Source organism: Orcinus orca, chromosome 2 (assembly GCF_937001465.1).
Source record: "Orcinus orca chromosome 2, mOrcOrc1.1, whole genome shotgun sequence".
Taxonomy (NCBI): domain Eukaryota; kingdom Metazoa; phylum Chordata; class Mammalia; order Artiodactyla; family Delphinidae; genus Orcinus; species Orcinus orca.
Window position 1 is genome coordinate 119,839,176 of NC_064560.1, and position 144,179 is coordinate 119,983,354.

Consider the following 144,179-nt stretch of genomic DNA (forward strand, 5'->3'; position numbering starts at 1 on the left):
TTGAAGAGTTAAAATTGTTCCAGACAGTATGCTCTGAAAAACCTGGTTCCATTTCACCCTGTACCTGAACAAACCCTTTGCCGTCCCTTTACTGAGGGGCTGTACCTTTATGCAGAGGGCCTGATCTTCACAGAGCTGGGCCAAAAGTGCATAGTCTTCTATTACCTGGGGAGACTAAAATTTATTAGTCTTAAATTTTCTCAGTGAATTGCTGTAAGAACAATAGTATACTTGTTTCCTCCTGTGTACCAGACCCTAAATGTGGCCTTCTAATTGTTCTAAATATGTTTTTTTGTACATATAAACTAATTTTTTTGAGGGTTAACAAGCTATATTTTATAGTCCCTTGGGGATTATTTGGGGACAGTTGGGAGAAGAATAGATACTAATTTGTGGAAGATATAGATCATGAAGTGTATCCTATAAAAAATATTAAATAAAAGGTAACTTAGGAGACTATAGTCATCTTCCTTTCCTTCATACCCTCCTGATCCCATAATGGTTTGGGATCTAGAACCTTATTATAACTCAATCATTTGAGGAATGCATTAGATTGTCTGACCAAGAATGGAGTATCCCTTCCTTTGGGAGGAGTAACATTGAAGTTACTGTGGTTACCTTGGCCAGTTCCTTCTCTTGGTCTGCACAGGAGGCTTCCAGCTGTTGTAACTTAACCTATAGACAAGGAAGGAGGCTGGTAACTCAGCAAGGCAAAAACAGGATTCCATTCTGAAATGCTATAGCAAAGGTTATCTCACAGGTGGTTGAAGTGCATTGGGCACCATTTCAGATATCTTTTTGATGGAGGACAGTCAAACTGTCCTTGCAGCTGCCTGGTGAGCCTGCACTCTTGACCACTGAGTATTCATCAGTGCTTTGTTTGCCCTTAAACTTCAATTCTTAGCTTCCTTCTTCCTTAGCTATTTCTCTTAGAAAAACATCAACCTTGAAAAATTCACTGTCACTTTTGCTTTTATATATTCATGGCTCACTCCTTTCTTTCTCCCTGTATTTCTTCTTTCCTCTCTTCCTTCCTTGAATACTTGATGAAAGCCTCTTCTATATCGGCCACTATACTGGAGTGACAGGGAAAGGGCAGGGGGAGTACTGAGGATACAGTGATGAACGGAATTGATAGGCTTTCTGCCTCACAGAGCTGACATTCTAGTTGGGGGACATAACAGATGAGTCAACATGATAAGTGCTGTGAAAGAAATAAAAGCTGAGTAATGTGCTGAGAGTGAGAGTGAGTGATGGCATAAGAGCTAATATAGGTGGTTGGCGAAGGCCTCTCTGATGATACTTGAGCTGAAATCTGAAAGATAAATATTAGTCAAATGGAGATCTGGAGGAAATATGTCCCATGCAGAGGTTACAACAAGGGCCAAGACTGTGAACTTTGGTATGTATGAAGAAGTTATGTGGCTGAAGCACAGGGGATACTGGTAAGGTGGGGAAAGGTAGCCACTGATGAGGTTACATACGTAGGGCCTTATAGCTTCTAAAAAAATTTGGTTCTTTTATTTATGTATGTATGTATGTATGTATGTATGGCTGCGTTGGGCCTTTGTTGCTGCACGCGGGCTTTCTCTAGTTGTGGTGAGCGGGGGCTACTCTTTGTTGTGGTGTGCGGGCTTCTCATTGCAGTGGCTTTTCTTGCTGTGGAGCACAGGCTCTAGGCACGTGGGCTTCAGTAGCTGTGGCTTGTAGGCTCTAGAGCGCAGGCTCAGTAGTTGTGGCAGGTGGGCTTAGTTGCTCCGTGGCATGTGGGATCTTCCCGGACCAGAGCTCGATACTGTGTCCCCTGCATTGGCAGGCGATTCTTAACCAGTGCGCCACCAGGGAAGTCCCCAAAGTTTGGTTCTTTATTCTAATTGTAGTAAAAGGCCAGGAGAGAGCTTCAAGTGGTAAAGACACAATCTGACCTGTGTTTTTAAATAAGAGACTTTTCAATATGTGGAAAGTGAGATTGTTTAGGAGTAAGAGTTGAAGCAGGAAGACTTGTTAGGAGGCTACTTCAGCATCCAGGTGAGGGGTATGGTGGCTTGCAAGAGGGTAGTACTATTAGTAGTAGTAGATAGGGAAGAATGGATGCATTTGGGTTATATTCTGTAGGAAGAGCAGATATAACTATTTTCCCTTCCTTCCCTTTCAGCTCTGTTGTTCCCACTTTCATCTAGGGATCATTATTTTACATCTGGATGCTTCTAACAGTTCCTTTCCCCTCCAGTCAGTTACAACCAGGGCCAGAAAGAAAAATGTGCTAAAGGCTATATTTTCAAGACACTGGCCTGAGTCACAAGGAGTTGAAGCAGGCATCCCATTAAACTACTGAACTAATCACCAGCATGCAAGGGGAACAGAAGCAAAGGAGATGCTGTATATTTCATAGAATTAGAGATATCGCCTAAGAATTCTACAAAAGAGGTGGGCAAAAGGGAGTGATTCAGAGGGTTAATAATACTCTAGAAGTCTTTAGGGCTGGGCTGGTTGCTGCTGGGAAAATAATGGCCATTGTTCTGACAACACCTGGAACTCTGTAGTCTGTCAGCTCAGCTCACCTGACATAGCCAGCATTAAAGTGTCCCCACTAGATTCTGGTGGCCTTACTGTCAGGAAAACTTGTTTTGGGCAGGAGAAGGAAGAAAATCAGTCTCTGACTGCTGCAGTTATATGGTAAGAATAGTCATGGGGCTTCATAATCCTTTCTAGTGTTAACTTTACTTTCTTCCTGATGTACACACAGGATCCAGATTTCTTTCTTTCCAGGTAAATTTCCTGGATGTACATGACTAAGCAAGCTTACTTGGTGGCCTTAAACTTCTTCTTCTTCTTTTTTTTTTTTTTTTTTTTGTGGCCATCAACACTAATTTGGCCAAGAGAAGATAGGAGAGTGATTCTCTATTCTTTCTTTTTATATTTCTATTTTCAGTGTGTCCATATCTTCATAGGCTTCATATACACAGTATGGGCTTAAGTGTGGGCTTAATAAGCTAAAGAAAAATTAAGGCAAGGATAAAGATGCAATTCTACAGAAAGTATCAAGTTAGAATTTTACCTGTTCTCTAAATAAAAAAAGTAAGTCTCTAATTCTTCTTGCATCTTTGATCGGATGTGTTGTGGTTGTGTCCAGGTTCTTAGCTCTGGAACACAATTAGAGAAATGCTAAGCACTGTCTGATGCACTTAGCATGCAGAACTCACTAGATACTTGAATGACCAACTTAATGATTTCTTTTCTAGATTGGATTCCATGACAGGATGTGTAAGTTGCCTAGCATGCAGTAGAGTTACAGATCCTAGCTCTGCCTCTATGAATTCATACATATGCCTTAGCCACTCTCTTAAATAGTCACTTTAAAATTATGTGACTTCAGGTTTTAGCTCTCCAAAAAAAGGAAAGAATACTTTATATACACAATTTCACTCAATTTTCAAACAGAGGCTGGGAGGGACTGATTAAATTGCCCTTCATATACCACACTAAGTAATGGGGACAGGATTTAAATTAGGGACTTCAACTGCCTCCAGTGTTATATATGCATTTGTGTTCTGCTCTTCCTCATGGAAGAAAGAACAAAATATATGGCTTCAGAGTAAAATTCCTTACTAAGAGCAGAGGAAATGTCAGTACTCAGTGGCCCAGGCTTATGCCTGACATGGGTAAAACTACAAAGAATTTATCCCAACTTTGACAGTTGTTTCCACTTGAAAGCTTGTTTCCTGTTCATATATTCCAAACCCATTCAAGATTGCTTTTCCATTTACCTTTGACTCTTCTGGGGTTCCCTTTAGATTGCCTTGTTCACACTTAGTTGCCTTTTGAGATTTCCTTGTAAGCTACAGTTTCAAATAAAAAAATACATTGCAAATAAAAAATACATCAAATAAAAAAAAAAAGAAAGAAAACAAAGACATTCTCTGGTGTATGTGTGGGCTGGTAATTTGGTCTTGATAGAAGCTGCCAGGAGGTGGTCCTTTGGTGGATACTTGGTGCTCTTGGAAACATCTTTATTCTACCTCTAACTTCTTCTCACTAGTCTTGGCCACCAAAGCTGGAGCCTGCTCAAGGCAGGGGTACTTTTCTGAACCCCTCATCCATGCTGGGTTATTCAGGAATGGGTCAGAAAGTAGGGTAGCATAAGAAGCCCACTGTATTCTGAGCAGGAGTTGAGGTAGAGGGAATGCCTAGACAAGGAAGAGGGAATCCTTAGGAATTAAGTATTTTTAAGTCTCTGTTGAAAGTAAAATTAACTCTCATTACAGAGCTGCCAGCCAATCACTTTAACAGAGTGTCTACTGGAATCCCTTTTCTTGTAATAGAATGAAGGAACCTGTGGGATCACTGAGTACCCTGAATAACCCACTCCCTCCGTCCATCTGATACTTGCAGGGAAGATCCATGGCATTTATTTAGGTCATGAAGCTCAGCCTCAGGAGAGTAGTATCCACCCCAGCACAGGCCTCTCTGACATGTGGGATCCCCTATGACCACTTTTGCTCCCTTGCCTCTTTGGTGCCTGGGGATGCTGTGGGAACACTGGGGAACACAAGAGCCCCATCCCACCTTTCTTTCAAGTTCTGCTATACTGTGGACCAGAGTCTCATTCTTCCTTTCCTGTTGAGAGAAAGAAGCAGAGTGTAAGTGTGCATCTGCATACCATCTTCTGTCTTTATTTAGTTGATTGTTCTCCATTTCGCTCCAGTGATCATTTCCTGCAGGAACTCTACCTTATTGCATAAGGTCAGGTAAAGAACCTGTGGTTTGATCTCAATACATACACACCAACTTAACAGGGATAGAGATGCCCACACGCAGAGCTTCCCAATACTAAATATTACCAAAGAAACCCTACCCTCCACACATCCCTTTCCATGCATGGACACATCCTGCCATGACTTTTTTTTTTTTTTTTTTTTTTTTGCGGTACGCGGGCCTCTCACTGTTGTGGCCTCTCCCGCTGCGGAGCACAGGCTCCGGACGCGCAGGCTCAGTGGCCATGGCTCACGGGCCCAGCCACTCCGCGGCATGTGGGATCTTCCCGGACCAGGGCACGAACCCGTGTCCCCTGCACCGGCAGGCGGACTCTCAACCACTGCGCCACCAGGGAAGCCCTTGCCATGACTTTTGAGTTGACTACTAGTTGTATGTAAAAAGGAGAGACTAGCTTATCTGATAGTTGATGAGAGACAGGATGATGAATAAAACCTATCATACAGCTCTTCCTAGCTTCTTGCTTACCAGTCTGGCTGTTTCTTCTTCTAGCGCCTGCAAGGCTCTTTCCCTTTCCATCGTGGTGCGGTTCTCCTTCCCCCACTCCTCACCCTCTGCCAGGTCTCTGGTCTGAGTGATCTCATTTTCCAGCCTAGATGACGCAAGCACACACTCTGAGGATCTGGCAGTTTCAGAACCGATAAAACACAAATATCAGTTTCAAGGGAACCTCAGTGACAATAAACACGAATCTCAAGTTGGAAACCATTCTTTCCTGGATCCTTAGAATCACTTTCAAGGCAGGAAAAGTAAGATTCCTCTGATTCCCAAGTCAAACACCCCAATGTTCTTTCAGCTCAGGTAAGTATCACCCAATTTTTTTAGGAATCTCTTTAAAACTTGCTGTATTTCAGAGTTTGAGCCACAGAGAAATGCCAGAGAATGAAGAAGAAACTTTGCTGTACAAGATTTAGGTCTCTAGAACAAACAGGAAAATTTAGTGTTGTCTCTTCTCTTCTACCCCATCCTCTGGATGGAGAACTTCCCTCATGGTACCCCAACACTCACCTCTGAATCTCATCTTCTTTCTTGCGGATTTTGAGAAGAAGGTCCTGATTTGCTTCATCAATTCTCTGCATATCCCTTTCAAGGTTCATATTCAAACTGTTAATGTTCCTCTTTGACTGGGCCAGTCTTAAGATTTCCACTTCCTCTGACCTGTAGACTCAGTCCCCAAATTGAACAAGGGCCAGTTATCTTAAGATCAGTAATCTTTGGACTAAATGGGATATCTAGAAGGCACGTAATTCATTAACCTGGCTGTTTCTGGAAGCACATCTGTCCTTTTTCATTCTTAGGAAATTATATTTCTTAATCATGCTCTATAATTTGTTTCAATAATTCTCAACTTGGTCAGCAAGAGAGGTTTTTCTCAGGCTTTCTCAGCCAAAGTGCTCAATATACTAGTGCACCTCCACTCTGATTCCAGAAGTCTTGCTTCCTTAAATAGTGTCCTGCATTGGTTTCTAAGACAAGTTGTTCACAAAATCTACTCATGCAATACACTTTTATTGAGTACTTTTATCCAGGTAGCTGGCACATTCCTTATGATTGAGCCCAGCTTTATGCAGAGCCACAAGAGATTTCCACCAGCAGGTAGGGCTTCAGTCTTTCCCCTCCTCCTCCCATCTCAAAACTTCTCTTACAGTGCCTGCTACAAAGCTTGAGTGTCTATCTTGAGAGTCACTTCATTGAGCACACAGATATGATCCAGGCATTCACTTTCAAGAATTCAAAACTCCTTTTGAAGTAAATTTGAATAAAATAAGGGTAACACTAGAGTCATCTAGAAAGGGTACCTGGCACATGGAAGCTCTCAATAAACTCTTCTTTTTCTTGTATCATTAATTAGTTTGCTTTTCAAATGATTAACCATAAATAAGTTAGTGAGGCAGACTTTTGAGTAAGGATGAGGGATGATTTTGGAAAAGAAGACTTTATAATAGCTATCACTTCAGGAGGGCATGAAGGGCTTGAGGTGGAGTGCAATGGGGGAGGGATAGATAGTAGATGGAGAGAGAGAGGGAGACTAGAAGATGAAGGAAGACATCTACAGCAGACCTGCTTCATACCTTGGCCCTTGGATGTGGCTTTGCCTAATCATGATTACTTACTCATCATCTAGTTGATCCTCCTTGTGTTCTTCCATTGTAGATTCCCTAAAATATCAGCAGAGATGTATCTAATGAGTTGGGGAAATGGGTCCATTTGTGAAGTAGAGTAACTAGCCAAGAGCCCCCAAATATAGAAACAGAATTAACTGGTTTCTTCCCTCCAACTTCACATTTTGGCCATGACAAAATTCAGCCTTTTGGTTTTCTGCTCACGTTCTGATTATGCCTCAGTAAGGATACAGTGAGGATACAGGGATAATGCTGGAAATTTCAGTATATATCCTGCTAGCAGGTATATTCAGAGATAGTTCACCAACACAAAACCCTTTGGAATTTATACACAGCAATAAGAATCAATAGAGGTTATCAATTGTTCTTAACTCCCTTTCTACTCTAGGGCCACTTGCTTTCCTAAAGGGCCCATGGGCCTGGGTGTAGGTGTACAACTTCTCTGAAAAGTAATCTCTCTGCTCTCTAGCCTGGCCTCTGTAAGAATCTCCAGATATTAAGATCTTAGTATTAAACAGGGCTCAGAAAAACCAAGCAGAAGTAAATTTGGCTTGCTCTGCCCCTTTGGTTTCCTCTTTAAATCCATTACTTCCATAAACTCCACCTCTTTTCTGATGTGTATGGTCTTCCTGATTCTGCTCTAGGCAATTAGTTTCTGAAGAGTCTAATCTTTCCCCAGTGGAACTGTCCAGTAGAATCTCAGAACCTTCTGAGGTGTCATGACCCTGCTATTGACATGGGGGGCAGCATGTCACAGTAGGTTGGGTGGCAACGGTTTCTCATCATCTGTGGAGACTTCAGACCCTACATGGTTGTGTGTGTTTCATGGTCATGTCTTCCCTTTGGCAGCAGTAGTTTAATGGATCTGATTTCTGGGCAGTATGAAGGGGTAGCCCCTGTCTTTTATTTCTCTGGCAGATTGTGCTCCCTTGCTTCAAAGTGTGACTAATATGGAAAGTCTGATTCCTAATCCCATCGTGTAGCCAACTAACTACTCATTCATTGGACAAACACTGAAACATTGAAGGAGCTCCTATGTATGCCAGGCATTGTTCTAAGCATTAGGGAGACAGAGTAAACAAAACAGCCAAGACACCTGCCCTCATGGGGTTTACATTCTAGGGTGTGTGTGTGTGTGTTGGGGGGAGGGGTAGCACAAGCAGCATGGGCCAGCATACAGCCTGAAAGGCCAGCAGACCCAGGAGCAGCAAGAGAAGCCATGAAGACCCAAAGCTCCTCCTTCAACCCTCCTTAAGGATATGTAGTTTTTCCCTGCACCTGCCAATATCCTGGGAAAGAGGAGAGCTCTGGAGAGGGAGAATCTCCCTAAGACTGAGAAATTACCTGAAAGAGATTTTTAACTGGGAAAAGTCTATGGTGTCTTGAATTGGCCCCACTGAGTCTTTTCTGCCAACTTAAGGAATCAGAGCTAGAGGGGAAGATAAGATCATTTGCAGAATATAAAGAATATGTTTCTGCATACCTGAGTATGTACATTTTGACCAGATTCTGCACCACTTGTTAACTTTATGTGTGTGAATCATGAAGACCTGGGAAGGTTTGGATCTCAACTTAATAAGGACCGCATTGAGTTGATTTGTGGGCCAGAGTGACTTCTTAACATACTGTAGTTTCCAACAAACTATTTGTAAAATTAATGGCCTCTGATGACCCCCATTACCATCTCCCTTCTTCCTGAAAGAAGGCATTTCATTGCTTTATGAAGCTGTACACAGAAGAGTAATTAAGTAACCATGCAGGCCAATGGCCTCTCCCAGGAATTAATGGTAGGGAGAGTTCATTAACCCCAGCTGGTTATAGTTTCTCCAGGAAATGCCCTGGACCAAGGTTATTGTAGCTATTAATGGATTGGATAGGGACTTTAACTGGGATAAAAATAAAGCTCTGTCTCCTTCCTGGGGAGCTTTTCTCCTTGAGGGGCTACCAAAGGCAAGCCTGTAGGAGCAGCAGAATCCCAAGCTTGGGGCCTGTGTGGGATGAGGACGACAAATTGCTATAGTGAGAACTGCTAAATCAAGGTAAAAACAGGGCATAGGGGGCAAATTAAGGTCCTCGATATAAGCCTTCCTGCTCTTTAGGAGGTTTGATTAACATCCGGTGCAGCTTTAGGGCAGCTGTTTTCACCTTGTTAACTTTTCCGTGCTATGCCCTGCCCCACACAAAAGTTACTGAGAGACATGACAGATTTTGCTGTACTGCTGTCAGGAACGCAGTGGCCTTTGTGTGGAAGTCTGTTGTGAAAATACGTGCTCTTTTCCAGGCTGGGCACTCAGGCTCTGTGTGCTGTGCTTCACCTTTCTGCTGTAAGGGGCCTGGCCAGGTGTGTGAGCCCTGAATGGAGCTGCCTGGGCCCTGGCGCTTCTGGCTGCCTCAAGGGAAGGAGAGCTATATCTTCTGCTCACCTCATTTGTCCTCACTTTTACTTTGGCAAATTCTTCTTTGGATTTTTTTTTTTTTTTTTTTTTCAGTACGCGGGCTTCTCACTGTTGTGGCCTCTCCCGTTGCGGAGCGCAGGCTATGGACGCGCAGGCTCAGCAGCCATGGCTCACGGGCCCAGCCGCTCCGCGGCATGTGGGATCTTCCTGGACCGGGGCACGAACCCGCGTCCCCTGCATCGGCAGACGGATTCTCAACCAGTGCGCCACCAGGGAAGCCCTGGATAGTTTTTATAAATGAGCTTGATCTTGAGGCTTATAGCCAGGCAAGGCTCTGTAATCTCATTTTAGATCATTATTTTTCGAATACAGAATCAAGTGTGCCATTTTCCTTAAGTCCTTACTTATTTTTAGTGGTTATTTCCGCTAAAGGGGCTAATATTCAAAATATACAAAGAACATATGCAACTCAATACTAAAACCCCCCAAACAATCCAATTAAAAAAAATGGGCAGGGACTTCCCTGGTGGCGCAGTGGTTGAGAGTCCGCCTGCCAATGCAGGAGACACGGGTTTGTGCCCCGGTCTGGGAGGATACCACATGCCGTGGAGCAGCTGGGTGGGCCCGTGAGCCACGGCCGCTGGGCTTGCGCGTCCGGAGCCTGTGCTCCGCAGCGGGAGAGGCCACAGCAGTGAAAGGCCCGTGTACTGCCAAAAAAAAAAAAAAAAGTGGGCAGAAGATCTGAATAAACATTTTTCCAAAGAAGGCATACAGATGGTCAGCAGGCACATGAAAAGATTCTCAACGTCACTAATCATCAGGGAAATGCAAATCAAAACCACAGTGAGATACCACCTCACACCTGTCAGAATGGCTCTTAACAAAAATACAAGAAATAACAAGTGTCGGTGAGGGTGTGGAGAAAAGGGAATCCTAGTGCACTGTTGGTGGGAATGTAAATCGGTGCAGCCACTATGGAAAATGGTGTGGAGGTTCTTCAGAAACTTAAAAATAGAACTATCATATGATCTAGCAATTCCACTTCTGGGTATTTATCTGAAGAAAACATAGTCACGAGTTTAAAAAGATATATATTGTACATCTCTGTGTTCTGTACAATCTTTAGGCTCATAAAATCTTTTTGAATTCCCTTTCAAGAATAACTTTCTCAAAAGCAGAAACTTGAACTAAACCAAAATGTGAAGGAAAAAAGAAACAAAGGGAGAATGTATCAGTAAAATTAAATATTTAAAAATTTATTGCATCATTGCTATTATAACAACGATAAAGAACTAAAAAATGAAAGTTCATCAAGGATTCACCTCAGCAAAAAACTCTGTTTTTCCAAGTTTTCTTCTATTTTTTGTCTATTAATAAACCATCTTTTATAGTAATCGTAGAATAGCTATGTTGCTGTGTTTTGCCTTTTCACTTAATGTTTTTTATAAACATTTTTTCAGGTTGTTACATGCTCTCTATAATTATCATTTTGGTCACCGCATAAATTCTGCTGAGTTGATAGTATGCAAAATTTGCTTCACCATATCCTTCTCACCAAACTATTTCTCTGTTTACTTATCTGCCCCCTCTTGAGGGCCAGGAGAATGCCTGTGTTTTCTAGGGCTGCCATAACGAAGCACTAAACAAGACTGGGTGGCTTAAACAAGAGAAATTTATTTTCTCACAGTTCTGGAGGTTGTGTCCTGATCAAGGTGTTGGCAGAGTTGGTTCCTCCTGAGGCCTCTCTCCTTGGCTCGCAGATGGCTGTGTTCTCTCTGTGTCCTCACATGGCCATTCCTCTGTGTGGCTGTGCCCTCATCGCTTCTTCTTATAAGGACACCATTCATATAGGATTAGGGCCCACCCTAATGACCTAACTTTAAATTAATTACCTCTTTAAAGACCCTATGTCTAAACAAAGTCACATTCTCAGGTACTAGGAATTAGGATTTCCACCTATGAGTTTCGGGGGAACACAACTCAACCAATATGAGATACTCAACAATTGTTTTACTGTGACCTAATTTATGAACATTCAGATTGTTTCCCCACCTTCCTCCCAGATGAAAGCAATTCAAAGAACATATTTGTGTAGTTACTATATTTTTCAAGTATAACCAAAATATAATGTTAAAAATATACACTTATATTTTTACCATTTTTGAATGTCTGTTCATTAGCATGTGAGTCAACTGCTTTATATTTTACAGATAGGAAAACAAGGACAAGAGAGATTAAATGTCTTGCTGGGATTAAAAAGATTAAAAAGAACTCCCATACCTGTGACCGCATCCCTCAACATTTTCTAGTTCATTCTGCAGTAAGCCTGGGAAAGTGCAATAGGAAGAGGGAATTTCCTCAGCTATAATATGGAACTGGTATTGTGGAGTACTGATTCAGTGTAACCCACATTTTAGTGACACAATTTTTGTTTTCAGTGAGGTTATTTCTTCTGAGGTAACCAATGCTTATTCTCTAATCACCCTTTATTTTATTTTAAATTTGCTTCTCTAGCTTTAATTAAAAATTTACAATCACAGAGTGATCATTAAATGGAGGATTCCTCAAAAGGATAACTAGTGCCTGTGCATGCACACTTTCATAAAAAATGTACACTGAAATTTGGTGTAGTTTTATACTCCCTTCTCAATTTTTCTAACTTTGTGTTCTTTCTGTCCTATACTGGAAACACAGTTCTTCAGGTTATACCTGAAAAATATTACAATAACACAAATTTGTTACAGTACAGTTCTGGAGGTCAGAAGTCTTCCATGGCTGTCACTGGATAAAATCAAGGTGTTGGCAGACCTGCATTCCTTTTGGAAGCTCTAGGAACAAATCTATTTCCTTGCCTTTTCCAGCTTCTAGAAGCCACCTGTATTCCTAGACTTGTGTCCCCTTCCTTCACCTTCACAGCTAGGAGTATAGAATCTTCACATCTCTCTCAGACTCTGACCTTTGCTTCTGTCGTCATGGTGCCTTCTCTCACTCTCATCCTCCTTCCCTTCTCTTATAAGGACCCTAATGATTACCTCCGGTCCATCTAAATAACCCAGGATAATCTCCCTATTTCAAGATCCTTAATCATCTGCAAAGACCCCTTGCCATGTAAAGTAACATATTCACTGGGGATTACAACATGGACATATTTAGGGGTCATTAGTCTACATCACTTATCTTAAGGAAAGGGAGAAGCAGCTCTCCCACCCTTCCCTTAGGAACTCGCATCTCACTAGGCTAGGGAGGGGTAGCACTCCCACCCTCCCCCACTGTGGGTACAGACTCACAGCACAGCCCTCTGAAGAAATCTCTCCAATCTTATTTCAACTTTAATTCTAAAAGTAGACAAGGAGTTTAAGAATCATCTGAGAAGTTCTCCAAATAAACTATTTACACTCAAGTCTTTATCTCGAAGTCTGTTTTAAATTCATTTTTTGTCTTATGCTTTCCTGATTTCCCTGTTAAAATATTCCAGTAGCAATTAGTATGTCAACTTTGGTGCCTGCATAAGGTGTTATAATAGCAGTCAAGTAGGGAAACAATAATATATTATTTCATTTTCTATCAGTTAAATGATTCACTTCCCTCTGATGAAGAGTTAATTTTGAAAATTCTAGGACATATTGTTTTCTTTTACTTCCCACTTTGTGTCCTGATACCTTGCAGTTTTCACATTTATATGACTTAGAGTAAAATCTTCAAGTGGCATTTCACAGAAAAGGTTTATTGAAAAAATTTCAAAATGTTATATTGGAATGGATAGCTGTGTGTGATCTGTTTGATTTTTCTGCTCCACTGCCTGACAGCTGCAAGATTCAGCTCTGAGTCAGGCTCCGGGACCACTCCCTCTGATCATGGGACTCTAACTCAGATAGAGCCCAGTTAGCCTGCCCTCCTGTTTTCTCTGACTGTGCTCCCAGACTGGCACCTGAGCTCATGCCCCATTGCTGTGACGAGTGTCCTATTTTGTTCCTCAGTTTCAGGGTCTGGAACTCTGTTACAAGCCTACCTGGGAACGCAGTTCTGGCTAATTCTGTAGGTGGAGTATGTTTTTATCAGAACCTCATGCGTAGGTCTCTGACCCTAATTTCTTCCTCAAAGCTGGAGCCCATCCAGGGCTTCCTCATCTCTTCAAGGTAGTGCCTGCCGAAGTCCCCGTGTTTCCTTGGTCTGTCTGTTTACAGGGACATGCCCCTCTTACCATTTGTTGGATTTCCTTGGTTTTAAACACCTGCCCTGTCCCCCTCCTTTGTTTATACCAACTCTCTACAACTCAAACGCTTCCTGGGGTGTCATCCTCCTCTTTGCTGCTGAATTGGAATCTTAAAAGCTGCATTTTCCAGAAGTCGTATTTCACTCATGTCTCAGCAGTCCCTCCTCATATGGAACATTCTGCCATGGATAGAATCCTTGTAGTAATAATTTTAATGTATAAATTAAAGTATTTCTTGTGGAAATTAAAAATGAGATTTTTAGAAATGGGATATATTTTGAAAATTCTATGTATGGGGTGTAGTCTGGTGATATTTAAACACATAAAATCATTTTGGGGAACTATTTTCACAAATAACATAGTGTTGTCAAAAGCTGAGTTATGCTACTGTTCAGGAGAGAGGTTACTCCCCATTAAAGTTGATCTTTTTCTTCCAATATTCATTGCTTTTTGTTTGGGTCCTTGTAATATTCAGTAGGCCTCTTTCCTGAGAAAATATGAATAAACAAAGAAAGATAAAGTTGAATGTTTTCTTAAGCCAATTTTAGTTTTGAACAAAACATCTCTGAGAGGTCAAACTCAAGATAATTTCAGAATTCTAAACAGGTTTTATAACCTCTCTTGGCAAGAGATGTGTATTTGCAGAATCCATAAAGCTTTTAAGGTATAGTTGATATTGAAACAATAATGACCCAGGAACAGGATATTTCCCAGAGATTAATGACCAGCTGGGAGGGGTTGATGGCCTGAGGTGTAGTTGAGGGCCATTAACCTCAGACAGTCATTAAAGCCCAGGAAACGTCCTATGTCTAGGTCGTTATTGTTATTATAAATTGAAAATGGAAAAAAGAAACAGGCATACAGATGATCTGAAGGGCGACTCCATTTCCAATGGTTTGAACAGGGAGTGTTCTGGGAGAATTTATTCCCCCATCCATTAGCCAGCCAATCTCTCTGAATCCTCTGTCACATTGCCCTTCAACTGATGGGCCTTTGTGCTGGAAACCCCTGAATTCCCCAGGTACTGAGTAGAGAGAACAGTTCCTCATTGTAGCCACCTTTGCTCAGAGTGACTGGATTAAGCAAATAGTCATGGTGAATGACTTTGCCACTGCTCTTAATTGCATCCCACATTGCCATCTACTTGCTTCCCCTGGGATCAGCTGTTTTCTTCTCTATTTAGCTGCAGTAATTTCCCACAGCTGAATTTTAAGCCCTTGAATATTTTGTTTGTGCTTATTTCGCAGGTCATTGGGGGTGAAAGTGCACGTTATTTGCTTTGCAGTTGTGTTGTCTCTAGTCAAGCTAGATAAGGCATGCCAGTCCAATTCCTTCTTCAATTTCTAAAAAGTACCATGACTCAGAGATGTTTTGAATTCCTAACTAATAAGTAATGCTGAGTTTTGAATGTTATAAGTTTCAACTTTGAATTAGTCCTATAGCAGCAGATTCACTTGCCTCTTTTTTTTCCCCAAGCAAAACATTCAAAATGGAGAAGTAATCACTTTAGGTTTCCAATATCACTTCAGGGCTTCATAACAAGTAGTTGAATATGAAGTATTCAGCTGGTTTAATCTGAAACAGAACTTGCCAATTTGTTTTGTTCATTGGCTCTAGGAAATTTCATGTAAGACAAAAAGAAGCAGAACAAGATGAGCATCATGAGGATACAATTTCCTTTACTCAGTGGTCACAAGGAGGTGTGAGCCATGTATTGGATCAGCCCAAATTCATCGCCAGTGACTGTAAGAAACAGAAAAAATCCCAAAACATTTCCCTTGATAACACTGGTCAGAAATATCAGCTTTGTAGAATAGCATATCAATGTAGAGTACTAGGCTGCCAATACTGTTAAGAATTTTATAAATTTGAAGTCTGTCCTCAAAAGGCTCCTCTTCTCCCTGTAGTGGTGCCTGACATTCCTATGTTACATATGACTTTGGCCTAAGATATTGAAAGGCCCATTTAAAATACAAATGCTAAGTTTTCAACCATTGATTCTCATCTTCATTTTAAGTTATTAAATCTTCCAGACCACAGTTAACCTGGGGATTCAGTGTAACCCAAATGATAAGATTAGTAAAGAATAAAGGGAACTATGATGAAAGTATTCTTTTTTTCAAATCTCTGTCAGTGTAATCTGTGAAATCCCTTTTCTTGGCAGGGTCTTCAGAGTAGTTCACATTCTCTTGTATCCCTAAAAGTCCCCGTATTCCATCATTTATTCTCATTTTAACAACTATTTATTAAACGTGTTTTTTTGTGTGTGTGCCAGTCTGTGCTCTGTTTCCTTCTAGCTCTCTTCTTTAGGCTGGCATTCCTGGTAAGGTGGGCAAACTTTCATTCAGGCCACAGGACTTGTCATTGCCTTATGGTGACACAACTCTTGAAATTCATGTCACCCTATAGGGCTGTAAGTGTTGCTCTGATGATGTGGGGAAGAACTCTCTTTTCACCAGCTACAACTTTTTTGTACAATAATCTGATTTTGAGTTTTATTTTCTTAGTGTGCGTGTTGATTTTCTAATTATTTTTACTTGAATAATTCTTCTCCTCACCCCTTTGACTTCCTGTATCTCCTCTTCTAGTGGAATTTTGTGTGAGTTATTATGGAAATGGGTTGGGAGGTATTACAAATGATGTTGCCCATGGTGACCTATAAAATTAACCACTGGCCCTCTATGAAATAGGCATCTCGAATCTCCTATTGAGATGAATTCCCTCTGTATTTCACACTGCCATGGAGTTCCAGGGCCCTTTTGCTGAATGTGTATGTAACTGTCTCTACTCCATGAGGTCATTTCTCATTAATAAAGGCCCTGTAATCATCTGTGTAGTCCACACATAAGCCCACTGGCATATCTGAACTCTTGCATTGCACAGGTAGAATAGGGACCCTTTGAGGACTCTCATATCAGATTATTTTTCTGAGTCATTTTTATTGTGCTGCTGTAAGGGATACCAAAAGGCATAAGTATCCTGAGTACAGAACCACAGTATAATCCAGACAAGGGAGAAAAAGGGAGAGAAATCAAATAATGACAGTCTGCTGTCCTCATTCTAAAAGAAGATGAGAGCATGGGAAGATATAACTAAATATATTTGTTGAAGAGTTTCAGTGCATTTGGGTTTAAGCTTCCAATTACTGCTCTTTTTCATTGTACTATAGTACCATTAAGTACCATACTAACTCACTGTGGGCAATTAATAACAGGTACCTTAATAATATGTTTGCTAGATTGCAGAATGTTTCAGTCACTTTTAATTATTAGAATAGTCTTGTGTTGTTGTTTTAAGTTTTAAATTAAATTCGGAGCTCTTTTCCTCTCATTCTACAAAGAATTGACTTCACCCTCCTCCCTCCTCTAGCTTCTGTCATGTTCGTGCAGTGTAGAAGAAGAGGGACAGGGCAAACACCTCCTTCACTGCCCATGGTGAGGTTGAGTTCTTTGCTTGGCTAGCTGTCCTCATTGGTTTGGCTCAAGGTAATCATTAATGCCTTCTGTGTGGGTGGCACGTAGTTGCTGGTCCTCTCGTATGTGAGTTCTTTTGAGCGTCTCCAAAGTCCTTCCCTTCTTTTTTTTTTTTTTTTTGCTGTATGCGGGCTTCTCACTGTTGTGGCCTCTCCCATTGCGGAGCACAGGCTCCGGACGCATAGGCTCAGCGGCCATGGCTCATGGGCCCAGCTGCTCCATGGCCTGTGGGATCTTCCCGGACCGGGGTACGAACCCGTGTCCCCCGCATCAGCAGGTGGACTCTCAACCACTGCGCCACCAGGGAAGCCCTCCTTCCCTTCTTAATGCATGTTTCCTGGTGTGAGAAATCTGGCTTTACCTTTTCTACTCCCTTAGGCCCTCCAAAAGGTGATCACCTCCAAACTGAGATCTCTTTTCTTGGTGATCAGCCCTCTTGGTGGTCTGGAAAGACAGAGATTAGCAGATTTTCTCCTCATCTGTTGACCCTTAGGAAAATCATCCATCCATGACATGTCAAATAATGAGGCAAATAATTTCTTGGCTGCCTCTCCTCCCAGCCTCACTGTGCTCTCTAATTCTCTTTTCTTTGGCTCAGGTGACTCAGGTGTGCTAGCCAAACAGATTGCCAACTGGAAAATGAACTGCACATATTCCTTTCATGTAGTCACCCCCTATTTTTTTAATTCTTTTTTTAACATCTTTATTGGAGTATAATTGCTTTACAATGGTGTATTAGTTTCTGCTTTATAACAAATTGAATCAGTTATACATACACATACGTCCCCATATCTCTTCCCTCTTGCGTCTCCCTCCCTCCCACCCTCCCTATCCCACCCCTCCAGGTGGTCACAAAGCACTGAGCTGATCTCCCTGTGCTATGCGGCTGCTTCCCACTAGCCATCTATTTTACATTTGGTAGTGTATATATGTCCATGCCACTCTCTCACTTTGTCCCAGCTTACCCTTCCCCCTCCCCGCATCCTCAAGTCCATTCTCTACTAGGTCTGCGTCTTTATTCATGAATATTTTTTTTTTTTTAGATTCCATATGTATCTGTTAGCACATGGTATTTGTTTTTCTCTTTCACCCCCTATTCTTAACATGAATTCCCTTTGAGCCCTCTTCCCTTGGTTTTCGGTAACAAGGTAACCTATTTTCTTTCTCCCTCATGGAATAGTGTCTCTTTAAACAGCTGCCCTCCTTACTGCCCTCTAAGTTCTTTTCTCACATTGCCCAGGGAGAGATGGTAATGATTAGTAGTAAGGCTTGTTCTAAACTGATGCCTATTAGTAAGCTCCCATATATTAGAATATGGGGGTCTTATAGTATGTTAGCGTTCACCTTTGATCTTAGATGCCGTACTGGGGAAATTGGAAAATTTCCACTTGATATCCTGCTTCAATCCAGAGGAAAAAGAAAAGGGGAGAATATTAAATAAAATCACTGTTGCTGTTCCTATCCTAAAAGAATAAAATCAGAGTCAAATAACCAAAGATGAATAGGCAGAAACTACTATGAACCATTTGGGGAAATTTGCTGGCCCAGTGAGGGAGAGGCTTGCCAGAAATCCTAAAAGGAGTCCAGAGGGATGAGACTCCTTTCAGGGGCACCTGGAATAATAGTCACAGTTAATAGAAAAAAACCAGAAATCACATTATGCTTCTGTTATGAGTCCCTGATCTCCTTCCTGGGAAGAGCAGAACTGAAAATATGAAGATAGAATCAAATTATAGGGAGTTGGAGGGAAACAGAGAGTACCAATGTGCTTTAAGTAAGTTCAGATCTTCAGACCCTGATACATTACATCCCAGGATACAAAGAACCAATGAATATGATTTCTGATTACATTTTGGTCATCACTAAGAGTAGTTTTTTTTTGTTGTTGTTTCAGTATTTTTCTTGAAAGTTTACTGAAAGTTTACAGAGAAAATGCCAAAAAGTCAATTAAAAAAAAAAAAGGAAAAGGATTTGGAAAACTATAGCCTAATAATTTTGATGTCATTGTAAGCATAATTCTTGACTAAGCTATTCTGTAGATGGTTTATGAGCAGTTATGAGAGGAGGGTGTTCACTGAGAGTAACATGGATTCAAGAGAAACATTAGCTGGACTATTCAAATATCTTTTCCCTTTTGTTAGATGAGGAATTCAGAGTAAAGCTGAAATATAATGTATCCTAAATTCCATAGAGCATCTCACATTCTCTCATTGCATTCTCAAAGATTTCATGGGGAAACTAAGGTGCATTATTGTTTTCATAGGTGGATTCACAGCTGTTTGAGAAGAAATTCATTCAAGAAATATTTTTGAATTCTTGTATTCTAGGCATGTGCTTAACCCTCAGGATAAGAGAATAGAGAATTAACATTCGATAAGCGTCTTCTGTGTATACTTATGCTAGGTGTTTTACACATAGGATCATTTTTGCTTGTCTGAGAGATGGCTATCATTATATTGGTTTTACAGTTGAGGAAACAGAGGTTCAGAGTTGTTGCCCAAGATGATAATACTAGTACAATGGTAGCCAAGATTCATACTTTGATCTACCTGATGATAAAGCCATGATCCTCCCATGACATGATTTTCATTGCCCCAGAGAGTAAAACTAAGATTAATGATTTGAAGTTACCAAGATGTGAGTCAACATAAGTTCAGAATAAGGTGCTCAGTTAATAGAAGGAGGAACTCTCCATTATTTACAGCTGTGAGCCTTCCTGACTGTGGATGAGCTCTGTGCCTTGCCCCTCGCATTCTCACTGCAGGTCTTCAAATAGAGGAAACGTTGATCCACATCATCTCTGAAATCTCTTCCAATTAGAGTACCCTTTGAGTCTGTGATATTCTGCACCCTCCAAGAGCACGTATACTTCTGAGAAAATGGGACAGAGGAGCAAGTAACTTTAAAAAAAAATTCCTTTGACTACCAAGATTACATTATTATAGGCAATTAGGAAAATTCAGAAAAGTAGGGTGAAGAAAATAAATATTACCCAACTACCCAGTGATAGTCACTATAAACATTGGTTTAGTTTTTACTATTTTTTTCTCTGCCTACATAATTTTCCAGTCACAATCACATTATAAACACAAGTTTGTTTACTACCTTTTTGATTTAAGGATATAATGAAAATATTTTACTATGCTTTTAAAACTTTGTAAATTTTATTTTTAATGACATGATTTTTGAGGTTTCTTATACATATTGTTTTATCTCTATTTCATATTATTCCTTAGGATGATGATTATAATAATGTGGAATTATTATAACAAAGTGTTAGAGGCTTTAAGTCTTTCTCTCTCTTGTATATAATATAATATATTATCCAGTAGTTCTTTAAAAAGTTGTTGGAGGAGGTCACAGAGAGGATGTGACTGCCTGTTGACCCTCAAGCTGGACCCAGGCAATCAGAGGCTTCTTACCCCACCCCTGTCCTTGGAATGTGCATTCTGCCTATTGTTCCCACAGCTGGAGCTGATTCAAGGACGTAGCCTTGAGATAGTAATGTGTTGCTGAGACCATCTGGATTGAATATATGACTGAACCCCATTAAGGCATCCATATAAACTTTTAAGATTCTGGTGGGCAGGTACAGAAATCTACTCATCTAGAGGTCACTCAAGACAAGCCTTGAATGTAAGTTCCCTTGCTTTTGTTAAGTCTGCAACCTACCAGTCTGAAGTGATCTGCCTTTTTCTTCTGTCTCTCCTTACCCTCATTGTATGGGGGCCAGTTTCAAATTTCACCTGGGAAGCTCCCGAGGTTTTGAACCAACAAAAATATCTGTATAGACTTATCTTCCCACAAGCAGTGCTTGAGAGTACTTGTCTTATCTCATCTTTGTTTCCATTTTTCATGATTATCACAACTTTATAGGTGAAAAATACATCTAAAATATTATTAATTATATCTCTTTGATTATTACTATGGTGTATTTAAAATTTTTCATTTTTATTAGCCATTTTATCCTCTTATTAAATTGCTCATTTTTTGACGAGGTTAAATGCTTAACAATTTACATGAGTAATTTATATGGCCAGAAAATTACCACCTTTATGAAATCTATATTGTATTTTTCTTCCCCCCTTGTTTTGAGTTTTAATGCTTTTTGGTTATAAGAGACAGAAAGCCACATCAAACTAGCTTAATAAAAATGGGTATTTACCAGCTCACTGAAGGCTCCAGAGAACTGCCTTTGGGTAGAGCCCAGTTCAGGGACTTAATAGCATCATCCAGACTCAGAATCTGTCCATCTCTCAGCTGAGATTTCCTCTGGGTTGACCTAATTCAGACTGATCTTTTCTCTTGGTGGTGAAATGACCATGTAGAGATTGAGCTCTCTCAGTCACCACAGTGAAGGAAGATTCTCTTTCCCAGCCATTGTAGTACAGTCTCTTGAAGTGAGTCTCACGGGGTGGACATGGCCTTGTGCCCATTCCTGTAACAGTCCATATCCAGGGATATAAAGTGTGGTGGTATTGTCCATATTTATCTTGCTCATCCACTTTTGGAAGGATTGGAGACAGACCCAAATAGACCAAGCGGGAGCACTGTTTGCCCAAAGGGAAATTAAGGTTGTGCTACCAAAAAAATTAGATGTCTATTATATTTTTTTGTTCAAGGTGTATTCTGATATGAAAATAAAGAATATGTTGTTAAATTTAAAGTTTTCTATAATTTCTTATCTAACCTTAAAGCTTAAAGAGCCAAAAAGTCAATAAAATTACTTTTTTTCAATTTTTTATGGTTTATATTTTTGCATTTATCTTTAAAATAGACTAGAATTAAATAGATTTAAAAGCCAAATAGATAACTTAATATTTTAATAATATTGCTGAAACTGATTTGAGTTATCACATTTACAATATATGCATTTTAATCAACACTGCTTTCTATTTCTAAGCCAGTTATTGACTTTTTTTCTGTCTTATTCCAGGCCCACAGTATTTTAGTTATTGTAGCTATGTAATATGCTTTGGTATTTGGTGGGGCAAATAAATGGCAGGTAGCTTGAATGAGAGGGGATAGAAAGACCTGGAGCCAGGAGGTTTACCTACAATAACAGAGCCTATTTTCACCCAGAAGAGGCAGCCTATGTACCTGGACTGTCCTGGAGCTGGGGTTAAGGGAAACAACCTAAGTGTCCATCGACAGATGAATGGATGAAGAAGATGTGGCACATATATACAATGGAATATTACTCAGCCATAAAAAGCAATGAAATTGAGTTATTTGTAGTGAGGTGGATGGACCTAGAGTCTGTCATACAGAGTGAAGTAAGTCAGGAAGAGAAAAACAAATACCGTATGCTAACACATATATATGGAATCTTAAAAAAAAATGGTTCTGAAGAATCTAGGGGCAGGACAGGAATAAAGATGCAAACATAGAGAATGGACTTGAGGACATGGGGAGGGGGAAGGGTAAGCTGGGACGGAGTGAGAGAGTGGCATGGACATATATACACTACCAAATGTAAAATAGATGGCTAGTGGGAAGCAGCCACATAGCACAGGGAGATCAGCTCAGTGCTTTGTGACCACCTAGAGGAGTGGGATAGGGAGGATGGGAGGGAGACACAAGAGGGAGGAGATATGGGGATATATGTATATGTATAGCTGATTCACTTTGTTATAAAGCAGAAACTAACACACCATTGTAAAGCAATTATTAAAGCAGAAACTAAGAGACCATTGTAAAGCAATTATACTCCAGTAAAGATGCTAAAAAAATAAATAAAAAATTAAAAAAGGAAGAAGAGAGTAAGAAAGGGAGGACGTAGCACCAGAGAATCCAAATATTGCTACCGCTATAAAATATGGCGGTGTCTCTGTGTTACAAAAGATGTGGTCTTCTCTATTTGGAGCTCAAAGCAAATTAAGTGGGTGGTTTCTTTCTGAAGATTCCTTTTTTTGGTCCTCATTTGCTTTTAATATCTCCAAATCGGGCTATTCATGCCACTTGTGCTTCGGAGAGTGACATCAGTTAGATGTTGTACTGTATTTCATGAGCTTGCTGCTCCCAGGGCCATTCTTCCAGGAGAGAGGGCAATGCCTAACACTGAGAAATGACCCTCTAATGGTCACATTTGAGCCTAACATGAGGGCTGTCAAAGAAGTTCAGTGGAAGAAGGTGCCCTCTGCCCTTCTCAGATAACATCACCTAAGTGATGTACATTTTATCTCAGGGTGAGGCTTATTCTGTATCATCCATCTACAGTTCACGGACTCTTAGAAGGGACATCATGCCTCTGTTTAGCCATCACATGTTTATTAAACTCTTAATATTTTCTGGGCATTGTGCTTGGTACTGGAAATTCTAATATAAATAAAATATTATCCCATTCTTTAAGGAGTTCATTGTCAGGTCCAGTAGTTCTTAGTTCCTTGCATTTGCTTCCCCAGAGATTAGGCTCCCACTCTGAGGACCTAAAGTACTTGACATTGTTCCAAGCAGTCCATTTAGAGGTTAGAATAAATTGCCTTACATATTTAAACAGACTCTATAGCCTTTAGGGTTCCCACCTATGCCCACTTTGTGGCAAGGACTCCCTGGTTCTCCCAATATTTCTCCCACCCCTCGCCCCAGGCCTGGCTTTGTTTGTAAGTGTGCAGTGTCGAGGTTGGTTTTTGTTTTATTGTTTGTTTGTTTCTACTTGTGATAGGATACTTTACTTAGTTTTTTAAACTCAGTGTGCCCCTTTTGCTAACGTTGATGTTACCAGATTTTTCTACCTTAGACATCACAAATCTGGGCTCGTCAAAGCCTGAGCTTTAACTTACATACCCCTCTTGGAGTTTGGGGTACTTAATAATTACATTTTATTCTATTTCTATGAAATTCTGTTGTTGATAGGGACCTTCTGGTAAGTCAAAAGATGAACTTGTAGCTGTGCCCAAACCATCTTACTCTCAACAGGGCAGAGATACAGCAGCTCTGGGTGCTTCTCTGTGGCCAGGGATATGCTGCTTTCTTCACTGATCCTGTCAAGTGACAAGATCCTGTCTTCTGGGGTGAAAAATACCCATGTGGTTAAATGCTCTAATTTATAATGCAATGATCATATTAGCTTTGTCGCTTTCTTGCGTTCTGTCATCTGGGCCCTACTGAAAGGTGAGGTTATTACCCTTCTCAGGAAGGCACTGACTTACTCATCAAGAGGGGGCTACTTCCTGTCTATACTCCTGTGTCTCCCTGGAAGCCTTCCAAAGGAACATCCATCGTTTACAGATTGATTTGCACTCCCTTGGCCAACATGTAATTCCAATTTCAGTTTCTTCTCCTGTGGGCCTTCTACAAAATTCCAACTATTTCCTTCTGAGTTTCCCTTTCTTGTTGTCCAATAGTTGTTATCTGGTTTTATTTGTCTATTTGCTGACTCTGACAAAATCTACCTTTACCAAGCTTATTTATCCTTCAAGGCCCTATTTATTTTCCAGCTTGCTGAACTACTTTAACTGACTTCTAAGTCACAATATCAGTTATATGCTACTAGTTTAGTATTTAATTATTGGACACCTTGCATCATAGTGTAGCAGTTAAGATCATAGTTCTTAGAGACAGATTTTCTAGATTTTCAAGCTGCTTGACCTTGGGCAAGTTATTTACCTTTGTAGCCTTCAGTTTCTTCTTCTGTAAAATAGGGCCAAGAATGACCTTTCTTGACATTACTACAGAGTCCATTAAGTGTTATATACACAGTAGATGCTTAAGAAAGGAAGAAGTACTTGCAGTTTCTTTTTTCCAATGATGGGTTTACTTTAAAAAGTATTTCCCTGCTGTTCTAGTATCAAACGTCTTATAAATGAGTGGTCTGTAGGCAAAAATTTTATTGAGTTTATAGATTAAGCGTTATGGACTAACAGATTACAGTCTCAGAATTTCTGAATTAGCAATATAACGAGAGACTCATTCAGTTAATTTCATTGGAGCTCAAATCAGGATATTAACAATTGTCATATCTTTACCTGACAGATATCAAAAGAATGAGTAATACATTGACAAAAGAATGTGCCTACACATAAATTATATTACTTATTGAAACATTCAGAGTGACTGACTTTTCTCATGAATAATATTGAAACAAATCTAAACAGATTTTTAGGAAGTTTTCTTTACGCTTTGGTTTTGCTTAGATTTTCGCAGCAATCTTTTTGTTTGTGTTTAATCATAGTTGTATAAGTGACGATTGATCTCTAGGAGGAGGAATTTTTCCAGAGAACTTGTTCTAATGTTGTTTAAGGAGAGTTCCTGGCTGGTCCTAATTTGGTCTGTCCCTTAGGTCAAGGCATGTCATTTCACGCTCTCCCATTCTCCCTTTCATGTCCACTTGCTTAGTTCACAATTCTAGTTTGAGTTCTGTTGCAAGTGAGCTGTGCGACCTTAGGGTCTTACTTTTTAAAACAAAAGGATGAATTAGGTGATTCTCAACAATTCTGAAATTTAGCATATTTCCTATATCACCATCAATTTTTCTTTTTTTGGTAGTAGAAGAAACAATACATTAACTGTACATAGGTTTTATGTATGATTTTTTAAAATAATCCATGATGCATACAATTTCATGCCATTTTCATAACTCTCACAAGTGAAATTTATATTTAAGCATTTTATACTCCAGCATTCAAAGGTCCTCAGTCACTGGCCTTTATAAATGGCATGGTGGTACACTGCTCTTCTTTCTTGTAACCTCATCCTTTTTAGAACCTAGAGCTAAATCTTGTCAAGAGTTCCAGGGTTTTGTTTGCATTTCCATTTCACTTTTGGTTAAATTCATACATATGAAAAAATCTTATATAATATATATTCAATATATAACACAGTATATATTCAATATAGATTATATTCAATGTATAATTCAATTGAGGGAAAATTATGTATAATACATGTCAATTATATTTCATATAAAATTTCCCTTAATTGAATTATATGTTGAATATAATATTGAATATATAATATATTGAATATAACATATATTGAATATATAATATTTTGACCATAAAGTATATAAATATATAATATATTGAATATAATATACTGAATATACAATTTAATGAATATAATATATAGTGAGTATATATAATTGAATTGTGTATTGAACGTTAGTTGAAAGGTTTTGTCAGGTGATGTACTAGCTTGAGTGTCAGTCTCCAAGACACATGTGCTCATCATTCCAACCTGTATTAACTTAAAAATTTTTGAGTTATTTTGAGTGATTCAGCAATTTCTATTGCCTCTGATCACATTGCCTGTGTGAAACAAATTTCTGCAAACTGAACAAATTAAAAATGCTGTATTTCAATGTAATATTTTGAAGATATTTTAAGCCAAAACTTGGAATCCAAATTTGAGTTAAAAGTTCAACGATGTTGGTTCCAACAATAGAAATAATACAACTGAGGTGATTGGATGAATGTTTACCTTCAAATGTTCACCAGTTTGCACATGTGCAGGCAATGGTGACTATTGGCACTTCACAACTTATTCTGCTGTCTGGAGGTTGTCAGATATTTTTTAGACATCTATTCTATGCATCTCAATTTTAGAAATGTTGCAATGGAAAATTTTTACCTTAGAAACAAGAAAGCATGGGGTATAACTTTGTAAATCAGGTGTAACTTACTTCCTCTCACTGCCCTGCTCCCAAAGGCATGATAATATTATTTCTGTTGGTTTATCATACATACGGCCTTTAAAAGAGATAAGGATTTGAGAGCCACAAATACTGATGTTGTTGGGTGTGACCAAAATAAAGGCCATCAAATTGGTTGAAAAGCTTGGTAAGAGTCTTGGTTTCCTCTTATTCCTCAGGGGAGCCTTTCTGTTAAGGTACCAGAAGCTCACCTGTTGCTTCAAGAAGCCCATTGTCCTGCCCAGGAGAGAAATTCAGTTGGAGGGGGAATTTATAGGTCTGTCTTGTTCCTCCAGGACAGAGCAGGAAAAGCCCAACACCTGACACTTGGAGAGCTTGAGTATCTGAATGAAAAATTGCCATGAATTTGAATGAAGATAAGAGAGAAGGGGACAGTGAAAAATGTTCCAGCGGTGAGGGATTGCCGGTGTTGGCGGCCACCCATCCCTCTTATCTCACCTAATGGCGGGTGCCTGCCAATGTTTATTTGGCCATTGCCATTACCAGCTGTTCCTCTACCATGTTGTTTTTCTTCCCAGATGGCAACACGATGTTTCACGATAAAACTGACACAAAAAACAATGCAAAATTTGTCTAAGAGAGGTTCAGCAAGCATGAGAAAAACATCTGATATCTCTCAGAGCCCGCCAAGTTCACAGCTTACAGTGCCAGAGTAATTATGGCATGATTTGGGCAGAGGCAATGCATGGGGAAGCCACTTCCAAATGTATCAGGTAGGTTTCCAGAAGAGGCAAAACATTCGGCTCTCTCGTTTCTCTGGCACCCTGACAGAATCGATGAGTGCAGTCTGTGGCTCCCAGAAGCCTCATGCATTACTGAATCTGTGCTTTACCCCATGCCGCCTAATTAATGGCCCACTATTTTAAAAACTCTTTTATTCAATTAGACTCTGCTTTCAAGCAGAGATAAAGATAAAACACTACTGCTATCAAAATCCTGGGAAACCAACATTTATAGGCTGCCTTCTCGCCAAAGCATCTGATTTTCTGTTGCCCTTGGTCTCTTATTCTGTCCAGTCTTCATTTGGCTGTTTGATTCTGTAACAAACGGCTGCTATTTGGGGGGAATAATATGAAAGGAGAGCATGTCCCTGCCATCTTGTTACTCTGAGGGCTATTTCCCCCTCAGCCTCTACACAAGAACACAAACTAAAGAGAATTATTTTATTATTATTGATTACAAAGAGCCACAGATGTTATTTAAAATGGGACATTGACTGGATTTCAAATTCATCACTATTACTCAAAGTACTGCCTTTTATGTAGGTTACCATTACTACATTGTTTGTCAGATCAGATTTTTAGGTGAAATGCTAGAGAGCTCTTTCTTCTTTAACCGTTGTGCCTTTTCATTTGACTCAGAATTGTCTCCTAGGGATAATTGTGTTCATGTCTGTTTGGTTAGATTTTTCATCGTTATTACAGTTTATATGACTTACATGAGAGATAACACCGAGAAAAATAGTTCTGAAAAAATATTCTATCTAGCATTTAAGGAATCTGCCCCAAACTGGCCCTCCTGTGTAACTATTGGTTTTAACCATTGTTAATGAAAATATAGAATCGAAAATCTCCAGTAATCTTTTGAGGAAAAATGCTATTTTAATGAATGAATTTATCCTTTCTGACTTATGAGTGGTATAATATATTGATAAAATTTAAAAACAGATTTTGCATTTACTTGTTCTGGGAAGGAAGTTTTTATTTTGGGTAGCATCTAACAGGAGAACAGGTTCAAGAAATGTTGACACATTCCCCTATATAGGGAAAAGCAGTTGAAAGGGCCTTTCTTGACTAAGACCTAAATTTAGGTCTTATCTGTGCTGTTACCTTTGGATGGGTCACTTAACCATTTGTAATTTCTATTTTCTTTTATAGAAAATGGAAATATGTGTAATAGTCACCAAATACAACTGTTGTGAGGATCAAATCAATTGACAGATGCAAGAGAGTTTTGTTAAGTTGTATAGCATGGCATAACTATTAAATATTAACATGGAATTGACATGTTTCTCTGTTTAGCTGCAACTTCATGAAGTCTTACTTTTTCTTAGGCTATAACTTTCCTTCAGTAGGGAATTTCTTTTCACTTTATAATTTGTTACTGCAGCTTCAGAAGTCCTGGGAGGATAGGGCAGTTTAGATTTTATGACTGTTGTGAATATTTGACCTTCTAAGGGCAGAGGAAAAATCTGAATATATTAACATTTGAGGTCATGCTTTAATTCAGTTTTGTAGGAAGCAACGTCATTTGACATTTTAACCTTTTTGCAGGACAGATTGTTGGGCATTTTCCAAGGCAGCAAGAGCTGAACTTTTCCTTCCAGCATTGAAATCATGTGGCTGTCTATATACAGGTGGAATTAATATAATGTACATATTCTAGTTCATATTCATGTTGGATCAAAATGATTCCATAGAGTAGAACAAGGTCAGGTTGGGGACTCTCAGAATATTGAACGAGAGGTTGATTTTACTAATCTATGCCTGCTGGAGTTCATATTCATCTAGAATAGAGCAATGGTTCTCAATCCTGGCTTAAAATTACCTGTATAGCATTTGTGTTTGTTTGGTTTTGATTCTCCATAGCTGCTGTAGCATACATAATTATCTATGGTGGCATCAGGAAATTAACACTGATACCCAGAGAACCCACGTCCAAACATTCTGACCAAAATGATTTAGGGTGGCATTTAGTAATCAAAAAATGTTAAGTTCCCCAGGTGATTCTTAGGTGCAGTGAGGCTGAGAACCACAAATTCAGAGGTAAGTGGCAATAAATTACTACCAAAAGGGACACACTGCTTAGGTGTTTGGCCAGATGTGGCTCAGCTAGGCATGATTTTTGAGTGATCACTTGAGCCAACATTCCATGATAGTGTAAAAATCATGTGTTTTGAGTTATAAATGTTGACATTAAAATTTTACATTTTTTTGAGCATTACTTTAGTGTTTTTAAATATTAAACTTGGTGTTTCCACATGAAGCATTAAATACATGTCACCAATTTTTGAACTTGGAACAATGGATAAAATAGAATAAATTTCTTATATGGTAAAATAATGCACATACACAAACGCTTCAGGGTCCTGAAACCAAAATGTTTGAGGACCATTGCTCTAATCCATTATTTTACTTTCTTTAGAGCTCTTATATCTACCTGAAATTATTTTGTTTATTTATTTGTTTGTACATTTATTGTGTGACTTTCTCCAACTAGAACATAAATACCCCAAGTACTGTCTATTCACTGCTGGACTTCCAGTGCAAGTGTCTGGCACAAAATACATGTTATGGGTTGAATTATATACCCTAAAAATTCATATGCTTAAATTCTAATCCCCACTACCTCAGAATGTGACCTTATTTGGAAATGGGGTTGTTGCAGATGTAACTAGTTAAGATGAGGTCGTACGGGAGAAGGGTAGGCCTCAATACAGTATGACTGGTGCCCTTATAAAAAGGAGAAGCTTAGGCACAGACCTGCACATCGGGAGAACGCCATGTGAAGACTGGAGTTATGCTGGCCCAAGTCAAGGTCCTAAGAGAGGCCAGGAGAGAGACCTAGAACAGAGCCTTCCCTCATACCTTCAGAGGGTAGGGCCCTGTTGACACCTTGATTTCGGACTTTTGACCTCCAGAACTGTGATATCTTGTTCTAAGCCACCCAGTTTGTGGTACTTTGTTACGGTAGCCCTGGGAAACGAATACAGTAGATAGTCTATAAATATTGGTTATATACATGAATTTTCTACTGCTTCATGTGTACTACCACATCTTTCACAACAACCTGATCCTGTAATGCTATTGTTATTTACTTTCTGTGTGTAAGGAAACTGAGGCTTAGAGAGGTGACATAACTTGCCCAAAGTCATGTCTCTCTGCCTCCTTGGCCAGAGCTCCTATGCTCTACACTGTGTGGTCTGATAAATATACTGTATAATAGGTATATATGAAAACAGGAAGTTGCTATGAGTTAGCAACACAATGCACAGAAAGAGTACTCATCTTAGAGGACTTCCCTGGCAGTCCAGTGGTTAAGACTTTGCGCTTCCACTGCAGAGGGCTTGGGTTTGATCCCTGGTCGGGGAACTAAGATCCCACATGCTGCATGATGTGGCCAAAAAAAAAAAAAAAAAAGTATTCATCTTGGAAGCCCAGTATTTGGAATGCCAAATATTCAATCTCTCATTCAGTTTAAAGATCCTCTCCCCATCTCCACCCTATAATTTCCAGCCTGACACAGGCTCAGAAGCTTGCACTGGGAAGAGGATATGTGGTGTATTTTTGCTTTCTATTGGTATATTCCACCTTGTCCTACTCACTTCTCAAGGTCACAGTGAGGTGAGGGAGAGGAAGGGAAGGAGTAAAGTTAATTAGTATAGTGATCATATGACTTTGTAGCCCTCTGAATGGAATACGGGATATATTTCTTATAGCATTGTTCCCTGGCAAAGGAGTTGTACCCTCTGGTTGACCCTGGTTCTGATTCTTTCTGTTAGAGTCACCTGGCTCTGGAGGGTGACCACTTGGGCATGACCCTTTGATGGCAACTCAAGTACTGCTACTTTCCTTGGCATTCGTTCTGGCTCAGAGAAAACATTTGGCTCTTTTGTCCCATAAACTTTGAAGTGCAGGCTGCTCCCACCATAGCCCTCTTTTCTCCTTGGCCAGAAAAAGCAGTAGTTCGTGTAAGCTTCATACATTTGGACTCTTTCCAGACTGGAGTCAGCCTCCAGGCTCTGTGTCCTCCAGATTCCAGGGGTTGCATGTTAAGCCTTCTGAGAGGTTTTCTTGAAGCTTCACTCATTTGGCCTAAATGGTTGTGGTGGGAAATATCCTGATGCATCTGGATTTTAAAAATGAGTTTAATGATGTCATTATAGATCAAATCTTGCTAGGAGCATTATTATGAACAGAATGTCACAAATACTGGTTATAATATAAATGTCCATGTTCCAATTCATAGATCCCTCATTTTAAGCATTTCCAGCATTTTAAGCAATTAAACTACTTTTACTGAATATCCACTATATGCCAGTACTGCATGATGATAAGATAGCCCCAGATTTCTAAATTTATGTCCAACAAATTCCTTTGGATGGTAGCTGAATGTGCACGTGAGTGGATGTTGGGTGAGGAATAGAGAATGGGCAGAGCACTAGGTAGAGTGATTGGGTGTGTGTGCTCACAAGGCCATGCTCTCAGCCAAGATGAATACCACTGTGCCATGCATTGGGCCAGTCAGAAGTCTAAGTGCAGAGAGGCCAATCTGACATTCCGTATTTACATATGAAAACTTGTAGTGTTCATACTGCAGCTGGAGGGACAGCCTTGTATAAACAATCACAATACAAGGTGATATTTTATACTAGATTAGTGTTTTGGACAAAGCATTGTGCTAGCTTGGATGGCATATCACAGAAAAGAAGTATGGTTTGGTAGACAAAGCATGGGTCAGATCAGCTCTGTATGCATCTCAGCTCCATAATTTAGTGAGGTGTGTGGCCTTGGACATATTCCCTTAAACTCTCTGAGTTTCAGTTTCCTTACCTGCATAATATGGATAATGAAGCTTTGTACTTACACACCCACTATATTTACCTCACTTGCTCTTTTTACCTTGTTCCATATATGATTTAAATTAAAATAGGTAAAATAGATGAAATTCATGCTGAGGGAAAATACAAGTACAGTGGGCAATAAAGATTGAGGGGAAAGGTAAAATGTAGAAATGTAGTTCATATACTTCAAAAATGTACATTAAAATGCCTTGTGAACTGTAAAGTTTTATTCAATATTAGTTAATAATATTTATAAACTATATTGTTTTCTAGGTTCTAGGTACCATCTATTCTTAGCATACTTTCACTAAGTTTGGAACATAAAAATGCCTGAAATTTATAGAGAATTTCTGAAATGAATATTATGAAACAGGATGGAACTAATTTTTAGAATGAGAATTATATCCAAAGTTCCAGAGGCTCAGAAGGACAACTTCTGAGTTCCAGATAGTAGCTTCTGTCCTTCCTGGAGATTTTTTTTTAGTTCATATTTCAGTTTTGGCAAAACTCTTCATAACTCTTTATTCTGGTTTCTCGGTAACCAAATGACTTGGTGCCCACCAATTATGCCTTTACCAGTCTTTAGGTCTGAAGGACATTAGTTTCTCTCTAAACACGTCTCTTTTTCCCCTTTTCTTGTGCGCCTGTGCATGCACACACACACACATCCCTTCTCTAACGTGCAGCCTGAGAATTTGGTATGCTTAATAAATTCCAGTGATCAAGTAGGGAGTTCTTTAGTCAGTAGGAAATTGTCTAATTTGTCTCTGAAACAAAACACCTTAATTACCTTTTAGAGAATTTTGTTTAGTTTTAAATGATTTTAGAGTGTGGGTATAGTTTTCCTTTAGGTAGGTGCAAGGCTTAATATGTTAAGAGCCTATTAAGAGCAGAGTGTGATTTGTGAGTTTATTCATTAGTTTATTCAGCAGATATTTATTCAGCACCAACTAGCTATCAGTCAGCATTCCGGGTACTAGGAATATATTAGTGATTAAAAAAAAGGCAAAAATTGCCCCAATTGAGCTAACGTTTCATTTGGGCATTAGACTATAAACAAGACAAATATGTAAAATTCAGTGCTAGGAACTTTTAAAAGAATTTTAAAAGCACACGCAGGACAAATGAATCATGAGGGGATGGGGAGTTCAATTTAGATAGGTAGCCAGGGAAGGTCTCACTGAGAATGTGACTTTTGAACCGGTCTGTGGCCAGGCTCTTCTTTTTCCCAGAAGAGCAAGTTCAAAGGCCTTGAGGCAGCGTGGGTCTGGGTTAGAGAGGTTAGAGAGGAAGCCAGTGTGGCTGGAATTGAGTGAGTAAGGATGATAGTGGAGATGAGGTTAGAGTTAATGGGGAGTGAGGGGTGATCATGTAGGCCTTGTAGGCCACAGTAAGTACACTGACTCTTACCTTGAGGCCAATGGAGAGCCATTGGAGAGCTTTGAGCAGAGAAGTGATGTGATCTCACAAACATTTTGGCAGGGTTACCCTGATTGCTATGCTGTGTATAGATTGCAAAGACAGAAGTGGAGACAATTTAGGTAGATATTGCAAGAATCTAGACAAGAGATGACAGTGGAGATGTTGAGAAGCGGTCAAATTCTGGCTGTATGTTGAAGGTAGAGCCAATGGGATGTGCTGATGGACTACTACATGAGGAGGTGAGAAAAAGGAGAGCTAGAGATGACCGCACGGCATTTTGTCTGAGGAGCTGGAAGAACTAAAGTGATGATGGTACACATCAGGGAGACGTGTGCCAACTTCTCCCCTCCACTCATCTCTCTGCAGCTCCTACGCGCACATTGCTTCTTTTGCCTTCCTCAACTCTTTACAGCTTTTTCACTGTCTTTCACCTTCGAGTTCAGTTTTGAAATTGTCTCAGTTTTTCCTGTGATATATTATTTGCCATCTTGTTTATTTTTCCATTTATTTTTAGTTTGTAGTTACTAAAAACATAACAAAACATAAAAGCACAACCCCCAGAGCTAAATTTAATGTGATGAGAATTATGGCCTTTTAACTCAGAGTTCCTATTGTCTTCTCTTCTTAATATATGTTAGGGTGAAGCCAAAAGATCGGTGGACTGGATGTTAGGAAATCCACATTATTATTATTATTATTTTAATGTTGAGCCTTCTTTTAATTAATTAATTAATTAATTTTAAAATTTTTGGCTGTGTTGGGTCTTCGTTTCTGTGCAAGAGCTTTCTCTAGTTGTGGCAAGGGGGGGCCACTCTTAATCGCGGTGCGCGGGCCTCTCACTGTCGTGGCCTCTCGTTGCGGAGAACAGGCTCCAGACGCGCAGGCTCAGTAGTTGTGGCTCACAGGCCTAGTTGCTCCGCGGCATGTGGGATCTTCCCAGACCAGGGCTCGAACCCGTGTCCCCTGCATTAGCAGGCAGATTCTCAACCACTGCGCCACCAGGGAAGCCCCACATTATTTTTTATGCTGTGATATTCAGGAATAAGCAAAATTTTTTCTGGACTTTAATTTTGTCATCGTTAAAACCCAGCAAAGTAGTAGATGGCTGGTGAGGTCATTTCTGGAGCTGGTATCTAATGAGTAGACAGTTATGTCTTCATTCTGGGCATTTCTATTGGTCAGAAGCAGCATGACTCCATGAATGTACAGAATCATTGGATTTGGTTCTTGTTGATGAGATATTTCTGATAATATATAAACATTTGTTAAGTACCTGTTATATTCTAGGCATGATAGTAAATGCTACGGAGAATATCAAACATGAGGAGCTTATGATCTTTTGCCATAAAGATCTGGTCACTCTAACCAGTCATTTACAGAACCAACCCAATGGAGAGCATAATGTGGTATGGTAGAATGCTGAAAGGCCAAAGTAGAGAAGTACAGATTAATTCTAACTAGAGAGTGTTCACTAGAAAAGACTTCAAGGAATTGACATTGAGCTTCATCTTGAAGAATGAGTGAGATTTTTACAACCAGAGATATTATTATAGCATACTAGAGTTGTTGCAGATATCTCAAAATGTCATTTATAGTCATCACTACTTTGAAATTACGGTAGTTATTAAATCCACCACTAGATATTGATGTTTAATAAGTTAAAGAAGCACATATTTTATTATAATTTTCCATTTTAAAATGTTTTAATATACTTAAATATAATTGTTTTCTTTGTTATAAAAATGTATTTTATTATACACATTTAAAAATATTATTTCAGAAAAGATCCACAGATCTCACCAGATTGTCAAAGGAGCCCATGGCACACAAAAAATTATGAACCCTGGACTAGATAATGTTCTGAAATAGATCTAGAGTGACAGATAGATAAATAGTAGATACCACCGCGATAAGATCTGACTTCCTCCTTTGCCTCTTCTATTTTCATGAAGCAGTGGATGATCCAGCAGCAGTGATACTCTTACCTTGTTGACAAATAGCTGTAGGACTAAACATATTTTTCACAAAACCTTTTTTTTTCTACTTCCCTAAATGGTTATGCATGATGATCAAATACAGAATGCTTTAGCCCAGACAGGAAATTTATAAACCTGGAACAAAATTGGAAATGTTAATAAATATATCATATTTAATACCATATTTTCTTTGCTGAATATGTGTTCAGGGGAAATGCTAACAAATAGTTTCTGCAAAAGAAATTTATGGGTTTGTCTTTTGATTTAAATATTTCCCCAAGCAACTATGTTTTGTGATTATGCGTATGTGTGTGTGTGTTTGTGTGTGTACATATTTATACATACAGGTCTATATTTATGTGCACATATATGGACATATGTAGATATCAAAGTTTTATCAACTGTGCAATAAAGTTATTTTTGTTAATGATATATTTTAGGGCTAAGACTTAAAAATGGAAGTGTCTCAGTACCTTAAAGACTAGTATTCTCGGGCTTCCCTGGTGGCGCAGTGGTTAGGAAACCGCCTGCCAATGCAGGGGACATGGGTTCGAGCCCTGGTCCGGGAAGATCCCACATGCCTCGGAGCAACTAAGCCTGTGTGCCACAACCACTAAGCCTGCGCTCTAGACCCCGCGAGCCACAACTACTGAGCCCATGCGCCACAACTACTGAAGCCCGCGTGCTAGAGCCCGTGCTCCGCAGCAAAAGAGGCCACCACAATGAGAGGCCCACACACCACAGTGAAGAGTGGCCCCCGCTTGCTGCAGCTAGAGAAAGCCAGCGTGTAGCAACTAAGACCCAATGCAGCCAAAAATAAATAAATAAATAAATTAATTAATTAAAAAAAATATAAATGACTAGTATTCTCCATTTACAAATCTCTCTGCTTCTTATCTGTTGAGGTTTTTAAAAATAAATTTATAAAATTTATAAAATATCCTCTAATTAATTACTTTTGTCCCATTAGGTTGTATTACTATGTCATATTTCCTCAAATGTGTCATCAGTTCCTAATATATTAGTTTAAAAAGAGAGGTAAAATTTTAGATTTTAAATTTACTTGTCAAATTATTTATTTCTGAGAAAGATATCTGAATACTTCACTATTTTTTAATCCACTGACACTTTAGTCTTGATCCTTTACCACAGCTTCTAATTGAAAGCAATGTTTCTATTTTAGTTACTTTATAAAGCCTTCTTGGGCTAAGGAAAGGCAGGGATGATATACCTTCAATATACCCCTTCCAACAAATAATCATTTAGAAGATTCATTATTTTTTCATATACTTGTTCTATGCAGATATCAAGTAGACTTGAGTGTGCCGTCTATTAGCATCTTGCTATAATGGGGTTTATTCTGTTTATTTATATTGGGTGTCTCTAGTTGTTTGTGTTTCAACTACTTTCTGTAAATGTCAGCCACTCAGCCAGTTAGTTAAGTGGACTGAGTCCCCCTGGTTGGGCACCGTGGTCCTTGGCAGCATCTGTTGCTTTTCTAGCCAAGTAGCTGCCAAGGTGCCCTGGATCTCGTAGGTGCTCGGTAACCAATTCATGGCAAAGAATGGCCCTCTCTTATCAAAGTGCGCCTAGTACATCTTCAAATCTCTTTTGAGGTAACTGCTGATAAAACTTAATTTGGTCATATAGGTGACCATTATGGACTTGTATTATGCTGTGATTTAGGCTGTATATGGAATATACAGCCAACGTTGTCTTTTGGAATTTCAGAAAGCCACATTTAGTAAAGATGTGATATAACATCTGATGTATATGTCACATTAAACATTTTCAGTGTAATTTATCAAGCAAGCATTTCCAGTGCACATCCACCATACTCAGCTGTAGCACTAATCAGAACGGTAAAGTTGATGTGCATATTGCCTGAGAAAATATTTAGTTTAGGATCTTAAGATCTGCTCAAGGATATCTTTCAGACAAAGGCTGCATTTCCTATGACAATATGTTATAAGGTTTGATGCTGACCTGGTAGGTTTTGAATTTGTTACCTGTGTATAACCAACTGTATATCTCTTTGCCAAGGTAGAAGACTAAGGGTTGCAACTAACATCATACTGCATTTTCTGTAAATTTTTTAAAGGCAGAGACCTAGGAAGGGGACCCTAAAACTTTAAGTATCTCCTTTTCCTTTGAAACACTTAGGCCACCTAATACCATTGGGTTCTTATTGCTGTGTTCAAGTTCCAAAAGTCCTAGAAGGAAAGCTACTGACAAGTTTACTTTTCCTCAAGGAATTGACAAGCTATTTTGTAAATCGCTAACTACAGTATAGGACAGGATGAAATAAATGCCAAATGGAGAGAAGAAGAGGACAGGTAACTGGTGGCCACAAACTGTCCTCAGAGGCAGCTTATAAGACAGAACCATGCCGTTCCCTGACGAATTGCTATTAAAATCCAGTATTCGACTGAGGGTTAAGAATGAGCATGTTTGCCGACCAGGGTTGAGAGGAAAGTATAATGAAACTCATTTAATGAGGCTTTCTGAAAGCAGAAGTGCTTTGACTAGAGGCAACTTCCACTTGTCATCATTGTGGTTTGCTCATAAGTAAAGGGCTTTGTTGTAAACACATTCTTTTTTACAAAGGGCTCTTTTGACAACAGAAGGGGATTGCAATTCTCTCTTTAGGCCAAAAGAGGGCACTTGGAGCTCTCTGAATGGTGTTACAGCTGCATCAGGGCAGGCATTTGACTTAGATTTGTCAGGATGTTTTCTGACTCCCATAGCACAGATCTAATTAAAATATGGTTTTTGAACCTAGAAGGGATGTGGAAGACACAGTTGGTTAGGCTCTGACCTGGTCTTTTCAAGCTGAAGACACACATTTATTTAGGTGCACCTAATATTAGTGATTCATAATCTTATTCCCCTTGTATTTATAGTATAGTAATATATTAGTATCCAAAGGAGCTGCTGTTTTGATAATCACACAATATAGCAGAGAAAAGACATATTTATATTCACCCCCAAAACTTACCTTTGTAGATCCTTTGCCAAAACTGCTCAGTTGAGATTTGTTTGGACATTTAATTATGGAAGGCTTCCCTCCTTCCTTTCATTTCCCTTCAAAGTCCTCCATTTCTTAACAGAGAATGTTAGACTGTTTTGAGGTTTACAGGGCTATAGCAGCTCATAAAGTTCTGAAGATGAGACTGTTAAGCTTGAAAATAACATCCTGAAGATTGGTTTGTGGAGCCAGTATAAACATGACTGACCAACTTTGTTCACAATTGCAAGGATTAGCCTTATTTTTGTTGTGCCTTTAAGGGCAATCCTGCCTAGAGGCCAGGATGAACTAGGAGATCTCTTGAGGTAAGATCAAGGACACTATAAGAATTTCCATTAATCCTTTAAAAACAAAATAATGAACTGATTAGAGCATGGATATGAACTAGGATGCTTAAATTTTAGCTTCTGTCCAAAATGGACCGAGTTGCAGAGTGATCTGAGAAGCTCACCTTTCTGCACTTTAGTTGTCTCCCCAATTAAATGGAAAAAATAGATTTTCCCAACAGAATTTTTAGAGGCACTAGTATAAAATCTATGGTTGAGTAAGGACCATTTGTTTCTTCTTTTTTTTGATGTATAGTTGACTTACAATATTGTGTTAGTTTCAGGTGTACTGTGAGGTATTTAGTTATGTATATATATATACACACACATACACACACATATATATATAACATATATATAAATTTGCAGATTATTTTCCAAAATAGGTTATTACAGATATTGATTGTAGTTCCCTGTGTTACATGGTAAATCCTTGTTGCTTATTGATTTTATGTAAGTCGGTTGTATCTGTTAATCCCATACTCTTAATTTATGCCCCCCCTTTCCTCTTTGGTAACCCTAAATTTGTTTTCTATGTCTGTGAGTCTGTTTCATTTTCATTTGTATTATTTTTTAGATTCCACATATAAGTGATATCATATAGTATTTGTCTTTCTCTATCTGACTTACTTCACTTAGAATGATATTCTCTAGGTTTATCCATGTTGCTGCAAATGGCAATATTTCATTCTTTTTTTATAGCTAAGTAATATTCCATTGTATATATATATCTCAATCACATATATCACATCTTTTCAAACCAGTCATCTGTTGATGGGCATTTGGGGTTGTTTCCATGTCTTGGCTATTGTAAATAGTGCTGCTATGAAGATTGGGGTGCATGTTATCTTTTCGAGCTAGAGTTTTCATCTTTTCCAGGAGTGGGATTGCTGGATCATGTGGTAACTCTATTTTTAGTTATTTAAGGAACCTCCATTCTGTTTTCCATAGTGGCTGTGCCAATTTACATTCCCATTAACAGTGTAGGAGGGTTCCCTTTTCTCCACACCCTTTCAGCATTTATTATTTGTAGACCTCTTGATGACAGCCATTCTAACTGATGTGGGGTGATACCTCATTGTGGTTTTGAGTTGCATTTCCCTAATACTTAACAATGTTAAGCATCTTTTCACGTGCTTCTTGGCCATCTGTATGTCTTCTTTGGAGAAATGTCTATTTAGGTCTTCTGCCCATTTTTCAGTTGGGTTTTTTTTTTTTTTTTGATATTGAGTTGTATGAGCTGTTTGTATAGTTTGGAAATTAACCCCTTGTTGGTCGCATTATCTGCAAATATTTTCTCCCATTCTGTAGGTTGTCTTTTTGTCTTGTTTATGATGTCCTTTGCCGAAAAATCTTTTAAGTTTGATTAGGTCCCATTTGTTTATTTTGCTTTTATTTCTTTTGCCTTGGGAGACTGATGTAAGAAAATATTGCTATAATTTATGTCTGAGAATGTTCTGCTTATGTTCTCTTCTAGGAGTTTTATGGTGTTATATCTTATATTTCGGTCTTTAAACCATTTTGAGCTTATTTTTGTGTATGATGTGAGGGAGTGTTCTAAATTCCTTGATTTACATGAGGCTATCCAGCTTTCCCAGCACCACTTGCTGAAGAGAGTGTCTTTTCTCCATTGTATATTCTTGCTCCTTTGTCGTAGATTAATTGACCGTAGGTGTGTGGGTTTATTTCTCGGCTCTTTGTTATGTTCCATCGATCCATATATCTGTCTTTTTGTCAGTACCATGCTGTTTTGATTCCTGTAGTTTTGTAGTGTTGTCCGATGTTTGGGAGGGTTATGCCTCTAGCTTTGTTCTTTCTCCTCAGGATTGCTTTGACAATTCTGGGTCTTTCTGTATAAATTTTAGGATTATTTGTTCAAGTTCTGTGAAAAATATCATGGGTATTTTGATGGGGATTGCATTAAATATGTAGATTGCTTTGGGTAATGTGGCCATTTTAACAATATTAATTCTTCCAATCCAAGAGCATGGGCTATCTTTCCATTCCTTTGAATCATCTCCAGCTTTCTTTATCAGTGTTTTATAGTTTTCAGCATATAGTTCTTTCGCTTCCTTAGGTTTATTCCTAGGTATTTTATTTTATTTCTTGATGTGATTTTAAACAGGAAATTTGGTTTTTACTTTCCCTTTCTCATATTTTATTGTCAATGTAAAGAAATGCAACAGATTTCTGTATTTAATCTTGTAGCCTGCTACTTGCAGAATTCACTTATTAGTTCTAATAGTTTTTGTGTGGAGTCTTTATTAGGGTTTTCTATATAAGGTATCATGTCATCTGCAGATAATGAGACTTTTACCTCTTCCCTTCCAATTTGGATAGGTTTTCTTTCTTTTTCTTGTCTGATTGCTGTGGCTGGGACTTCCAATAATACTATGTTGAATAGAAGTGGTGAGAGTGGGCATCCTTGTTTTGTTCCAGAATTTAGTTAGGAGCCATTCAGCTTTTCACAGATGAGTATTATGTTGGCTTTGGGTTTGTCATAAATGGCCTTTTTTATGTTGATATATGTTTCTTCTATACCCACTTTGGTGAGAGTTTTTATCATGAATGGATGAATTTTATCAAATGCTTTTTATGCATCTATTGAGATGATCATGTGGTTTTTGTCTTTTCTTTTGTTAATGTGGTGCATCACATTGATTGATTTGCATATTTGAACCATCCTTATGACCCTGGGATAAATCCAACTTGATCAAGGTGTAAGATCCTTTTTATGTATTATTGGATTTGGTTTGCCAATATTTTGTTGAGGATTTTTGCATCTATATTTATCAGAGATATTGACCTGTAATTTTCTTTTTTTGGTTGTGTCTTTGTCTGGATTTGGTATCAGGGTGATGGTAACTTCCTAGAATGACTTTGAAAGTGTTCCCTACTCTTCAGTCTTTTGGACTAGTTTGAGAAGGTTAGGTATAAGTTCTTTGTATTTTTGGTAGAATTCCCTAGTGAAGACATATGACCCTGGACTTCTGTTTGCAGGGAGTTTTTGGTTTTTATTTTCAAAAATTACCGATTCTATATCACTTCTAGTGATTGGTGTGTTCAAATTATCTGTGTCTTCTTGACTTAATCTTGGCAGGCTGTATGTTTATAGAAACTTGTCCATTTCTTCTAGGTTGTCCAGTTTGTTGGGATTTAACTGTTCATAGTATTTTCTTATGATTTTTTTGTATTTCTGCAATATTGGTTATTATTTTTCCTCTTTCATGTCTTCTTTTGTTTATTTGGGTCCTCTTTCTTTTCTTCTTGGTGATCCTGGCTAGAGGTTTGTCGATTTTACCTGGTTCTTGATTTTGTTAATCTTTTCTAATGTTTTTTGTCTCTATTTTATTTATTTCCTCTGTGATCTTTATTATTTCCTTCCTTCTGCTTATTTTGAGTTTTTTCTTTTTTGTTGTTCTTTTTCTAATTCTTTTAGGTGGTAGGTTAGGTTGGTTGAGATTTTTCTTATTTCTTGAGGAAGGCCTGTATCACTATGAATTTCCTTCTTAGGACTGCTTTTGCTGCATCCCATAGATTTTGTAAGGTTATCTTTTCATTGTTGTTTGTCTCCAGGTATTTTCTAATTTCATCATTGACTCATTGGTGTTTTAGTAGCATGTTTTTTAGCATGCATGTGATCTTTTTTTCCTGTTTTTCGTTCTGTGGTTGACTTCTAGTTTCATACTATTTTAGTCAGAAAAGATGCTTGAAATAATTTCTGTCCTCTTAAATTTGTTGAGGCTTGTTTTGTGTCCTAATATGTGGTCTTTCCTAGAAAATGTTCCATGTGTGCTTGAAAAGAATGTGTATTGTTTTTTTGTTTTAATTTTGGATATAGTGTCTTATAGGTATCAATTAAGTCCACTTGTTTATTGTGTCATTTAGGATCTCTGTTGTCTTATTGATTTTCTGTCTGTTAGACCTGTCCATTGATGTCAGTGAGGTGTTAAAAGTCTCCTGCTGTTATTGTATTCTTGTCAATAGGTCCCTTTATGTCTGTTAGTGTTTGTATTATATATTTAGGTGCTCCTATATTGGGTGCATATATATTAATGTTTGTAATAGCCTCTTCTTGTATTTATCTCTTTATCATTATATAGTGTCCTTTTTCTTTATGGACTTTGTTTTAAAGTGTATTTAGTCTGATATGAGTATTGCTACCCCCACTTTCTTGCTGTTTCCATTTGCATGAAATATCTTTCTCCATCCCCTCACTTTCAACCTATGTGTATCTTTTGCCCTAAAGTGAGTCTCTTGTAGGCAACACATATTGTAGTTTCTTGTGTTTTAATCCAATCTGCCACTCTGTGTCTTTTTTTTTTTTTTGCGGTACGTGGGGCTCTCACTGTTGTGGCCTCTCCTGTTGTGGAGCACAGGCTCTGGACACGCAGGCTCAGCGGCCATGGCTCATGGGCCTAGCCGCTCTGCGGCATGTGGGATCTTCCCGGACCGGGGCAGGAACCTGTGTCCCCTGCATCGGCAGGTGGACTCTCAACCACTGTGCCACCAGGGAAGCCCCACTCTGTGTCTTTTGATTGAAGCATTTAGTCCATTGACATTTAAAGTAATTATTAATAGGTCTGTAATTATTGACATTTTAAATCTTGTTTTCCAGTTGATTTTGTAGTTCTTTATTCCTCTCTTGTTATTTTTGTTTTTCCTTTTGTGGTTTGATGGTTTTCTTTTGTATTATGCTTGAGTTCCTTTCTTTTTGTTTTTTGTGAGTGTATGTTTTTGATTTGTGGATACCCTGGTTTTCATGTATGTTAACCCATACCTATATCTACTTGCTTTAGGTTGATAGTCATAAAAGTTCAGACGCATTCTAAAAGAGCTGTATTTTTTTACTTCCTTCCTCCACAATGTGTGATTTTGATGTCCTATTTTACATCTTCATGTTTATCCTTTTGCTGTTAATTGTAGTTATAATCACTTTTACAAAATTTTTTTGGATTGTTTTTTAATCTATATACTGACTTATTTAAGTGATCTTCAATCCTTTTATATATTTGCCTTTTCTATTGTGTTTTTTCCTTTCCTATACATCCTTGCTTCTTTTCTATTTAGAGAATCAATATTTCTTTTAAGTTAGGTTTAGTGTTGCTGTATTCTTTTAGTTTTTGCTTGTCTGAGAAATTCTTTGTCTCTCCTTCTATTCTAAATGATATTCTTACTGGGTAGAGTATCCTAGGTTGCAAGTTTTTCCTCTTTAGGGCTTTGAATATATCATGCCACTCCCTTCAGGCCCAAAAATTTTCTGTAGAGAAATGAGCTGATAGCCTTATGGGGGTTCCCTTGTAACTGACTCTTAGTTTTTCTCCTACTGCTTTAAGAATCCTTTCTTTAACTTTTGCAATTTTAATTATGATATGTTTAATTATGATACGATGTGAATCTGTTTGGGTTCTCTTGCTTGGGAGCCTCTCTGCTTCCTGTACCTGGATATCTGTTTCCTTCTTGAGGTTTGGGAAGATTTCAGCCATAATTTCTTTAGACATTTTTGATCTTCTTCTCTCTTTCTTCTTCTTCTGGAACCCCTATTATGCATAGGTTGGCGTGCTTTATCTTATCCTATAAATCTCTTATGTTGCTTTTATTTTTTTCATTTGTCTTTCTGTCTGCTGTTCTGATTGGGTGATTTCCATTATTCCATCTTCCAGATCACTTATTCATTCTTCTGCATTATTTAATCTGCTATTCATTGCTTTTATCTCGGCAATTGAGTTGTCAGATTTTGATTGGTTCCTCTTTGTAGTTTCTAGTTCTTTGTTACAGTGATCTACATTTCTATTGATAGTCTTTCTTAATTCCTTTAGCATTTTTATTACCTCCTTTTTTTTTTTTTTTTTGCAGTATGCGGGCCTCTCACTGTTGTGGCCTCTCCCGTTGCAGAGCACAGGCTCCGGATGTGCAGGCCCAGTGGCCATGGCTCACGGGCCCAGCCGCCCTGCGGCACGTGGGATCTTCCCGGACCGGGGCACGAACCCGTGTCCCCTGCATCGGCAGGTGGACTCTCAACCACTGCGCCACCAGGGAAGCCCTTATTACCTCCTTTTTGAACTCAGGCTCTAATAGACTGGAGGGGTCTGTTTTATTCTTTGTTCTTTCAGGGGATTTCTCTTGTTCCTTTAATTGAGAGTAGTTCCTCTTCTTTTTCTCATCTCATTAAAATTTTTCTGTCTCTGTGAATTATGAATTTAGGAGAAGCAGTTATCTACTGTGGTCTTGAAGGGCTGTTTTTATGTGGGAGCATACCTGTGTAGACTGTATGAATCTAATCTTTTTGGTGCAAGGGCTGTTTTAGGTATGGATGCTAGCCACATCTTTCCTCAGAGTGTGGTGGTCGTTATCCTCTTAATATGGATATGTCCTTGGTGTTGTGGTGACCAGAGCCTGCACTGGATGTTTGGCAGGGTCTCTTCCTTGCTCCATGGCTGTCATAGCCTTGTCAGAGGCTGGGTCTGCTTCCCAGTTGTTGGAGTGGAAGCTCTGAGGGTCAGATTTGATAAGGCTTTATTGCCCTTGAGTGTGTGCTCTGTCCCCAAGGATGTGTATGCTGGCGCAAGTGAGGCCAGTGTGGTCACAGCGAACCTATGTGCCATCTGTACGTAACTCCTCTATCTGTCCTGGTGGACCTCCCAGCCTGTGAAGGGAGTTCCCATGGTGGGAGGACGCCCCTGTGGATATTTCTTCTTTCATAGCTCCCTCCTAGGGACACTGGTCCCATCTCAATGTCTTTTTCTTGTCCTACTTGGTTACATGGGGATCTTTCTCACAGCTTTGCTTGTATAAGAGATCTTTCCTTCATTCTTTTTGCATATCGTATTTGATACTTTATGGAAAAAATAATTCCGATAATGGTGATGATGCCTTACAAGTATATAGTGCTTAATAGCTTTAGTAGCTTGCAAATCCCCTTTATGTATATTATTTCAGTTTGATCCTCAGTTCTGTAATTGAGGAAACCAGAGTTGTGATATCTTAAATGGCTCTTCAAGGTCAAATGTAAGTCAGGTGACCATATCATTTGTTCAGTTGGGATAGTTTTGTGATTAAAAGAGAATAGCATTAATAAGTATTTCAGTTCAATGGCACAAGCTGGAACTGTTCTCAGAAAATAGAGTGTTATTAATAAGTGACAAAGTGAGAACATGTATCTAGGTCTTCTAATTCTATGTTCAATACACTGTGCTCTCAAAGGATATGATTTCTGCATCTTCCCATTGTTAGCAGAGTTATAATAAATGATGATTATGAAGCATGGCTAGATTCTGTGGTGTCATATGAATCTTCACAAAACTGAATTGTATTCAACATAGTTTTGGTATTAAGTTTCTTTTTTCTGTTTTGTTTTATAATTCCTTCAAAATTGACAAACTATAGAAGACTGAAATACATGATTAGCTTAAACACTCAGTACTCTTACTGCACCAAATAATAGGGTGTTCTGTGTAACCTTATACGTATTTACAATAATACTTTGCGTATGCTAAAGAGTTTAATTGTCTTTTCACTTTATAGATAAGAGGGATGTATTTATGATTTGTCCAATATAATCAATATGGCATCATTATTAGACTCAAATATCAACTCCTATTAACAAAGAGTTCTTCAAATTTCATGGACAAATGTAAATACATTTGTACCTTACCTTGCCTTCCTTGGGTATTGGTGGGTATGAACATACCATCACATTTTCACACTTTCTATTGGATTTTATACTTGATAGCCTTAGTTACTTTTTTTTCCGTTGACATCTTTATTGGAGTATAATTGCTTTACAATGTTGTGTTAGTTTTTGCTATATAACAAGGTGAATCAGCTATCCCTATATCCCCTCCCTCTTGAGTCTCCCTCCCACCCTCCCTATCCCACCCCTCTAGGTGGTCACAAAGCACCAAGCTGATCTCCCTATGCTATGTAGCTGTTTCCAACTAGCTATCTGTTTTACATTTGGTAGTGTATGTATGTCAATGCTACTCTTTCACTTCATCCCAGCTTACCCTTCCCCCTCCCCATGTCCTCAAGTCCATTTTCTACATCTGTGTCTTTATTCCTATCCTGCCCCTAGGTTCATCAGAACCCTTTTTTTTTTTTTAGATTCCATTTATATGTGTTAGCATACGATATTTGTTTTTCTCTTTCTGACTTAACTTCACTCTCTATGACAGTCTCAAGGTCCATTCACCTCACTACAAATAACTCAATTTCGTTTATTTCTATGGCTGAGTAATATTCCATTGTATATACGTGCCACATCTTCTTTATCCATTCATCTGTCAGTGGAAACTTAGGTTGCTTTCATGTCCTGGCTATTGTAAATAGAGCTGCAGTGAACATTGTGGTACATGACTCTTTCTGAATTATGGTTTTCTCAGGGTATATGCCCAGTAGTGGGATTGCTGGGTCATATGGTAGTTCTATTTGTAGTTTTTTTAAGGAACCTCCATACTGTTCTCCATAGTGACTGTATCAATTTACATTCCAACCAACAGTGCAAGAGGGTTCCCTTTCCTCCACACCCTCTCCAGTATTTGTTGTTTGTAGATTTTTTGATGATGACCATTCTGACTGGTGTGAGGGTGATACCTCATTGTAGTTTTGATTTGCGTTTCTCTAATGATTAGTGATGTTGAGCATCCTTTCATGTGTTTGTTGACAATCTGTATATCTTCTCTGGAGAAATGTCTTTTTAGGCCTTCTGCCGATTTTTGGATTGTGTTGTTTGTTTTTTTGATATTGAGCTGCATGAGCTGCTTGTATATTTTGGAGATTAATCATTTGTCAGTTGCTTTATTTGAAAATATTTTCTCCCATTCTGAGGGTTGTCTTTTCATCTTGTTTATGGTCTCCTTTGCTGTGCAGAAGCTTTTAAGTTTCATTAGGTCTCATTTGTTTATATTTGTTTTCATTTCCATTTCTCTAGGAGGTGGGTCCAAAAGGATCTTGCTGTGATTTATGTCCTAGACTGTTCTGCCTATGTTTTTATAAGAATTTTATAGTTTCTGGCCTTACATTTAGGTCTTTAATCCATTTTGAGTTTATTTTTGTGTATAGTGTTAGGAAGTGTTCTAATTTCATTCTTTTACATGTAGCTGTCCAGTTTTCCCAGCACCACTTATTGAAGAGGCTGTCTTTTCTCCATTGTATATTCTTGCCTCCTTTATCAAAGATAAGGTGACCATATGTGTGTGCGTTCATCTCTGGGCTGTCTATCCTGTTCCACTGATCTATATTTCTGTTTTTCTGCCAGTACCATACTGTCTTGATTACTGTAACTTTGTAGTATAGTCTGAAGTCCGGGAGCCTGATTCCTCCAGCTCCATTTTTCTTTCTCAAGATTGCTCTCGCTATTCAGGGTCTTTTGTGTTTCCATGCAAATTGTGAATTTTTTGTTCTAGTTCTGTGAAAAATACCATTGGTAGTTTGATAGGGATTGCATTGAATCTGTAGATTGCTTTTGGGTAGTATAATCATTTTCACAATGTTGATTCTTCCAATCCAAGAACATGGTTTATCTCTCCATCTGTTTGTATCATCTTTAATTTCTTTCATCAGTGTCTTATAGTTTTCTGCATACAGTTCTTTTGTCTCCTTAGGTAGGTTTATTCTTAAGTCTTTTATTCCTTTTGATGCAGTGGTAAATGGGAGTGTTTCCTTAATTTCTCTTTCAGTTTTTTCATCATTAGTGTGTAGGAAAGCAAGAGATTTCTGTGCATTAATTTTGTATCCTGCTTTAGCAAATTCATTGATTAGCTCTAGTAGTTTTCTGGTGGCATCTTTAGATTCTCTATGTATAGTATCATGTCATCTGCAAACAGTGACAGCTTTACTTCTTCTTTTCTGGTTTGGATTCCTTTTATTTCTTTTTCTTCCCTGATTGCTATGGCTAAAACTTCCAAAACTATGTTGAATAATATTGGTGAGAGTGGACATCCTTGTCTTGTTCCTGATTTTAGAGGAAATGGTTTCAGTTTTTCACCATTGAGAATGATGTTGGCTGTGGGTTTGTCATATATGACCTTTATTATGTTGAGGTAGGTTCCCTCTATACCCACTCTTTGGAGAGTTTTTATCATAAATTGGTGTTGAATTTTTTTGAAAGCTTTTTCTGCATCTATTGAGATTATCATATGGTTTTTCTCCTTCAGTTTGTTAATATGGTATATCACATTGATTGATCTGCATATATTGAAGAATCCTTGCATTCCTGGAATAAACCCCACTTGATCATGGTGTATGATCTTTTTAATGTGCTATTGGATTCTGTTTGCTAGTATTTTGTTGAGGATTTTTGCATCTATGTTCATCAGTGATATTGGCCTGTACTTCTCTTTTTTTGGGACATCTGTGTCTGGTTTTGGTATCAGGGTGATGGTGGCCTCGTAGAATGAGTTTGGGAGTGTTTCTCCCTCTGCTATATTTTGGAAGAGTTTGAGAAGGATAAGTGTTAGCTCATCTCTAAATGTTTGATAGAATTCACCTGTGAAGCCATCTGGTCCTTTGCTTTTGTTTGTTGGAAGAGTTTTAACCACAGTTTCCATTTCAGTGCTTGTGATTGGTCTTTTTATATTTTCTATTTCTTCCTGGTTGAGTCTCAGAAGGTTGTACTTTTCTAAGAATTTGTCCATTTCTTCCAGGTTGTCCACTTTATTGGCATATAGTTGCTTGTAGTAATCCCTCATGATTCTTTGTATTTCTGCCGGGTCAGTTGTTACTTCTTTTTCATTTCTAATTCTGTTGATTTGAGTCTTGTCCCTTTTTTTCCTTGATGAGTCTGGCTAGTGGTTTATCAGTTTTGTTTATCTCCTCACTAGCTTTTTGTTTTATTGATCTTTGCTGTTTTTTCCTTCATTTCTTTTTCTTTTTTTTTTCTGATCTGATATTTATGATTTCTTTTGCTAACTTTGGGGTTTTCTGTCCTCTTTCTCTAATGGATTTAGGTGTAAGGTTAGGTTGTTTATTTGAGATTTTTCTTGTATCTTGAAGTAGGATTATATTGCTATAAATTTCCCTCTTAGAGCTGCTTTTGCTGCATCCCATAGGTTTTGCGTCATCGTCTTTTCATTGTCATTTGTCTTTAGGTATTTTTTGATTTCCTCTTTGATTTCTTCAGTAATCTGTTGGTTATTTAGTAGCATATTGTTTAGCCTGCATGTGTTTGTATTTTTTATAGTTTTTTTCCTGTAATTGATATCTAGTTCTATAGCATTGTGGTTGGAAAAGATACTTGATATGATTTCAGGTTTCTTAAATTTACCAAGGCTTGATTTGTGACTAAAGATTTGATCTATCCTACAGAATGTTCCATGAGCATTTGAGAAGAAATTTTATTCTGTTGGTTTCGAATGGAATGTCCTATAAGTATCAGTTAAGTCCACCTTGTTTAATATGTCATTTAAAGTTTGTGTTTCCTTATTTATTTTCATTTTGGATGATCCATCCATTGGTGAAAGTGGGTGTTAAAGTCCCCTACTATTCTGTTACTGTTGATTTCCCCTTTTATGGCTGTTAGTATTTGTCTTATGTATTGAGGTGCTCCTGTGTTGGGTGCATAAATATTTACAGTTGTTGTATCTTTTTGGATTGATCCCTTGATCATTATGTAGTGTCCTTCTTTGTCTCTTGTGGTAGTCTTGTTTTAAGGTCTATTTTGTCTGATATGAGTATTGCTACTCTAGCTTTCTTTTGATTTCCATTTGCATGGAATATCTTTTTCCATCCCATCCCTTTCAGTCTGTATGTGTTTCTAGGTCTGAAGTTGGTCTCTTGTAGACAGCATATATACAGGTCTTGTTTTTATATTCATTCAGCCAGTCTGTGTCTTTTGGTTGGAGCATTTAATCCTTTACATTTAAGGTAATTATCGATATGTATGTTCCTATGACCATTTTCTTAATTGTTTTGGGTTTGTTTTTGTAGGTCTTTTCCTTCTCTTGTGTTTCCTGCCTGGAGAAGTTCCTTTAGCATTTGTTGTAAAGCTGGTTTGGTGGTGCTGAATTCTCTTAACTTTTGCTTGCCTGTAAAGATTTCAATTTCTCCATCGAATTTGGTTGAGATCCTTGCTGGGTAGTGTACTCTTGGTTGTAGGTTTTTCCCTTTCATCACTTTAAATATGTCCTGCCACTCCCTTCTGGCTTGCAGAGTTTCTGCTGAAAGATCAGCTGTTAACCTTATGGGGATTCCCTTGTATGTTATTTGTTGCTTTTCCCTTGCTGCTTTTATATTTTTTCTTTGTTTTTAATATATGATAGTTTGATTAATATGTGTCTTGGCGTGCTTCTCCTTGGATTTATCCTGTATGAGACTCTTTGCGCTTCCTGGACTTGATTGACTATTTCCTTTCCCTTGTTAGGGAAGTTTTCAACTATAATCTCGTCAGATATTTTCTCAGTCTCTTTCTTTTTCTCTCCTTCTTCTGAGACCCCTATAATTCGAATGTTGATGCATTTAATGTTGTCCCAGAGGTCCCTGAGACTGTCCTCAATTCTTTTCATTCTTTTTTCTTTATTCTGCTCTGTGGTAGTTATTTCCACTATTTCATCTTCCAGGTCGCTTATCTGTTCCTTTGCCTCAGTTATTCTGCTATTGATTCCTTCTGGAGAATTTTAAATTTCATTTATTGTTCATCATTGTTTGTTTACACTTTAGTTCTTCTAGGTCCTAGTTAAACGTTTCTTGTATTTTCTCCATTCTTTTTCCAAGATTTTGGATCATCTTTAATATCATTACTCTGAATTCTTTTTCAGGTAGGCTGCCTATTACCACTTCATTTGTTTGGTCTGGTGGGTTTTTACCTTCCTCTTTCATCTGCTGCATATTTCTCTGTCTTCCCATTTTGCTTAACTTACTGTGTTCTGGGTCCTCTTTTCGCAAGCTGCAGGTTTGTAGTTCCCTTTGTTTTTGGTGTCTGCCCTCAGTAGGTAAGGTTGATTCAGTGCTTATGTAGGGTTCCTCGTGGAAGGGACTGGTGCCTGTATTCTGGCGGGTGGGGCTGGATCGTGTCTTTCTGGTGCAAAGGGCTGCATCTGGTGGTGTTTTTTGGGGTGTCTTTTAACTTAGTATGATTTTAGGCAGCCTGTCTGCTAATGGGTGGGGTTGTGTTCCTTTCTTGCTAGTTGTTTGGCATGGGGCATCCCGCAGTAGAGTTTGCTGGCCATTGGGTGGAGCTGGGTCTTAGCTTTGAGACGGAGATGTCTGGGAGAGCTCTTGCTCATTGATATTACGTGGGGCCGGCAGGTGTCTGGTGGTCCAATGTCCTGAAGTCGTCTCTCCCACTTCAGAGGCTCTGGCCTGACATCAGTCCAGAGCACCAAGCCACATGGCTCAGAAGAAAAGGGAGAAAAGAAGAAAGAAAAAAATTAATATAAAAAATTATTAAAATAATAAAAATTTAAAAAGTAATAAAAAAAAGAGAGCAAGCAAACCAGTAAACAAATCCACCAATGATAATAACCACTAAAAACTATACTAAAATAAACATAAAAAATCAGAAACAAGTCAGTCACTGACAGCAAACCCCAAGTCTACAGTTGCCCCCAAAGTCCACCGCCTCAATTTTGGGTTGATTCGTTGTCTACTTAGGTATTCCACAGATGCAGCGTATCTCAAGTTGATTGTGGGGATTTAATCTGCTGCTGCTGAGCTGCCCAGAGAAGTTCCCTTTCTCTTCTTTGTGTTGCTCCTGGGGTTTAGCTTTTGTTTTGGCCCCACCTCTGCATGTAGGTTGCCCTCAGGCTTCTGTTCCCACCCAGACAGGACAGGGTTAAAACAGTGGCTGATTAGGGTGCTCTGGCTCACTCATGACGGGGGGGGGGGGGGGTGGGGGGTGGGGGGGGTGGGGGGTGGGGGGGGTGGGGGGGGTGGTGGTGTTGGCGGCGAGGGAGGGGTACAGTAGTTATAATTGGAATGCTGGGTGAGCCTGAGGCAGCAGAGGCTGGAGTGACGTTGCAGCAGCCTGAGGCGCGCCGTGGGTTCTCCCAGGGAAGTTGTCCCTGGATCATGGGACCCTGGCAGTGGTGGGCTGCACAGGCTCCCCGCTGGTGACGAGGGTGGCTTGTGGATAGTGACTTGTGCTTGTACATAGGATTCTTGGTGGCTGTAGCAGCAGTGTTAGCATTTCATGCCTGTCTCTGGTGTCTGAGTTGATAGCCACAGCTTGCGCCCATCTCTGGAGACTGTTTAGGTGGTGCTCTGAATCCCCTCTCCTTGCGCACCCCGAAACAATGGTCTATTGCCTCTTAGGCAGGTCCAGAGTCTTTCCCAGACTCCCTTCCGGCTAGCTGTGGTGCACTAGCCCCCTTCAGGCTGTGTTCGTGCAGGCAACCCCAGTCCTCTCCCTGGGATCTGACCTCCAAAGCCCAAGCCTCAGCTCCCAGCCCCCACCTGCCCCGGTGGGTGAGTAGACAAGTCTCTCAGGCTGGTGAGTTGCCCGTCCACACAGATATTCTGTGCGGGAATCTCTCTGCTTTGTCCTCTGCACGCTGTTGCTTCACTCTCCTCCGTGGCTCCGAAGCTTGCCCCCGCCACCACCTGTCTCTGCCAGTGAAGGGGCTTCCTAGTGTGTGGAAACCTTTCCTCCTTCACAGCTCCATCCCAGAGGTGCAGGTCCCGTCCCTATTCTTTTGTCTTGTTTTTTCTTTTTTCTTTGCCCTACCCAGGTACATGGGGACTTTCTTGCCTTTTGGGAGGTCTGAGGTCTTCTGCCAGCATTCAGTAGGTGTTCTGTAGGAGTTGTGCCACATGTAGATGTATTTTTGATGTATTTGTGGGGAGGAAGGTGATATCCACGTCTTACTCCTCTGCCATCTTGAAGGTCCCCCCCAACCTTAATTCTCTTGTTAGTGTATATCTATCCCTCCCATATTTGGCTTATATAAAGAACATAAAACATTTTGTGCTTTAATTAACTCTAATTAATGGAGGTATGGAGGGTTCCCAAATATGTAATAATGAATAGCAATTTTGAAGGCAGGGTAAAATCATTCAAAACAGGGTGCCTGGACTTGTGTTGTGAAGATGTTCTTGGCATGATCTCCCTGGGCTCCACTCTTCTCCCAGTCATTCAGTCTGCTTATCTGTTTATTTAAGTATATCTTCTTCTTACCTCAATTCCAATTATCTATTGCGATTTGAAATTAGTTAGAAAAAATGCTGTGGTAACAACTTGAAATTTTCCATGGCTTATAACCAAAAAGACTCTTTTTTATGCATGTCCATTGTGGGTTAACTGTTTCATGTTGTCTCTCTTTGGGACCCAGGCTAAAGGCACAGCTATGGTGGATATGAGGCTAGTTTTATGGGGCAGGGAAAGAAAGAATGGCCAGTCACATACTCACTCTGAAAGGCTTGTCTTGGCTTGGAAGTGATACATTTCTCCTGCTTACCTACATATGTCCCAAGCAAGTCACATGGCCAAGCTTGTCAACAAGGTGAGGGGTTGGGGGACCACAGAAGGAGAACTGGAATATTTGATAGAAGAGTAATGTCATCTACCATGATCCACTTTAGACTTAGCTGAGATACTTTGTTGAGATCACATCTCTCTTCAGAGAACCATTAGGATTCACACCACTTCTTATGCATTTATTGGTAAGAATTTGACTTTACAAAAACAGTTTGAGATTGAAAACTGGAAGATTCCCTTCTTACCAAATTTTAGTGCTATTTGGCATGCCTCTTCTCCAATCAATATTTTCTTACCAAATACTAGGTGCACATCATCAAGCTAAAATGCCAGCTCTATCTTAAGGGAAATTACAATACCATGGTTTAAAAACATGTATTACAGTCTCCCTTATCTGTAGTTTTACTTTCTGTGGTTTCAGTTACCTGTGGTCAACAATGGTCTGAAAATAGAAAATTCGTAAGTTTTAAATTGCATGATGTTCCGGGTAGGGTGATGAAACCTTGTTATCCCATTACTTCCTGCACAGGACACGAATAATCCCTTTGTGCATTGTAAACTACCCTTAGTCACTTAGCAGCCCTTTCAGTTATCAGACTGACTGTCCTGATATTCAGTACTTGTGTTTAAGTCACTCTTATTTTACTTAATAGTGGCCCCAAAGCACAGGAGTCATGATGCTGGCTTCCTGTAAGTGAAAAGGTGAAAGTTCTTGACTTATTAAGAAAATAAAATAAATCCTATATTGAGGTTGCTAAGATCTACAGTAGGAATGAATCTTCTATTCACGAAATTATGAAGAAGGAAAAAGAAATTTGTATTAGTATTGATGTTGCACCTCAAACTGCAGAAGTTACAGCCACAGTGTGTGATAAGTGCTTAGTTAAGATGGAAAAGGCATTAAGTTTTTACAAGATACAGTTGACCCTTGAACAACATGGGGGTTGGGGTGCAGACCCCCCATGCAGTTGAAAATTCATATATAACTTTTGACACCCCCCAAATTTTACTAATAGCCTACTGTTGAACAAAAGCCTTACTGATAATATAAACTGCTGATTAACACATATTTTGTATGTTATATGTATCTCTACATATATCTTATATATTCATGACATACCTAATTTTTCTTAATTTTTTTTAGTGTTTCTAGAGTATGTGGTTCATCTGTGAGGTTATTCAAATTGTTGAAAATCTTCAAAAAATTTTCCAGTATATTTATTAAAAACAGTTTGTGTACCAGTGGACCCATGCAGTTCAAACCCATGTTGTTCAAGGGTCAGCTGTATTTTGAGAGAGGGGGGTGGGGGGAAATAGAGACCACATTTACATAATATTTTACAGTATATTGTTATAATTGTTCTGTTTTATTACTAATTATTGTCAGTCTCTTACTATGCCTAATTTATAGATTAAACTTTATCATACGTATGTGTATTTAGGGAAAAAAAATAGTATATATATAGGGCTTGGTACTATCTGTGGTTTCAGGCATCCACTGGGGGTCTTGGAACGTATCCCCCGAGGGTAAGGGGGTCTACTGTACAATCAGTTGGCCAAACAAGCATATGTATTTGTAATTCCACACTCTAGGAAACTTCTCCTTGAGTTCATCAGATAGCTTTGATTCTGTATTCTAGGTTTTTGTATCCTTATAAACACGTATTTTAAAAAAAGCACACATTACATTTCCTGAGTCCAGGAGGGTGTTGTTTTATTAGTATGTCTTATTGTAGTATTGTATCTTAGACTTTTTCTTTACCTTTGTCAACTCCAGTACAAATTTTCTAGGGTGGGAGCAGTTAAAAGTTTGTCTACTGTGTTCTTTTATGCTTTTCTTGGAAGAGCTAGAAACTGGATTCGTGAACTCTTCTTTTGCCCCCCTCCCCCTGAAATGGCAGAGAAGTTTGCCAAGGTGTTGGTGAGCAGGAAACAGTGTTTTGGGTACCAACAGAACTCACAGAGAAGCCACCTGTGTGGGTGTGGATGGAACCCGCTGGAGGATGTCTGCTTCTGGGTGCTGCACGCCACTGGCCAGAAAGCCACCTGCTGGCCACTGTGGTGGGAAAAAGAAGGAGAAAACCAGAATCAGGAAGAGTGGTCATTTGGTCTTGTCTCTCTACTGTCTTCTGCTGACAAGACCTAATGCTGTGGCATCTGGTAAAGGAGAATGTTTACAGGGTCCAGCTCCAGTGTCACAAATCAGAGCAAAGAAGTGTATATTTGGAGCCCGCAAGCAGTAAGTTGATAACTGACACAGTGACTATGGAATTTATTGTCTAAACTAGGAAGCAAAGGGGAGATCCATTAATATTTATACTGAGCCAATAGATATAAATTAGAACTGTCCTAGGAGAAACTAGAGATATGTTTACCCTATATGGGAGCTGGGCCCAAGGGCGAATAGATCTGGATGTGGGGAAGAGGAGAATCAGTGAAGGACACTGTGCGTGTAGGGACTTGTGTGAACAAAGAAATGGGTGCTGGAGGTGTGGAGTGAATAAGCTTAATGTGTGGCCTGAGAGAGAAGCACATGTAAAGATGAAATAGTAATTTTTGAATAAGGCTTTTAGATGGAAGGCTTAACAAATTTATCTTATTATCTTAATATTAATGCCCATAAATTTGTAGAAATTATTCTTTACAAGAACGTGCATTTCCCTTTCTATCAGTTCCATCGTCGGGACTCCAAGTATCTTCATCAAGCATTTATCATGCTGTCTACTAAGAATTCAGTGCCTTCTGCAGACCTACAGTTCAGTTGTTGAAAAAACTGATTGGGTCTCTCAAAATTAGACGAAGGAAACTTGGTGGAGAATTTGTTTATTGTCAGTCTTTGAATGTGATTTTATTTTATGAATTATGAAATGTGATTTTATTTTATGAAAAAGGAAAAATTGAAAAATTACCTTTCTGTAATATATGGTATAAATAATACCAAAAAGAAGTCTGTGCAGGTTATTTTTCAAGTGTACATGTGTATGGAGAGAGAGAGAGAATATGTTAAAGTATTTTTAGTCTAAATCCTAAGAACATACAATTATAAGAGCTAATGCCATTGATTTTTCTTCACTTTTTTCCTTCATCACCTGAATGCAGCCCCCAGTAATAAGACTCTTACAAGAAGCCTCTTATTAAACTTTTTACACAGATGATGAAGAAATGGAGGCCTAGAAATGTGAAGCGTTTTGCTCATGTCACAAGAGAATTAGTGGGGGAGCAAGTTTCCTGCTTCTCAGGTCAACATCCCTTCTTTTCCACCAGGATCTCTTGCTTGTCTTTAAGCTCAAGGAGGTATTATCAGAACTCCAGTATCTGAACTTCACATGAGAGCTAGAGATATGCCTCTGGACATTTGCTTTCTAGATAAAGGGATACTGGATTCAATGGCCATGTTTCAGGGCACTGACCCCACAGAGTCATCTTTCCTTCCTTAGTGCTCATCTCCTAATCTACTTTTGTTCCTTTCATTTCTTGCCCAGCTCCCCCATATCTCAGTTATTTTCTCCTTCTTTGTCGAAATTTCACAAGTTTGGAGAACAGGGACTGTGCTCCTTTGGAAGGCAGGGTTTGTATTCCAGACACTAATAGGTCTCCCTTTGTGAGCCGCTTCTCCAGCCCATGTGTTCCTACACTGGTCCCTCCAATCTACAGCTTTTCATGAGCCTCTGGTCCCCAAGCTCCCTGGTCTGACTCTGACATCTGGTAAACCATGTTGGAAAAGCTACTTCTGCAATTTCTATATTATCTCTCTACACATTCCAGATAATAAATGAAAAGTATTTGGGAAAGAATTAGAACTAAACAATTCTCAAAAGTTTTCTTTAGATTGATTTATTGGCTGACCTCTCTGTACCTTTCTAACAATATTGCTATTAAAAACAAGCCCATCTATTCCAATTCACCACATGTGACCCCATTAAATCCATGGCTTTAAAGCTTTGCAGGCTTGTTTCCAGCATTTAACTTCCCTGGTAAAAACAAATGACTTTACTGATAACTGAACCTGAGGGAAAATACTTTTTAAACATCTCTATTTTATAGATTATTATACAATGTTTGAAAATTTGATCAAAATTAATTTTGTAGATAATTGCAAAATATAGACCAGTCTCTCCACCTGTCCCATTTTTTGGGGGGGAAGTGTCCATGCAGAAAGGGCACAAGTTATGGTCAGCGTTTTTTTTTTTTTTTTTGGTCTTTGTCTCTGATATTAGTCTTCTTCCTGTGGATTGTCATTATTTCCAGCACAAAATACTAAATGAAACATTTATAGAAATCTTTGGAATGGATAGTCATTCCCATTTTCTTAAATTCACGTTTCCCAGATTCTTTAAGTAAGCTCGTAGAAATTTGTAAAGCAGCTTTATTAACTGGTAAGATTTTAATTAAAAACACAATAATATTTAAAGAAAAAAACAAATCTGGCTTGTGATGTTGTCAGAAAGTCTTACTTTACAAAAGTCTCCACAGTACAAAAAACTATAAATAAAGTAGCATCTCCAAAATTTTGAAAAGAGCCACACCACTCTTTCCTCCTGCCTGATTTAAAAATATGTGACAAAGTAAGAGAATTGGAAAAAACCCTCTTCCCATACCCTGTCTGGCTAATTCAGACCAACTGGGAAAAATCACATGATGGACAACACATCAAAAATCCAGGCTGAAAACGGCCAAATCTATGAATAGCAGATATGGGAACCAGCCCAAGGCTTGTGTGTAGAAGGGTGACAGATAAAAATAGTGCCCTAAATTTTTCAAAGGTGATTTGAAACTTCCCAGTATAGATGACCTTGCTACTGAAAATAAGATGACAAGGGCAGAGTTGAAATTGCAACCTCTTTCAAGGATCTGCAGACTTAAGCTAATGTTCAAGAAAAAGAGCTAATTTCCCCCCTCACCAGCAAGCTGCACACAGGCACAGAGCATTTCTTTTTCTTTGACAAATTCTTAATATATTTATCCTTCCCCTCTGTTTCCTTCAAGAAAGAAAGGCAGTGGCCCAGGATTGTGAGTTTTCAAAAAGCGTATCCCATTTTCAGTTCCCTCCTGTGATGAAAGCAATGTCCAGGAGATGAGGTAGGCTCAGCGACAATATTAAAAAATATATATATATTTCTCACATCATAAACCATTTTTTCTTTGTTTTGCTGGACATTCTTCATTGTGCCTTTGCCTCCACACTGTGCTTGATATCAGTGAGGGAGTGGCTTGCAGCTGCTTAAACAGAAAAGTTTTCAAAACTTGCTGGCTCCCGTATCAACCAGCTACAAAGATAAAGGCTATGCCACTTAATTTTTTTTTAAATTTATGTTTTTGAGAAAGGCAGAAAGAGTAAAGAAGGAAAATTTGTTTTTGAATGTCCATTTCTGAAGTTCTTTACCTCTCTTCCTTGCTCTACTGTTGATTAAAATATCTTCACATGTCTCCAAGGCTCTCTAAGCTGGATGGGGAGAGTTTGGTGACAGTGAGGAATACCATTAGTGAGATTTCTTTTGGTGATAGACAGATGTAAATGTATCCATCTAATTTTCTGCTCTCAGGTCTCTGTCTGCAGATGGATGTTAATAATTAGCAGTTGCATCTCCTCCCTCTTTATCAAATTGGATTCTCCATAAATTCATCATTTCTTTTTTATTTTCTCAAAGTAGTAGCAGCTCTGACAGCCTCTCTTTGTTCTTGTGTTTATAAATAATTTATAACACAGAAATATCTCTTCTTAGTCTTAAAACATAAACTAATGGAATAACACAACACACTGGCCCAAACTGCCTTCCACTTGGGGAGAGAGAAAACCTTAGCGTGGGGTGGAGGATGCATAGAGCTTCATTCTTAACAAAGGAGGCTGAAGATCAGATGAAAAATAAAAAATAAAAAACATTTGTCCACCTGAATGTAGTTTTTTGGTTTTAATTTTTTTTCCCCTTCCAGTTTCTAGCTGGGTATGGGAGTTCTAGACAGCACAAGCAAATTCTTTTGTGATTTCTTCCAAATAGCGTACCTTGCTCGAATTCCCAAATACACAATACATTTCATTAGGCTCTAAAGAAAGGAGACTATCATTCAATTAAAACATCCACAGATGCTAAAAACATACCATGGTACATTAATTCAACAACTGTATGCTCATAACGCATGCACAACCTTTAAACACCAAATTACAGCGCTTTGGTCCAAATTAGCAATAAAATACAATGTGTTTGCCCTCTACTGGGTAGTAATGACTGTGTAGTTTTCCTTGCATACCCAGTAGCCTTCTAGACAGCTTCATAACTGTTTCATGTAGTCACTTTCACAGTGTTATAAACAAATATGGCTAGGATTTGTGCTAATTAAGGTAAATAGAACAATGTTGAAATGGGTTTTCTAAGCTAAGATCTTCAGTGGAGGTTTAAAATTTTTCTTATATTGCTCTAGGTTTGCACATCACATCATAGGAGATGGCTTATAAGTCATCATTTGATATCTTGGAAATATATTCAGGTTGTCGATAAATATTCCACCTAACAATGCTAATGCAGAATGTTTGTCATGTAATTTAGATAGGAATCTGAACACCTTCTTATATCAGCTGTTAAGATTTTTCACTGAAGCAGAAATAACGTCTTATCTTCCATCTGGAAATGGGACATAGAATAGTGACACAAGTTATTTACAGAGTTACTGTAAAACAAGAGTGGTAACAGAGTAACTACAAAGCAACTCTCTGGGTTGCTGCTGCACTGTAATGCCAGATAAATAATCATGCCAGGGTAAATGAATTGGGAGAGGCCTGATTTTGTAGAGCATAAATATAATTTGCATTCCTTTTGGGGTGGAGCTTCTCTTTGCATGTTGATTTCTGAAACATCTTTTGAAGTCCTAGCTGACCCTGTAGAGCAATACGTATGTACATGGAACACTCATGCCATTTCTACCTTACAGGAAGTTGGGGGAGGAAGCCATTCCACTGCCAGAGATGGAGCCTCAGTCCAGTCCAGAAAGACAAACATACCTTGAGATTTAAACTGGTTGAATAAAGGGACTGGGTTTAGCTGGAGAGGAATTTGGCTGGTATTCCGGGTCAGGTCTTCTCCCTTGGTCCCAGTTGTCTTGCTCTTGGCAAATGATTTATTTTTCTCTTAAAAATGGAGTGGGATTAATATCTTGACTTGGGGCTTTGGAATGTTTTCTCCCCAGAAACGGCAGTCAGCATTATGGGTTAGAGTGATTCAGGCATAAAGCAGTAAGGGAAGTGGTTTTTTTTTTTTGTCGAGGTACTGGGGACAAAATAATTACTGGATTGTACCACAGCCCAACAATTAAGAAGAAATAAAATCCTTTCTTTGGCTTAAAAACATTTCTACGTAAGTCCTGGGGTTCCTGCTCCTCCCACTGGCCCACCTACTGCATATCTTCTGGGTTCTGTCTTTATCTCTGGGGTCTTTCTGGGGCAGGCATGTAGCAGTATATCTCAGAGAAAAATATTTTTTATTCAAAGCAGAGAATGTAAAATGCCCTAGTGTCTCCTTCTTTTTTTTTTAATTTATGTTTCTTTAGAAATTGACATAACTTTCAGAGTGTATATGTAGGCGTGGGATGGGGGAGAGGTAAGGAAGTAAGATGAGAGCCTTGCACTTTGGGGTAGAGATTAAACAGGAGGAAAACATGGCTTTGCAGAAGACAGTTTGCAGCCGTTGAGAGAACTGAAGGGAAGAAGACAAATCCCACAGAACTTAGTTGATAATTGTTCAATTTAATGATGGTCTGATGGGATCAGAGCATCTTCCAAAATTCTGGAATTTTCCTAACTGCCTGCTGTGTCCTTATATGTACGGCACGGCATTTGTTTCTCCGTTCAGGTCCTTGTCATCTTGCTAATTCTGTACTTGGCTAAATGGCTGAAGATGTTTTGGTTTGTAAGGCAATTCTTGTTCCCAGCTGCATTAAACTGCTGTTATTAATTACCTCCTTTGGCCTAACATTATGCCTTTATAACACACATACTGTCAGGCTCTCTGTGATTATTGGAAGGCTATGCCATACACAAAGGCATTAAGCTTAAAACAATAGAGGCTGCTTATTTGATAGTGGAAGATGTCAGAGGGAGACAAGCACAGTTGGCTAGAACTGACTTGAAGCTCGTCATAAGGAAATAAGGGGCGAGGTGATCACAGAACGGCATTAACTGCGCCTGCGAGACACACAATTCTACATGGCAGCTTCCATCATGCATTTCCCATGGAAGAAGGGGGGGAAACGGGCTCTGAGTAAATGATGGGTGAATACAGAATCAATTGTAGTGTGTGACAAGACACTTTCTCTCTTTGTTTAATATATAAATCAGGAGCACTTATGAATTGATATTAATTAAAATAATGTATTTGCTTTCTTTCAACAGTAATGTCAGCCTGGTTAAAAAACGGAACGCTAAATCTTCATTAGACTTTCAATATTAAAAAACTTGCATGAAATATGAATTAGCATTTAACTTGTTGCTAGTTAGTTTAAAGGGGAGAGAATGCAATAGGCATCTAGCATTTTGGACAAAAGCAGAATCAGCTTTCCCAAACCTGGGAATAAGTTGGTCTCTAGAGGCCACATGGATCAGGGAATCATCCATCGTTACCTTCTAACAGGAGTGACTGCATCCCAAATGGAATTACTAAATGCTGTCGCATCCATGGAATTAAGTTTCTATCAAAAGGCTGATGCATGGTGAACCACCAAAATGTCTGAACATGAAAATTCAGCTTATAAAGGTCCTTAGAGTTCTGTTGATATATATCTGGGGACGTGGGCAAAAACAGCCTTTGTTTTAGAATAAAACACGTATAGATTTCATTTTTCTACAGTCTTTTCCACACATAGAGAAATTATGAAAAGCTTAAAGTGTCATTACTTAGCTATGTCAAATTTTGGAAATCAGTAGCTACTTGGAGGGGAACAGTGGGTAAGAGGCTTTTGTTCATTCTGTTCAGATGGATAGTTGATGTCTTCTGATCTTCATTGCACTGGTGGCCTGAAATTAGAACAGATATAAATGGAATGACCAGGCTGAGACCTCCCTCATATTGAATTCAAAAATACATTATGAAACTCCAATGATCATATCGGCAATGTGTTGTCTTAGGGGAAAGCTGTTCATAAATGGGCTTGCTTATAAAATACACTATTGATTTTATAATTACGTTGCACCTGGATTTATATATTTGGAAAGTGTGATTGAATTTTAGACCTCTCTCTGGGGGTGGCATGTACATGCACAGAGAAACCACAAGGTGGTGGTATGGTGTCACCATATTTTTTAAGAACAACAAGAAAAGGGGGTTTGTTTAATGAGCTTGCCCTCACAAACCTGCTCATCTAGTGAACTGTGACTTTTCAAATACCAACCTATTAATGTCAAAGGCAATACTGAAGGGAACAGTTGTGTTTGATTTAAAAAATACAGACAATGTGAAGTCCACTATGGCCCAGTATCTATCACTTATGGGGCTCCATTCATGCCTAATGCTTTATTCAAGCTAAGACCTAGTTTTTATATATCAGATTAATACATATCTACAGCTTTGCACCTTTCTAGTTTGATTTTTTTATCATCAGGGCTCACCGGGGCCATTTTCATTCCCTTACTATACCATCTGCAAGCAGGTGGATTAGAGATAACTCTCATTGTGCTTTGTTTTTCTCCCGACACTGTCATTAATCATTCCTTAAGCCACACTTCAACTTCTAGTAATCAGGACTGGCTGCTCCTGAGCTGCACAAGAATTGCCTCTCACAGTGTAATATGGAATTGGAAGCGAATGGCTGAGGCCAGACGCCTCTTCTGCATTCCCCATCTATCTCATCATTTAGGTATTTATCCATCTCGGGCTTGTACAGAAAGCACCTCTCTCCTTCCCATGAGGACGCAGATTGCAACAGAGGATCAGATTTGTTACCAGGCTTTGGGCTTTGATTGTCCTCTTATAAGTTCGGGATTAAAGTGAAATTTCCCACAGGGCTATGCAGGATTTGCTAGCATTTAACTGTTTAACCTGGTTGTTTGTGAATGAGAATCCTGTGGTCAACTATTCCGTAGAGAATATTATGGTAAGCCGAGCCTGAGTGGTACACATTCCGGTATGTGCCTGTAAGGACGGGCACAGTTGATTCCAATTAACTTCATATCTGATGTCAGTTGTTTTCATGTACACAGAGAGCAATGATCCTAAGGTAAAAAGAAAGCCAAAGCATTCCCTCTCATGAAGTATAGATGTCAGTTTTAAATAAATGCAAATCTGCTCCCTCAAAATTATGATTTCCACTTATGCTTTTTACACTGATTAGAGAATTAATCAGTCTTGCATTGGGTTGTTTCTGTTTTGTGTAGTTGTTTTATGTTCTCTAATTTGTTTACTAATTTTAATCTAGCAATGATTTGATTCTTTATTCAACATGCCTTTGAATATAACCAAAACAGAAACAAAGTTTGTGAATTTATTTACACTTACTGTTTTCACATTGATAAATATGTACTTAGAATGTCTTAGGTTATATGTAGAACTTATACAGATACAGTTCCCTAATTCTTTGCTACTTCTGAAGAGCAGAATTTTTCTAATCTGCTCTTCATCCCCTGAATCAAAGCAATGGGAGATTGACGAAAGGATTATTCAAATATTATGTCCCTATTATCTATTTTTGTTTTTGTTTTTTAGATTATGACTACTTAAGGGAAGGATTTGAAAGACATCAAAATCATTGTTACCTAGTGTTGAGGGGTTGTATGCCCATCCACTGCAGTTATTCTGTTTAATGTGAATATTTTTTTAAGTGCCTAAGAAGATAGTGCTCATTTTGTTTGTCTCATGAAAAGAAATAGAACAATGAGGCAACAGAAGTATGGAATTTAGCAAACCATTTAAAGCTTATGGTGAAACCTGGCTTTTGCAAGGGAACCGATCACATCATTAAACCTTTTATTCTTCCACAAATCCTCCATTACATTTTGTAACCTCAATTTTGTGATGTTAAAAGAAAGTGAAACACACACCTAAGCAGAAATAACTTAAAAAAACGATTTTTAAAATAAAAAAAATGTTGGTTACAACAGATTGAAACATTAAAAGAAAGTTTCAAGCATCTCACTGGATTTCCTTTTGTAATGGCTAGTGTAGGTGGCAAACTGATGATTTTTAGGGAGGAGAGGAACGGGAAGTGGCGAGGCTACAGTGGTCTGTAGACTAATTTATTTGTTTTGCTGCATTTGAGTCACATACCCTCTTATTAGGGAGCAGCTTTCAAAGCAGTTTTGATGGACACTGATCTTGAGCCTGGTGGGAGCTTGCTTGGGGTTATAAACAAGAACACCACGGGCTTGGTACTAAATATCTTTAACCCCATTTACCATATCCCACAGAATTAGGGAGGCACTGAATTAGGAGTACGTGGTGGAAAAGTTCTCTCTCTTTTAAATGCAAGAGGAATCTTCTCCAGATTCACATGAGTAATTTTCAGCTGTGTATTATGCTCCTGAAGTAACCTCTTCATTCCCATTGTTTTAGTGTGAAATCATTTCCTCGGGATATAATTAGAGTTGCTCCATTTATTACATTAAATGATTAGCATGCACTTGAAATGATGCAGTGTATTTTCCTTTATTGCTGATGACTCTTAAATATGGGCCTCTATTCTTAATGGATAAATTAAGATTGTCTTGGCTCTTTGTAGCCTACTGTGTAGCCAAACAAGAGTGACTTTCTTTTTCAAACATAGGCCAGGTGTGCTGTGGCTGAGGTCTAGGTTTGAAGAGATTCTATTCATATGGATGTCCCACCTGGTTCAACAAAGAGCTCGATAATACTGCTTAAAGGGGTTTCTCTCCCAATCCCCTTAATAAAAATGCTTTTAATGACAGTACTTTATCTGGCATTACTCATCCTATGTGTAGAGTAAGTAAGTTTAACATAAAGTGACCCAAGATCACATTTCAAAAAAGTACCTCATAGGAAAGGCATGCGCATTATCTGAGTAAGCAATGTGCCCTACGAACCATGGAAAAATGGTATTTTAAGAATTACCAAATATAGATTCCATTTGGATGCAAGTGCTTCTTGCTCTCTTTGAACTAGCTTGGTCGCGTAGCTGACAGAGTCATCTGAAATCCCCTGGAAAGTTAGGATCAAGCAGACACTGCATGCTAAACAGGCATCATTGCACGCGTAATTAGAGAAACGGGAAAGAAACCGGGTGCGTCTTGTAGTTAATTTTCAGATTGTCACAAAATAATAATAAATGGGATAATTTAACCATAATGTTTGTTAGAAAATTTTAAACCTGTGTTTAGTTGCGAGTTGTAAACATGCATAGATATAAAGACGAACCATGATGAGGATTTGCCAGTTTTACATTTGGCCATTCTGTCTAAAAGTATGTTTGATCTTTAATAAGTTTCATTATTAAGAGACAGACTTTTACATAAAAAGAGTTCAAAGAAAACTAAAAAATTCTTCCTGCAAACTTCAAATAGTTTTATCTGTTTTGAGGACGAGATCATTTTTCTGCCACCTAGACATGATGATTCAAAACTCTGTCATTTTGCCTTTATTGATTTATGTATTTATTGTGTTCTAATAGCATTGTTATTTTCATGAGAACACTGTGAGTTGCTGCGGGAGGTTTACGGTTCTTGGCAGCAACTGGAGAATTAAAAAAGAAAAGAAGAAAAAGAAGCATGGGTTGTGAAGTCGAGTTCTACCTTTTGGCAGCAGTGATCCCCTTGCCCCACACAGGGTGAAACTGTTTGGGTTCCCACACTCTGATTTCTCAGGTATAGTGAGTAGAGGAATAAACTACCAGAAATCAGGTATTACCTTAGCAAGTGAGAAGAGGAATTTAATACTTCTCTCATATAATGCATTTACTACTTCTCTCTTATAATTCATATCCCGGGAATGAGCACATAAATTCTCTGTAAACAGTAGCTAGCATTTTCTCACCACGCAGTCAAATAAAAAGCACTCGTGGAAAAGTTCTTTGTATCTCAACTATGGTCTTCAGAAGAGATTCCTGTCAATACTTAGATTCCTGTCAATTCCTTACTTTATGTTTTGGACCAAAAATACTGGAACAACAATGGCAACAACAAAAAACTCTTTTTATTTGTGTTTTATTTTCTGGGGTTGGTTTTAGCTCTGCAAGCCATCTGAGTGTGCAGAATTTCTTATTAGAAGTTATTTAAAATATAATAAATTAAAAATGGTAATGTTCTGGTTAAATATCAAAATAATCTTAAATACCCTTGTATTTTTCTACTCAGTTAGATGAAAACTTTGCATGTTTAGCCTTTTATATGATAGCAAAATTGGGCTCTAGCTGAGCCATACTGACTTGGGAAAACACTGTTTCTGATCTGCTGTATAATGACATTCTCTCTGCTTATAGTTCACATCGTACACTGGAAACATCTTCCAATTCATGTTTACTTCGATGAGACACATCATTGAAGGAGAGTAGAGAGCCTTCTAGATCATCTAGTCATTTTTTATTTAAAAAGTGACTGAGATCCACAGATACGCTAGGATTTGTCTGGACACACATAGTGGTGATTCAGGACTTCTACCAACCCCTTAACTATGTCCACTGCTCCTTCTACTTCCATGGCAATACAGAATCCAACAGAGAAATATCTGAAATGCCTCCTCTAGCCTCCACCCCTAGATGGAAATGCTATTTACAAATGAGAAATTGGGAGCAATCCAGTATGATTAGGTATGGTCCTTATTGATGAGTATTGTCACCAAATATGATTTTAATTCTATGCAACACAGATTGTATTTAAATTACTTTAAGTGGATAGTGGTCAAATTGTATTACCCTTTAGATAACCATACCAAAGGATCTTTGGGAGATGGCAAATTCAATTAATATAAAGGTGTTGGCAGTCTGTTTATAGTAAACCTGTCTTTAATTTCTTTAAGAACTTCTGAGAGCACTGTCAATGCATGGCATTCTGAATTGGAGGAGACATACTATCCTAAAAGAGTGCTGTAATGTTGTTTAGCTCTGACAGGAGAATTCTCAGGGTAAGGGTGCTTGAAAGTCGTCATCAAAGTCCTTATAGGAGAAATGATCCACTCTCAAATGATGGAGATGGAGGATAGATTTAAATTGCACTTCTTTTTATAACTTTGTGAATTTCTTTTTAGTGTATGTCTCCTTTTCAAAAGATGAAGTTATAACAGTACTAATACTAGTGGTGTGGAAGGTTACAATGGCTGAACATCTCTCTCAAACATTTATTCCATTTAAACAAAAATACCTGATAGAGAGCATTTCCATTATTCACAAGAAATCACACACTATAATGGTTTCTAGCACTCCTTTTGTAATAGCTTATTTAAATACTTGGGGCTGCAATTCAGATTTCCACTTTGTTCAGACTTCACAGAAATACTTTATTCAATTGATCACATTTTTATTCTTTATTGTACTCTAAATCGCCTTTGATTTCTTAGAACACCAGAAGTAAAAATCAAGTCTGTAGTCATGTAAAATAAAAAATTCCTCCAATGCATTTACTTAAAGACAAAGTAAAAATAAAAACAGAAACCAAACAAAAACAAGGCAATAAATACAAAAAAAAGAAAAAAAATTCTTTCCACCAATAATTTAATGACGATTCAAGTATATTATGTTAAAGGACAACTATGGTCTATAGATTATTTTATAAGTTTTATATTTTATACAAATTTGGTATTTTATTTTCTACAAATTCTTTAGATGGAAATTTTGTTTCTTCTAGCAGCCTTTTGTAATATTAGACATTTATGAAGACAACCAGAAATCTCAGTTGATGCTTTAGTGATTGCCTCAGATTAAAGACACCCCACCCCCCAAAATAAATCTCATAAATATACATGAATTCACAAAAACTGGCTAAAATCTTAACTTTTAATAAGCTTGTGTTTTAAATTTAAAGAAGAAGAATGACTATAGCCATTGTGGTTGACAGGGTAGCATAACTTCTCTTTATTAAAACTTTATTTTATCCTAAAATTTACAGTCTAGAAAAAGCTTTAAAGCACTTCAGTGCACTTTTAGGGAAAAAAGAGAAGCAAAACTAAAAAAGAGATGATAACGTAGTATATATTAAGTTTATTTCAAAAATGCTTTTAATTTTGTCTGTATGCCAATAAGAGAAAGTCTGCTGGAATTAATCCACAGAACAAGAGCAATTCAGTTCCTACAAAGAAGATGACATAAGCCACCAAAGTGAAAGGAATTCAGACTCTCAGCCTGGTACATTTTGGTTTTTTGTCTGAGCCCTCCCAGGTGAAAATGGAGCACCTATAGTAGCATATGGGATATTTGACTTTATTGTGATAATGCTGCAGGCCCTAAAGGAAAGATTCATGGAAACATACTGGTACATGCCTTGATATAATAGAAGTAAAAGACTCCACAGTTACAATACATAATTTAACTATGCAAATACAGACTTAGGTGTGCGGTGATTTATCCATTTGCAATAGCTTGAAATTCTTTGAGAGGATTTTTAAAGACTTTATTGTCTAAAAATGAATATTTATAATGCTTTAAAGACAGTGGTTACACTTAATGGCTAGGCTGTGATGTTTGGAACCAATAAAGAATGAAATGAAAAAACATTTAGAAAAACTTCTGAATGAAATGAAAAAACACATTTAGAAAAACTTCTAAGTGGGTTTTGGATAGATTCTGTGAAGACATATCAAATTAGTTGAATTGATATAAATCCTTTTAGAATGTGATACCCATATGTATATGTCATATGAGTATATGTGTATACATGAAACCTATATAAGTATTGAGTTTTATTCAAATATTTTTAATGTCAATTAAGGTAGCTACTTATTCTTTGTTTTTCCTTATTCCCAGGAAACTAAGATATTTCTTTTACAATCATGTGAAAATGTTTTTATATACTGAAACAGAAACATCAAAATTCATTAAGAACAAAGCTCTGGCATATTATAATCTGTCTGCCAGTTCTCAGTCTAGTGTGAATTCATCTGCGTGTAAGTCTAGAAAGTAAATATCAAAATAGAAATGCTCAGTGATTTCAGTAGTATTAACAGAATCACCTTTTATTAAAAACACAGCGCTTGATAATCTTGTGATATCTGTGATCTGAATAAACTGATAAGTAGAAAACAGTTTGCCCTCCCACGTTTTATCCTAAATCTATGTGAAGAAGCTTCCATTACTTGCAAAGTTTCAAATGTTATTTGATTTATATGTACTTGAAAGAAAAATTCCCCTTGAAACAACAAGGACAGAATGTCCAAAGACATAGTAAATATATAGTTTCTTAATTGCAAAGCCAAAATAGATTACACACAGCCTTGCAAAATCTAAGACATCTGCTTTATTTGAGGCAAGAAGAAAGACATCTGGGGGCTTGAATGTTTCTTTGTGACCTGCTCCAGTGTGAGTAACCTTGTAGTTAACTAGGCATTTAGTCAGGTCCGCAGAAAGATCATTGCCTGGACTCTGCCTCAGAGGCTGATGAGGACCCAGGCCAAAGCCGAAATGTCATACCCAAAAGATCACTGAAGCCATGCAGTCGGGGTGGAAGTGTCGTAACTGGGGCAGTGTAATAACAGCCGTCAACCATTTGTCTCTCTGGCAATCACAAACCTACAGACATGAAATAATCAATGGAGCAGAAAAAAATTTTAAAACCTAAAAATAAAATAATGTCAGCACGAATCTTCTAGATTCATTTTGGTTTTTGACAAATATTTAATCCTATTATTATTTTCAACTATCCTTAAATGCTGGCGTCTTTCGTCATACAGGAAACCTTTGGTGATTTCGTATGGCATTGGTGGAATAAATTCACATTAAAAAAATTTTCAATTACAGGCTTCTGCAATTACATTTGACTTCTCTAACTGCAAAGAAGCCACAATAAAGTAGCTCTTCTGTTGTTTAGTTATATTCCTGGCTAATGTTATGTGTGTTCAGTCTAGGATAGAGTGGTTTATTTGTTTAAAGCTGCCTCCTTGATGTTTGGGTTTATTTGCTTGTTCATCGGCCATAATGAGCGCCCTTCTCCTGTGGTTCCTGTCCCTGTGTGACTTTGTAACAGAGTCCAGATGCAGCGTGAGGGCTTGTGCTGTTTGACAAACAAAACCAAACCCCAAATTGCCTGCGAGTTGTTGATAAATCTTTCCATTGGAATTATACTTGTCTAAGTGGCAGAGATACAAGATTCACTTCTTACTCAGTATTTGAATGTGCGGACGGCACATTTAATTGCTCCCCATAGGCAGGAATTTGGCAGAGAGAAAGCAACGCATTTTAATCGGTCTGTCTAGCTATGTTTTAAAGCACCCCTTGCCACCGTGCCTGCATATTCGTGTTGGCATTAATAGAACAAAAATGTGTATTGGACTCGAAAGGTGTTTTGATGGTAGGTAAACACATTTATTTTTCACCCGATTCTGTTTTCTGTACTTACAATGCCAAAAAGGCAACCGAGGGGATGGTGCTTACATCAGCGGGAATTAAGAATTGAGGGTTTTCTTTTTCAAGTACCACCTTTAGAATGTGAATACGGGGCTAATTTAATTAAGGGGCAAAATACCCAGTGGTGGAGTTTAGAAGACAGACCCAAGAGTAAAGAAGTGAGGGAGGTTTTTGTACTTAAATAGCAAAGCAGTTGCAAATCAACCGATGGACCAGATGCTTTATTTTAAAAATGATTTGATTTCCTGATTTAAAAAAGTGATTCTCTTTATATGTTCATCACTTTTTATTAAAAAAATACCAACATAACATGTGGCTGATTCTCCAGTGTAGAGAAAAATAGTACAAATTTTTTAAGCACCACAGTATTGAAATTCAGTGTTGGTTCATGAAAAAAATCAATAATAGTTAAATTGGAAAACTTTTTGTACTCCTTTGGTGTAGCACTTTTTCCTGATCTCTCTCATATGTCATAGAAGGATCTCTTTCGCTGTAAGAATGACTGATATTCAAATATCTTACTTTTGATATCTTTCACATTGTAGATTGTTTCTGCTTTTTTCAAAATAGCATCTCCCACTAGTATCTTGCATTTTACTTTGAAAGTTCCTTTTCATGCTTGTCTCATTTTGAAATAATATGAGTTCTAGAGTCAGGCAAACTGAGTTATAATAAAGACCCTTCTTACTTGTAAAGCCTTTAGACACACTTACTCCCCTGTGCCCAGGCTTTTTCCAAGGACCTTACCTATCACTTGCCTCCTGGATTAAAACACAGTCAGGTCATTGGGCTTATGTGGAAGGCAACTCTTTTCTCCTTCGCTGAAATGACATAGTGTTTGTTAGTTTGCATCAATTTTTAAGAACGTCAGTAGTATATAATAGCAAAAAACAAAGTTTTCTGCTTTGTCAGGAAATTAACAGTGTACCAAAATAAAAATAAGTACTAACAGCCTGCTGTGTGCCGTGAGGCTGGAAGCGAGTGAAATTGAGGCTGCTGTCTTGACAGTTGAGAGAGCAGACTCTTCAGGAAGGAAAAAAGCCCAGGATTTTTGTATAAATTTGAAGAATTTCTCCCAATTATATCTCCATAAAGAATACTTTTCTAATGTTTAAGAGCGGTATCCTCTATTGCCACACTTATTATAGTGAAATGTAAGAATGCCTGAGTGGTGGGTGTTTTGTTGTGACATCTGAACTATTTGTAAATATTGTTCACAGCTTTCTTAGCATATTTTAGCGAGGCAACATTTCAGTAAAGTATAATTTATTGCATATGATATAGATGGTGAGCTTCCCAACCCATTTGCTGTAGATGTGTTTGCACAAAAGAAAACTGACACTAGGCATATTGGATTAAAGTAGAAAATTTTAGTGTGGTTCTTGAGTCCTGTAGTGGTTGTTCTGCCTTTATAAAAACATCAGTGAGGCCAAGAGATTTGCTTTACTTGATGTCAAAGTCCCAAATAATGTTAAGTGCTAGCTTAGATGGGGAAGAGTACATTTTTCTCTATTACTGTGCCATGTTTGTATGTATGTATATATGTTTGTGTCTGTCTGTCTGTTTGATTGTCCATCTGTCTGTATGTGTTTTTGCCCAGGCAAGCTCATCTGATTGCAGCATGTAACCCCACTTCCACTTCACTTCTTTCATTTCCCATATGAAAAAAAATATACATACAGTTTTGTCTCTGATGTCTCATTTGGCTTTGTCTTATTCTTTTAGATTTTCTTCAAAAGGAGATAAAGGTCTTAGATAAAGTGACAGGATGGTTTCTTTCCCTTTCTCTTCCCTGCGTACTCTAAATGACAATAAAAACAAATTCTAATTTAGCAAGTATTTTTTTAAGATGTCATTTTTTTTTTGAAGAAAACAAAGTTGGGACTATCTTGAAAAGCTGTTCTGTTTTCAGAATACAAGTGAACATTGAATTATTTGGACAGTAAAGTTTATTTGTTTTCTTTTTCTTTTCTTTTCTTTTTTTTTTGCCACACCACGTGGCTTGTGAGATTTTAGTTCCCTCACCAGGGATCAAACCTGGGCCCTTGGCAGTGAGAGTGTGGAGTCCTAACCACTGGACCGCCAGGGAATTCCCAGTTTATTTGTTTTCAGTGAAGGAAGGCTTGGCAGACTTGATCTCCCTTCCCTCCTTTTCTCTTCCTTCTCCTCCTCGTGCAATGGGGAGTTAGCCCAACTTCACATAAACACCACAGTTATTGAGTCCCTACTCTGTCCCAGACCTGTCCTATTAGTAACTTTAGAGTAGCTGTGTGAGGTAAGTGGGATTATCCCCATTTTGCAGAGTTAGACACTGAGACTTAAAGAGCTAAAATACCTTGTCCTAGAGCACACAGCCGGTGAGAGCTGTGCCAGGATATGAATCCAGGACTGTCTGGCTTCAAAGCTGGTGCCTTTCCCCCTCTATCACAATGCCTTGAAAGTAAAGGTAAATGTGGCATTTATTATTATAGAGGAGCAGTTATCAACCGTGGCTGTGGATCAGAATCATCCTTGTGGAACTTTAAAAAATTCCAGTGCTTGATTTCCACTTCTGAAAATCTAATTTAATAAATAGATTTAGGATGGGAAATTGGCATCAGTAGTTTTTGAAACACCACAGGTTTCTGATGCCCAACATTAAGAGCCACTGGCATAGACTGTCCCTCCCTCTATTCCAGTTAGTAATAAGACAGTTCTGATAAGACAGAAGACATTTGTGTTAAGTTGGCACCAGATGCAGTATCTATTGGTCCTTAATATAGTTGATATGCTGTTCCATTTAAGTTTCCTTTTTCTTCATCCATTTTTCTGGGATAACACAAAATAGCCACTAATAAATGCTTGTAGAATGGCTGTTAGAATTGTTTTTAGAGGCAATTTTATCTGTTGTAGATAATAAATAACCACAAGCAAAATGGTGACCTGTGGGTTGAGGGCATTTACCAAGTCACCCATTTCAGAAGTACTTTGCAGTTTCCTCAGCGGAGGGTATTTGGTTTAATGTGTATCGTTCTCAGAGATTCTGAGAGTCCACACCTGATTCTCAGTGGCATCAATATCAGTCTTAGGAGACCTGGGTGAGGAAGCCTTGTTTGCCTAGTAAGTTCAAATTTGGTATTCAGTTCATTAGTTTCATATAATATTAGAATTAAGATCAACTGCAGCCCCTCTCTTAACTGCCTAGAAATATTGTGTATTGCTTACATCATGTATTACTAAATCATATGCAGTTTGAATAAGACTGTTCATGCCCTGTTTATACCTGCTTCTGGCATTGAGCAATCATAAATGCTATAGTAAACTTCTATAATGAATTTTTTTGAAATGGGCTAAAATACTTTTTTCCTACAACCTTCCAGTTAGTGGTTAGTGTCAATAAATTGACTATCATGTAGAAACCGGTAGAATATGAAAATGTTCAGCTTATGGCTTACTAAACTGGAAAAATGACATATATTACTGATTTCATTTACCTGAGTGCACCTCCCAGGTCTCACAGACCTGTTTGCAGGTGTTTTGCCATCAATGACTATAACTGGCCTCCTAAGGATTACCCAAATAGTGACTCAGAAAAGCATCTTTAGGGAAATCTGATCTTAATCCCAAAGTCTATTTACCAAGCATTATTGAAGTTAAATTAAAATGGAAGTATTTTTAAAAAGTCAGTAGCCCAGTTAGTGCCATTCCTAGTCTGACAAAGGTATTTGCTGTCTTATAAAATAAAATTTGCTATTTTATAAAATATTCCTGGTATTTTTAAATGACATGCCTGTGCACATCCTATACATGTCTTAGTTAAAAATACTACTCAACGACTTTTTACAATGAAAATGCTCCATCCTGTTCTTTACCTCCTTTCTCTGGTGCCTCATCCCTTATCTCCCCAGAAACAAAGGCGTAAATGCTGAAGCAGCTGAGACACATCTATCTCTGTAACAGAGAAGTGAGTGATTCTGCATGACTGTCCCTAATGGTACCAGCACAATCTCTGCCTGGCTGAACCTAGCAAAGACCCAGTGATTCATGGATGACTTGCAAACATTCTCTCCTGCTTTCTAAGCGAAAACATACATTGAAAAGACCCTCAGTTTATATATAAAGTATAAGCAGCAAAGGTGTGCTGTCTTAATTTTCAGTCTAACCCTCAAGACATCTTCCATGGCATCAGTATTAAAGCAGAAACCAGGACTACATTTTCCTATTCGATAATAAGCTATGGAAGTTGCATAGGGTCGAGTCTCTAGGAAATCCCCTCTTTCTTTGAAAAAATGTCGTTGGTAAGATAGGAGATTGGCACCACAATGAGCAAAATATAGTGCGGGCTGATACGCATTGTCAGGTAGAATTTGGTTTGAGACACTGACTTTTGTCTGCGTGGTGTCTCCGTTCCAAAGAAGATGGAAGATGCAAAACTGCAAGTTTCCAATCTCTGGTTAATGTGGTCTATACAACTGAATAATGTATAAGGAGATGTTCCTTTGATAATGTCACAATTATTCATTGTACAGCCATAAACTCAAATATTCACATTAACAGCTAGGTATTATTTTTCTTCTCTGAAATTAAGTGAGCGGCATCAGTGGTCATAAATGAGAGCATTCATCAAAGGCGGAGCCATGGCAGAGGATTAAGAGAATGCTGATGAAGTGTCCAGATTCCCATAACTTGGAATGGAGCTGCATTCAGCATTCCTTTATTATCCATCTGCCACATAACAAAAAGTCTCCTATATTTAATGCAGGTTTGCCCTAGGCCACGTAATAGGATTAGGAATAATTTCTACAAATTTACAAAAACAAATCACATGGGAAGGCTTAGAATTTGCTAATAATTTCTCCATAGCTGGGAGATCAAAGGGATGTAAGAGTCCCTAGCCAGGCGGTAGTTTGACCCTGGCCAGGCTTTTTTAATGAAAGGGTTAATCTTCTCCGAGGTGACCATAGAGGAGCAGATAGTGTGACCAAAGGCAGATTCAGGCCCCCAAAAAACAAGGAAGAAAATAGTCTGAAAAGTACAACAGCAAGAAAACATTTACAGAATCACACTACATTTTCTGTTTAGAAAAAATAAAACTGCAGAACTTCATTGAAAGGAGCGAGACAAAGGAAGAGGGCTGGCTGAGAAACAAACCCAGGAAAGATCAAAACCCCTCACCATTGCCCTGAGGAAAAAAAAAACTAGGCTGCTTGCTTCTCCTTTTAAAGGTTGCCCCATTGTGGTCAGGTGAGGGACACTAGCTTCTAGCCCACTCCCAGTGTTCCTGTCAGACTTGGAGGAGGAGCAGTTTACCTGGCAGAGTCTGCTAGTACGGGCAGCCAAGTGTCTAGTAAGGCAGTGCCATTTCAGGGGTACCGCTTTATACATAGGCAGATGCGATAGAAAATCATGAATTCTTACAAGGATTTCCCCATTCTTAAAGGGAAATGAAAGTGAACAAAGGCATGTTAAAAATAATGAGGGCAGCTAGGACTAATGGCATTGCTGCAGTGTCTTCCAAGTTCTCTGTTACTAATTTGGACGAGTGGCAACCTGTAGCCAAAATTTCCTGTCCTGCGTTTTCTTTGTCAGTGGCCATAATGTTGTAGCTAGGGCTCGCACATTTATTAAAAGCTCCCATCTGGTCTTCTTCTTAGCAATGGTTAGGGGATCCCATTGCCAGCTGCATGGCTCGTTCTCAAGGCATTCTGAACAGTGCTTTGTTTCTCCTCTATGTGTTGTGCCACTCATTATAGGGAGGGGTTAAGTAATAGAATCTGTCTGATGTATGAGAAATGGTGGCGAACTTTATAGTGTCTCCGAAGGGTGAGTTCGCTTTTGGATGGGGGTGGGAAGTTCTTGTTGCTGAGCTCCTCAGTCTGAGAGCTGACCCAGCAAGAGGAAAATCAAAGTTACCTGCCCACCCACTTCTGTTACCTGTTGGTCTGTTAAGACTGAGGTGAAGGTCCTTCTTAGAAAGCTCACTAAAAGAGATTGGCTTGTGAGAAAAGGAAGGAGGTTGATGGAGAAGGTGGTATCAGTAGTCAAAGTGATGGTCTCAAAATGAGGGAAATTTGTTTTTTTGGAGTTATTCCTTTTCACCCCTAGCTCCTCATAAGCACCAGGCTTATGATAGATTCCTCTCTTCTCTGAGAGGAGCTCAGAAGGCATCGACTCCTTTTCCCCAGTGCCTTCTGATCTTCTGCCTCCTTTCCCCAGAATTGAGGAAAACTGATTATGGCCTCCCTGGGGTTGGTGGAGGGTAAAGGTCAAGATGGACTTTCAGAACCTCATGTTTTTCATGAAAAGCCAGATTTCTTTGTATCAGCATTATGGACGAATGGTTCATTCTTCGGCAGAAACAGCAGATCTGAGACATAACATACAGAGTATCTATGTACTCACAGGTGTATTGATTTATAAGATGTGGGGAGTCCCAAGGTCACAGCTAGTCAACCTTTGAGTAACAAGCTGAGAAGTCAAATCTAGGTTCATTCTTGGTCTGTCTTTTATTTGTTAAGTGCTTTGCATAGTGGGTGCTGTTCTAATGCTGTACATGTATTGACTGTTTTAATTCCCCCATAATCCTATGATGGAAGAACATGGGGTATTTTAGAGAAGTTAGTCTCTTTAAGGTTATGGCTGGTAACTGACAGAGCCAGGCTTTGAACCCAGGCCCGAGTGTTATGCCAGACTCTCTTTCAGTTTCCCCTTCTTTTCTGGCCAGCTCTTGTTTGTATTTAAAGGCTCAGAGATGAGAGGAATCTTGGAGGTAACTGAGTTGTGTATTTATTTCATTTTTCAGATGATTAAATTGAGACTCTGAGGCAGCAATTGACTTAATCTAGGTTGCACAGTTAATGGCAAGTGCCTGACGACCTGCCCATCCAGAATTCTTTCCATATTGTTTCCCTGTTGCTCCCCCAACTAGAAAGCTCTGCCCTTCTCTCTCTTAACATTGATTTCTATCACTTCTTTTAGAGCACAACAGACACGTTTGTTCATTCAGCAATCATGAAACACACAGTGACTCAAAGCACCGTGTTAAATTTGGGAGATGTGAAGATAAACAGAACACAGTCTCTACCTACCCTTGACACACTTTCTGTCTACAGTGGGAGAAACATGAAGAGAAAGTTTCAAGCCAGTGAGGACAATGCTATTCGTAGGGGTGTGTATCCAGTGTACTATGGCAGCATGAAGGGGAAAGACAGAACTCTTTACAGTAAAGTCAGGGATGACTTCATGGAGAAACTTATGTTTGAAGTTTTTGAGGATAAATAGGATTTTACCAGATGAACAAGGAGAAGGAAGATACTTTGAATAGAAGGGCAGAATGGAAGTGCTAAAGCAAATGAAGCACTGAGGGACTGAATTCAAGTTCAGGACAAATATTTTGGACTTTACTTACAATTGGATGCTGGTTAAGTGTGAAGAATGAGTGCCTGAACTGTGGCAGTGAGAATGGCAGGAAGAGAACAGAGTCGAGAGATAGGAAATGAGATTGACGGGACCTGGTGACCTGAGAGATGAAGAAGAAGGACTCTCAGTTTTCTTTCTCCAGTGAATGCAGAGATGATGGTGCTTTTCACTAAAATAAATACATGTAGCAGGGTCAATAGAGAAGATGAGTCTGTTTTGAATAAGTAGAATTTAAGTGTCTATTGGGTACCTGGGTACACTTGTCCAACTGGCTATGGGAAATATGGATCTGAGCTCAAGGGAGGCAACTGAGTGGGAAATGAAGATGTGGCATTGTCAGCATTTAGGTGGCAAGTAAAACCATGAAATAGAGGAGATCTTTTCAAGGGGCATGTATAGAGTGATAAGAGGGTGAGGGCCCAGTGCTTCAAGAGTAGGCAGAGTACGAGAAGCCTGCAAACAAAACAGAGGCAGTATTTGTCCAAGGAGCAAGAAGATAATTGGGCAAAAAAGGTTTATGGCATTGAAGGGAAGGGAGAGAATAGGTCAAGACGGAGGGAGTGGTCAGCTGCTCGGAGGTCAAGAAAGTTAAGGACTGAAAAGTAGCCATTGGGGATACCAGATATTAAGAATGGGGATTGGAATAAGGACAATTTTAGAAGCCTGAATGCACAAGCTCCATGACCGAATGAATGGTTAGGAGGAAAGATGGAGAGTGGAGTTCAAAAATGAAAGGAAGGTGAGAGAGAAGGCATTCACAAGATCTGGCTAAAAGACCAAGGGCATAATAAACCCCGGTAGCCCAAGCGGAAGGGGCTGGAAAAGAGGACTAGGTTGAAGACATGGAGTGAGTTCCCAGGGAGGGAGGTGGGACTGGATGTTGTCAGTCATGACTCTGCCTCAATGAGCATATGAATAGAGGGGAAATCTTTCCCTTTGTAACCAATGATTTAGCTGGGGGTTTGTGGACATTCCTGGTAGGGGTCTGGGGAGGACTTGGATGATAGAGGCTAGGGATGGGATGGGGAAGGGACTGTTTAGAAGTCCGATTAGAGGGGAATTATGTTCTGATGGGAAAGGGTAGGGATGGCAAGAGGGACTGAATGAAAGTCATGTTTTAGAGAAAAGATGAGAGAGAAGAAAGGGACTACTCTCCATGGTGGGAGATGGAGTCTGACACAAGCCTAACTTAGCAGCAGGGCCTCAGGGGGTAATTGCAGTTTTGGGGGCAGTGCTGTAGCTCTCATGGAATTGTTGTAGCCCATCCTTCTATCAGGTATATATTTGTCTGTTGAAGGAGCTCTTTCTCAAAATACCAGAATATTTTGGGACCAAGCCACTTAGCCCCCTTCTGGAGCTATCAATACACAAAGATAGGGAAGATGTCTTCTTTCTCCCTTCTTTCATCGACACCAAAGGGACAGTGGTGCTATTTCTCCTCTGTCCTTCGGTGGGCACAGAGAATATAGGATTCCATTCTGATAGGTGGTGAGACAGCAGCTGCAGCTTGGCTGGTGGCAGGAATGGCAAGGCTTGTCTGAGTGAAAAAAAACCAATCTGTCTCTTCGGGATCTGGAACACTCTGGGGCTCTGATGAAGTTCCAACTCACCATCACACAGAAGCAAGGAAGGAGGCAACATTCTTATTTTACAAAACTATCACTGGCCGCTCAACAGGAATCAACAAGTAGGAAATGGTGACTGTGTGGAAGGTGGCAGTGTTGGTGGTGGCTATGGTAGCTTTATTGAAGGGGCTGGTAATGGAGTGCCAGCCTTCATGATTGCAGTCAGGACCCCATCTTTGGTCAGCCAGGGACGATCCATGAAAACACTGAGAACAAGCATTGTACTTCCCCAGCAGTGGGGTATTTAAAAACCACACAGTCCTGAATTCCAATCACAGTTCTCCCAAGTACTTGTGCGAGTTATTGAACTTCCCTAGACCTCAGTTTCTCATTTGAAAAGTGATGATTATATAATGTCTATCTCATTGTACAGTTCTAAGGACTTATTTTAAATCTTTCAGATAATGTAGGTAAAGATGTTAGACCAGCAGCTGGCAGTAAAGCCTTTAATAATGAGTAGCTCACTGGAGGTTGTAACACTTTGTTTTTGGCATTTGGGGGTGACACCTAAATGAATGGAGCTTGGAGATACTGAAATCTGAACGTTAATGTTAATGGCTATGTTGTAGGTTGGACAATCCTGCAATTAAATTATTTCCCATCTTATGCTCAAGTATAGTAAGCAAGTTTACTCAAAGTTAAGAAGAAAGAAGCAGCAGTTAATTACATTAGAGTGCTGCTGAGCTTTCAAAAGCAAAAGGATTCCTGGATTTATACTCTCAATCTATGGAATATTTTGTTCAGGCACATATTCTTCTCTCCCTCTTTCTCCAATTTCATTAATTCTGTCTTCAATCTGTTTTTCAACATTCTAAAGGAATGTACAGATACATCTATTTACTACTATTTTAATTCCATTGAACGCTAAAAAGTTACACAGAGGTAGGAAAGGACAGCATTCTTGGTTGGTTCACAACTGTTATTGTGTTTCTCAGAGTACGTTTTGTGGAGCTTCTCTTTGGATGTTAATGCATCATATGAAATAAGGATCCTTATTTCACAGACTGGGAAAGCCTGGTTAAAGAGGTTTCATTTCTGTTTAAGAGTTTCCCAGAAACTTACTATGCTAACATGCATTTGGATCTACCAAACTTATTTGATCCTAGAAATATTCTGTTTCATGACTGTTGCAGAACTTGTGTTCCATGGATCAAGCTTTGGGAAACTTGTTTCTAGGAAAACATGGGACAGCCAGGACTCTTGCCATCTGAGTTGTTGAAGTGGAAAGAATCCTCTAGAATCTTTTAGAGGAGTAAGAAAAGAAAAAGACTAGGGAGATTTTAGGACTCAGCTCTTGGTGATCTGTGCTTTCTCTCCAGCATGATCCCAATATATTCCATTTGCACTTCAGTCATAACCAGGAAGTTTGGAGTGGGGAAATTCAGTGGTAACTCCTGGGCAAAATTCCTTACGTTACTCTTCTACGAGTGGTGTGGCAATGTGGTGCTGTGTAGTTGTTTTTTTTGTTTTGTTTTTTTTTAATTAATACCAGAGTGGCTGTGTGTTTTTATTAAATAAATGCCAGCAATTAAAAGAATTTTTTTTGAATTTTTTTAATGCACAAAAATTTCAGCAGCAAATACTTCAAACAGTGATGAGGGCCAGGGGTATGATATATTTTGTATTTATAAACAAAAATCATAAGAAGTGTTATGAATACATTTTTACAGAGAACTTTTGTGTTGTACATGATTTAAATCTTTCAGGTATTCTTAATGATTATCTCTTAACTAAGGCATAGTGGGAATTCTCTTCTTCAGGTCACATACTCATTCACTGTTTTAATTATACCAGATAACTCAAGTGAAAACTTACTTACCTGGTTAATGATTCTTAACCAGGGAGAGGTAAGCATAAACAATTCTGTATAGCTATTTGCAAGAAAATGAGCCTGGGCCCACACCTGCAGATTCTGATTTGGTAAGATTTGGGAGGGGCTCCCCAGCTTGTGTTTTTTTCCAACAATGCTCCTGGGTGATTCTGGTACACACCTTGCTTTGACAACCCTTGGGATGAATATAATTAAAATAACAGACATGGATTATTTTTCATTTATGAAACAGCATGGTATGCTAGACTTCACAGTTCTCCTTGATGATAGTGCCTGTAAGAATGTAGATTTTAAAGTGAAAGTGATTAGCAAACATCCTTATTTGTGTCTGTGTTTTACCATCTAAACATTTTGCGGGGGTAAATTTGGCATCGGAAGTAGAGTGGGGGGGGGAGAGGCAGGAGACTGGCTCATCTTCATGTAGGTTGTTAGGTACAGAACTCCTTTTTTTGAGGTGACTTCTGTAAGAGTGTAGTTTGTAGGCACTTTTGATTAAGGGAAATATGATATTTCAGGGTAAGGAAAATAAGGAGCAGCAGAATCTCTGGGGGATGCTTGTATCAAGAGAGGTGATAATGAGAAGAGAGTAATGGAGATGAGTTTTCTTTTCTTAGCTTGATGTTCACATCAGCCCATCTACTCAGATCGCTGGCACAGCTACCAATGATGATATTTTGGATTTGCAAATGACTGAGAAACTTAAGCCACCCAGTGTTCCCATGAGGACATTGCTTAAAAAATGACAGTGAACAATTTTGCAGAAAATGGGCTGTTTGTCAAATTAGAGGATCAAATTCTATTATCCTTCAGTGTGGGTAGGAGGAAAGCCTGGTTAACAAAGTGCTAAATCTCCTAAACAAGTTTTCCCGGGGGGATGATGAAATGATAGCTTATTGTGCAGAGTGGAAGATTCAATTATCCTCATATTAACAATTTAACTTTTTTTGTTTTTCTGACCTATTAGCAAGCTAAGGAGTGACTTTTGAGAGAAGAGGTTGGGATTTCATGAGCTGCTTGTGGAATGGATGAGAGGGCAATGTGTCTATGACATCTGTCACCCTACTGATCACCTGGGTTGATTCAGAACCGTCCTAGAACGGAATCTGAGGATAAATTGGACACTGTGTGGCTTAGGGCACGAGTGTCCTTGGAGTAGCTTGGCTTAAAGACTAATTGCCTCAATCACACAGCACCTCTGAGAACCTTGGATTCTCATATTGTTTCTCATAAGAATCAACTACCTTAATCCCTCCTTGTTAATCCTTCAGGGGAATTGTGCACAAAATTGTTGCGTATTGTGCATGATTATATTTCATATATATTCATACCATAGAAGGATGCATGGCCCTATCTGATACCTGTTTTATTTAAAAGGATCATTTGCTGAACTTCTCTAAGTAGAACCTGGCTGGAATCTCACATTCCCACCCCCATCCCCACTAAATACTCAACCCAAATATTACAATATAATTGAAATTAGATTAAAAAATTAAATGACATTTTGTGAGCTGTTTAAAAGGGTCAGCAATGTGTTTGAGCGTTACAAGATTAACCTTTGCTCCTTTGGGAAAATGCAGACTTCAATAGGGATTCTGTGGCTGAGGTTGTACTTGCTAAAAGTTTAAAACAGTAATTTTTTTCCTAAGAAAGGTCATCTTGAGCTAAAATGTCAAATAAATTATTTAGATTACTGAATTAGAAAAGTGAGGATCTGACAGGCTGAATTTTTTATGCACATTAGCCACAGCCGGGGTCTCTCTATGCTCTTTTTATTAGGTAGAGTGCACCCCCTTGCCTCTTATTAAAAATCTCCCCATTTAGTCCGATACACTTCCTTTGATAGATGACTGCTGCTTTTGAGCATCCAGATACATGAGTCTGCTGAATTCAGATGGCCCGTGTTTGTTCTGCGTGCCTCCTAGGCTGGATTCTAGCGAAGAGACAAATGGGGGGACACGGAGAAAAGAGCATACATGCAGGCACATACACCAACAATAAATGTTTGTACATATGTATGCATACAAACATATAAGCATGTAAATAAACATACTTTTTTTAAAAAAGGAAGATAACCTTGGAATTCAGTAAAACAGAAACACTCTCCAAGGATATATAGTGTGTTTCTAATAGGGAACACATAATATCAGATTGGTCCCAGTTAGGAAGGAAATAATACCAAAAAATTAAATGGCTTTATGACCATGTGATCTAAAAACTTCTTCTAGAAGCAAGGGTACTCTTTGAAAGAACCTCTAGGTGCCACTGCCACCTTGGGGATATGGCAAATTTCTGGGTAATGCTTATTTTATAGAGCGTTCTGAGTCTTTCAGAAAACTTTTTTTTTTCTTTCCATTATGGTTTATTACAGGATATTGAATATAGTTCCTTGTGCTATACAGTAAGACCTTGTTGTTTATTTCATGTCTAGTAGTTTGTATCTGATAATCCCAAACTCCTAATTTATCCCTCCCCTACCCCCTTTCCCCTTTGGTAACCATAAGTTTGTTTTCTATGTCTGTGAGTCTGTTTCTGTTTTGAAAATAGTTCATCTGTATTTTATTTTAGATTCCACATATAAGTGATATCATATGGTAAATATTTGTCTTTCTCTTTCTGACTTACTTCACTTAGTATGATAATCTCTAGTTGCATCCATGTTGCTGCAAATGGCATTATTTCATTCTTTTTTTGGCTGAGTAGTATTCCATTGTGTGTGTGTGTGTGTGTATATACACGTATACATACACACCATATCTTCTTTATCCATTCATCTCCTGATGGACGTTTAGGTTGCTTCCATGTCTTGGCCGTTGTACACAGTGCCACTGTGAACACTGAGGGTGCATATCAGAAAACTTTCTAATTGCAGGTAGATGATGCTGGTATTGGTTCTTTTTTATACATGAGAAAATTGAGTTAGAGAGCTGGCAAAGTTAGTGATAGTGCTATATTACTATCACAGACTTGCAGACTTGAGTCCTAACACTGGCTCTTGGCTCCTTCTTCACCAGGATGTCTGTGTCAAATTTGTGGTTTCTTAAGGAGAGAAGTTCTTTAGAATGTTTAGTTGAATGTTTTGATGTCTACAGGTGAAAATGTAGATGGCATTTTCAAGGGTCTTTCTACCTTCTATATATAAAATACAGAGTATTCTGCATTTCTGTGAGGCTTTTAGCTTCTACCTCTTACGTTTCTGGCTTATATATATGTATATTTTGCTAACTTCTCTTTTCAGAGAACTTTACTCTTTAGAATAGTTATTTTTTCATGTTGCTTTTCACATCTATCTCAAGAAATTCTCTTTACACAGCTAAGGATCCTAAGGCTCAGAGAACCTAAATGTTGTAGAAGACTGGGGTAGAGTTGAGATTAGAATTCAGAACTTAGAGATTTTTGGTTCTAAATCTGTGGTTGAATGATATCATTTCTTTTCTTCCTCCTCCTTCTGTAAGTTCAATTTTCCCTTCATTTCCCTCCTTTCCTTCTGTCTTTGGCTGTCTACTGACCACTCTCTTATTTGGACAGTGTTGGTGTCCTGCATTTCCAGATCTTCTGGAAGTTGCACAGAGCTTTTTTTTTTTTAATCAGGGAAAGATGTACAACATTTTAATAAATGTTTAAAATTATATTAAAGGGACTAAAATATTCCCAAAGTAAATAGAACATTGTAGGCTCTGTTAAACAATGCATTTGTCATAATGTCTAAGTAACAGGTCATGGATCATAGGCAATATATCAAATTTAAACATGGCTCATTGCAAATATTATAACAGTGTCATAGGACATAATGAATGCTAAAATAGAAGGTAGAAGCTAACTGTTGCAAAAGTGATTCTGTAAATCTTTTTTTTTAAACATCTTTATTGGAGTATAATTGCTTTACAATGGTGTGTTAGTTTCTGCTTTATAACAAAGTGAATCAGCTATACATATGCATATATCCCCATATCTCTTCCCTCTTGCGTCTCCTTCCCTCCCACCCTCCCTATCCTACCCCCTAGGTGGTCACAAAGCACTGAGCTGATCTCCCTGTGCTATGCGTCTGCTTCCCACTAGTTACCTATTTTACACTCTCTCACTTTGTCCCAGCTTACCCTTCCCCCTCCCCGTGCCCTCAAGTCCATTCTCTAGTAGGTCTGCGTCTTTATTCCCATCCTGCTCCTACGTTCTTCATGACCATTTTTTTTTTTAAATTGATACAGCCACTATGGAGAACAGTATGGAGGTTCCTTAAAAAACTAAAAATAGAACTACCATACGACCCAGCAATCCCACTACGGGGCATATACCCTGAGAAAACCATAATTCAAAACGAGTCATGTACCACAATGTTCACTGCAGCTCTATTTACAATAGCCAGGACATGGAAGCAACCTAAGTGTCCATCGACGGATGAATGGATAAAGATGTGGCACATATATACAGTGGAGTATTACTCAGCCGTAAAAAGAAACGAAATTGAGTTATTTGTAGTGAGGTGGATGGACCTAGAGACCTAGATTTTTTTTTTTAGATTCCATATATATCTAAAATCTAAAAAAAAAAAAGATTCCATATACATGTGTTAGCATATGGTATTTGTTTTTTTCTTTCTGCCTTAACTTCACTCTGTATGACAGTCTCTAGGTCCATCCACCTCACTACAAATCTCTCAATTTCATTTCTTTTTATGGCTGAGTAATATTCCATTTTATATATGTGCCACATCTTCTTTATCCATTATTCATCTGTCGATGGACACTTAGGTTGCTTCCATGTCCTGGCTATTGTAAATAGAGCTGCAGTGAACATTTTGGTACATGACTCTTTTTGAATTATGGTTTTCTCAGGGTATATGCCCAGTAGTGGGATTGCTGGGTCATATGGTAGTTCTATTTTTAGTTTTTTAAGGAACCTCCATACAGTTCTCCATAGTGACTGTATCAATTTACATTCCCACCAACAGTGCAAGAGTGTTCCCTTTTCTTTACACCCTCTCCAGCATTTATTGTTTGTAGATTTTTTGGTGATGACCATTCTGACTGGTGAGTTGCACAGAGCTTTATGACTAGTTCTGGCTAATGGAGTGTGGGTAGAAATGAAATGTGTCCCTTCTCCGTTGAAGAATTGAAAAGCTGTTATGCACCCCTCTATCTACTTCTTCTAATTGCCTTGGCAATTTTGAAGGAGACTTTGAGTTGCAATGGTAGGATTAAAACTGTGCAGTCAATTATTTGGAGATGCTCTGAGGAGGCACCAATACCTGTAGTGGATTTTACATGAGGAAAACACTAACTTTTACTGGGTTAAGCCTTTGGGGTTTCAGAGTTATTTATTACCATAGCATAACCTAGCTTATCCTGCCTAAAACGTGTTAAGGGTGCTTTTTTATTCAGAATTTTATTTTTAATAAAAATCCATTACTTTTTTTTGGTTCTTTTGTTCTCCGCTTGACCCTTTATCCAAATTGTTCTCCTCTTATATAGGGTTTCTGTGAGTATCTAAATTCATATAAGGTGAACATCCTTTTCCTCTGTCCTCAATGATTTTTCCTCTGTAACTTTCTTACAAAATGTCTAGACTTGACCTCTCCCTGTGTGTAATAAGAAACCAAGAAGTGCTGACACAAAAAAATGTTATATCCCAATATTTCTTCCATGTATTTGAAGAGAATAGTCCCTGGCAATTTTGGAATTTACAAATGTCCAGTTCTAGAGAAAGAGTTCAAAATGAAGAAAATGAAAGGCTTTCAAAATGTCTATTTCTTTTCTATCACTGTAAAAATAAAGACATATTGCTTTACCCATGGCCCATTAGATCACTGAAATTTGGAATGCATGACTGTGGTTTTCAATTGATCTTTAATTTGAAAGCATCTGAGAAGTGGTCTAGGAATCGCTGGGCCCTAAATATAATTTTCCAAATATCATCTAAATTTTTGGCATTGAAGTTACACTAACTTTAAGAACTTATAAAATTGGCTGATGCAATACAAAGGATAGCTCAAACTTTCTCAAGCTTAAGTTCTTAGTAGGGGGTAATACTCTCTCAGGGATAATGTATTCCCAAGCAACTTTCTTAAGGAAAAGGCTATGGAACTAAGCAGACTTCTACATGTAGCACAAGCTTTTGCATGTTTTAGTGTGTTTGTACCTGGGTATGATCTTGATTTATACAGCATTCTCTGGAGGTTGAGGTAAGGGTATGTCATGCCCTTTATTCATGGTTCCATGCCCAAATAAAATTTCCAGAATATCCCTAGAATAAGAGCTTTCAGTGAATCCTAAATTAAGTCTAAACTTCTTTGTTTCTGTGCTTCCTATAATTCAGTCTCTCTCTGTGAACTTCTTTCATTACGTAGAATCTCTGATCCTGTTGAGCAGTTCATTCTGAGCTTAGACCCTTTGTTCATACTGTTCTTTATCTTGGGGTTCTCTTCCTTCCTACTCCTCCTCTCCTATCTTTGATTTACCAGTTCATTAAAAGACAGTTCCAAGTCCACCTCTTTGACTAAACCTTCTTTTATTACTAAAAGCAAAAAAATTTCTAGTGGCTATACTTGGGACTGAATTATGCTTTTTATATTTAACCCAATAAATCATAAATCTCATGTTGGAGCTTCAAGGAATGTGAGTGAAGATGGAATAATTTTTTACAGGGGGGGTCCAGAAAATGGAGCCAAACTTTGAGAGGTGACCCATCAATGATCAAACAGGAGATACAAGAAAATTAGGGACAGTTAACAGTGGATAAACCAAAAAAACAGAGAAAGTTGTATGTGGGCAAAACGGGGCCTAATTTCATGATTGCTAAATATTTGCTGGGATGCTTATTTTACCTGTAGTCTAGTGTCTCTTGTGGGACTAAGAGTTGGCATCTCAAGAGATTGTTTACCAACTTTCTATCACGCCTACCAACAAGGCCAGTCTAAGGTTTTCTTAGTTCGTAATGAAAGGCTAAATTGCTGTTAGTTGAGAATATACTTGTGGGAGTAGAGGGTTATGCATATGTTCTCCAAGGTCCATGGATCCCTAATTCTACAAGTTATAGGCCTTTATGTTTCTGGGCAAATTAGTCATGGCTCTTAATTGTAAATAACAGAAACACAAACTAGCTTAAACTAATTTAATTGACTCAACAGCAAAGGATTCCTGTGGCTAATTCCTCAAACGAAGGAAGGTTCCGTTATGAACATACCAATAAATCTCCACTTAACTAAGAGTATAGGATGGCCCACAAGAGTATTTTGGCTCCTCTTCTCTAATCACTGGGGCAGACCCCAGATCCATGATGAGCAAAGCTTTTTCCTTCCCGGCTGGCTATAGCAGAAAGCAATAAGATGGGTGAGTGAAAGGTAGATACTGAAGGAGATAGATTCCCTGGTTCCGGAACTTGATTTCAAGTTGATGAACTTTTGTGGTATCACAATGATAAGCTGATGTCTGAATGATTTCTCCTAGAATGTAAAGTTTGATATATATAAACTTGAAATCTATATAACTTATCAGAGGAAAATCTGAAAGTCCTCCTGTGTAGACTGAGACTTCTCTAGTGTTCTGGATTTGAAATAGGAGTGGTGGATAAAAGCAGAGAAGCACTGGTTTTGTGTATGTGTGTGTGTGTGTGTGTGTGTGTGTGAAATCCATATTTCAATAAAATGTTATATTCTAAATTGAGGCATATATACACTACCAAATGTAAAATAGACAGCTAGTGGGAAGCAGCCGCATAGCACAGGGAGATCAGCTCGGTGCTTTGTAACCACCTAGAGGGGTGGGATAGGGAGGGTGCGAGGGAGATGCAAGAGGGAGGAGATATGGGGATATATGTATATGTATAGCTGATTCACTTTGTTATAAAGCAGAAACTAACACACCATTATAAAGCAATTATACTCCAATAGATGTTAAAAAAAAAAGAGAAAAAAAAACAAAGTGAGTTAACTGTTTTTCAGAGTGTATTTTATTGACACGCATGAAATATATCAAACCTTTAAAAAAAATAAATGCAGTCATAAATAGATTAAGTTAACCCTGACTTGAGGAGACATTTGTAAGAAGGAAGAACACTGCATCTGAGATGCTTTTGCAATGCACAGTTTACACATTTCATCTGGCTATCAGTCTGGTATTGGTGGTATGCAAGGAAGAGGTGGTTCTTGCCCAGAAAGTGCTCTAAAAAGTCCCATCTAAAACTGAGATATAAACAGGTGTTCTTGGTTAAAACAGATAATAAGCCCAGTATATTTCTCACAGCAATGGGATAATCCAGAGACTCTGAACTCCCTCCACTGCAGCCATCAGAATTCCTCACCATCTCCACCTGATCACCAGGGCTTGTCTCTCTAGCTTGTAGAGAAACGCAGTCCTCCTTTGGTGTCTAACTCTTTTTGGAGAGTGGGGGTCAGATCTCTCTGCAAAGCTTCTGAGAAATGTAGTGACACTTTTCTTTGAAGTTTAATAGAACATTATTGTACAATAGGCTAAAGATGGCTCCTATATATTGGCCCCTATGTTGTTTATTTCTTTATAGCAGGCCAGGTAGCTCAAAGCCTGCCAGTGCCAAACCCAAAATCTTACGTATGTAGTTGCTTTAAATATCACTCAAATAAGTATATTTTAAGCCATCTAGAGCACATACCCTACAAAATTATATCCAATATCTGCCACCTGCAGGTAAGACAAACCCTGTAGCTATAAAAGACCCCAAACCACTGCTGCCCTTTAGAGCTTTCTGGCCCAGAGACTGTAGAGCGATACCACCTGGACACATCAGCCCATCTCTGATTTCTCTCTCCCCCTGGAGTTGTCCTCTCCACTTCTGGATGTTGGCCCTGCGCTGCTGTCTCTGGAAAGCTTTTTACTCCTCTTGGAAGGAAGAGGGCTTCTTCATGCAACCTCTTCAAGCTCTGCCTGGATAAAGCTTATTGTGCAATAGTGCTATCTTACAGTCTTGTCTTTCCCTTGATCAGCTCTGAAGTCCTTGAACTCAACATAGATACCCCCATTTTTCCCCCAGGAATAAACAAAAGTGATATTAGAAGTATTTACCAACTTATTGGCCCTGAGATCTGCCAGTTAGAATGAACACAACTATAAGCCACTGACACAGGGTATTTGTACAACATTTTCCTTTGATAGAGTGCCACCAGACATCCAAATGGATTAGGTTTATTCTGTTATTTATTTATTCAAGAATGTGTTGAGTGCTTACAGTGTGCCAGGTACCGTCCTGAAACTCCACCAAGTATTGCTAACTGAGGGTATCAGAACACTGTTGAGTACATCAGATGAAACTTAGTAGATCTGGCTGGAATGGCATGGTTGAGAAATTCTCCTGACAGGAGATCCCACAGGGAGTGTGGCCTCCAGGACTGGGTCTTCTGGACAAGGTGCTGGGACAGTAATCTGGATCCCTAGAATATGTAAGAGCTATCAGCCAAGTAATAGAGGGTGCAAGCACCCCAAATTCTTAGGAAACACACGGATACTTGGATTCCAGTGGTTTGACCAGAAAAATCTCTGTATGGTGCCTTCGAGATTCTAGAATCACCTTGCTAGCCAAAAATAAGCATGTTGCAGTCACATCCTTTTCTGGGAGTTTTTTTGTTTTTTTTGTTTTTTTTGACATAAGACAGTTGCCGCTCTAACTTTGGAAGCATAAGTCTACCATAAATTGATTTCAGATAGCAGAGAACTTGGACTGGTTTAAAGGTGCATAGCACCTTCAGCTTCTTAAATACTCTGCCCTTCCTGGGATCCAGGTGAACCCAGGGTCTTCCTATAGGTGCTGTTATGGAGTGAATTGTGTCCCCCAACCCCTGCCACCAACTCACATTTTGAAGCCCTAATTCCCAGTGTGACTATATTTGGAGATAGGGCCTATGAGGAGGTAATTAAGGTTAAGTGAAGTCATAAGGTGGGGACTCTAATCTAAAAGGACTGGTATTCTTATAAGAGAAAGTGACATCAGGAGTGCACACACACACAGAAGAAGGGCTACGTGAGGACACAGTGAGAAGATGGCCCTCTTTATGCAAAGGAGAGAGGCCTCAGGAGAAAACAAAACCTGCCAACACCTTGATCTGGCACTTCTAGCCTCAGGAGCTGTGAGAAAATAATTTCTGTTACTTAAGCCACCCAGTCTGTGGTATTTTGTATGGTAGCCCTAGTAGACTAATACAGGTGAATTGTTAGCAGGAAGGCTAGGTTTGCAGCATATATGATAAACAGATATAAGAAACCTGTGAAGCATGAAACCAAGGGAAATATGTAATAGCTTAGGGACCTATCATTTCAGAAACATGGCCTGTATGTTTGGTTTTCTGGATGTAAAGAACAGATTTCCATCTCACAGAAATCTGAGAAAAGAGGATCTAATGGATGTGGTCTTGGCTTTAAGGAGTTGATAGGGATTCCATCAACAGGGTACTTGGCATTTATTTACTCTAGTGCTCCATTTTCAGTGCGACTGAACCTGACTTGGGTCTGTGTCTTTCCCTCCCACTTTCAATAACCTTGTTCTTCTTCAAAAATCTGCATATTTTTTCCTCTTCCCTGTAAATTCCATTGAATTTCAGTTGGCAAGTGACCCATTAATAGGCCTGATTCTTTCTCAACTTCTGCTCCCATCGGTTATCTGCCTGTTTGTTCTATAATTCAAGCTTCAGAGTTCTTGAGAATTCTGGCTAACCTTTGAGCAGTGGGAACCTGAACCAGAGATTTCTCCGGCCCCATCAACTCTCACCAGAAGTGGTTAGAGTACAGCCATGGGACCCAATACCTTGTTACCTAAGGGCTGGAAGCGGACTATGTGTGGGAAGGTAATGTGAGCCTCAGCCTCTACACTATTGCTGCTTTTGTAGCATCCATATCTCTTAAGGGAAAAGGATAATAGCCCAGGAATACAATGTTGGGTCACTCAAAAATGTAGTAACTTGATTTATACCAAGATAACATATTGCTGTTGACTCAGGTCCATCTCTGCCAAAGGCTTCTGGAGGTCAGGTCCTGTGAATGAATTATGGGTATAAAACCCAAGTCCAGGAACTACATCCCATTCCTCACCATATTCTGCAAGAGACTGTAAAGGTTATTCTTCAGTAGGTGCTGGAGCATTGTCTGGACATTGGGAAAGCTGAAGGGTTGAATATAACAAATGGGTTTGAGTATTGTTTGGTTGTCCATTTATCACTGTCCTATGTGAGTGTATGTTACACCACCTGCAGATACAGCCTCGTTAAGGCCTAAGCCCTTGGAGCTGTTGCAGCAGACTGAATATTTGAAGGAGGAGGTACCTACTTAGCACTTCTCTGTATTTAGGCTACGTTCAGAAGATCAAAAATACTTCTTTTTCTGACTCAGTTGGGAACTGAGCTGGTTCTAAAATCGTCCAGATAAATCAGAAACTGAGGCAGCACATCCAGATTTTCTAAAAATGGTTTAAGTGTAGTTGTTGGAAGTGTGGCCAGATGTGCCTTGTTGGCAAGGGTGAGTTGTGTGTCTGTATATTAGTCAACCACACGAAAATGTGCCCAGATGTCCCAACAGGGGTCTGTTTTCACCCAGAGGAAGTCACCTGGACAGAGCTTTAATCCAGAGAACTAGAACATTCAGCACACTCGCGTACTTCTATACTCCACTGTTCTTCATGCCCCAGGGATGAGGGGCTATTGGCATAAAATCTGGTTCCCGACCATAGGGTTGAGTCCTGACCAGAATGGGTGAGGAAAGCATAGGAGTTCAAACACATGGAGATGAGTGAGGCTCTTTTCTGAGTTTTCTGTCCAAGGGAATGCTCACCAGTAGACAGAATAGAATCAGACTCCGAAAAGAGAGATAGAGACTAGCAGCAGATAATGTAAAAAAGCTGAAAGAACTGGGCAGCTAGAGAATGAGTAACAGCCAGTAATGGGCAAGCTGAAACCAGTGCCCAATAAGAGGGAGCTAAATATGTGAAAGTATTTGCTGGAACACTTTACATATCACCAGCACTCTCAGCTGTGGTAAGGGTGGGTAATTAAAGGAATGTAGCTGAGAGAGAGAATAGCTGCTTCACTGTCTCTGAAGTCCTGTTAAACTTATAGTCAGCTACATAGCTGAGCACTTATTTCATATGTTAGTTCTTTAAGCATCAGTTTTTTATACCCTCACAGCATATGCTGTGATCCACTAGGAATATTAATGGGTTACATGAGGAATACTTCTTGATTGCTTGATGGATAGAGTCCCTTATTGAGAGAGATTTTCATGTAATTTTATGTTTGAAATATTTTTCCACATGAGTATCCAACCTGTTTCCCATGTATATCCAAGTTCTGTATCTTTTTTTTTTTTTTTTTAAGCGGTACATGGGCCACTCACTGCTGTGGGCTCTCCCGCCGCAGAGCACAGGCTCCGGACGCGCAGGCTCAGCGGCCATGGCTCACGGGCTCAGCCGCTCCGTGGCATGTGGGATCCTCCCGGACCGGGGCATGAACCTGTGTCCCGCGCATTGGCAGGCGGACTCTCAACCACTGCGCCACCAGGGAAGCCCTAAGTTCTGTATCTTATGCATATTTTCTTGCCTGCTTCATAATCCAAATGAACCCATTCTCATCTGCTGGCCACAGTAGGACAATAGGTACTGTTTTGGGCACTGAATTGTCCATTGGTACATCTCTCTGGACTTGGGAGCTGGAGAGCAAACTATGAAGACTGATGCTTCATATTTTGGGAGTTATTTAATCTCAGGTGTTGCCACAGCACAACTGGGCATTGGGAAACAACAGGAAAGGGGGTGGGACAGGAAGAGGATGAATTTCCTCATCATATTGTATTTTTGAAAGACTGACTTAGAAATGTCACTTGAACCATTAGCAACATGCAGCTAGTACTCAAACCATTTATTAGTTGACAAAAAAGAGCTCTCAGTGATTCAAATCCTGAATAATTATGGGAGAACCTGAGGAGAGGTGGGGAAAGTTCATCTATACTTATGAAAGGGTTTGTTTTCCATCCTTTCCCTCCCTTAGCAGTAAGAATACAACAGCATTCTTAGGTCAGGGACTCCCTGATTCAGTTCTTTGGAAGGCCCTAACATGCTCTCCTTATTTTGGGATTTACAGCCACTATCGATAGCCCAATTTCATATAAACAGGCTTCAGAAAAAATAACTGCCTGAAGGCAGCTGATCCTTATGATTTTTGGCAACTTGCTTCTTTAAGGACTGATTAATTAACCACCAGAGCTGACTCTTCCCACACCTCTGATGGCTAGCCAAGGAGATGAAGTGGCTATTCCCATATCCAGGAACCAGCTTCCAGTGGTTCTAAGAGCAGAGCAGGAGTTAATTTTGCGGGGAGATACTTCATTCTGCAAAGGGTTGTTTTGGAGAACTCTCTGTCTTGGCCACAAACCTTGAAGTCATGGACTTGACATTGACTGTTTCTGACATTGGTTAAAAAAATCTGAAGGCCAATACTCCAGGCTAGGATGTTTACTTCTCTTAAACAATTTAAGGGAGAGGCTTATGGTTCTTGGCAAAGATTGTTTTTAAGGAAGGAACTTTGGATCTCTTCTGGTGGACAAGAGTGTGAGGTCTGGGACTTAGATGAAGGAAAATACGGGGAGGACTGTTCTCTGTGTTAGAGAGAAGGCCCCTAAAACACAGTGTCAGTCAGGCTGATGGACCAGGGAGGAGGATGATCAGTAGGGTTTTTTGGTGACAGAATTGTAGATTAACTCAAGGGGGAATTACATAATTCAAGGAAAAAATTCTTAAGACAGTAGATTAGCCTATGGCCTACTGTTTTGTTGTATAATCTTCTTTGTTTATCAGAAGGTAACTATTACCTATTTACATTTCTTTCTTTTTTAAAAAAATTTTAAATTTATTTATATATTTATGGCTGCATTGGGTCTTTGTTGCTGCGTGCAGGCTTTCTCTAGTTGTGGCGAGCGGGGGCTACTCTTCGTTGTGGTGCATGGGCTTCTCATTGCAGTGGCTTCTCTTGTTGCGGAGCATGGGCTCTAGGCACGCGGGCTCAGTAGTTGTGGCTTGAGGGCTCTAGAGCGCAGGCTCAGTAGTTGTGGTACACAGGCTTAGTTGCTCCGCGGCATGTGGGATCTTCCTGGACCAGGGCTTGAACTGCATACCCTGCATTGGCAGGCGGATTCTTAACCACTGTGCCACCAGGGAAGTTCCTCTATTTACATTTCTTATGTATCATTTCTAATCTTCTCAAGGCAGGTGGATGCCCAGACCTTATGGGGCAAATCAACAAACTAATATTTGCAAGCAAAATACTTTAAATTTTAAATATTTAAAAATCACCACTATGACTCCTATTCATCAGGAAGACCTAACCATCTCATTTCTAATTCTTAACTCAACCCTCTTTGAAAACACAGCTTAAATATTAACAATTTTTAAAGCTTTTCTCAACTTACTTCAGTCCATTCTGATTCTTTCAGTCCAGTTTCTACATAAGTAATAACAACAGCCTCAACCATTTCTACACAACCATGTCTGTGGCAGTTATTAGGTATCAGGCAATGTTCTGAAAGCTTTATATATATTGATTTTTAAAAATCTTTACATAAATCATATGAAATAAGTAATATGGTTTTCCCATTTTATGGATGAGGAATCTGAGGTCAAGGTTTACAGCTAAGAAGTAGTGGAGATTCAAACCCAGACTGTTTAGCTTACAAAGTCTGTTCTTGATGTCTTTATGTCTGGATTTAATCTGTGATCCTTTCATTATTTATGAACTTTTGTTTCTACTAATTTAAATATTATTTTCTCAGTATTCAAAAGTTTTCATAAATGGGCTGAATATTGCCATTATAACCTTCTTGAGATCAAGAAACTGTCTAAAGCTCATTTGAGTTTCCACAATCAATATAATTTCCAGCATAAAGCAGCAGCTTAATGTGCATTTTATCTAATTACATTATGCTTGGTAGTGGATTTCACTCAAGAACTTTTACTAAAATTTTAGTATTGCCTTATTCTCTGTGATACCAAAACATCTTGAATCTTACATACAAAGTGAAAATGTTACAAAGTAGGAATATCTATTAATTCACGCAACAACTATTTTTTGAGTACATACTATGTTTCAGGCCCTGAGCAAAGCAGTCATATATTGAGCTCTTATGAACCTTATAGTCTAGATAATGAGATCCTCCTAATAGTCCAATAATAATAAACCGTGATAACTGCCATGAAGAAAAAAGAATTGGATTCTATCAGAGAGCAGAATAGGGGAATTGGTATGGGTTGAGTCAGGAAAGTCTTCCTGGAGGAGGTGATATTTGAGTTGAGATTTAAAGAATGAACAGGAGTTAGGATGGCCCATGGAGATCTAGGCACGCCTAACTCCTGCTACTTCTCTGCATTCACTTTATACTTCTCTCTCTCTTGTTCTTTTCATTCTTTTCACACAACCCTTATTTAAAAGTTATCAAATGAACCACTCTCCTTTTGTTCTCATATTCTTTCATGTGTTGCTCTCTATGTCTACTGTTCATTTTCCTACTCTTTTGTTTCTAATTCTCTCATTTCAACTGATGTACTTTGGGCATTGATGTACTTTGGGCATTTTATCAGTCAGGCTTCTCCAGAGAAACAGAGCCAACAGGAGATATCCATATGTATATCTACCTCTATATCTAGTCACGCACACACACACACAGACTTATTTTAAGCAATTGGCTCATACAGTTGTGGGGGCTGGAGAGTCTGAAAGCTGTAGGGCAGCCTGGCAGGCTGGAAATTCAGCAGGAGTTGACAACACAGTATTGAGGCAGAATTTCTTCTCCAGGAAACCTCAGTGTTTCCTCTTAAGGCCTTGTGACTGATGGGATGAGGCACAACCACATTATGAAGCGTAATCTCCTTTACTTAAAGCCAGCTGACTATAGATGTTAACCATATCTACAAAATATCTTTACTACAACACCTAGATTAGCTTTTGATTAAATAACTAGGTACTACAGCCTAGCCAAGTTGACAAATAAAACTAAGCATCACAGGCATTAATATCTATATTTAAATGGTTTATAGTAGTGATAATTTTATGGCCTCCAGTTATATTCCTGACCAACCTTCATCTTTACAGGTCAGATTTTTCTACCCACTCTCCTCTTTGAGGTCCTATTCCTATATTTTGGAGGTCTTATCCATATATTTTAAGAGCTTCCGTTGAATGAGGTTTTCTATTTTACATTTAAAATCTTTCTTGCTGTTGGGAGTATTAGCTCCCATTCACTAGCACATTAGGTCTGTTTCTTCAGGGGATAGTCTATAATAACTCCTAACTTTGACATTTTCCTCAGTTCTAACTGATAGCTTAGTCTGAGCCCATTATTTATTTATTTTTTATTTATTTATTTTTTTTTAAACATCTTTATTGGAGCATAATTGCTTTACAATGGTATGTTAGTTTCAGCTTCACAACAAAATGAATCAGTTATATATATACATATGTTCCCATATCTCTTCCTGCTTGCGTCACCCTCCCTCCCACCCTCCCTATCCCACCCCTCCAGGCGGTCACAAAGCACCGAGCTGATCTCCCTGTGCTATGCGGCTGCTTCCCACTAGCTATCTACCTTACGTTTGGTAGTGTATACATGTCCATGCCTCTTTATTGCTTTGTCACCGTTTACCCTTCCCCCTCCCCATAGCCTCAATTCCATTCTCTAGTAAGTCTGTGTCTTTATTCCTGTTTCACCCCTAGGTTTTTCATGACATTTTTTTTTTCTTAAATTCCATATATATGTGTTAGCATACGGTATTTGTCTCTCTCTTTCTGACTTACTTCACTCTGTATGACAGACTCTAGGTCTATCCACCTCATTACAAATAGCTCAATTTCGTCTCTTTTTATGGCTGAGTAATATTCCATTGTATATATGTGCCACATCTTCTTTATCCATTCATCCGATGATGGACACTTAGGTTGTTTCCATCTCTGGGCTATTGTAAATAGAGCTGCAATGAACATTTTGGTACATGACTCTTTTTGAATTATGGTTTTCTCAGGGTATATGCCCAGTAGTGGGATTGCTGGGTCATATGGTAGTTCTATTTGTAGCTTTTTAAGGAACCTCCATACTGTTCTCCACAGTGGCTGTATCAATTTACATTCCCACCAACAGTGTAAGAGGGTTCCCTTTTCTCCACACCCTCTCCAGCATTTATTGTTTCTAGATTTTTTGATGATGGCCATTCTGACTGGTGTGAGATGATATCTCATTGTAGTTTTGATTTGCATTTCTCTAATGATTAGTGATGTTGAGCATTCTTTCATGTGTTTGTTGGCAGTCTGTATATCTTCTTTGGAGAAATGTCTATTTAGGTCTTCTGCCCATTTTTGGATTGGGTTGTTTGTTCTTTTGTTATTAAGCTGCATGAGCTGCTTATAAATTTTGGAGATTAATCCTTTGTCAGTTGCTTCATTTGCAAATATTTTCTCCCATTCTGAGGGTTGTCTTTTGGTCTTCTTTATGGTTTCCTTTGCTGCGCAAAAGCTTTTAAGTTTCATTAGGTCCCATTTGTTTACTTTTGTTTTTATTTCCATTTCTCTAGGCGGTGGGTCAAAAAGGATCTTGCTGTGATTTATGTCATAGAGTGTTCTGCCTATGTTTTCCTCTAAGAGTTTGATAGTTTCTGGCCTTACATTTAGGTCTTTAATCCATTTTGAGCTTATTTTTGTGTATGGTGTTAGGGAGTGATCTAATCTCATACTTTTACATGTAGCTGTCCAGTTTTCCCAGCACCACTTATTGAATAGGCTGTCCTTTCTCCACTGTACATTTCTGCCTCCTTTGTCAAAGATAAGGTGACCATATGTGCGTGGGTTTATCTCTGGGCTTTCTATCCTGTTCCATTGATCTATATTTCTGTTTTTGTGCCAGTACCATACTGTCTTGATTACTGTAGCTTTGTAGTATAGTCTGAAGTCAGGAAGCCTGATTCCTCCAGCTCCATTTTTCGTTCTCAAGATTGCTTTGGCTATTCGGGGTCTTTTGTGTTTCCATACAAATTGTGAGATTTTTTGTTCTAGTTCTGTGAAAAATGCCAGTGGTAGTTTCATAGGGATTGCATTGAATCTGTAGATTGCTTTGGGTAGTATAGTCATTTTCACAATGTTGATTCTTCCAATCCAAGAACATGGTATATCTCTCCATCTATTTGTATCATTTTTAATTTCTTTCATCAGTGTCTTATAATTTTCTGCATACAGGTCTTTTGTCTCCTTAGGTAGGTTTATTCCTAGGTATTTTATTCTTTTTGTTGCAATGGTAAATGGGAGTGTTTTCTTGATTTCACTTTCAGATTTTTCATCCTTAGTGTATAGGAATGCCAGAGATTTCTGTGCATTAATTTTGTATCCTGCTACTTTACCAAATTCATTGATTAGCTCTAGTAGTTTTCTGGTAGCATCTTTAGGATTCTGTATGTATAGTATCATGTCATCTGCAAACAGTGACAGCTTTACTTCTTCTTTTCCGATTTGGATTCCTTTTATTTCCTTTTCTTCTCTGATTGCTGTGGCTAAAACTTCCAAAACTATGTTGAATAAGAGTGGTGAGAGTGGGCAACCTTGTCTTGTTCCTGATCTTAGTGGAAATGCTTTCAGTTTTTCACCATTGAGGACGATGTTGGCTGTGGGTTTGTTATATATGGCCTTTATTATGTTGAGGAAAGTTCCCTCTATGCCTACTTTCTGCAGGGTTTTTATCATAAATGGGTGTTGAATTTTGTCAAAAGCTTTCTCTGCATCTATTGAGATGATCATATGGTTTTTCTCCTTCAATTTGTTAATATGGTGTATCACGTTGATTGATTTGCGTATATTGAAGAATCCTTGCATTCCTGGAATAAACCCCACTTGATCATGGTGTATGATCCGTTTAATGTGCTGTTGGATTCTGTTTGCTAGTATTTTGTTGAGGATCTTTGCATCTATGTTCATCAGTGATATTGGCCTGTAGTTTTCTTTCTTTGTGACATCCTTGTCTGGTTTTGGTATCAGGGTGATGGTGGCCTCGTAGAATGAGTTTGGGAGTGTTCCTCCCTCTGCTATATTTTGGAAGAGTCTGAGAAGGATAGGTGTTAACTCTTCTCTAAATGTTTGATAGAATTCGCCTGTGAAGCCATCTGGTCCTGGGCTTTTGCTTGTTGGAAGATTTTTAATCACAGTTTCAATTTCAGTGCTTGTGATTGGTCTGTTCATATTTTCTATTTCTTTCTGATTCAGTCTTGGCAGGTTGTGCCTTTCTAAGAATTTGTCCATTTCTTCCACGTTGTCCATTTTATTGGCATAGAGTTGCTTGTAGTAATCTCTCATGATCTTTTGTATTTCTGCAGTGTCAGTTGTTACTTCTCCTTTTTCATTTCTAATTCTATTGATTTGAGTCTTCTCCCTTTTTTTCTTGATGAGTCTGGCTAATGGTTTATCAATTTTGTTTATCCTTTCAAAGAACCAGCTTTTAGTTTTATTGATCTTTGCTATCGTTTCCTTCATTTCTTTTTCATTTATTTCTGATCTGATTTTTATGATTTCTTTCCTCCTGCTAACTTTGGGGTTTTTTTGTTCTTCTTTCTCTAATTGCTTTAGGTGCAAGGTTAGGTTGTTTATTCGAGATGTTTCCTGTTTCTTAAGGTAAGATTGTATTGCTATAAACTTCCCTCTTAGAACTGCTTTTGCTGCATCCCATAGATTTTGAGTCGTCGTGTCTCCATTGTCATTTGTTTCTAGGTATTTTTTGATATCCCCTTTGATTTCTTCAGTGATCACTTCGTTATTAAGTAGTGTATTGTTTAGCCTCCATGTGTTTGTATTTTTTACAGATCTTCTCCTGTGATTGATATCGAGTCTCATAGCGTTGTGGTCGGAAAAGATACTTGATACAATTTCAATTTTCTTAAATTTACCAAGGCTTGATTTGTGACCCAAGATATGATCTATCCTGGAGAATGTTCCATGAGCACTTGAGAAAAATGTGTATTCTGTTGTTTTTGGATGGAATGTCCTATAAATATTAATTAACTCCATCTCATTTAATGTATCATTTAAAGCTTGTGTTTCCTTATTTATTTTCATTTTGGATGATCTGTCCATTGGTGAAAGTGGGGTGTTAAAGTCCCCTACTATGAATGTGTTACTGTCGATTTCCCCTTTTATGGTTGTCAGTATTTGCCTTATGTATTGAGGTGCACCTATGTTGGGTGCATAAATATTTACAATTGTTATATCTTCCTCTTGGATCGATCCCTTGATCATTATGTAGTGTCCTTCTTTGTCTCTTCTAATAGTCTTTGTTTTAAAGTCTATTTTGTCTGATATGAGAATTGCTACTCCAGCTTTCTTTTGGTTTCCATTTGCATGAAATACCTTTTTCCATCCCCTTACTTTCAGTCTGTATGTGTCTCTAGGTCTGAGGTGGGTCTCTTGTAGACAGCAAATATATGGGTCTTGTTTTTGTATCCATTCAGCCAATCTGTGTCTTTTGGTGGGAGCATTTAGTCCATTTACATTTAAGGTAATTATCGATATGTGTGTTCCCATTCCCATTTTCTTAATTGTTTGGGGTTTGTTATTGTAGGTCTTTTCCTTCTTTTGTGTTTCTTGCCTAGAGAAGTTCCTTTAGCAGTTGTTGTAGAGCTGGTTTGGTGGTGCTGAACTCTCTCAGCTTTTGCTTGTCTGTAAAGGTTTTAATTTCTCCATCAAATCTGAATGAGATCCTTGCTGGGTAGAGTAATCTTGGTTGCAGGTTTTTCTCCTTCAACACTTTCAATATGTCCTGCCACTCCCTTCTGGCTTGCAGAGTTTCTGCTGAAAGATCAGCTGTTAACCTTATGGGGATTCCCTTGTGTGTTATTTGTTGTTTTTCCCTTGCTGCTTTTAATATGTTTTCTTTGTATTTAATTTTTGACAGTTTGATTAATATGTGTCTTGGCGTATTTCTCCTTGGATTTATCCTGTATGGGACTCTCTGTGCTTCCTGGACTTGATTAACTATTTCCTTTCCCATATTAGGGAAGTTTTCAACTATAATCTCTTCAAATATTTTCTCAGTCCCTTTCTTTTTCTCTTCTTCTTCTGGAACCCCTATAATTCGAATGTTGGTGCGTTTAATGTTGTCCCAGAGGTCTCTGAGACTGTCCTCAGTTCTTTTCATTCTTTTTTCTTTATTCTGCTCTGCAGTAGTTATTTCCACTATTTTATCTTCCAGGTCACTTATCCGTTCTTCTGCCTCAGTTATTCTGCTATTGATCCCATCTAGAGTACTTTTAATTTCATTTATTGTGTTGTTCATCGTTGCCTGTTTCATCTTTAGTTCTTCTAGGTCCTTGTTAACTGATTCTTGCATTTTGTCCATTCTATTGTCCATTCTATCTCCAAGATTTCGGATCAACCTTACTATCATTATTCTGAATTCTTTTTCCGGTAGACTGCCTATTTCCTCTTCATTTGTTAGGTCTGGTGGGTTTTTATCTTGCTCCTTCATCTGCTGTGTGTTTTTCTGTCTTTTCATTTTGCTTATCTTACTGTGTTTGGGGTCTCCTTTTTTGCAGGCTGAAGGTTCGTAGTTCCTGTTGTTTTTTGTGTCTGTCCCCAGTGGCTAAGGTTGGTTCAGTGGGTTGTGTCGGCTTCCTGGTGGAGGGTACTAGTGCCTGTGTTCTGGTGGATGAGGCTGGATCTTGTCTTTCTGGTGGGCAGGTCCACGTCTGGTGGTGTGTTTTGGGGTGTCTGTAGACTTATTATGATTTTGGGCAGCCTCTCTGCTAATGGGTGGGGTTGTGTTCCTGTCTTGCTAGTTGTTTGGCATAGGGTGTCCAGCACTGTAGCTTGCTGGTCGTTGAGTGAAGCTGGGTGCTGGCGTTGAGATGGAGATCTCTCGGAGATTTTTGCTGTTTGATATTATGTGCAGCTGGGAGGTCTCTTGTGGACCAGTGTCCTGAAGTTGGCTCTCCCACCTCAGAGGCACAGCACTGACTCCTGGCTGCAGCACCAAGCGCCTTTCATCCACAGGGCTCCTTAATTTGGGATGATTCGTTGTCTATTCAGGTATTCCACAGATGCAGGGTATATCAAGTTGATTGTGGAGCTTTAATCCGCTGCTTCTGATGGGTGGTTGCCATGGTCAGCTGCTAAAGATAAATCCTCTTCTTTAAGCCCATCCTGCCCCACAGATAGGAAATTCCACTTTTTGTTGGACTAAGAAGCCTCCAGCTGCCCCAGCGCCACACTGGAAGAGGGCCTGTTTTTTTCCCTTTGTGCTTAGTCTAGTTTCACTCGCTCACAGGACGCCACGTGCATAGGCCTCACACCGGGCACCTCAGGTCAGAGCTCCTCCTGGGAAAATCCCATTATTTATTCATTCATTTAATCCTTCATTCATCAACAATGATTTTTAGTACTGACTATGTAAAATGCTCTCTCCTATATGTTCTGATGCATATATAAAGTTGAAGAAGACATCTTTACATTCTTTTTATTCCCTGCATTACAGTTTAGCTGACCACAGAGAAACACATTTGCCACTATTCAGTTTACTAGCAAAGCCTTTTCAATCTTCCTGCAGTTTATCCCCATTGACTGGGTTTTCTACAGCCTAAAATATATCAGTATTGTCTGCAAGCCTGGGGATTTCATTAGATACTCCCTCATTTAGATTATTTATAAACATGCCTTGGCTTTGATCCTTAGGAATTTTCAGTGCTTAAACTTATCCATCTAAAGAATTTATTTATCCCTCTCCTTTATTATCTAGGTTAGCTTCCTACTTATAACTAAATGTCCCTTTGAGCCCATTATGACTTTTTTTAAGTAAAGTTTTTACTGAAGTGTAGCATACATACAGAGCAACTATCAAGTGACACATTGTCACAAAATAAACACATCCATGCGGTCACCACCCAGTTCAAGAAATAGTTATCAGCGTTCCTCAAAATCCTCCTCATTCTCTATCCTCACTACACACTCCTGAAGGTAAATAGAAGCTTTCTGATGTCACAATTAGTTCATTTTACCTGTCTTTAACTGTATATAATAAATGGAAATATATAGTCTATGCTATTTTTATTCCCTCTGAACATTATTCCTGAGACGTATCATGTTGCTACACCCATGTTGTTTGGAGTAACAAAAGTTGGTTCATTTTCAATGCCATATAGTATTGCAGTGCATACACACACACAGTTTATCTGTCCATTCTACTGTTGATGGACATTTGGGTTGTTTCCAGTTTGGACTATTTAGTGCTACGATGGCCATTTGGAAATGTCTTTCGATGCATATATGTATGCATGTCTGTTGGGTATATGTCTAGGAGTAACTGGTGAGTCATAGACTGTGCTCAGCTTTAGAAGATACTGGCAAACAATTTTCCAAAGGAATACCACCAATTTATGAGCATTTCTGTTGTTCCATATTCTCATCAACACTTGGTATACTCAGCTTTTAAATTTTAGCCTTTTATGATTGTGTTTTGAATCTTCTTTTCCTAATGACTAAAGATGTTGTACACTTTTTATAAATTTACTGGCCATTTGGTATTCTTTGTGAAGTGCCTATTAAGTCTTTTGCCCATTATTTTTTTCTGTTGGGTTTTATTTTCTTATCAACCTGTTGGAGTTACTTATATATGTAAGATACAAGCTCTTTGTCATGTATGTATTGCAAATGCTTCTACTCTGTGACTTGCCTCTTCAAAATAGTGTCTTTTAATGAACAGAAATTCTTACTTTTCATGTAGTCTAATTTATCAGTTTATTCCTTATGATTAATATTTTGTGTACTGTTAAAAAATATTTGCCATTCCCAAGATAGCCTGTTTTCTTCCAGAAGACATATTGTTTTTACTTTCATATTTAAATCTGCATTCCATCTGGAATTGATTTTTACATATAGTGTGAGGTAGGGATCAATATTTTTTTCTATATGGGCATTCATTTGACCCAACAGCACATTCAAAAGACCGTCCTTTCCCCATTGCCTTCAATATAATCTTTTTCATAAATCAAATAACCACATATGTATGGATTTGTTTCTGGATTCTATGTTATGTTCCACTGGTCTGTTTATATTTTTTGGGGGCCAATATCAGAATTCTTAATTACTGTAGTTTTACAATAATTTTTGATATATCTAAATATAAGTCCTTCAGTTTGTTTTCAGTTTTTGAGATTGTTTTCACTATTCTTGGTTCTTTGTACACCTGTATATATTTTAGAATCAGCATATCAAGTTACGTAAACACATACACACAGAAGTTTGTTTGGAGTTGTTTGAGGTAACGATAACTCTCACATCAATTTTAGGAGCATTGACACTTTCAGTATTGAGCCTTTCACTCCCTCATTATGATGTATCTTGTCAATTACTTAGATTTTTAAATAAAGTTTCTCAATAATTCTTTCTTGTTTTATTACTGCTATAAGGAAATATAATTAATTTCTATGTGTTGACATTGAGTCAGGGATCTTGCTGAGTTCCACTGGTAATTCTAATAGTTTAAATGTAGATTCTTCTGGAATTTCTTATTGTTTTTAAATAATTATAGTTTTATACCTTCCTCTCCATTTCTTATATCTTGTTTTTTCTTGCTATATTGACTGCTGGGATTTTTAGTAAAATTTTGAACAGAATTAGTGATAGCTGACATCTTCATCTTGTTACCAATATTAGGTGGGAAAATTTTAAGAGTTTGCAATTATTACATTTGCTGTATGGTTTTTGTAGATATTCTTTATAATATTAAAACTTCCCTTTTATACTCAACATTATATGTCATTAGGAAATTACAAATTAAAACAAAGAAGAATTGGATACCATTACACACCCATAAATGTAATAATCTGAAACATTAAAACATTAAATACCGGTGAGGATGTGGAGCAAGAAGAATTCCAGTTCATTGCTAGTGGGAATGCAACATGGTACAATCACTTTGGAAGACAGTTTGACAGTTTCCTACAAAACTAAATATACTTTTATCATCTAATCCAGCAATCGTGTTCCTTGGTATTTATTCCAAAGAATTGAAAACTTATATCTATATAAAAAATCAGCAAAAGATATTTTAGCAGATTTATTAATTGTCAAAACTTGGAAACAACTAAGATGTCCTTTACTAAGTGAATGGATAAATAAACTGTGGTACATCCAGACAATGGACTATTATTCGGTGCTAAAAAGAAATGAGCTATCAAGTCATTGCAGACATGGAAGAACCTTAAATGTATATTGCTGAGTGAAATAAACCAATCTGAAAAGGCTACATACTATATGATTCCAACTATATGACATTCTGGAAAAGGATGGAGACAATAAAAAGATCAGTGTTTTCTAGGAGTTTACAGGGATGGAGAGAGTAATAGAGCACAGAGGATTTTTTAGGGCAATGAAACTATTCTCTACGATATTATAGTGGTGGATACATGTTACTTTTGTCAAAATCCATAGACTGTTCAACACTAAAGTGAACCTGAGTGGAAACTATGGACTTTAGATGATAATTCTGTACCAATATATGTTCATCAGTTTTAACAAATGTACCACTCTAATGCTGGATGTTGATGGTGAGGGAGGCGGTGCATGTGTAGGGTCAGGGGTATATGAGAAATCTCTGTACTTTCTGCACAAGTTTTTTGTGACATAAAACTACTTCAAAAAATAAAGTCTGTTACAAATATGTATGTAAATACAAAGTTAGAAGTCATCTGGTCTGGGTGACAATTTAATGGTAAATTTTAAAATAAACTTTTCAATAGTTAAAACAAAAAGTTCCCTCATTTCTTTTTAATCAGATTTAAACATTTTATGACTTTTTATCATGAATGGATGATAAATTTTATCAGATGTTTTGTTTTGAGGATGATAAAATCTTTCTCCTTTACTTTTCATTTATTTTGGTTCGCTATAGTAATTTTTTTTTTAAAAATGAGAACTAACCTTATGTTCCTGAATAAGCCCCACTCAGTCATAAATTAAAAAAAAATCTTACTGGATTCAATTTGCTAATATTTTGTTTAGATTTTAAAATTTTACATATATTAACGAAAGTAACTTATAATTTTCCTTTTTTGTAATGTCCCTGTCAGATTTTTCTATTAAGGTTATCCTAAACTGTTAAAATGAGTTAAAAAATGTCACTTCTTTTGTTCTTCTATGGAAGTGTTTGTGTAACTTTGGTACTATTTTATCTTTAACTGTTTGGTAGAATTCACCAGTGAAGTCAGCTTTTCTTTGTAGGTATGTCTTTAATTAAAGATTTAATTGGTATTTTATTTATTTATTTTGCGGTACGCGGGCCTCTCACTGTTGTGCCCTCTCCCGTTGCAGAGCACAGGCTCCGGACGCGCAGGCTCAGTGGCCATGGCTCACGGACCCAGCTGCTCAGTGACATGTGGGATCTTCCCGGATCGGGGCACGAACCCGTGTCCCCTGCATCAGCAGGCGGACTCTCAACCACTGCGCCACCAGGGAAGCCCAGGTATTTTTAGATACAGAAAACTTTATTTTATTTTTTTTAACCAAAGCTTGTTATTTTTAACATTTTATTGAAATATAAGTCACATAACAGAAATCTTACCATTTTAAAGTGGTTTTTAGTATATTCACTATGTTGTGCAACCCTTGCCACTATCTAATTCCAGAACATTTCCATCAGAGAAGGGAGCATTCTGAAAAAGGATTTAAATGTGTAAATATTTTCTCTAAATAGAAAAATACTGAGCAAAGTCTATGGAGAAGACAGTGACAACTCCAGGAAATAAGTTAACACATTCTTTAAGCAGAGCCAGGAAATCAGAGCAATATAGTTAAAGTCCCAACACAAAAATGTTTGAGACAATATTGCTAAACAGCAAATATGGGTTAATGTAAATATTTTGGAGGGTCAAATATATATTGAAGGGTATTTGTGCTCTTAAAAAATTCTGAGGAAGAGAAAACTCCCATTGTGTAATTAGGAAACCAAATAGAAATATATGTCATGTTTCTGAGTATCTCTGGTCAATGGGTACCTTGGATCAACATTTTATCCCAGAGATGGTCAGGAAGTTCTTCCACATATCTGACTGCAATCTCTCTTGCTTTATTTCTTAGCATGTTGGCTTTTGCCCAGTCCCCTTAAGATTTCTTCTTGCCATTCCAAGTACAGAAAGTTTTATTTTTAAAAAATTTCTTCCTGTGTTGGGATATATGTATACGTATAGTTGATTCACTTTGCTGTACAGTAGAAACTAACACAACATTGTAAAGCAACTGTACTGCAATAAAAAATGTTTAAAAAATTTCTTCCTGTGTCATTTTTGGAAAGTGTGTTTTCCTGGGGGTTTTCCCATTTCATCCAAATTATCAAATTTACTGACACAAAATAGTTCAGGATATTATTTATAATCTTTGTAGTATCCTAGAATCTAGTCGTAGCATCCCCTTTCAAGTATCTGACTTTGATAAACAGTACATTGTCTGTTTCCTTGATCAGTGTTATTAGAGAGTTTAATAATTGTTATCATCTTCTCAAAGAATCAGATGTTGGTTTTGTTGATTTTTCTGCATTTTTAAGTTTAGTTTCAACTTTGTTAATATCTGCTTTTATCTTTTGGTTTAACTTGCTGCTCTTTTTTAGAGTTGTATCCTTAGTACATTGATATCAGCCTTCTTTTAAAAAATATACATTGTAAGGCTTTAAATTTTCCTCTAACTGTAGCCTTAGCCTCATCCTAAATTCATTCAGTTCAGATAATTTTCTAATTTCCACTGTGATTTCTTTGACCATGAGTGATATACAGTATAAGTACATTGTTTAATTTATAAATAATTGGAGTTCTTATAGCTATTCTTTTTTGCTTTTGATTTCTAGCTTTATACTAGTATTTCTTTCTTCTCTTTCTTAGATTCCAATTATACATTTACTAGATTTTTCCCCAGTATCCCACATGTTTGTGTCCCTTTCAGAATTTCCTGTCTTTTCCGTATTTTTTGTTCTCTATGCTACTGACTTATCTTCTATTTAATTAATTCATTCTTGAGCTGAGTCTAATCTGCTTTTAAATCCATTGATTGAATTCTTATTTTCAGTTATATTTTTCTGGTTCTAGAAATTCCACTAGATTATTTTTATAGATTCCAGTTCTTTGGTGAAAAATCTCTATTTTTGTTATCTATTTTTTTACTAAATCATAGTTATAGAAGAATCCTTGTTTGATAATATTCAGATCACCTATAGGTTTACAGTTACTGTCTTTCTTTTTCCTATCTCCATCCTATTTCTTAGCAGGCTTGGTTATTTTTGATGGAATGCTGGACATTTTGAATGATAACTTTTATAGTCTCTGAATGTTTTCCTTCTCTAGAGTACATTCATCCTTTACTCTGGCAGACAGCAAAAGTGCAAGCCATCATCCCAATCCAAACAGGGACAAATTTAATTCAAGGTTAATTATCAGTCTTTGTAAGGCTTGGTTGACCTCAAGTTCACACTGACTCCTAGGATGTAGTAATTGGCAACCCAGGGGCTTTACTGGAGTCCTTTCTCATTGTTGAGTCTTGATTTCTTATTTTTGTCTTCTGTATACTGTGAGATTTACAAAAATTACACTCTGCTTTTTAGTTGTTTTCTTTTTGGTTCTTAGCTTCTTGTCTTGCCCATTTGATCAGCAAATGCCTGGGGTAGGGGATGATGGGGACTGGGTAGAGGAAAAAGCTGTGCAGAGTGCTGGGCTTACTTTGAGCCTCCCTTGTCCCTGGGAGTTAGCCCTTAATAACCCCAACTGTTACTGCCCCAGCACCATGAGAGAGCCAGAAGCTCTGTTGGCTTCTCCTGCTGCACAGTGGATCTCCTACCTCACTTCTTTTTTTCTGGCTGTGTTGGTTCTTTGTTGCGGGCTCCAGTAGTTGTGGTGCACAGGCTCAGTAGTTGCGGCTTGCAGGCTCCAGAGCGCAGGCTCAGTGGTTGTGGCACGTGGGCTTACTTGCTCCGTGGCTTGTGGGATCTTCCCAGACCAGGGATCGAACCCGTGTTCCCTGCGTTGGCAGGTGGATTCTTAACCACTTCTCCACTGGGAAGTCCTCCTACCTCACTTCTTACCCTCTCTGAGCAAAGAATTAGCAAGCTCCCTCAGGAGGAAAAGAAGCATGCAGAATATGGGTTTACCTCAGTGAAATATTCTTCTCTCTTGGATTATTGTCCTCAAATCCTGGTTGCCTCATCAGCTATCTGATCTTAGCTGGAAGTGAAAGTCTATGCTTTTTTATTTGATGAACGTAACTTTTGTTTTAGAATGTTGAAAAATACCTAGACAGATCACATATCTTGTATGCAATTCTAATGATGTTATTCATGAGTGCATATCCAGAAACACAGATATTGGGGTTTGGCCACTGTAGTAATAATTCACATGCTTTCTGGACATTTCCTAATTATCAGTCATAAATGGAAGGTAGATAAAGAGCATAATTTCCCCAACCATTTATACAGAAAAACAAGACATAATAAAGTTAACACAGGGATATTTTTATGCTTCTACAGCAACTTGCTATGAAAAAAATTCTAACTTTTATGTTTATTTCCTACAACATTTCTTTGGGAAAGAAGTTAGATAAATTCTAGAATTAGGGTTGAATATTCCTTTGTCGCCAAATTAAACATTAGTAGGGGAGTTTTCTGCCTTGGCCTCTGGGCTTTTTCAATGCTAAATATTTTTTTAAAACTTTTTGGAAGACAGTGTGTCCTGTAGGGAGATTCTTAGGCACAGATGCAGAGCCTGACAACAGATGGTCACAGGAGATCCTTTCTGGTTGTGTCACTTTGGGAAAGTCTCTACCCTCAGTGACCCTCAGTTGTCATCACATGTAGAATGGAGAGGATAAACCCTGTTGTGCTTATCTTGTGGGAGTTGTGTGAAAATTGAAAAAAGAGAGTATGTGTAAATGTAGTTTGGAGACAGGAAGCTACTACATAGGTGGGTGACACAGCAGATTTTTTGACTCAGATATTTAAAGCTTCAAGTAGTTTCTGAGCTCTGGATCCTTATTTAGAACTTGTTTATCTCATTATTCCCTATCAAAGTTTATCAGATTATTCTCTAAATGTAAGGGGTAAACCAAAATCTCTTCTAGACCCAAATTTCACAATGAATCCAAGCTAAACAAAGCTCCATTCTGCCTCCTTTCTGCTGTCTTGTTGCTCTTGAGGCCCCCTGATTACAATGAACAGTCCCCATCTGTAATCCTTTTAACCCCTCCTTAGCCTTATTTTACATCCCTATGTGTCTCTGCCAGCCAAATAGTTTATTTTCCTCCTCCTGTTTGGATTAAGGGGGTTAAGCTGCATGGACTTCTTTGGAACCCAGTTAAGACACTCTTCTCAGCCCCAGCCATTAGTGCTCAATTTTATTTGCATGACGAAGCCTTTCTCTACTGCTCCCCACAACTGAAAGAGCACACACACAGCACTGGGAGCACCCGTTGGCATTCCTATCACCTACTCTTTTTTTTTTTTTTTCTTCTTGTCTAAGCATGACTTTGCTTATACAAGGCTAGCTTTTTCCACCTGTTCCCTAGATGATTTTGGCCCATTTTCAACTCTCATTCTTTCTGTGGCATTGGGAGTAGTTAGTCATTTGTGCATCAGTGAGAAGAGGGATCTAGTGAATAGGAAGACCACAGACTTTCCTCTTTGGTCCTTCCTTCCTTGACAAAGTAAATCCCGCTGAAAAACAGCATTAATAGAGCATGACGGTTTGAAGAATAGAGCCCTAACTGTTGACATTTCTGTTGTCAAGCTAGGTATTATGCTGTGATAAAGAAAAGACACATTTTTAAAAAAGACAATCTCCATGGCATTAGGTTTATTAGTGCAATATCATTGTCATTGCCCTCGACTCCCCAATACACTTAAGGGCCTATCAATATTTCCATTAAAAAAATCCCATTTGCTGTCATTTAAAAGTAGCTTGGCTATGTCAGATCATTTAAACTGAAATTATAGATCAATTATTTCTAGGTTTATTATTGAATGTCAAGGGTGGTTAAATTCACTGAATTGGTAGGGGTTGAATAGTCTCTGTTCTGGAGACAGGATATTGTGCAGGTCCTAGGGAGAAGATGAGACAGTCAACTCACCTTAACATGAATCACTGCTAGTTATCCATGTGTATCAATGAAAGAATAGATTTACTTCTTTGTGACTGACCTAAAATAACCTTAGTTCTTCGTTCGAGAGATATGAGACCTAATTGCTAGCTAGATACAATAAAAAAGGGTCACCACCCTCTGGCCTCCAGAAAGACACAGCATTATACTGTGTTAGGTACTAAGCACAATAACCCAACAAGTTAGGGCTATAATATCTTAGAGATGAGGAAACTAGGGTTTATAGAGGTTAAAAAACCTTCCAAGTTAAGTAGCTAATGGGTTGCTAAATTTAGGGCTCTTCGACTGCAAAAACCCTTAATTTTCTTGTGTACCACTGACACATACAGTGAAATCTACTACTTATCAGGCCATAGTTTTTCTAACTTATTTGACAATGGGGAAAAATCTGTCCATGTTGAGAGCTGCTTTCTGTTTGTTTTTGAAACTGCCATTATTGTGTGGAATTTGCCTTATCTTTTTAAAGAGTCCGTAGTTGGATCCTGGTTGGCAAAATCTGAAGTTGGCCAAGGTTTTTAAAATCTCATTCACTCATCCATTTGCTTGAAACACTTTATTTAGTCCCCCCAGTAATGTATGCAAGTGTCCCTTTCCTCACGTCCAACCTAAAATAGGTGTTACTGCTTTTTCATATTTTTGTCAGTCTGATTCTTGCACAGTGATGTCTCTTGTTAAAACAATTCTGTCACCACTGGTGAATTTCAGTACCGTTTCAGCACACAGTCATCCCTTGGTATCTGCTGGAGATTGATTCCTGGACCCCTGCAGATACCAACATCAGGATGTTCAAGTCCCTTGTATAAAATAGCATGGTACTGTTGGCCTTCCATTTCTGCAGGTTCTGCATCTGCAGGTTCAACCAACCAAAAGAATCTCTTTTCTTTCAATTGTATTTTAATTCAAAAATTATTGAAAAATAGATCGGGCTCTTTGGACATATGTTACTCAAGCACAGAATATGCAAGGTGTCACTAAATCTTACCATACTTTAAGAGAAAAATTATTCTGGAGATCCTTGTAGATCTTTCCCTAACACGTCAAAAAGTTGATTCTGAGCATTGAGACAAGTCTTTTTTCCTTTCTAAACACTACAAGAGGGAATTGCTATAGTGTCTTCTCTATGGATTTTAAAAGTTTCTTGTGGTATATGTACAGGAATTACAGCTTAAGCGTCAACTATGATAAAACTAGCAGAATGTCTATTCAAGTCAATAATATTACTTTTATAACATTTTCACTTCACAGTGATACAATTTGAAGCCAATTGAATGGAATTGAAATAAGTATTTTTTTTCCATTGAAAAGCATATGTTTCTTCATTGAAGACTATTTTCTTGCTAAATTGGATGTTTTACCTTTGAGTTATTGAAATGTTTTGTTTTTTATCTTATAAATAAAAGAAAATCTTTTAGTATTTCCAACACAAAATTTTCTCTTGCTTCTTAAAAAATGGAATCTTCAAGCTGAAAGAAAATAGGGTTAATTTCAGAGACTATTACTGAAGATAGATAGATGGTTTATCCATAGGTGTATTATATACAGTTTGCTACCATTGTATTTGAAGGCCTTATATAAGAAGTATTTTGTGCTTTTAACACCAGACACTGATACTGAGTATCTACTGGAAAGATGATCGCTCTTTTTCTTGTTTCAAGTTTAAATGCTTGGGGGACTTGATTGTCTTCATGCAGATTTTGTAGTTCCTCAGAAAATAAATATTCAATTTAAAATTTTTCCATCACATCTCTTTTTACCTACTATAGGGAGTTTATGGACTCTGAAAAACAATAAACTGCCCAAAACAAAATCAAAACCAAAATAAAATAAAAGATATCTGATATACTGAGTGTCTGCTATTTCCCAGGTACTGTCCTAACCATTTCACATGGATTATCCCATTTAATCCTCACATGGGATATGGGTACTCAATTTATCATAATTTTATAGGCCACTCAGGCCTTAGGGAGGTTAAATAACATGCTCAACATCAACAGGAAGTGTTAGTCCTCTAGATTTTTTTTATTCATACATAATATACTCTTAGGGCAAATTTTAATGTAAACAGTCGTTAATTTAAATATTTACCAAACTATATTCTTGATACCTTTGCTTACTGTTTGGCTGATCACTATTGATTTCACCTTAATATTGAGACTGCAAAAACGCTTATGCTAGGAGAAAAACCCAAAGCCTGCACCTCCAATTACCTTTATACTGGGGATTAAGTTTTAACATATACATTTTTCAGGAACACAAATATTCAATCTTTACACTTACGATATTCATAAGTCTACAAATCCAGGCATAATAACCTGCAAGGAATTCATCGTAATTGCTGAAAGCAGACTCATGAGTGAGAACCTCACTACTAGATCTTCTGCAAGAGAATACTCCCTCCCTTCCCTCCATATTCCTCTAGGACTCGATGTGATGTATGGCCTTCTAGTCCCACAGGGACTGAAAGACAGAGTGATGGAAATCAGTTTATTAAATATTAGTTTTTCCTTAATTTTATGAAATGTAATATATATGCAGAAAAATGCAAAAAATAGAAATGCAAAATTAATAATTACAAAGCAATAGCTGTGTAACAAACACCATGGACAAAAAATAGAATGATGCTAGCTTTTCAGAATCCCTTCTAGAGTATAACCTTCCAATCCCCCCAGAGGTAATCATTATCCTGATTTGGTGATAATTGATTCCTTTTTTTCTCTTTAGTTTTATCACCTATGCATGCATCATTAATGTTTGGTTTAGTTTAGCCTCTTTTTGAGGCTTATGTAAATGGAATCGTACACTATGAATTCTTACTTGAATGAAGGTTGCTTCTTTCCCTCAACATTAAGTTTGTAAGATTCATCTCTGTTGTGTGTGTGTAGGTGAATTTTATTCATAATTAGTGCAATATAGAATTCCATTGCATGTATATTCCACAATTTGTCCATTTGTGCTGGACTGTGATGTGCTGATTTGGGTAAGCCATAAACTATATTTTCTAGAATTCCCTTCCTCATGGGGTTTTGAGTTGGAGTTGGCCAAAAGGATAACATGTGTGATACTTGCAAGGCAGAAATAAAGCAGCAACCATTATCCTCTAAAAGTCTTTATGGTGATGAAGATATGGTGACAGACAGACACAGAGATGCCCAGCGGATCCTAGCTTGTTCATACTCTTCTCTTTGTCCATTTCATCTTGACTGTTGGTTCTGTTGACCAACAGAACCTCCATATCCCCTTGGCTCTGGGCCCAGAGAGGCGATAGCTACCTAGAAGCAGCAACTTGCTAGAGACACCTCCATGAGCTTTTCCCTTCCTCCCTCCACTTCAGTTTGGCTTTTAAGATTGCCTAGTTAGCAACTCCTTCTGTGATCCTCCAACTCCCCCTTCTGGACCTTTATTTCTCTAGCTTGTCCCACAATAGTAAAAGGTTGAATTCCTACAATAAATCCCTTTTCCCAGTCAGACTTCCCTGACTGATGCATCATTCAACATTTGATGGTCATTTGGGTTGTTTCCAGTTTGGGGCTATTAGGAACAATGTTGGTTCTTGTAGTTGTATCCTGAACAACTTTTATCTAGGCAAGGGTGGATCCAGTATTTTTGAAGCCTTAAGCTCATACAATTTAGGGGCTTGCTTTAAAACATATATTGATAGACACACACACACACACACACACACACACACACACACACACACACACACTCTCTCTCTCTCTCTCTCTCTCTCTCTCTCTCTCTCTCTCTCTCTCTCTCTCTCTCTCTCTCTCTCTCTCTCTCTCTCTCTCTCTCTCTCTCTCTCTCTCTCTCTCTCTCTACCAAGACCTGTAGGGGATCCATGCCAGTGAGAGGCCTTTGATTCACTTCATGGTAAATCTGCTATGTCTCTAGGGTATATAATCAGGAGTTGAAATGCTGAATTCTAGGATATGCAAATATTTACCTTTAGTAGATAATGCCAAATAGTATTCCAATTTGCACCAATTTGCACTCCTACTTACAGTGTGTGAGTTTATGTTTTTCCACATTCTTGTTAACATTTGGTCTGTCAGAATTCTAAATTTTTGCTCATCTGATAGGTGTGTTTGGTATTTCCTTGTGGTAGGTCACTGATTACAAATAAGGCTGAGCAACTTTTCATATTGCCTTAGCTTATGTTCTCCAGAAAGCAGAGCTTGCGGTAAAGGCTTCTGTGCTATTGCTTTAATAGAGGGTGTAATCCAAGGGAGCAGTATGGAGGGTACTGGGAGTGAGGCAGAGAAGGAGAAATGGCTGATGCAAGGATGTGTTTTCAACTACCCACTTCTCTTTTCAAATTCAAATGATTGTCAGTCTCAGGGAACTACCTTTTGAGAAGCTGCATAAAGGATTGTTTCTCATGACAATCTGCTAGTAATAGAGTGCGAAGGAAGAAAGACAGGAAGAAGGGAGAATTCATTCATTGGCTCCTATCTTCTACTAGTCAACGATTGATCAATCCCATGGGACATTAATTCACTTATGACTCTGCAGGCATGGGCGTTAAGTGGTTCTAACTGTCAACCAAGAAGTCTCTGGGGAAAGAGGTGAGAGGTTCTTGGCATGGGTGTGCAGCTACGTGCTCTTGGGTTGTATCTGGCTGAAGTTGGTCACAATCGCTCAGAGTTGGCTGGGGCTGGAACAAGTTTCTAGAGGCCATGGAGACAGTTTTAAGGCCAAGAAGATCTGACATGGTACATATGAAGTACACATACGTTTGCTGGTCATCTGGATTTCTTCTTTTGTGGAATATCCGTTCTGTTTTTTTTTTTAACATCTTTATTGGAGTATAATTGCTTTACATTGTTGTGTTAGTTGCTGCTGTATAACAAGGTGAATCAGCTATGCGTATAAATATATCCCCATATCTCCTCCCTCTTGCGTCTCCCTCCCACCCTCCCTATCCCACCCCTCTAGGTGGTCACAAAGCACTGAGCTGATCTCCCTGTGCTATGTGGCTACTTCGCACTAGCTATCTGTTTTACATTTGGTAGTGTATATATGTCCATGCCACTCTCTCACTTCGTCCCAGCTTACCCTTCCCCCTCCCCATGTCCTCAAGTCCATTCTCTACGTCTGCGTCTTTATTCCTGTCCTGCCTCTAGGTTCATCACAACCATTTGTTTTCTTTTTTAGATTCCATATATATGTGTTAGTATACGGTATTTGTTTTTCTCTTTATGACTTACTTCATTCTGTATGACAGTCTGTAGTTCCATCCACCTCACTATAAATAACTCAATTTCGTTTCTTTTTATGGCTGAGTAATATTCCATTGTATATATGTGCCACATCTTTTTTATCCATTAATCTGTTGATGGACACATAGGTTGCTTCCATGTCCTGGCTGTTGTAAATAGAGCTGCAATGAACATTGTGGTACATGACTCTTTCTGAATTATGGTTTTCTCAGGGTATATGCCCAGTAGTGGGATTGCTGGGTCATATGGTAGTTCTATTTTTAGTTTTTTAAGGAACCTCCATACTGTTTTCCATAGTGGCTGTATCAGTTTACATTCCCACCAGCAGTGCAAGAGGGTTCCCTTTTCTCCACACCCTCTCCAGCATTTATTGCTTGTAGATTTTTTGATGATGGCCATTCTGACCAGTGTGAGGTGATACCTCATTGTAGTTTTGATTTTCATTTCTCTAATAATTAGGGATGTTGAGCATCCTTTCATGTGTTTGTTGGCCATCTGTATAACTTCTTTGGAGAAGTGTCTATTTAGGTCTTCTGCCCATTTTTGGATTGGGTTGTTTGTTTTTTTTGATATTAAGCTGCATGAGCTGCTTGTATATTTTGGAGATTAATCCTTTGTCAGTTGCTTCATTTGCAAATATTTTCTCCTATTCTGAGGGATGTCTTTTCATCTTGTTTATGGTTTCCTTTGCTGTGCAAAAGTTTTTAAGTTTCATTAAGTCCCATTTGTTTATTTTTGTTTTTATTTCCATTACTCTAGGAGGTGGATCAAAAAGGATCTTGCTGTGAGGTATGTCATAGAGTGTTCTGCCTATGTTTTCCTCTAAGAGTTTTATAGTGTTTGGCCTTACATTTAGGTCTTTAATCCATTTTGAGTTCATTTTTGTGTATGGTGTTAAGGAGTGTTCTAATTTCATTCTTTTACATGTAGCTGTCCAGTTTCCCCAGCACCACTTATTGAAGAGGCTGTCTCTTCTCCATTGTATATTCTTGCCTCCTTTATCAAAAATAAGGTGACCATATGTGTGTCGGTTTATCTCTGGGCTTTCTATCCTGTTCCATTGATCTATATTTCTGGTTTTGTGCCAGTACCATACTATTTTAATTACTGTAGCTTTGTAGTATAAAGTCAGGGAGCCTGATTCCTCCAGCTCCGTTTTTCTTTCTCAAGATTGCTTTGGCTATTTGGGGTCTTTTGTGTTTCCATACAAATTGTGAAATTTTTTGTTCTAGTTCTGTGAAAAATGCCATTGGTAGTTTGCTAGGGATTGGATTGAATCTGTAGATTGCTTTGGGTAGTATAGTCATTTTCACAATGTTGATTCTTCCAATCCAAGAATGTGGTTTATCTCTCCATCTGTTTGTATCATCTTTTGTTTCTTTCATCAGTGTCTTATAGTTTTCTGCTTACAGGTCTTTTGTCTCCTTAGGTAGGTTTATTCCTAGGTATTTTATTCTTTTTGTTGCAGTGGTAAATGGGAGTGTTCCCTTAATTTCTCTTTCAGATTTTTCATTATTAGTGTACAGTAAAGCAAGAGATTTCTGTGCATTAATTTTGTATCCTGCTGCTTTACCAAATTCATTGATTAGCTCTAGTAGTTTTCTGGTAGCATCTGTGGGATTCTCTATGTATAGTATCATGTCATGTGCAAACAGTGACATCTTTACTTCTTCTTTTCTGATTTGGATTCCTTTTATTTCTTTTTCTTCTCTGAATGCTGTGGCTAAAACTTCCAAAACTATGTTGAATAACAGTCGTGTGAGTGGGCAACCTTGTCTTGTTCCTTATCTTAGTGGAAATAGTTTCAGTTTTTCACCATTGAGAATGATGTTGGCTGTGGGTTTGTCATATACGTTCTTCTTCTTCTTTTTTTGGCCTATATTTCTGTTGGATTATCTTTCTTACTTATTTGTAGAAATTCTTTATATATTCCAGGCCCTAGTCTTTGATGGAGATGCTGTGCAAACAACTTTTCCTAATCTCTGGGGTGTTTTTAATATTTTATGGTGTTTTTCATGAAGAAAAAAAATCTGAATTTTAATGTACTCATTATTCAATCATTTCCTTTTAGGTTAGTAGTTTTTAAATTGAAGTTTGGTTGATTTACAATATTATATTTTTCAGGTATACAACATAGTGATTCAATATTTTATAGATTGTACTCCATCTAACATTATTTATTACAAAACACTGGCTATATTTCCCTGTCCTATACTATGTATCCTTGTTGCTTATTTATTTTGTACACAGTAGTTTGTATTTCTTAATCACATATCCCATGTTGCCCCTCTCCCCCACCCTTTCCCAACTAGTAATCACTAGTTTTTTCTCTATAGCTGTGAGCCTGTTTAAATTTTGTTATATACACTTGTTTGTTTGTTTTTTAGATTCCACATATAAGTGATAACATAATAGTATTTGTCTTTCTTTGTCTGACTTATTTCACTAAGTATAATGCTCTCTAGTTCTGTCCATGCTGTTGCAAATGGCAGAATTTCATTCTTTTTTATGGCTGAATAATATTCCATTGTATGTATGTATATGTATATACATGTACACATACATACATCGTCTTTATCCATTCATCTGTTGATGGACACTTAAGTTGCTTCCATATCTTGCATATTGTAAATAATGCTGCTTAGAACATTGAGGTGCATGTATCTTTTTGAATTAGTGTTTTCATTTTCTTTGGATATATACCCAGAAGTAGAATTGAGGGATCATATGATACTTCTTTTTTTAGTTTTTTGAGAAATCTCCATACTGTTTTCCACAGTGGCTGCACTAATTTACATTTCCACCAACAGGGTACAAGAGTTCTCTTTTCTCTACATCCTCACCAATATTTGTAATTTGTAGACTTTTGGTGATAACCATCCTGACAGGTATGAGGTGATATCTCGTTCTTGTTTTGATTTGCATTTCTCTAATAATTAGCAATGTTGAGCATCTTTTCAAGTGCCTGTTAGCCATCTGTATGTCTTCTTTGGAAAAATGGTCTTCTGTCCATTTTTTAATCTATCTAGTTTTTTGGTATTGAGCTGATTATATATTTTGAATAGTAACCCCTTATTGGTCATATTATTTGCAAATATTTTCTCCCATTCAGTAGGTTGTCTTTTTGTTTTGTCAGTGGTTTCTTTTGCTGTACCAAAGCTTTTCAGTTTAATTAGGCCCCATTTATTTTTTTTTGCTTTTTTTTCTTTTACCTTAGGAGACAGATCCAAAAAGAAATATTGCTACTATTTGTGTCAAACAGTGTTTTGCCTATGCTCTCTTCTAGGTTTATGGTTTCAGGTCTTACATTTAGGTCTTTAATCCGTTTTGAGTTTATTTCTTTATATGCTGTGAGGAAATGTTCTAATCTCATTGTTTTACACGTGGTTGTCCAGTTTTCCCAGCACCACTTGTTGAAGAGACTGTCTTTTCTCCATTATATACTCTTGCCTCCTTTGTTGTAGATTGATTGACCATAGGTGCATGGGTTTATTTCTGGGCTCTCTATTCTGTTCCATTGATCTATGTGTCTGTTTTTGTGCCAGTATTAGGTTACTGCTTTTTGGTGTCTTATTTGAGAAATCCCTCCCAAACTCTGAGGATATAAAGATATTTATATTACTTTCTAAGAGCTTTAGAGTTTTTTTGTTCACAATTAGAATTGATTTTTGTGCTCACTGTGAGGTATGAATCCCCATATGTATATCCCATGTTACCAGCATATTTTATTTAAAAGAGAAAGTTCTTTCATAATGCTCTGAAATATCATCTCAGTTATAAATCAAGTCCATATGCATATATAGGGCTGTTTTTTGGTTCTATTTTAGGCAATTTTTTTAGTCAACAGTATGTTGATTACTATATTTTAAAATAACTCATCATATCTGGTATAGCATGTCTTCTCATCTTGTACTATATCTTCCAGAGCAGTTTGGCTATTTTACCCATGAATTTCCATTTAAATATTAAAATCAGATTGTTACTTTACACAAGAAACCTGTTGGGATTTTTATTGGGATTCCTTAGAGTTTATTAGTTAATTTGGGAGAATTAATAAATTTATAATAGAGTCTTTTAATACATAAATACTGAGTATCTCTCCATTCATTTAAGTCTTCATCAATGTTTCTCAGTATACTTTATTTTCCTCTCTCCTAAGGGGAAAGAGAAATTCTTGGAATCTTTTGTTATATTTGTTCCTAGCTATTTCATATATTTGATACTATCTTAAATTGTATTTAAAATTTTACTTCATATTCTGTTTTTTTCCTGATATATGGATATATAATTGATTTTTAAAATATTGACCCTATATCCTGACAACTTGTTAAAGTCTGTAACAAATGCTAAAATATATATGCATAGTTTTTTGGGTTTACACAGTTATATCATCTGCAAATAATAACTCCCCCTGCACCGCTTATTGTGCTAGGTAAGACTTCCAGACCAGTGCTGAAAAGAAAAGATGTGGAATTTTATCACCTGCTTTTTCCATATCTATTGATATGGTCATATCATTATTTTCCTTTAATCTATTAATATGATAAAGTACATTAATTGATTTTCTAATATTAAAGCACCCTAACATTCCTTAGATGAATTTACCTTAGCCATGATGTATTATCCTTTTTATATATTGCTGTACTCAGTTTGCTTTAATTTATTTTGGAATTATGAATCTAGGTTCATGACTGAGGTCTTTTAAGTTTTCCTTTCTTGTATACTCTTTGTCAGGTTTTGGCATCAAGGCTGTATTAATCTCTTAAAATGTGTTAGAGAATGGTTCTTTTTTACCTCTTCTGTGGAATAATTTGTAAAAATTTAGTATAATTTTTTTTTCCTTGAATGTTTGGTATATCTAGATAGTGAAGCCATTTGGATTTGGAATTTTATTTGCAGGAAGGTTATTTTGATTCAATCCTTTTATGAATATAGGTCAGTATAACATTTTATATCTTTAACATTAGATAGGGTGTACGCATAGGCCAACCAGAGTGGACACCTGATTGATCAGTGGATGACAGCTGTAGATAAATGATATGACTTTTAGTGCTTTCAAGATGAATAGCAGACTATTCAGGATTTCTGTTTCTTTTTGTGTAAGTTTTTGTAAATTATATTTTTCTAGTTACCTGTCCATTTTGTTTAAACTTTCAAGTTGATTGACAAAAAGTTACCCATAACTACTTTTCTTGTATCAATTTTAAGAACAGGCAAATATTGACCATATTTGAAGAGGTATGTGTTGTCCTGATGGTTCTAAAAAGTAAAATCACTGTAGTGAAAATCCATTGCTTAAAGAACATGATAGAGAGCCCAGAGATAAACCCACGCACCTATGGTCAACTAATCTATGACAAAGGAGGAAAGGATATACAATGGAGAAAAGACAGTCTCTTCAATAAGTGGTGCTGGGAAAACTGGACAGCTACATGTAAAAGAGTGAAATTAGAACACTCTCTAACACCATACAGAAAAATAAACTCAAAATGGATTAGAGACCTAAATCTAAGCCTGGACAGTATTAAACTCTTAGAGGAAAACATAGGAAGAACACACTTTGACATAAATCACAGCAAGATCTTTTTTGATCCACCTCCTAGAGTAATGGAAATAAAAACAAAAATAAACAAATGGGACCTAATGACACTTAAAAGTTTTTGCACAGCAAAGGAAACTACAAACAAGAAGAAAAGACAACCCTCAGAATGGGAGAAAATATTTGTAAACGAATCAGCGGACAAAGGGTTAATCTCCAAAATATATAAACAGCTCATGCAGCTCAATATTAAAGAAACAAACAACCCAATCCAAAAATGGGCAGAAGATCTAAATAGACACTTCTCCAAAGAAGACATACAGATGGCCAAGAAGCACATGAAAAGCTGTTCAATGTCACAAATTATTAGAAAAATGCAAACCAAAACTACAATGAGGTATCACCTCACACCAGTTAGAATGGGCATCATCAGAAAATCTACAAACAACAAATGCTGGAGAGGGTGTGGAGAAAAGGGAGGGAACCGTCTTGCACTGTTGGTGGAAATGTAAATTGATACAGCCACTATGGAGAACAGTATGGCGGTTCCTTAAAAAACTAAAAATAGAACTACCATACAACCCAGCCATCCCACTACTGGGCATATACCCAGAGAAAACCATAATTCAAAATGATACATGCACCCCAATGTTCATTTCAGCACTATTTACAATAGCCAGGTCATGGAAGCAAGCTAAATGCCCATCGACAGACGAATGGATAAAGAAGTTGTGGTACGTTTATACAATGGAATATTACTCAGCCATAAAAAGGAATGAAATTGGGTCATTTGTAGAGACATGGGTGGATCTAGAGCCTGTCATACAGAGTGAAGTAAGTCAGAAAGAGAAAACCGAATATCATATATTAACGCATATATGTGGAACCTAGAGAAATGGTACAGATGAACTGGTTTGCAGGGCAGAAATTGAGATGGAGATGTAGAGAACAAACGTATGGACACCAAATTGGGAAAGTGGTGGTGTGATGAATTGGGAGATTGGGATTGACATATATACACTAATATGTATAAAATGGATAACTCATAAAAACATGCTGTATATAAAAAAAAAATTTCTGTACCATTTGTGAAACTTGGCTATATTCTCTAGAATGTTTTTACTTTGCATACTGTGTTTGTGTTTACCCTGTTGAAAGATTCTTGCATGAATATCCTGGCTTTATTTGAGGTAAGGAGAGAACTGTTCCACTGCTAGTGAGTGGAATAGATAGTATAGTAGGTGTTCAACAATCTTAAGTGAATGAGTGGTGGAAAGGTGGATAAATGAGTGAAAGAAGGAATGAATAAATAATGAGAGGTTTAACCTTTCTTTATGGAAACATTATCAGCTTTGGACATTAATTTTATAAATCTTGTGTACATCAGATATGCAGTAACTGAAAAGGTAGTTACTTATAAGAAGGAATTTCCAAGGGTTTTCAACCCAAAATATGGATTGTTTCCAAAGGACTTGAGGGAGTTTAGGAGCTCAAATATCTGACTGGAGTCAGAATTTCTTTATAGGTTTTTGTTAGTTAGTTAATGTGTTTAGTGGAATGTATTGTTTAGGTGGAGTTGGTTTTCAAAAGAATATTTGAAAACATTCACATCGTGTTTTACTCATCCTTTGATGTAATGTTGATTTAGAAAATTTTCCTTCAGGAAGCCCAGGGCGCTTTAATGGATCTTACTGAATGGGTATTAGCCTCACAGGTCCCAGTGCAGCAAAGATACCTGGAATGCACAAGAAGCAATACTGTTGGCTTCTCCTCAAGGGTCATCTAAAGTAATTAAGCATGTGGATTGCTAGAATTTTAGAGGATAAAGACATATCTAATTTGCACCCCTTCCCCCATTTAACCATCTCAGAATGTCCCATTTTTAATGGCAGTGGCATTTTTCTGTTTCCCTTCTATTGTGCCTGCTTGGAAGACTTTGTTTATTCTAATCCTCATTAAATAAATCCTCGCTTCAAAATTCTGTACTGCCTTACTAAATGGAAGCCTGAGGCCCCTGTGGTTACATAAAAAAAAAGATACAGGAAAGTGATCACTTTTCTTGATACTGAGACATCGCAACGTTCTGCCTTGGTGGTTATTGCTATGGAAGAAGGAGAGAGAAGGAAACCTGTTGGAAGATGCAGAGGGGCTAAGACATTCAGCAGCAGTATGTGTATGTATAGAAGAGCTTTCGAAATGAATTACAGAATTCCAAACACAGACCTCCCTTTATCCCAAAGTCCGGTTAACCACATAATCCTTTTTGAGAGTCTCCTTGACATATAAATTGAATGACATATTTAAATTCCACATAATTCTTTTTCTACAAGCTAATTAAAATCAATTCCCTGGCATTTTGCTGCTGTTAGAAAAGATGATGCTGTTAGATGTTTCAGTAATTAGCAATATGTTCACTGGATTAAAAACAAATTTCTGAATAATATTGTAATGATTAGTGAATCTATGATAATCTAAGCAATTATTAAGGAACAATGCCTACCCTGAGTTGGTATCTTGATTATTTGTTGATGACATCTGAAAATGGAGATGTCAGGAGGCAATATTGTATTGTTTAACTGTGTTAATTTATTTTATTTATGTAAATTTCATACTTCTCACTATTTCACATACTTGAATACTGGTTAATTGTCTAACCAGTGAAGACAGCAAATTGGGTATAAAAAGTAAATGACAATCTCAACACACTAAAGATTTTTTTTTAAACCTCAGCTCTTAAGATTAGAAAAGCTCTTGTAATTTTAATGAGACTTATTTTGATTTCTAACATGAGAATAATTGTTAAATATACATAAAAGGTTGGCTGGGTTTGGGGGTTATGATCGTTCATAATGAAAGGAACCTTTAAGTTGACAAAGGTGAATTATGCTTTCAAAAAAGAAAACAGCTATCTATGGGACTCAAACTTTTCACTCTAGGATACTAAAAAAAGTCTTGATATTAAAACCTATTTTCTCTTTACATATGAGGATGTATTCCTTAGAGTTTATTTTACGTTATTTTCTTTCATGTACTTACTGTTCACCTGATTGCTTCATAGATTTTGCTAAAGAATGGGGAAATGGGGCTTCCCTGGTGGCGCAGTGGTTGAGAGTCCGCCTGCCGATGCAGGGGACACGGGTTTGTGCCCCGGTCCGGGAAGATCCCACGTGCCGCAGAGCAGCTGGGCCCGTGAGCCATGGCCACTGAGCCTGTGTGTCCGGAGCCTGTGCTCCGCGATGGGAGAGGCCACAACTGTAAGAGGCCCACGTACCGCAAAAAAAAAAAAAAAAAAAGAAAAAAAAAGAATGGGGAAATGAACATGCAAAATGAGATTAAAAGAGGACATACTTTAAAACCAAAGATGGAAATAGAAGTAACTTTTGCTTACGACTTTAAGCGCCATGTATATACCACCAAGCTGCACAGGGTGCAGAAGTTTAGCAAAGACTTGTACTGTAAAGGTAATAATTCAGTAAATTCTAAAACCTGAATCTCAGTCCCACAATGAGGCAATACTCACCATCAACTAGTTTAAAGAGGTTTAAGACGTACTTGCATTAGCAGAAATTGTCGCCTCCATTATTTTTTAAAAACACCCTCAAATACTTAGTGTTTTAAGCAGACCTTCAGTGGAAAGCAACACACCTGTAAGTGTTCTGCTGTGGGCTAGCTTCAATGAGCCCTGCCTCTAGGCAAGGAGAGTCCTGAGTTTGAGATGCGGGTAGGGGAATGCTGAGATGGTTCTGGGCCCCTAATCTGTGGAGCCAGCAATCCAGATAGATGTCAGTATTTGTGGCAGGGGATGGCAAACACTAGCTCCATCCTGGTTGTGTGATGTAGACAGGGGTGAGATAAAGTAATTGGTGTAGTGAAGCAGGAAGGGGCTCCCAATAGAGAAGATGATGAGGAGGTGTGAGGCTGTCATCACTGCTATTCTGGGCGGTCCATACGGGCCATCCCAGAACCATGGTTTGTGTGTAGTTGGGGTTTTTAGAGACATAGCCTGGCCTTTAGAGAGGTCTAGACAGGATGTCAAGGTTTTATTTAGGTAAACTGTGGTTAGTACTATAATCGGAATCATGGACTCAGAGGTCTGAGTAGAAGTCTGGTCATGAATGCTAGGTAAGCATGCTTGGGAAAGGAGATATCAGCAGCTCAACAGACTTACCCCAAATATGATTCACATCTGCTTTGGGTAAGTAGGACTGATTCCAGACATCGCCTGCCAGTGGGACTGGTATTTCTGGAGGCTCCCAATGTTTGAAGCTGAATTGGTAGGGACAGACAGGTTACTTCTGCTGTAGGACAGGCATCCTCTTAAAGTGTCAGATCTTGTAACTTTTTAAAATTTTGATATGGACTAATATTTGAAAAGGCCTGAGTTGGTTCTGGCCTAATGTTTTTAATTCATTCACTAACATAACACATATTAATTCATCATTTATTGTATGCTTTTTTTAAAAACTAATTCTTATGGCAGGGCTCACAAGTATTTATAAGTAAACTTTATAGGTTACAAATTACTGGTCTCTAAATTTTTTTGGAAGTACATTTGAGGTTAAAATATATCATCTTCTACATTTTTGTTCATCTTCGAAGTGTTTGATTATCTCCTTTCCATTAGATAGATACATATTGTCTCTGGGGAGTCTATACTACAGCTTAGTGGGGAAAAAAAAGGAGTGCTGTGTGATTAATTCTGAAATGGAGGATTTAATGAGGTATAGTGGTGGCATGCAGGAGAGTGTGCTTGCCTCAGCCTGATGGGTAGTCTAGGGACTTGCCACAGTGGAGAAGTTCTTTACCTGGTCTTCTCTGTTCTGTGTGGAATGTTATCCATCCTTGGCAAACTCCATCTCTGAAGGCTGAGATCCAGGTTTACCTCCTTGGTGAAGTCATCCCTGATTCTTGCAGTCAGACAGTGTTGCACACCCCTTGTAGGTGCTCACACACCCTTATGAGGTTGTGCTGTTGTCTCCATATGCATCTGTGTCCACCACTGGGCTGGAAAGAGGTGAGGATAGGGACTGGCTTGCTGATTTTCATGTTCCCAGGGCTGAGAACAGGGTCTGGGTGGACTGAAGAAAGTAATAGAAAGAGCAATTACAGCCACTGTTCATACGAAAGAATCTACCGTGTCACAGACTGTCTCAGGTTCCTGCCCAGAATGGAGGTTCTTCTCATTATTGAAATTGGTCAGTTGAGGAATCACAATTTACTGGCTCTCTATAGAGCTGAAAATGCCATTACCATTGAAACTTTAATGATGCCTGCTTGTGAACAGGCGATTTAATCCTGGAATTGGCACCACCAAGCTGATTTGACAAATGGATTCATGAAAGAGAAAACGTGTTGCATTTGGAAACTCTTCTCTCTTTTCCTTTTAAGTCCTGGGAATTTGATGGAATGAACCTGGATGAAAGGAGCAGTAAAGTCACATTAGCATCAGGCTTCCTTCTATGGACTATATAAGAATAAATGGGAGAAATGTCCTCTCAAAAACCCATAGCAGTGAGTGTAGCATTGCAGATATGATGAACCTGAAAAAAATAGCAAGGATGTCAGCTCACCACTTTATAGCGGCCATCTCTTTGTTTTCTGAGGATGCATTGGAAAAGGGAATGGGTACGAAGACTGACTGAGCATCTAACGAGAGCCCAGCTTTACATGTGTTTTCCTTCAGCTCACAAAAATCCCATAAATTAAATATTATAATTCTCATTTATAGTGCTTTGGAAGTCACAGAGGTAAATAGGCCTAAGGTGCCAGGATTCAAAACCAGATCTCTTAACCTCAAAATTAACTGTACCATGTTGCTTCTGATAGAAAACTTAAAGGTAGTAATAACCACCCATTCTGTGCTGCCTTCTCCTCTCCTCCCACAAAATTATACTGATTGCGGATGGTCTCATACATTTTCAGAGGAGAGAAGTAATAAGATCACATTTACTTGTTATGATTTATTTTGACTGAAATATGTAAATATCTGGACGTAAGTGGAAGGTGTGTGTGATTGTTAAGGTATATAAAGATCGGTTACGAATGCAGCACATATCTAGAGCTGTGTATGATTAGTGGATTCAGTATATAAATGTGCTCATTTCTATGCTTGGTCATCTCACTTGATTGTCCTTGTGCCTAGGGTTTCACACAGCAGTGTTCTGTGTGAAAGCAGAACACACAGTCAGAAGCACATTCACAAGCCAGGTGGATGCTTTGCCCATTGTTTGCCTCTTAACAGTGTTGTAAAAGTTAGATTAAGGTATAGCTGTGAAATGGTGCACATGCTTTACAGAAAATACCTGTATAAAATATCTCTAATAGTCTAAGTATGGTAGCCCACGTAATTCTGACTATGCTTTCTCTATACCAAGGGTTGGCAAATTATAGCCCACAGTCCAAATTCTATCTGCTGTTTGTTTTTTTTTGTATGACCTACAAACTAAGAATGGTTTTCAAACATGTTAAATGGTTGAAAATAATAATATTTTTTGAAATACAACAATTATATGAAATTCAGCTTTCAGTGTCCATAAATAAAGTTTTACTGAAACATAGCTACATTAATTTATTTATGTATAGTCCTTGTCTGCTTTCATGCTATGATGACAGAGTTGAATTGTAGTGACAGAGACCACATGGCCCTCAAGGCCTAAAGTATTTATTATCTGGCCCTTTATATAAAAATTTGTCTGCCTCTGGTCTAGGCAGTGAAGAGGTACTTATTTGAAGGTATGTGGCAGTGCGTATAAAAATCTGTCCACTGGATATTTGAGCCCAAATGTTGGGTGTAGGAGAGGAATCACTCTTCAGATGTGTATTCAAAAGTGGGAGAAGGGAGACATAGCTGAAAAAAGAAAGTGTAAGATTTAAAGTGGCATCCTATATACAGACACTCTGGAAACAGAAAAAAGGAAAACATGCTTCCATCCGTCTGGCTTACATATGGACTCCATGGTCTTGGTATAAACAACACAAAGCAAAGGTTAATTTTCGTTGCTGTTATCCTGTCATCCTTGCTTTTTTGAGAGAGCAACTGATTACCTATACATTTGCTTGGAAGGGCTTTTTCATTTCTCTCTTGGTGTTCATTAGAGTTACATGCTTGAGAAAATACCAAATCAACATCTCTTTCATTGCTACTTTCTTTGTAATAGCCTCTTTATGGGCTAAGCCCTCCAGTGTAGGGGGAGGACTTGACTTCCAGGTCCAGGCAGCTCTGCTTTTCTCTGTCTCCTTGGAAAAAAAGCCTCAATGGGAAAGACATCCTGGTCAAGTGCCCACAACCTAGGATATTGCCAGTTCCCTGAGTGGCACTTCCCACCCACTCATCATTATCGAAATACATGTGGCTGCTAATTTCCCGGAAGATTCAAGTGCTCCTTCTTCAAGGTCATCTCAAAGGAGAGTTGAAAGAGCATTCCTCTCCCCCCTCCCTTTCCTTGTAAAATATGTATATTTACAAGAGAATGCATAAATGGTCACCAGGGAAGATAAGCTATCAGAGAGTTGGGACATGTCTTTCCTCATACAGTTCACACATCACTGAAGCAGATAAAATTAGTTTTGTACCTAGCCTCCAAATATACTGTTAAGGACTCTGTCCTAAAAATTGATCTATACCACTATGATAAAATTCAGAGCATCTCTTTCATAAATATCTAACTGTGGCATCAGTGGCTGCTGCTCCTGCAGGGCTCCCAGGAACTGTGCTCCGGCAGAGAGAGAATGGCCTGCAGCTTGCAGCACCCGAGTGCATCCTGGTCATTGTCACTGACTGCATTGAAACTTAATTAAAGCATTAGGTTCAGTGCAGTACGATGTATGCCTCAGTTTACAGTTATTAAAGTCAGTTGCATGACTGCCCATAGAATGTTAGATTAAATCTCTGTTTAATTTTAATAATAATAATAATAGCATCCGGGATCCACAACTTGTCATTTTCGAAACGCTGTGTGCAGATTTTTTCATGCCTGCTGCCTATGGCCCTGAAAGCTGCATGTGTTACTGTCAGGCTTTGTAACTCACTAAAAGCTGACAGGACTGCAGATTTCTTTGTTCTGTCTTATAGTACTAATGCCATTTGAAAAGTCACTGCATCCTCGTATGTAGAGTTTTTACATAAAGACCTCACTTAGAAGCCATATGTGTACCATACGGGGCATCTGTGAAAAACAGAGGTAATACAGTAGATAAAAATTAAGTGAGCATAAGGTCAGCTTTTCAACTGTCTATTTCTAACTGGCTATTAGACAAAACTTGATTGGACAAATATGGGAAGATTGTATTCTAACGTAGGGAAAATACGAAACAGTCTCTAAGTTGTAATAGATGACCCCAGGATTGAATCAGAAGCCTGTTACATAGTAGATGCTTAATAAACATTTATTAAATAATAGAATGAAGGATAATGAGCAATGACCTTGGAGCCAGAAGATGTGGGTATGAGACTCTGCTCTGTCGTTCACAATCTCCATCAGTTAAGACAAGGACCTCAATCTCAGTTTCTTCCTCTTGAAAGCAGAGGAAATAACTGCTTTTGAAGACTTCTGGATGGGCTGAACTGGATAATTAATGTGAAAGTGCTTTGAAAACTTGTATAAATATATGTGATGTATTGTTATTCTGTAATGAAATTGCTACCCATGGATTAATGTTTAACAAGTATAAGAGGGTCTAGAATACTATTAAGACAAGAGATAAATTACTATCAATTAAAAATTGGGTTTTTGAAAGAAAGAAACTATGTAAATTCAGGCAAAAATGATATATTAATGACAGAGTAATTTTGGTGACATTAAAAAAAAAGATGGAGAATCATGAGATCTAAAACCTAGTACTGGCTCTGCTATTCCTTAAGTATGTGATTTTTGGCAAGTCTCTCCCTTTGCCTCGTTTGATCAGGAGACTGGGCTAAGTGATTTTGAAAAGTCTTTTCCAGTTCTCTGATTCAGTGATGCAGATCTGAGCAGACTCAAAAGCATATCAAGTTTTCCATTCTTAAATCCATATGCATGTGTTTCTGTACATCTCAGAGGTTTATATTGTTTCTGCGTGAAATATTAAGTCTCCCCTTAAAGGAGCCTCAGGAGTTACAGAGTGGGAGTCAGAAGAGAAGGGACATTGGGAAAGTAAAAAACAGGTTATTGGGTTTTGTGTGACCCATCAGTTGGATATTTTAAATGCAACAGAAAGTCTCTAAGTGATTTCAGGGATTCTGAGTTATTTCCTGAGCTTTCTACTTTCCTTTTCTTTCTGTCTTTAGATGACTCTTGCAGAAAAGTAGTGGCAGCTGAGGCTGGGGGCTGCTGGCATGCTGGGATACTGCCAGTGACTCTTCTTGGGCTCTTGTTCTGGTCGAGTCATGGAAAGAAAGCTCTCTGGTGGTCACAGCTTATGGAGAGTTTATTTACCTTTCAATGACAAATGATTCATGAAGAGCCAATGGAGGTAGAAATCCTGGGCTAAGCAAAGCACAGTTACCCAAGCATTTTCTGGAGGAAAACGATCTAAGTCTCTGACATTGTGGGGAGTGGTTTGTGGTGATGTCATCAGACCTATCACTGTTATCCCTCACACCCCTGCCATAGAACTGTGTTTCTAAAGCCTTGAACTCATCCAACTGAATTTGCATTTTGAAATATTCTGTCCCTTAAGTTTCTTAAGTCTCCTTACTTGTTAGGAAGATAAACCTTGCATATATGGAGGGAGGGTAAAGGACTGATGGTTTATTGCACAAATTTAGAAAAATGCTACTTATCTCTAAAATAATTATATTTCTAAAAACTCTCATGATGAGGGCTTTTCTCTTATTTACTACTACTGCCACTATTACTACTATACTACTACTTACTTAAAATGATTTGGAGATCATGTGCATCTGTGTACATCCCATCCAATTTTTATTTACTTGGCCTCTTTCTGCATAGCAATTTGAGTTCTTTGGCTCTTTCTTGAGCATGGTTAACAATGAAATAAACAGTTATGCTTCAGGGAGGGAAAAAATACCGCCCCCCCTCCCCCAAAATAACTATCATATCTCATTTAGGGTTCCCTCGGAAGTCTCTTTTATCTAGAATTCACTTATGCTAACCGGATGCCTGTGGTCTTATTTAGTAGCAGCCGGTAATAAAGAGCCCTTGAGCTAACTATGGCCATATTCCACTATTAACTGCAGCTCTTGAAGCAGTCATCTAGGGAAGGGGAGTCGGAACCCTTCAATGTCAAGACGTTTAGAGGCACTCTAGCATCAATCAAGATGCACGTCGCTAAGTGCCTGCTTTCATTTACATGAAATATTCATACAGCATTCCGTTTTGCTTTTCTCTCTCCTAATCATCACTTTTCGGAAGAAGCTACAATCATCTCAGTTAGGGGAGGGTGTTATGGGATGTGCTGTACCTTTCAAAGTCGGGCTTCCTGCAGATAGCTAGTCCTGTAATGAGGCAGCAGACTGCATAGACCACCAAAGGTCTCCCTCACAGAGGCTGGCCTTGTTATCTTGTACTATTCATCTTCAAGTATACAACTTAGTGCAAATGAAAGTAATTAATTAACCATAACAAACCTGTCAGAAAGCTATTTAGGATTTTGATGGAAAAAAATTTTTAACATTTGCTTTAAGTGGAAAACAAAAATCATCTAGCTCAGAAAATTCAGAAGCAATTCTATTCTTGCAAGCTTTCCTATTACCGCTCTCTTAATTACATGATAAGTAGCATTTAAATTAATTTCCAGTTCTTTTGACTTATATTAATTGTACAATGCTTTTATAGTTGATGCAGGTTTGAAAAAAAGCTCTAGGTGGGGAAATTTGCCCCTACATAGAGAATGCTAAAAAGGAGGTATAGTATACTTTTGGTCATCTAAATAGTGATTAAAAGTACATGGGAGCTGGAGGGTCCCCTCTCACCCTCCTTTCTTTTTTTCTTCTTCCTCCTAAAATAGTGATTTACTACTGTATTAATTTTTTTTCCTTAAATATTAAACTAGGCCCCGATGGCATTTGTGAGATAGGACCCTTTGGAATGAAACACAAGTGATAAACTTTCCTTATGAAAGGACTGTCTCATGTGCCTTTGTTTCTAATAGGTACAGGAAAAAAAAGATAATGATCTTTTACATAACAATCCTGACCCATTATTCTAGAAATTAAAATTTATTTCTGAAGATTTTCCTGTATTTTACTTATTTTTATTTGTCTATCCGGGTCTTTTTGTGGCAAAGGGAGGTATAGAAGTTGGTCTTTGCTTGTGGAAATATTTTTTGCAAATGAATTTTTATGTTAAAAGAGAAATGTCAGGCAAATCGTTAAGTCTAATGACAGTAAGAGTAAGCATGCAATGTTTTTGGTAAGAGCGCTGTATTTTTAACAAAAGGCATTTCATAATTGGTACGTACCAGAAAGGCACTCATTTTTAAAGTTAGAAATGTTAATGGCCCTGAAACAGTTTATTCTTCATGTCCATTTAACCCCTCACATTATGTAGACTGAAATAGCAACCCGAGTGGGCAGTGATGAGGTTGCTTTCATTGAGGTAGTTTTCTGCTTTAGAACACAATGCCAAAATTGTAGCTGATTGCCCAGAAATGGAATATAAATGACAAATTGATAAAACCTCTGAAAAACATTTCCAATGCTAGCTCTATCCTTATGCATTTTATCAGACAATTTTAAGCATATTTGTTTACTTTTTGACCCATTTTAAATCGGAGTCATCTTTTTAAGTTATAGTATATTTCTCTAAACAACACAAAATACACTAAAGATTACATTTTAAGAAAAAATCTAAATTCCAATGATTTGTGCTTTTATGGATTAAAGTGTGAATAATACAGAGCAATTCGAAACAATTCGGGTCAATGATCTTTAGTTACCTTAAATAAAGAAACAATCATACTTAGTCACACGTAAAGTACAATTGTGATTTACCACAGTGAAAAAATGCCATATATAAAAATTTAGAAAAATTATGTGTACTTTTTTTCATTGTCAAGGTGCCTGGAAACTTTGTTCCAAAATGAAGACAAAGAAAAAAATTAATACATTCTCAGTGTTGTTCTTCACTGTATGATCAACGTTTATAAATAAACAAGTGGGGTAAAAAATTGTGAAGAGTGGTTACCAGGAGTTTCACAGTAACTTTATTTTTAAATGCTATTTTGTGACTGTATTTTTTCTTTTCTCTGGATAAGAGTTTTTTCCTTCTCTTTGCTGTTTAAACTTGATAACAACTTGAAGAAGTTTAATCTTTGTTTTTTCTTTAAAAGTGCTTTTCTAGGGGAAAAAAGCAAAGAGTAATGGAAATTGATATTTCAAAGTACAACAAAAGTTGCCACGAGAATTGTAAGCAGAACACAATTTGTGCGTAATTTTAAAAGACGCTGGAGTTTGGAATACAAAGAAAATATCATGAGGTTTAAGATCCAGTGTATCAAACATTCAGATGAAAATAATGATTCTAGGACAAGCACCTTCTTAACATTAACAGGTTGCTGAGCATGTTAACACCCACGGTTCCACCCATCTTGAATAAATTTAAAGCCATTTAGAGCAGTGGAATTGCAGTATTTTGTAAAGCTGAGTCATAAGTGGATAATCCACTACCTACCCCCACCCCGTCTTTGTATGTGACTTTTAAAGTTGATATGCTTCTGCTTTATGGCCTGACACCACTATGCACATATTTAAACATTTCAAGTAACTAACATAAAATAGGTCATCTCCCTTTCCTCTTTCCCACATAAAATCTGGGTTGGTTTAAATTTCATTTGCTGAAACCTGCTAAAGTTTGAGGAACTTGAATCAGATGTAACCCATCACACCTGTAGGGTCTATTTAATCCCTGGAAGTAGTGGGAATTTATGTACATTGTTAGCATTTGATCTTATGACAATGGTTTTGACTACAATCTGCTTGCTAAGCAGACGTAAAAGAATTGGTTCCCCCTATTCTGTTTCTTATAGGGCTCTCAAAATAGGGAATACTGTGAGCTCTGAAGTTAGGGGTGGGCTTTGTGGAGGTAAATTTTCATGGATGGAAGGAGAGGTGTATGTGTGCTAATGATTCCTGCTGGAGTTTTATGGCAAGATGGACAGGATATTGGTGAAAAATAATTGTCTTTGCTTTCCTTTTCAAATAAGCTCTCTTGAGTGTTAGTTTATTTGAAAATTGTTCTGTTTCTTTGCTTCGGCTGAAACCGCATTTCAGGGCCGTAGTAACGATTAATAAGCTGTTCAAGGCAATAGTAACCATCCATATGTCAACACATATGAGGGCTGACTAAAATGTAATGACTGTTATTTCAAATTAATATTGTTCCCATCAACAATAAACTTAGGAAGTGTTAGTAATGTTAGTTTTTCAAAGGCCCTCTTTATAATTTGCCTCATATTCTGTTCAAAATTCTTCTTGCTTTTTTAAAAAAAATTATCTCATTTAATTTTTCCTTCTCTGTTTAAAAGAGCTTTATTGAGGTATAATTTATGTACCATAAAATTCAGCCATTTTAAGAGTACAATTCAATGAGTGTTAGTAATTTACAGAGTTGTGTAACCAGCACCACAGTCTAGTTTTAAAACATTTCCATTACCTCAAAAAGCAACCTCATACCCATTTGGAGTCAGTCCCTGTCATCCCGCCCCCACTCCCCCACCCGCCGCTTGCCCCAGGCAACCTCTAATTTGTTTCCTGCTAGCATACATTTTCTTTCTCTGGACATTTTGTATAAATCGAATCAAACAATATGTAGTTTTTTGTGTCGGGATTTTTTCACTTAGTATAATGTTCTTGAGATCCATCCATGTTGTAGCATTTCTCAGTAGCCGATGCCTTTTTATTGCTGAGTGGCATTCCATTGTATGGATGGATATACAAAGTTTTTTTTGTTTGTGTGTTTTTATACCAAGTTTTGTTTATCTGTTTACCAGGTGATAGATATTTGCATTATGTCTACTTTTTGGCTATTACGATAAATGGTGCTATCCAAATTTGCTAAAGAATATTAATAATAGCAAATCTTAACAATTGAAGATAACTTTAGGTTTGGAGAACAGAACAAAGTCATTTGAAGTCTAATTGATAAGGCTGACAAAGTATAAAAATATTGGTTGCTGTTAAAAGAAAGTATGATTATAGGAGAAATTCATACAATTCACCAGTTGTTCTGAAGGCATTTCCAAAGAGCAGTTATCAACATGTTTTGCGTAATGGCAGTTTATCATTTAATTATTCTCCCCATAGATGAGATCTAGTATATTTAGTTAAAAAATGAATCTGACTACTATTTAGTCTTGTCCTAAGATATGCATTCCATTTTTTCCAATTTATATTTCAGAGAGCAAAGTTTAGTCGGTCTGTACTTTTCCTTGAATAATAACTCTGATAGATAAACAAAGTAGTATATATAGTGTTCAAATTAAAAAAAAAACAGGAAATATAATTAATGTAATATTCACCAGATTATAAATACATTGATAACACCATCATTACCTTTTAAGTGCTTTATTACCATGGAATAAGTGCAGACTTTGAAAGATCAAACACCCTTTATGTACTCTTTTCGCTGTGTATTTGTGTGTAGATATCTCATAACATTCATTGTGTCTGTCTAATGCAGAATATATGTGTGGAGCCACACTGCAATGTTTCATTAACATAATCACATACAATTATGAAACTGGTGAAAATCATCTTGCCTTAGCTATTCATTAATACTCTGTTTATTTGAAAATTCTAAGGTCTCTGATTAATAACTGTTAATTCCATATAATTATTTGTTAGTCACAAACAGTTGTTTGATGTCATTTATTTAGCTATTCAAAGTTAAGGGACCTATGCTTAATTAAAACATTATACACTTGTATTTCTGTCCTCTTTTGCAAAGATGAAACATAAATCCATCAAGCCACCTTATAACTTTTAAACTTCCCTTCTTTTACATCTGTAGTTCTCATTATCCAGAAGTTATTCTGTCCCTTCTGTTAAATTACTTTATGCTGCAGCTTAAACGAACATGTCTTGCTTTCATCTAGCATTTCAAATAGGGCAAAGACTGCTGTACAATTTCCAAACACAACTGTGCTAACAGAGATGAATTACTAGAGTTTATATAATTTATATTAGGAATTCATAGACCTAGCAAAAGGGATTAGTACATTTTATTTCAGGGCAGGAGATGATCCTGTCATTAATGGTCGATACTTTCATCATCTTTTAAACCTGAGGAATTTCCTGGGTGACAAGACTGTAAGGACATATCAGACATTCACAGCTGTGAGCTTTATCTGGACATGCACTGCTTTACTCGCAGTATGTGGACTACGTCCCATCAAAACTGGATTAGGCTGTCAATCACATCTTCCGATGTATATTGTATTATGATTTTTTGAAAATGTCACTGAGATCAGAGTAATTTCTTGGCTAATTGCATCTTGTCTCTTCTTAATACCGCGCATTTAATGGTTTCATTACCTGATGTGACAATCACAGTTCCTGGTCCAGTATTGAGGGCAGTTTTATTTCTCTTCTTTTTTGCACACACGTACACATGCTCACATGCAACTAAGGCACTTCTTTAATAAGAAATAAAATATATATTTAAAGCACTTCTCTTATGAAATAAAACGTATGTGTAGGATTCCTTGTTTCCCTACGGTTTAACATATACATAATAGTTGAAATTGTTTCTGCAATCCCCAAAGCATACCCAATGCTTATTAATACAGTATTTTCCCTTTCTGTTATGGAAATAGATTAAGGAAGATATTAACCTTTAAGAAACTGTCACTCATTACTCCCATTGCCTGTGCCTTTCTCTAGAGAATCTGCTTCAAAGACAAAAATATTTGTGTTTCAGTATTACCTATATAGCCATGAGAGATTCATTTGAACGAACATTAGGTTTCATTAAAGCCTACTTTGGTGCATGCAGTTCTAGTGCTGCCTGCTACCGGTAGAAAAATGGGCAACAAGAGATATTAAAATCCCTGTTATAATGAGTTGCTCTGAAAAGGTAGTTATTAAAAGTCTTCCTGAACACACTCAGCTTTAGATTAAAATAGGTACAGAAGATACATGGATGAATAATGCAATGTGCTAATCTCTCACTAGTAAGGACAAATAATTTTATGATTTTTGGATAGAAAGGAAAACAGAACATAGGCTTTTGTTTTATTTTGTAGCTCTTATAGAACATCTACAGTGCCATATTGTGATATCACGGTCTTTGGGGGTTTAGCTATAGGCCTGATGGGGAAAGTGCTTCAAACAAAGGTGTATGAGACGTTGTTCTAATCATTGAAATGTAGTGTGACTCCCAGTGGGTTCTGCCGATTATATATTGCAAACCAAAATGATGGTGGTGGTGGTTGGGTAGGGGGAGTGCTAGTTCAGGAGAAGTGCAGTATTGTAGGGATGGATTTTGTTCAGTTGGTGTTTCTGACAGCTCTCATGTCCATCAGTGATGGGAAGGAAGCTGTACTTCTGGTGTCCTTTGATTTTCCTTTTCCATTGAAAATACTAATTAATGAGCTACAGGGTAGGAGATGTGGATGAAAGATGGGCAGATTTTGCCTGGCGTTCTTGGTAGGGGGCGGCAGCTGAAGGATGCACTCGTGTTTGGATCTGACAGCAGCTGTGGTATCCAATTCAAATTCACTGTGGCAGGAAGAGAGTGTGAATGCTAAAGTAGCCAAGGTGTTTGTAAATACTCTGCTTTGCTAACCATTCAAATCTGGTTTGCATAGATTGCTACAGTTGCCGGTATAAATGTAGAATGACATTTATAAAAAAAAATAATGTGCAACCGGTGATGAGTTTTCCTTCTAAACGTTTTTTTAAAACAGTACCACACAATTCATTGGTATTCATGTAAAATAGAGAAAGAGTGATGATTAAAAAGCAGCTTCTGACTACTGTGTATTTCAGGGGAGAAAATTAATTGTGATTTCATCAAAAGCTTCCTGCACAGGGGTTCAAGGATCACCTATGTTTTAGCTTTGGGTAGATTTCAAAGTTATGGAATCAAAGTTATGCCTTGCTAATCTGGTTGAGAATTCTGTTTTCACTGAATGGTAGTGGAATGTCAAAAAATTTCAGACATTGGAAGTCAAATAATAGTAGATGGCTTTGCTAATAGACTGACCTCAGTGATCTCTAAATGAACCTCTAAGTGGTACATTCAATCCTCTTATTAGTATGGAATGTGGTATTTATTCGTATTAGGCACCCTCTGAAGTGATGAGGGTCCCTCTGCACAGCCTCCCAAAGCTGTTTGTTCAGTCCCTTCTGGAGGTCTCATCATTGTAGATAAAGTTACCAACAAAATAGGTAAGGATATAGATAACTTGGAATTCCATTACCAGTTTTGTTTTGTGGTAGCAAAGAATATATTTAGAAGTTCGTGGGGATTTAAAAAAGGGAAGAAGAGATGAGGCCAGCATAGACACATTTTTGTTTTTACATGAAAAGGACACAGTCACATAGCTGCATTTTAGAGCCATATATACATTGGATTGTGGCATTTGTTAGCACATTCAGACAGATGTGGGCTTAGACTTCAGTTGTCATACGGTAGCTCTTTTATTTCACTTGGACTTCTTTGGTCCTGTGCCGAGAGGCTCTCAGACTAGCCTATGGCAACGTAGAACATCAGATTCCACTGTTGAAGAGCTTGGAGTTTCCATTTTTAACCCATCCACCTGGAATCACCCTTGTTGCCCTGGCTTATAAATGAGACAGCAACCCCATTTTGGCCTGAAAAGTCCAAGGTGATAGATGGCTAGGTGATCCTCAACTGTTTTTCATACTGTCTCCTGAATGGATAAATGTGTCAGAATTAAAAGGTAGTTTATGTTTTAGCATCAGAGGGGGAAAATGAAATAAAGCTGTGTTGTCACCTGCCTGGTAATGAATAAACACCAGAGATTGATGTATGTACTCCTTTGGAAAAGATCACCAGTGACATTGGAGCTTTACTTAGGAGACAACAAGAAATGCCTTGATTGAGAAGAATTACTTAGGCAATCTCTTGCTGTTATACTTGGAATTATAGCCGACAACTCCAGGTACGTCATCACTAGAGTCTTGGGCTGTGAACATAACTAAGGGCAGCTTCCTTTGAGGTAGGGGATTCTTAGTGTGGGCTTCAGTAAACTCAAACCCTCATGGAATGGTGTGCAAACTCTGTACAAATGTGCATTTGTCTATGTCTATGTGTAGGAGACTCTCAAAGAGTCTGTGATTAAAAAATAGATTAAGAACAACTATGATAACAAAATGTCAAGATCATTAATAGGGGAATACGCCATCAACATTGAATTTTTATCACACATAATGGTTGGTGCCAAAGTCAATGAGTGAGGCAAAAATCCACAAGGAATCACAATTGCCATTATAAATCTCTTAGGAAAGCACACTATAGACCAATATACTTTCTTTCAAAAAAGGCCAAGCAGTTGGTTTTCCCTCTCTCCAACTGAGCTCTGGATTCCTGTACCTACTTCACAGTCATCATAGGATACAGCAGATGAAAACACCGGCACTAATTAAATTGTTCTGTCTCTAAATGTTGGCTGAGCACATTTAGTTGAATTCAAACAGGATAAAATGCATTTATTATGTGACATACTGTATTTGATCATGCCAACAGTATTTGAGGATGGCTAGGCAGGTATATAATTATTCCTATTTTATTTATTTATTTATTTAGGCCACACCATGAGGCATGAGGGATGTGGGATCTTAGTTCCCCGACCAGGGATGAAACCCATGCCCCCCACACTGGGAGCACAGAGTCTTAACTACTGGACTGGCAGGGAAGTCCCAATTATTTCCATTTTATAGATCAGGAAATTGAGGCTCAGAGAGGGTGACTGAACTAAACATTGTAGTTTTTAGATGGAAAATCTTATTGCCTTGACTCAAAGAGATGAATTGTATTATAGCCTACAGTTCCATTTAGTAAGTGGCAGAATGAAGATTAGAATTTATTTCTCAACATCTAATTCAAGGGTGTTTTCACTATAAGGAGAAAGTCAGTAATGCTAAGAGCAAAAATTGTTAGTAATGATAGAAGTAGCAAAAATACTATAATTGCAATATGATAATATTCAAGGTCCTTTTTTTAATCCCTTAGCTCGACTGTGTTCTTTTTCAGTAACCTAATTTTCCATTTTCTTATTTTTCTGTGCATTACAAGTTCAAGTTCCTTTGAAAACACTAAATATTACCATCTTTGCATACTCATGTTAATCCTGCCATTGGAGTTTTTGTATCTAGTGAGACAATATACATGAACCTCTTTTGACAAATCTATAAACATGAGGCATTATTATAAGTAAAGTCAAACTTTATGAATAATATTATCGCTACAGTTATTAGTACTACTACATATCAGTTTAGTTACCGCATACAACTGTACTTCTCAGCAGAATAAGGGTTGGGGAGAACAGAACATATCAGAATGATCCAGGAAGATTTTTCAAAATATTTATTATGCCCTTATTAATCCTAACTCTTCTTCCACCTTACTCCATTCTTTAAGATGTATGAGAATTTCAGAGAGACTTAAGTGTACATATTTTAGACAAC

The 144,179-nt window shown here is 38.0% G+C and overlaps 1 protein-coding gene across 5 annotated transcripts in view; it reads right to left on the reverse strand.

The window, feature by feature from the left end:
* The window catches only part of TMCO5A (transmembrane and coiled-coil domains 5A), a 15,780-nt gene extending 8,219 nt beyond the window's left edge, over positions 1-7,561 (reverse strand). For 2 of the 5 annotated variants that reach the window (XM_049706927.1, XM_049706926.1), the window contains exons 1-8: positions 7,501-7,561; positions 6,888-6,932; positions 5,782-5,938; positions 5,242-5,365; positions 4,567-4,617; positions 3,768-3,839; positions 619-675; positions 106-165 (exon numbers count right to left, since the gene is read on the reverse strand). In XM_049706927.1, coding sequence (XP_049562884.1) covers positions 106-165; positions 619-675; positions 3,768-3,839; positions 4,567-4,617; positions 5,242-5,365; positions 5,782-5,938; positions 6,888-6,894 — 528 coding nt within the window. In that variant the 5' untranslated portion in view covers positions 6,895-6,932; positions 7,501-7,561. Of the gene's footprint in view, positions 1-105; positions 175-618; positions 676-3,767; positions 3,840-4,566; positions 4,618-5,241; positions 5,366-5,781; positions 5,939-6,845; positions 6,933-7,500 lie in introns of all 5 variants that reach the window. The other 3 variants (XM_049706925.1, XM_049706928.1, XM_049706929.1) reach the window with 3 other exon arrangements.
* Positions 7,562-144,179: the final 136,618 nt, after the last annotated feature.